The sequence below is a fragment of the Polyodon spathula genome, chromosome 22, assembly GCF_017654505.1.
Source record: "Polyodon spathula isolate WHYD16114869_AA chromosome 22, ASM1765450v1, whole genome shotgun sequence".
In the NCBI taxonomy this organism is placed as follows: domain Eukaryota; kingdom Metazoa; phylum Chordata; class Actinopteri; order Acipenseriformes; family Polyodontidae; genus Polyodon; species Polyodon spathula.
This window is the reverse complement of record NC_054555.1, coordinates 26,253,141-26,378,140: the sequence shown is the minus strand read 5'-3', so window position 1 is coordinate 26,378,140 and position 125,000 is coordinate 26,253,141. Positions and strand designations below refer to the sequence as shown.

Genomic DNA, 125,000 nt, shown 5'->3' with positions numbered 1-125,000 from the left:
GTTTCCATCCCAGTGGAGACTACATTTCTTTTCTCCGTTCAAAGACAGGGAACTGATTTATTGCCAAGGATTTATTATTTATCCTGATCAAATATTTTGACATCATAGCTAATCGAACCCAAGCAGACAAGTGACCTGTCCGGCCCTAATTGTTTGTGTTCCTTGACTGGTTTCATGGGAGGCTAGGTATCAAATCTTAGACTTGGGGGAAGTCACTAAAGCCAGCATTTCTGCTATTGAGCAAAAAAAAAAGCCAACTCCCTTAGTGGAGCCTAGAGGAACTGCTTCACTTTTCTTCTTGTGAGGTGCAGTACCAAGCAGTACCTAGCATGTTTCAGCTGAGGATGAAATTGATGATCTGTCTCATTGTTGAACTGGCCTATCAAGCTGACTTGCTTGTGAGCCTCATATTCACATTCAGTGCAGCTCTGAGCCTTCCCTCTGCTGCTTAATTTATTTCCGAGAAGGCCTCACACAGTCTGTTCCCCAGGCATGTACAGCTGGAGTAGCCCAGGTACGGCTGAGCGTCTGGAAGCAGGTTTATTTTTTCTGTTTTTTTTCTCTGTATGCATTTTAGCTCTCCCTGCTGCACCTGTAGCTTTTTGCAGCATTCTACGATTGCTGTAACACCTTGAACAAGCAGAACACATGAAATGGACGATGCAGGTTTTCAGAATCCATTTTTTTGCTTCAGGCCATCTGTTTTTTTTTTAATAAACACGTTGAAAACTTGCCCTTCAATTAGTCTTCGTGTGTGCAAGCCAAGTGGAAATTAATGTACCTAAGTAACAAGGTTCCCCAGAGGCTATGTCTACCTGGATTCGGCTGCAGTTTTATTAACAATAATTGGAAAAGGAAAAAGATTGGAGAACAAGTGCGTGCCACAAGGTCTAATTTTGCCCAAACATGTTCTAATTAAATTCCAAAGCCTGTGCACGTCTTAACAAGCCTCCCGAGGAAGCGGTCAGTCCCACAGCCCTGCAGCGATCAGACGAATCCCCGCCGCCATGGCAACTTGGTTCAGTACTAGCGCATCCACAAGCGGTGTGTCCTTAACACACGACCGGCAGGTCACATGGCCCCTCTTTGGGTTTCGGTTTTCACATTAGCTTGGATCGGGATATCGTATAACCGGAAAGCTCACTCATGCCCTGTATCTGGAGGTCAGTCACTCATTACAGAGGGATATATATCCCCTCATCAGACTACATTCTGTGAACCAATACGCTCTTCCCTAGAGAAATGCAGAGCCAAGTCCAACAGATTGACAGCAGTCAGTGGTCTAAAAGGTTTTCTTACAGCAGCTCCATCGGGAAGTATTTCTACACAACCAGCTGCCAGTTTATTGTCATGAAATAACTGAATGGTTTCGTGGATAATGAAACATGAAGCCACCTATCCTCCCAAGGTATTGCTAAAGGCAGTAAATTACTAATTTTAAGTAAACCTGTCACTGGATTTCACTAAATTAATCTTTTTTCCAAATGCTGCTTTTACAGAGCTGGAGAAACCCTTTATTTATATACCTTGTTTCTGCTGCTTAGCGCACACATTGCCACCTGGTGGCCAGACGTTACATATGTCATATAGGATCAATTTAAAGAAAGCAAATCCACTTTACTGTGAACTCCTACAAGTGTACAATGTGCATTGTCAAATACAGCAATATCCTGGGCAGGTTTAGCATCTCCATTTCTTGAAGATCATTGAAAGTCTGTGTTTTTTTTTTATCGGCAAGCCGTCAGTGCCTAGTTACCACGCACCTTCATCCTGTCATGCATATGGCAGGGGGATTTCAAAACAAACTATTAAAACAAGCCGAGAAAGACCAGGCATGTGTGGAATTATAGGCTAAAGATTCCAGGGCGAATGTGAGGTAAGGTGTTGCCAGGTACATGTCTGTTTTGAATCTTGATCTTTTTAACAAGCACATAGGATTCTGCTGTTTTGTGTTTTGTTAGTCGTGATGTGCTGCCTCACGAAACTGTGCTTGTTCTGAGTCCTTGCCTTGCCTCTGGAGGGGCTACTTGGTAAACAAGGCAGCATCTCCGATGATTATCCCTGAATATATCACTGAAAATAATTAACTCCCCACCGATGTTGAGAAGCTAGACACATGTTCTCTCTCTCTCTCTCTCTCTCTCTCTCTCTCTCTCTCTCTCTCCCCTCTCTCCTTCATCATATATATATATATATATATATATATATATATATATATATATATATATATATATATATATATATATATATATACCCACACACACACACACACAGAGCTCTGGAAAAAATTAAGAGACCACTTCAAAATTATCAGTTTCTCCGGTTTTACTTATTATAGGTATGTGTTTGGGTAAAATGAACATTTTTGTTTTATTCTATAAACTACTGACAACATTTCTCCCAAATTCCCCCCAAAAATATTGTCATTTAGAGCATTTATTTGCAGAAAATGACAACTGGTCAGAATAACAAAAAAGATGCAGTGTTGTCAGACCTCGAATAATGCAAAGAAAATAAGTTCATATTCATTTTTAAACAACATAATACTAATGTTTTAACTTAGGAAGAGTTCAGAAATCAATATTTGGTGGAATAACCCTTGGCATGCTCTCCAACAGTCTTTCACATTGATGTTGGGTGACTTTATGCCACTCCTGGTGCAAAAATTCAGGCAGCTCGTCTTTGTTTAATGGCTTGTGACCATCCATCTTCCTCTGGATTACATTCCAGAGGTTTTCAATGGGGTTCAGGTCTGGAGATTGGGCTGGCCATGACAGGGTCTTGAGCTGGTGGTCCTCCATCCACACCTTGATTGACCTGGCTGTGTGGCATGGAGCATTGTCCTGCTGGAAAAACCAATCCTCAGAGTTGGGGAACATTGTCAAAGCAGAAGGAAGCAAGTTTTCTTCTAGGACAACCTAATACCTGGTTGATTCAACTGGAAATACACTAGCTGCCATTCTGTTTCCTTCACCATGTTGAAAATGGTCTCATTTTGATCCAATAAAACAAACGGCTTCTATTAATTGTTTGATCCTTAGCAACGACTTGCAAGAAAGGCATTAAAACGGAGGCTGTGTTTATAAACTGTACGAATACAGTCATCATTGTTAACACTGTCTGCAGGGACAGTGAGTATCTCCCTGGGATCTGGGCTGGGCTGGGCTGGGCTGAGCTGGGCTGGAGCAGACAGGACTGGCAACCCTTTAAATAGAATTTCAACCCTGACATACAGCATCACAGCTGACTAATGGGTACCTAAGCAAAGACCTTCCACAGACACAAATACTCTAAAGAGACCTACACTCTCAAATGCTGAGCTTTCATAACTTTGGCTGACAAAGCCCTATTTAAATCATCCAGTGTCTCAGAGAGAAGAGGGATGGCCTGGAGACTGCACTGCAATACCCTCACTCTTTCTGTTTGGTTTTGTGGTCCAACCAATAACACAGGAATAAACCAAATCACACTCTAAATATTCCCAGTTGAAGAATATTTTTATTGAGGAGTGGTAATTAACATACTGACCCGTTTCAACAGCCACGTCTTTTTCAAGGGAATTCTCACCATAAGCAGTTACTCCCCTCGCTTGTGATGGGCATTCCCCAGGTATTGTGGGGTTTAGCAGAGCTGTCTTTTGATTTTGTTCAACCAAAAGAACAAGAACACATCTGCAGTGAAAAAAACAAAGACCTGTTAAAAATAATACTGCTTCAAGCCATCGAGACTGAAATAAACCTCCGAGATTTGAAAGAAATCTCAGTGTAGTTCAAGATGGCAATCAAGGAACATTGCATTGAAGAACAATCAGCCTCTTTGCATATTGCAGGATCGGTGCATGCATGCTCTCTGTGCTGAAACTAGCGAGTGAGCTTCTGGGATGAATAGTAATAAGCCAGCATACTCTCCACTCCTAAGCAGCCCTGTGGGATTACTTGGTCGTTTATTTTGCTGTCTATTGTTTGTAATTCTTCCAAATGCCAGCAGTGTAAGGTAAGGTGGATAAGTGCCCTCAGGATTTAAACCCAGTGGATTGAAAGGTCTTCGGAACTAATCCCAGAGAGGTGATCTTGAACTGACCCTACAGTCCGGTAGGGAGGGGCTTCCAGGAGTTATGTGGGATCATCAGACTTGTGTTTGCAACTGCTAAAAGCACTTATTATGTTTATAGTGCAATTTTTTAAATCAATGTGAAATTGCACTGACATTTCAAGTACAGCACTTTTGGTTTGTCACACATCTCATAACATGTTATGAACACTGAATATGCATGCCATGTCAGTTTTCAAAGTGGTAATAAAGGACTTTAATTATGCAATGTTTTCTAGTCTTAGTGGTATGAATCCTACATAGCGTACAATTTACACAGAGCATTACAAGACACAGTCAGGTTAGTATAACAGGTAAAGGTTTATTTCTATTAGGATTGTTTGCAGGTTATCGCTGGGGCTATTGGAGCTGTTGCAGCCAATGGAATTCCTGTAATCACAGCAGAGACCCTTGGGTGCCCTGGCATTGTCTGTGAATGCACTTGCTGGGCCAGATGGCAGATAAGCCCCCAGTAACATGCTCAGGCACACCTGTTGTGCATAGTAATGAGGCGCAGTATGCTTTGCAAGGTGTTGCCTCCTTGATAACCAGGGGAGAGGGGAATGTTGTAAACAGCATTCGGAAAAGGCAAAAAAAAAAAAATTACTGCACTAAAAACACACTGTTCTCTGTTTTCTTTTTTTTTTTTTCATTTAGACCATCTCACTGCCTTTAAGAGTCAATGCTCCCTTTGTTTTTTTTTTTTTGTGTTGTGTTCATATTAATATTTTCCCCCTCTGAGTGGTTTGGTGTTGTTTCTATCAAAGTGCAATACTGAACCAGGGCTTTCATGTCTCTACAATACGGCTTTTAAATATGAACCAGCAGAACTGAAGACGTGCTATTAGGAAAAGGTAATGCCATTCAGTTCCTAGAGACTGAAATATTAATACTTGCTGTTCCATGGCAGAATTCAGGAACCGTGTTTTCTCTCTTCTGTGTAAAAACTGTGGAGCGAGCTGGGCTTTCATTGCTAATTCCTTTAATTACTTTACACTCTAAAACGCTGTCCCCAGGGCGGCTCTGACCACACCGTTAAACTAATATGGAACAAATCCAGCTCTGTACATTTTGCTGTGTTGGTTTTGAACATTTATTTAATTTTATGTCTGCAATTTGAGGCAAAACATGAACCCTGAGGGATGAAGTCCTGAGTTGTTTACGTCTTTACTCCACAAGTTGTTCCTGTTTATTCACGGTTTATATTATGGCATTAGCTTCTGATATTAGCTTCTGCTGTGGGGGAGCTGTTATTGTGCATCACTGCTGCGTCCTGGCCATTAAAATATGAAAAATAAACACGCTTCGAACGCCCACAGGAGTTGTGTCAGTTTGAATAAATGGAGGGAATGCGTTCTAAAGCATTTGTAGCAAGATAAAGGGCAGATGAAGGACTCGCTCACTTTACAGGTTTAAAAGGAAGGATGAATTATAAAAAGAGCAATAAAATATTAATATTATGAAAAGTAAATCGAGCCCGTGAGCAATTTGAGACATCGTGGAGAGAGAAAAATAATCTGAATGCTGGAAGAAAAAGAACTGTCCTTCTTCTGCTTTAACTGAGGCAGAACTTATCATTTATTTATGTGTGTCTCTATGTGGAGGCTTAGCAACAGGCATCCAAGAATTAAATATCAGCTGCCCTGTGGCACTGCAGTTATTATCTGAGGGCCAGCTTCAGTGTTGTGATGGCTAATTAATGAACACTGACAGTAGTCTGAATGTGAATTACAAGTAATAAATAGAAGGCTCACTGGCTGGGAACTGCATTGCTGGCTGAGCTGTAAAAGTTTTTGCACACTTCAGCTGGCCTTTTTTATTTGTCTTATTTGTCTAAAATTGCTCATGTGCCCAACAGAATGACGTCTCTGTTACCCAGAAAAGACCTGGAACGGCAGCATCCGGATATATAAATATTGCATCGAGTTAAGCCCCACTTCAAGAGCCGTCAACCGAAGTGCACCTAAACGAAACTGGCATGCTGCGCTGGGTACAAAAATAAAAGCCACGGGATGGCTCAGGAGCTTGCTTCTTGTACTTCGGTCTGCTGCTGTTTTCTGTTTTTTTCCTCTACCGTTCCCCTGTGACATGCCAGCAGGCAATATTACCAAATCCTATCACCAAAACAGACACAGCAGTGAATCTCATGTGACTGTATTATCATTCTTGCCAATCATTCATTAACGATTTCAAAACAAGAGAACCCTCGCCTTTGACAACTAATTGTTGCAGGTTAACGTCCACATTGAGTGTTTTAAAAACTGTCGTACTGCCGTACCGAGGCTGTAAACGGACAATGCATTTCTTAAAGGCAATTACAAGTACAAGTATCAGCACAGCCCTAATAGAAGGTATCTGTTATGTCGTCAATAGTCTCATGTCTTAGCTGTTTAATATCCTATTAGCTCTGTATTGTTTGGATCATTATTTACTGTGCATCTCAACTATTGCAGCAAAAACATAACTTTCGAACCATTGCCGTGATTTCTATAGAGAGGCGACTCTGAAGCCTGTTTCATATACAGGTGGTGGTGTAGTCATGCAAGGCTCTGTGTTGGTCTTAAAGCATTGTGTGCTGATAATTAGCTTTTATTGCTGTGTTGAGACAATATGCGATTACTGTAGAGGTGGTGTCTTGGGGAAGTGGGGGCTGTGACTGGGAAAGTAAATCTTTTGAAATGTTTGCGTTGATCTGCAGGGGATGTAATTGCAGGATCTGTCACACAGGCTAGCGCCAGCCTGGTGGTGGCAAAGTAATTGCTTTGTGTTTAGCAAAGAAGGGTTTTCTCCAGTCTCCTGGAGCATGAACATCCATTTCTGAAGGGGATTTTGACGAGATGAGTTTAAAGTTTTATAACTGTAGGCTGAAGGATGCATGAGTCAGCCAGGGGCTTGGGAACATAGTTAAAAGTATCACGTTCAGAATATATATGTATATTTATCACATTGCCATTCTCTGAACAAAAAACAAATCTCATTGTCTGCTCATTTACTTGCAGCACCTGGTTACAACCAGAATAAAATATAATCATTTGTGGATTACTGAGTGTCTACTACTGTACTGACAGGATCAGCTACCAATGCCTGAACACCAAGGACTTAATATTCAGGTTGGCGTGCCATGTGACTTTGGCGTGTCTGATCCCAATCTAACAGAGAACTAAAGGGATGACAAACATCTCCAGACCAAGCCTCCTTGTGCACTCCAGTTTTGCTAATGTATTTTCAGGCACAATACTACCATAGATATCATTCCTTATAACAGTAATAGATTATTTTACATTACCAGTATAGTAGCCATATCTGATCCATTTGGGACCTGGTTAAGATTAGTACCGATCTGAAACTGTACTGTAATAAAAACCCTTTGCACCATCTTTGTCGTAAATGTCTTGCACACTTATCAGAGATTATTAAAGTTTGTTGTCTGCATACTCTGTTTACTTGCATTTCATGATCACATAGTTGGGATTATAGGTCAGTTCAGACTACCAGGCGAACTGTATTTATTTTTTGCAGAACTGTATTGGCATTGCTGGAATGAAACATAAATGCAGAAGAGATTCACTTGTACAAAACCCTTGATAAATGTTACAATGTGATCTGTTACTGAATCATAGACAAGAGTTTGCCATGCGATGTAGCACTGACTCTCCGCAGTCCGCGCTGTGAGTGCGTATGAAGACAAGGACACCCAGTGTTTGAAATCGCTCCAGTAAACACACACACACACCGTGCCTTGACAGGCTGTCCAAATGCAGCCGCTGGCTGTTGCATGGCTAAGCAACGTAACCAAGTTGATCTCAATTTGGAGCCTGTCTGCTTTTCTGCTTGTCTGCAGTTAGAAGGTAGGGATCCCCCCCAGCAAGGCAAACCTCCCACTAGACTGAACTGCATCTCATTGTAACACAAGCGACTCAATGTTATATATCCTTTTGGAGATGGCTATAACTCTGCAGCTCTGTGCTGCTGTGTAATAAAAGCAAAGTAATGAAAAGTTCCAGGTGAAGGCACTGGACAATGGGCAGTAATATTGTAACAGGTCCTATTAAAAGCAATGTTGCACAGTGGTAGTGCTGTTTACCACTGCTTCCCAATGCTGTATGAGGCTTTCGCAGTGAAAAACAAAGAGGCAGAAGCAGGCAAGGTCACTGGTCCAGCACAGCTCCTATGTGGCACTGAATCCTCATTGCAAAGTGCAGCTACTGCTCCTCTTTGTTGTAAGATTACAGTAGCAGAGAGCATGAAGGCAGGAAAGAAGAGAAATTGAGGAGGAAGGAGGGGGGGATGAAAAGCCTTTGTTGCTTTTAGATGAGATAGCTTCTAAGGGAGGAACAGAGGGTATGGAGGGAATGGAGAGTGAAAGCACTTAGCGAGGTGAAATCCTGCTAATGGAACAGGGTCTTGGAGACGGGTGAGCTCTGAATCACATGACAGGTAAACTTTGGAGCACTGACAGTGCAGCTCAAAGTGCCTACATAAAGAAAAACACACACACACAAAAAAAAATAAAACCTCACCACATACATGCAGTACAGCATGCCTCCGATCAACCGCAGATAGAACAGACACACACATTACACTTGTAAAGGAAAGTGCACACCCTTTGTTTATATGTTTTTTTTCTCTGCAAGACGCAGCTGCAGTCGGTAATCAGCTCGCTTGTTTGTACTACAATGATGAAGTGCTTCAGGACACCCACCTTCATCACTCAACCATCTTCAAGGCTCTTACATGACAGTGAATCATAACTCTTTAAGAATGACAATCCCACACTGTGTGCTCCATCCACGAAACGTTGTATACAAACGGTACTGTAGATCTTCCTCAGACTGTAGCCCAGGGGTACAGTAGCTTTTAACCTGCACTTCTACTGTTTGTGGCACTGGCACTGAATGTCTTTTCCAGCAAGATCTACAGGAGAAATTGGCAAGTTGTCCCTCTGGCATTTTCCTTCATTACTTTTTTCATTTTGTATGTGATTACATTGACTCAGAGCACACAATAACAAAGTATTATAATCTTGATAATAAAGGGAACACATAATGAAATATTGTTATATTGCAGGACTCGTGAGCTGAGTAACAAGTAAATGTCATTTAGAAAATCATTGATGATTCTTTGGCACTCATATAAAACCTGTAATCGCCAGAAGCCTCTTGATTCAAATAGCAACGGCATAGTTAGCCTGGAGAATATATTAAGGAGTAATATTTCTACTTCAGTGAAAGGAGAATGATCGTAAAATTACAATTTGAAACATACATTGTTTTTTCTTGCTGGTAAAGAAAAACAACAGCTATTTAAATACTGTCTAAACATGCCGTTTCGAGATATATTTTATCCACACTCCTGGCACAAAGTTTCTTGAAAGGCACTTGGAAGATCGTGTCTTGTTAATCATAACTAAATAGACCTTTCATCACCTCCTTCAGAAGACCAAGGGAGGTAAGAGTTTTAACAAAGCTGTCTGAGTTTAGGTGTTCACAGTCCTGAGCAGAGTTATGAGTGCTAAACTGTGTGCTGGTTCTTTGATGATCAGAAGACAGATGCCAAATACCCATCTGCACCTTGAAACCAGTCTGTAAATCTCATTCCAGCATCAAACTGGGACTGCAGCCAGTTTCATCTGAGCTCTGCAATGCCTTGCAATAAGCTCCTAGTCTTGCATGTAAATGTTTCAATTCGGAGATGGTCACATTCTAAACGACTTTGCCAAGGTGGGGGTTTCAGCCCATCCACAAACAATACGCTTTAAATAATAACACAACACAAATACAAAATAATACCTGTACACACAGGGAGGCTCGTTCATCTGTTCCTAAAATGTAATTTCATATTAGACACAGTCCTATTTAATTGTGCATGAACTGGGGCCTATAGTGTTACAGGAGGGTCTTGAGAATGTCCTTGGCACAGACTGTTTTAAGGAATCTTCTCTTGTACAGTTATTATTATTATTATTATTATTATTATTATTATTATTATTATAACACGTAATCCCTCCTAGAAACCTGTACATACGCAGTGATTGTCGGCACACTCTTGCTAATGAATTCTAATTGAAATGTCGAAGGTGTTTGTGTAAAATGGCAGAATGAAGTTGCAGACGGTTTAAGGACATTTAAAAAGTCGTTTTCAGCAATGTCACGCTCACTCGAAAAGCAGGGATCACAGATCTGCCAAAATCCATAAACTGCAGTCAGGGCTATGTCAGAAAATGTCCAGAATTCATTCTAATTGAGTCGGAGAGGGACAATTGCAGTTCAAATGGATTAACGGTTTCTAAACTCGCTTTTAAGTAGCTTGTAGCTATCTTTCATCCTTTGACCATTGTTGACATAGTTGACTGTCCAGAAACTGTGCAACCCAGTCCTACATCTTTGAAACAGAAGTCAAGTCGACAGCATTTTGGCAAAAGCCTTAATCAACGTCATTACAGTCTTGACTGAGTGTTTTAAGTGATGAAACTTTGAATCAGCCTCTGTCTAGTACTCGTTACTGGGATTGAATGTGTTATTGACAATTGTACCAGTGCTGACTGTCTTTCATAGTCGAGTTGTAGCTGGAAGCCTAGAGCTGAATTAAGCAGAAAAACATTTACTACAAAACATTTAATTGCCTAGCAATGGCAAATAAATAGGGTTTTACATATTTAGTTGGAGTGCATTTGAAGGTAAAAAGGTTTATTTAATTAGCAGAAAAACCTTTCTTGTAGTAAATATACAGAATTAATAATACATGGGATGAATTGTATGTTATGTTATGTGTGTGTGTGTGTGTGTGTGTGTGTATATATATATATATATATATATATATAGAGATATTATATATATATATATATATATAATATATATATATATATTAAACAAAGAGAAAATGTACCCTACCATAAAAGGTAAAGTTGCATTTTTTTTCTCACAAGAAAACAAAAATGTGATTGCTCTGGGTTTGAAATACTAATGGAAATGGAATATAAAACTGTTGCTTGTCATTGCTGTCAAGGTCATTACTCCAGTGGGAAACATTACAGCATCACATGAAAAGAAGATTGTTAAAGGCGTGGAGGGCTTCAGTAATGAAGCACGATCAGAAATGCATGGAAATTGAAAGCCACTTGCATTCTGTACACTGAATTATTGGAAAGCAGACCTAGACACTGGCTCATAGTAAAACCTGGAATGGGTAATGCTGCTATGCAGTAGGAATCTTATTTACATTTCAGCTTTATATTTTCCATACCGGCTTATAGGGTAACACCTTTCATTATCATAATGTTTTTTTTAAAACTGTAAAAATACAACAGCTATAGCAAGTTAAAACGTCTGTCATGTAGGTGCTACTGCCAGAAGACAAACCCAGTGACAAGGCGTAATAAATACCTCCAGGCATAGCTGGAGAGCTATTGAGCAAGCAGGAGATGTCTTGGGCCGAAGACAGCCGGCTCCAGACTGCATTGATCTCACAGTTTATGTTCCTGGCTGTCAGTATAAAATATCGATCCTTCCAGAGAGATGGAGAGGGAGGGAAAGGGAGAGAGGAAAAATGCAACATGTGTCAATGAACAGTGATAAAGTGCTTTACAAATCAGCTGAGAAGAAAGTGCTATTGTGCTTATCTGGAGTGATTGAGTGAGCGAGAGAGAGGGAGAGAGAGGTTATGTGTGCATTTCATTTTGCGTGTCCAGCATGGGTTGTTGTACAAAGCGTTTCTTATTTACCATTTGATATGTGTCCTTTGGTTATGAAGGTAAAGACTGTGGCTGTATAAAGGTCAGTCCCCATATAGTTTATACAGATGCTGTAATGTGGAATATTTACTTTATGAGCCCTTTCCCATATAATTAGAGTATAGGGCTCCAGTAGCTCTTCCTTCTTAACAGAAGGTAGCTAATTGTTTTATAATACTTTATTATTTCAAATCTGAATTTCAGCTGCCATTAATTCTGCTGTTAGATTCTTATCAGCAAATTCTCTCCAGGAAATTGATTAATAAGAGCCACTGAAGGAGTCAGCTCTTGGGCTGAGAGAAAGTGCATTAATGGAGGCGTGCCCCAGGAATCGATAGCATCATAAATCTGGGCACTTGTGAGCTCCAGCTCCAGATGGTCACGATTTATGTTTCTGCCGTAGAAACGGTGACCTTGAGCAAGACAGGAGTGTGAAGATATGCAATTACCAGGCAAGCCCAATGGAATTAGCTTTAAAATAATGATAATCTGACCTTTCCGTGCTGGAAAACTTTCAGAAACCGGCCATCATCCAAAAAGACAAAGTCTATACGGTTAGGATGTGCTGCCATTATACTGAACACAAGCTTTTAACGTAACTGTTGCACTGCCAGGTTCCAAAAACAGACCCCTCCGTTCATAACCTGATGCTGACACACACACGCACACACAGTTCCAGGCTTGGGTTTCCATATTTTATATATTAAATACTACATTTGAAATACTTTTTTTTTTAATGTGCAATATAAATATTATAATCACAAGTTATTACCTCGGGGTCACTGGAAGAAAACATTTGGATTAAAGCAAAAAGCTGCACTGCTATTGTGCTGTCTGTGCACTGGAGTTGGGATCCATTGCCAAGTCGACTAAAGAGCTCAGAGTAGAGAAGTCCGAAGTTTGACCTGCCATCAAATATTCAGCAGTCCTCAGGGACTACATCACAACATGTATCCAAACTCTATCCAAAGTTCTCCTTCTGTTGTAGATGCAGAGAGAGGTTTCTCCATAGAGTTGTGTGCTGGCAGTGGACCAAACAATCAGTAAAAGCACATTGTAAAGTTTGATGCCTCTGTAACTAAATGTACAGTGCAAAGCCAATGCAAAGAGGCCAACACAGTAGTGGTGTGGTTACTTTAAGAGACTGCAGAACTGTCTAACTCGTGTCTAAAAGAGCTGAGTTCTTCATCAATCAACATCAGTTTTGCTGCATTTTGGCAGTACTTCTCCCAGGAATACAGATGTCCTTGCAGTCTTTTCAAACACATTGAATACCTTATTATTAAAAACACACTAGAGGTTAATCAGCCATCCTTTGACTCTTATAATACAGTGAACCTTGATCTAAAGTATATCCCAGAAAAAAAAATGAGCTCATGAACTGGACACAGCAATAAACTTTCATATAATAAAATATCTGAACAAATACAAGACAAATATACTGAACACAGTATGCAAGCGTTTCCGCTAGACCCTTCATGACATCTAAATCACTAATTATCCTTCTTTTTTTGTTTGTTTCTAGCCTCAAAACAATGTTACAGAAGAAAGTCTCCAGTGGCTCGGTGGACTTATCTGGGATTCCGCTGTCAGCACGCGACGTCCACCGGGTGGCGTACTACCTGCAGAACAACCGCGACGGGATCGCGGCGGTGGACCTGAGCTTCACCGAGCTGCACGACGACCACCTCCTCATGCTGCTGCCCTACCTGGGCACGCTGCCCAAACTGACCAACCTGGCGCTCAACGGCAACCGCCTGACCCTGTCCATCATCAAGGACCTGACCGAGGCCCTGAAGGATGTGGGCAAGTTCCCCAGCCTCTCCTGGATCGACCTGGGCAACAACGTGGACATCTTCACCATGCCACAGCCCCTGCTCGTGGCTCTGCGCAGACGCTGCAGCCTCAGGAGCAGCCTGCCGACCATTTACGAGTACACAGAGGGGCAGGTGTATGACTACACCCTGGAGACCTCCATCGAGGAAGCCAGCCACTGTGGAGACGAGGAGGAAGAGGAGGAGGACCTAGACCGCTGGGCAATGACAGAGAAGAGCGACTCCCAGAGCTTCACGCTGCAGTGCTGCGAGAGGTGATGATCCGGCCTCTCCTTTAAGAGCAGTTTGGAAGAAGGTTCACCTCAATTTAAATTATCTGTATTGGCATGTCTGAGTTAGTGCCATACATCTGAAAGCTTGTCCCAAAATAGCACCCTTGCTTCACATCCAGTTTCGATACAGCATAGCCAGTGACTTATCGGGTGGTTGACCGTGCTCCTGGAGGCAAGGTAGAATTTCACTGGAGGATGAGAGATTTAAGAAGAGGCTCCCTTTAGAGGCAGGAGAGTCTTTGAGGGCAGATTGTTTAGAGAGGTCCATGAGAGAACCGCATAGTGATGGAGCTGCTAGAGCAGGATTTATCAGAGACCGAACAAGAATTTCTACTAGGACTGAGCCTGTCTCTTGCAGGCTCGCTCTGGCTTGACATTGTGCGTGCGTTCTGTTAATCTCCCAACAAAAGAAATAAAATAAACTGAACAGACTATTCAGGCATCAAACTTCGCAAAGTCAAGCCTTTTTTTTTTCTAAACGTTCACTTGTGGACACCATGCGTATCACTTGTGTAAATGTTCTTTATGGTAGAACATTGTGTGACACTATTTTCACGTGGTCTTTGCTGTGAAATCAAGTTAGTAATTATGTTTGTGTAAGGATTTTACTGGACACTGACAATCAAAAGTATATTTAACTATATCTTCATATTACCTTTTTACTTTGTCAGATGTTAAACACAATACACATGAAGGTATTCTCATTGCAGTTCAGCAATATAATGTGGGTCAGATCTGGTTTAACATAATTACTTATTGCAAAGACAGATGTGTCTTGTTAATTAAAAACAAATCTAATAAATGGCTCTATAGTCAGAGTACACCCCCAGAAAACTAGATCTACATTACCGGGAGCAGGTCCTGAAATCTGAACCAACTGTGCTGTCATTTTAAAATGTGTTTTTTTTGTTTTGTTTTGTTTTTTTAATTCTGTTTTTAGCCATTAATATTGCTTTTTCAGGAAGCCTTTTAGCTCAGACACTGGAAGTGCTAAACATTACATTAAGCGAATCATTGTGTTTTTGCTGGCTCGTATTCCAATACCCTGTCACTGATAACACCTTACATCTTTAGGTGCTAGGCTGTATCAATGGCATTGTTCCATGACAAATCTAGGAGTAACACTATATTCCCAGAAGTGTCAGAGTATTTCCAGAAAGTATAATTGCATAACAACCATAAGATAATTAATTAGTCATCATTTTTTAATACCGCTGTAATTTAACAGTGGGAGCAGGAAAAATCTTAACTGCAAGAGCCCAGTTTGGCAGTGAGTGCACAAGCAAGGGCAAATCTCACTTTTCATAAAGTATAAAACTAGCAAGAAACTTCATGGTAGCTTGGATCAGGTATGCTACTGCTCTGCTGCTAAATCATGCCCGCAGTGTTACAGAGCTGGCAAGGAACAGCTAAGGTGATTGTTGGAGCTTGTAAATGACACTCCAGAGTTGAGGGTTTAAGGGTTTTTGAAGTACTCAGTGCTGTGGTCAATGCTGTGTGAATATGACTTTGTGTTTCAGACTATAGCACGTTGGGCTATCTCGTGGCAAGGACAGTGGTCTGTGGGCGTTTGATCCTGACCGGGCGTAGCAGATTGCTGCTTCATTAATTGGAGATGTTTAAAAAGGGCACGGTTTTAAAGATCATTTGCGGAAGGCTGAACCATCACTTGTCACTGATACTTGCCACTGGGGATCACAACCCAACACTGAAAAAAAAAAAGACAGTCCTGTGTGTGTAATAAATCTGTAGTTGTGAATATAAACGAGTAAACCGTTTGAGTGTGGCAAAAGCGAAACCATCTCCCATCCATGTGAGCAGTCAGTGTATGTTTGTCATGAACTGTAATGCTGTATGTACTGCGTGTAACTGTCCTGCACACATAGCCTTGTGGTTCTATAGCCACTCCATGCAGTCATTTACTTGTGTATTTTTGATGTCGAAAATGGCGCGATGGCGTTTGAAGTCCTGATTGCCTGGCGGTGCTGCGGGATGAAATGAGGATAAGTTGGGTTGCCCATCCTTTTCAAAGCAACGACAAAAATGATTGGTAAGCATGTAGCCTTTAAGCACACTTATACAGTGATTCCTTTGGTGCCATCCAAACAATATCCAAACAATTACAAAAATAATTGAATACTTTATTGTCCTGTCAAGGTTTGCCAAATAGAGTAACTTAAGCAAGCTTTTTAGAGCAAAGACATTTTGAAACTAGGATTCAGTCTGAATCAGCTACAGACCAAACTGTAGCAGTGTTAACCCTTAGCTGGGCTAGGAAACACAAACTCCCACACACCACCACCCAGCAAAACAGGAGACAGAGAATTCTAATAATATATTGTCAATCGAGAGGGGTTTTTTTAACAGCACTTTCACACTACTGTATCTTATAGCGGTGCTGTAATTTTGGGCTGGATTTCAAGTAATGAATATGGATCCAGCAACGACACCGAACCAACCTATTAGCACAGCAGATATTAGTAATGTTTCCTGTTGAAAGAATTACACTCCAGTTAATATTTCAAATACCAAAGGCATTTAAATAACAGTTGTACCCTAATTAGTGTGTGTTAAGATAGACCCCAGTGTTTATTAATATTTCTGTAACCGTATCACTTTTACATTGCAGTTTGAAAATGCACTATTATGTGGATTATATAAAAAAGGGTATTTCATTACCGGCTGGTACTTTGTGCAAACCTTGCATCTTGTTATTGATGACCTTGCTAGGAGTCGGGTGTTCACCTGTTCTGGTGCACTGTGCACATCCATATTTGCACATCAGTAATTCAATGTAATGTAATAATGTACAGTGTCAGAGCTGTTTTGCAAAAATACACCCCCCACCCCACCCCACATTGGAGCTGCTTTATTAATTACACAATTCAATTAAAAATATATGAATAACAAGAACATTTTAAACACATAGTGGCAAATTGCTAATGCATGAACTTCTACCTAATGATCAATTCAAATTGATTTTGCTCAATATTGTGTAAGCCTATGAACAAAGTTGTACTATAAACCTGTACTCCGTATCTCACACTACCTACAATATAATAATCCGCAAATAATAATTTCTGCTTTCTGTAGCCCTGAATCCAACCGGCAAAGAACAAAAAAGCCAAACAAAAGCAGTTTCAAAAAGTTAATCAGTGAAACCAGTCAAGTCACGGACTCTAATTAAACAAGAGAGACTTTCTGTTTTTTGCCACGTGAATTTCGTCCAGGTGTCTAAAGTGTGACCGTGGGATGGACTACAGTTTTACTTGTCTCTGTGTTTTGGGTGCCACTGTTTAAAAAAAATAAATAAATAAATCGATAACCATGTCTGTGAATATCATTTGTGTGTAAATATACTACACAAATATAGAGCTGTTTTTAAACCCTGGTAGATACATATTTTAAACTGCATGCTGGCTGTTGTTTTTTACTCATTATTCTTGGTAAATGGACTGTGTGGCATTTCACATGAATGTGTCGGGGTGGCTCTATTGATGTTGTAAATTAGCCTGCACATTCAGCAGCAGAGCTTGCTCTCCTGTGTTTTCACACTGTGGCTGCAGCCCTGTGTCCAGGGTAAGGCTTTGGTGGAACTGTGTCGCATTGTATTTGTTTATGTTCTGGCTAGTGCAGGGGTGGCCGAAGTTGTTGCTTCCAGTCCAGGTCTTTGTTCAAGTCCTGTTCTAGATTGTTTAATTGAATCAATTAACCCTCCATCCACACCCTGAAGGAGCGATCTATCTCATTTTAACTGCACAGCCAGGATTGGCCACCCCTGGGCTAGAGCCTTCATCACTGTACTGATTAAAACTGCGTTGCATTTTACATTGTAGCCCAGTAGTTTTTCCAGCTCCTCGTAGACAGTATTTTGTAACCATAGCCACGCTGTTCATTTGCACTCTCCTCAAGGTGCCCTTGATTTCCATTTTGATGAACAGATAACGTTTGCTACAGGAAGGGCACAGATATGATAACGACAAGCGACTTCTTGCAAGCATCTCAGCTGCATAAAACTCTGGGGAATAGGCTGGAGTCTGAAGCAGAAATGCATGCAGTAAATACTAACTGGAGGGCTTTTACACTGCAGCCAGTGTGGTATAGCTTACACTGGATACAATTCCCAGTGCTCCAGTTACGCCAGCTGATTTCACAAGCACTACCATTCAGCCACCATTGTTCTTAAACAATATCTATATATTGCAGGAATATTGCACACCTGTATGGTCCAAGCTTCTTAAAGTTTGATATAAAAATGGTCATTACAAGCACATCACCCATAAAGCTAAAACACTCAGAGGTGATACATGTTGTCTAAATTGAAGAGTTGTATTAAATTAAAAAAGACTTCTTGTCATACCAGTTGTCATTGAAGTTACTTGTACAGCAGTAATACTACAGCAAAAGAGTGATGGAAACACTGAGATAATTCAATGACGATCTTTTGATGGCGATGTCCTGCACTGCACTGTTCTATTGCCTTCCTCTTTCAAACGGCCTAGCCTCTCTGTTGTCGTGCCCTGCTGGGCTCCGCTTTAGATCCCGAACAAACCCCAGCGGTGTGCAGGTTAGCAGCCCTGAGATTCCGCAGTGTCAGGCCAGGGCTCTTTGTTGCAGCTGATGCTAATGTGGCATTTCCGTCAGCCTCCTGTGAAAAGGTCAGTCTGTCCTGAAGCATCCCCGGACGAGAGAGAGGGGAACTCGACAAGCATTCCCTGGAATTTACTTCAGGGCTCGTGCAGTGCGTGATAACAGAGCATGGAAACAAGGGAAAGGTCCATTCATCTTTCCAATGCAGCTCCCTGGATTAAAGGGAAACCTTTGTTATTATGTTAAATACAAAACTGGAGACTATGAAAGACTTTCATTTACACCCACTACAGTAGGGATACTCAATTTGATTTCTCAATGAGACATTGAGATATGGAGCAGGGATTGCAAACAATAGCCTGTTTAATAATTACAGTAATAAGGTATGCGTTTGCATGCAATCCATTTGCTTGTTTAGGTTTTTTTTAACAGTCTAGTAATGTTAATATTCACTGAGCACCTTTTCAGAGAAAGTGCCATACAGAGTCCCAGGTCAATCCTGCAAATCATTGGAAAACATTCACGTTAATATTCCCATTTCAGTTGCCGTTTGCACACTGAAGGAGGCCAGCTACGCTTTTAAATCTTCAGCTCTGTTTTGACAGATGCTGTTTGAAGCTTAAGCGATTAAGTGTTGCAGCAAGCGCGGTGTGATTTTCCACACATTCGTTTCACAAGAAAAGAGAACAAATCTGCACAGCTCCGCTTTATTTCGCTTTGCTGACTCATCCTGAGAATTAGATACAGACTTTTGGAAGAAACTTCTGCTCATTCCCGGGAGATTGGAATTCCCGTCTGTTGTTGCAAAAAATAATTAAGCACATCTGGGTTGACTTAAAGACTCTAATGATTAGCACAGAGTGGAGAACAGAAACCAATTAACAGCTTGCTGTAACAGGAGAACTAAGAAACTGAAAGGGGGTTTATAAGGTTAAGAGGTATGTTTGAGATCAGGGAATTTTGAATATCATAACTCTAACAAACACATGGGACTATGTCATTTTTAAAATACATTCTTCAATGTGTGTGCAGAAAAGAAAGGGTCTGTTTAAGGGAAACATGTTTGGAAAGGAAACATTTACAGTAAATTGTTCTTGTTTCCCAATTTTGGCACTTGAGAATTTTAGCCATGGTAAATTCCCCACTAATACATACATGTTGCAATGCTACGGGCAAAATTTCTGCTGACCTCTGCAGGCCATATCAGGTAATTATTTTTTTCTTAATGAATCATGAATGTACTGTAGAAACAAATCGATATGAATTCAATTATAAATCGCGTATGAGAAATGAACCAATCACTGTTCAAGATTTGCCAGAATTCTAGTAAACAGTTATCTCTCTCTGTGCCAAGAACACACTGCTGCGCAATTCACATTCAAAACCAGTGCTGAACATGGATCATTCCGAGAGTAAGATGCTTTGAAGAAGTAACCCATGCCATCTGGTGGCTCTAAGTTGTATTTACAGTTTAAATGGCTTTTTACGGCCTTTTAAAATCTAGTTCTTCCAAATCTAGTAAAAATATTGATGAACACAACCACTGTATAAGTGATACCTTATGCAGGCCAGGTCTACTTACTGTGTGTTGTGGACAGAAAACGTAATCTTATCAAATAAGATACATAATCATTCAACCTTAAAAGCCATAATTATGAGAACGCATTAATTATAAGTTCCCTACAGTTAATTACTCTGTACACTTCTAAAAGACGAAACACGGTAGAAACATATGGCTAGAAATAGTCTGTTTATCTTTATGATATCTTAAACATATCTTTCTGGGGTTCTTTTCACTCACAGTACTCTCAAAGCCATCATTATGTGTGACAATGTGTAAATAACTTTTAATAGCTCAACAGTTAATGTAACTATAGCACAACTTCATATGCTTAATTACCACTACAATAATCATGAACCTAATGCCTGACACAACTTTTCCTGTCAATACGAACCAGATGTCCAAAAAACTCTGCCAGCATTTTTTATTAATGATCTAAGATGTTAATACATGACTCTACTGATGTTGCACCCCCAGGATAATCTTATTGTGATCACAAAGTGCAGTGCAAATTCAGAAAAGCCAGGGTTATTGAGTTTCAAGTTGGCACAACAGACAAAATCCTGCTGCCCCAAATCCCATAAATTGAGAACGTTCTGGATCCTGAAGATGCTGTACAAAAACACTGTGGTAGGTTGAAGTGAAAACGTCCAATGTGTGTCAGGTTTAAAAGTCTATGCCAGCACCTTGTTCTGCTTGACTACTCAAATACAACAGTGAAAGAAGTGTGGCATGCTCTGGAACATCTCCAGATGTGACTCCAGAGCTCAGCATAGTTTGGGATGAATAGCTAACAGAGGTGTTTTGGAGAAAGGCAATACTTCATAAAACAAGTCCCAACATTACTCTAGATGGCTCAGCTCACTCTTTCTGACTGATGGCTTCCTCTGTATCAGAGCCAGCTAAAACAGATACATGCAAAAGTTTCTCAAATATAAAAGCTTGTCATCAATGCAAAGCCTGGGATTCTGGCAGACCAAATGAAACGTGGTCCAAACCGCGAAAGATATCATCACACTTATAAATATCTTTCTGGATTGCTGTGAGGTTTTTGTATTATTTAACCTTAGTTCAAGCAGCAGGATAGAAGCGTACAGAACAGTAAGTCCCATGGCATGCTTGACAGTCTTCTTAATAGACAGGTTTGCACAAGAAGTTCTAAAAACATCAGAGGTGACTCAATCTAGCTTGACCCTCGCAGGACAGATTACAAGTCCAACATTGTTTGGCCACATTGTATAAAAGAACACAGTCTAAAAGTTATTTACCAACACTGGGACCAGCAAGCTGCCTGCAGTCATACCACTAAGCAAGATTGGGCTGATTAGTGCTTAGATGGAGATGTTGGGTTAGTACAGAGCAGGGTAACTTCAGGGCTTCCCTTCATGATGCTAGGAAGAGGTTACTGTGCTTTTCTGAGACTGCCTTACAGCATGGCAACAAAGACGAAGGGCTAGATTTTCAAAGCGTTTACTCTGGTTTTTAATTAACTCTTTGACTCTTTATTTTTGGAAAGAGATAAAATGCCTGATTTTACAGAACAAACAATGAATAATGAAAGCTAAGTTCTCTTAAGCATTCCAAAGGTACTTGAATGTAATTCTGTAACAATTGACATGATCTTCAATTCTCTCATACAGAAGGAGACGAGAGGCAATACTTCAGAAATATGCCCTTAAGAATCTTCAAGTTACAATGTAATAGCTTTTTGCTTTGAACCCCGTACTTTTTCATGAGGTTTGCCACCATTTGTAGTGGTTCTCATTGCAATTAGTGAAATTAGGGTTTTTAAACTTGTATTATTGTTTGGTTTTCTAAGGTTAATTTCTGCTTTGATTCTGGGAAAGTACACGTATCTTGCCTAGGACCTCTAATGCCTGCTGCACTGACAGTGACTCTGCAGCAGGGTGTCCAATCACAGTCCTGCGGGGCTATTCCACACAATGTGCTGCAGGAGCTTCACCCAAAGCTAAAATTATTTTTTTTATTTGTTTTTATTAGTATTGCCCCTTTAACCCTGTGAATAAACCAGCATGCTTCCAGGGAAGTCTTTAAACCACTGTTGTTTAAAATGTGTCATTTTTACAATGGAACTGCAGATGGATCATGATTAGAGACAGTATTGGCTATTTCTAGTTTAAAAGCAAACGTCTCAGTTTCATGATAGATAACCAACACTGAGGAGTGTGTGCCAAAATCCAGCGTTAAGAAATGTCCATGTAATCAGGTCTAAAGGCAGTGTACTGTAGAAAACAAGCACATCTTTAAAGTCAGGTTTATGGTTTCAGGAGTGAGTTAGCCTTGGAGGACACCAGGCAGCATCTGTGCTACAACATGCTTACGATCAAATCAAGATCTTGTGCATAATGCAGAAAATATCAAAGGCTTGCTTTAACAGGCATAAAACTGTCCACAGTAAAAGCAAATATATAAGTCATGCTCCTGTGCCCCTTGCTCAACACATTTAAAACAAGATCCAGCATCAGTATATGGAAAAGCCCCCTTATAAACTGAATCGGTAGGGGCATGTCCCATGCTTACAACGTGCCTGGTCTTGTGGGGTGTATGAACGGCAAAACAGTGAAGCGCTGTACAGCTGGGAGACAGAAAGAAGAATGTTTAGTTTCTTTATATGAAAAATGAAAGCAATACACAAACAACCTTGTCCATGTATTGTGCATTGTACCTGCATATTCCCTAATCATAGAATACATCGTCTTCAGTTTTTAACAGGAGACAAGAGTTGAATTACACACGCTGGAACTGAAACATTACTATTCCTTAGGGTACAGAGCCCCCTAGTGTATGATTAAGGGGTTGCATTTCAGTAAAGAAGCACTGTATATTCATGCAGAACATTTTAGCTCTAGAACAAACGTAAATCAATACATGCAAACCCACAAAGTATAAGAACTGACCCACACATAAAACCCCAGCTTTGCATTGACTAGCCTATGACTTCATTCCCTTTGATTGCAGGCTTCCCATTATACTGGCTGTATTATTGCTCTTGAAAGTCATCACTAACAGGTAACTAAGAGGCCAATGAGAATTAAGTGATATTTAAATACAACTGGCTTAGGTTTAGTCAAGTGTACATACTATATTAAAAAACATTTAATAGAATGCATTTTGTATTTGTAACTCAGTCCATATTCCCTTGATTAGTATCTTTGAGGTAGTGTAAACTGTAGAGCACATTCCACTGCTTTCTTGTGAAGATACAAGACAGACAATAAGCTTTTTACAACAGTTGTTAATTTCTAGTTCTAGAAAACCACAGGGTGTTTTTCACCAACTTTCAGAACATACGATGCAAATGAAAGTTTGGTGTAAGGTTTTGAGAATCCAAACCAACACACAGACACAAAAACAAGAGCATCGCTTCTCTTTATTATTTGAAAATATACACTATTTAACATTACCAATATACACAACATTTTCCAAAGACCCTCCCTATGCTGGGTGATTGGGAGTGGATAGCAGTAGTGACAGGCTTATTCACTGTCTCTGATTCAGTTTCACAGCCTGGTGATCAGAGGCACTCCCTGAGATGGCAGCTCCTGGTTGTTCAGCCAGAAGAGTGTTGCACATTTATTCTTCTGCTTAGTCTTCCCCAGAAAGTGGTATAGCCGGGCTTGCCTCTTTACAAACTCATTGTTCTGCTTAGATTGAGCCCTGTGTTTAAGACAAGCATGAAAGAATATTTAGGGATCTATAGAGGAGCTTTTAAAAAGAAATGCAATTAGAGTTTGAAGTTCTTACCAAGCAGTGCTGCCAGCAAACATGATCGTTGGATTCTTGGGCAATGCGAATTGCTTCTTGCAAAGCCAGCTCGGCCTGTTGACTAATAAAGATATAAAAAGGAGCTTGTATAGGATGCAAGACTGTAAAGGGTTAAACGCTGAAGGTAAACGAAAGGCAGAGGTATTTTAGTTAACCGAAAACGTCCTGTTGTATGCGGTGTGTTATAAACCACTGCAACTGGGGAATGAGGAAATCAATGCAAAAACTGAACTACAAAAAGTAAAATATTAAATACTAAAGCAAGGCTACTTTCATTGAAAACATGTTGCTAGATTAAACAGAAAACAGTTTCCACAAAGGGGTTTAACAGCCTCGACAGGACGGTGATTACATACCCCCCATCATGAGGTCACCATAACAATGACCATGCAAAATGTTATTACACTTAACATGCGGTTCCACATCAGTGAGAGAGAAAAGCACCTGCCAGGGCGTGTACGAATAGCACTGCAATAAACAACTCAGCTACTGCTGCTGATACAGCCGCTAAGAAAAGCACTCACCAGTGGCCAAAGCGGCAGTGCAGAGCGGCGAGGTTGAGAGCAGCATAGCGCAGGCGGCGCCCGCAGCCTTCATCCCCGTTGCTCTTGCTGTCGCCTCCAGGCAGGATGAGCCGATCGAAGCAATGCAGGAGACTGTCTGTGGAGTTAAAAATGTCCTGGACTGGCATGCTGTTCAAGTAACTCAAGTAATACTGAAAAAAATGAAAAACAAAACAAACACAAAAAAAGATTTTTTTTTTTTTTTTAATTGATAGTTTTTACCAGGATGCTTCACACAGAGACTCACACAGGGCCACAGGACAAAAGGTCACCAGCTACAAAATGAAGCAATCACAGTATTAAAGCTTCATTTCATGCAGGGTCATCATCTCAGGGCTTGTCGATTAGTCTACAATAATGTAATCCTCAAAGTGGCTTTATTTTAACTGGGATAAGCAGCTTACACTGAACCCATGCAAATGAGAAAGAGAAAAAGGCAAATCCATACCACTGGAAATAATGCATAAAAGAAAAAAAAACAGTGATTACAGTAGGATAGATAATCCCTCATAAGGTACTGACATTCTGAGATGGTGACGCTAGAAAATGTGTCTGGATTTGTTGATTTTGCATGCAATGAGTAGGGTTGTCAGAAATAAATAGGAGATAGGTAAAAGTACACAGTATCATTCATTGTCATTTCTAATGTGCAATTTATAACATGCAGATTACTGTGCTATTTTAATGCTTATATACTAGGCTTGTTTTGTGTGCTTCTGACTCAGTCTCATTAAATGGACTGCCTAACATATCAAAAAAGTGCTCCATATTCTTCAGGTCCCTATCAGCCATTAAAGCCAATAAAACAGAATGTGAGCTGTGATTGAGCTGGCATTTATGTTAATATTATAATTCATTATGCATCTCACCAACAGCGCCCACACATAATGGCAATAAATGTGGAGCTGGACAATGGCAAAGAAAAACCTCAAGTCCGAAGTTGGCATTTTTTGCTCAGCTGAATTTTAAACCGGGATGCCAACAGTAGAACATATTACTTGGCAAACGTGACTTTTTTTTGTAGAATTAAGTAAATGGATTTTCGGTAGGAGAGATAGCATGCTATCTGAAACCAAATGCAAATGTTAAAGAATGCAATTCCAATGTAACATACACGTGACGATAACACATAAACAAGGTGTGGGGGGTGCGTGGGCGTGGGAGTGGGAGTGGGAGGGACCCCATACATTAAATGAACAGCGTAAGCCAACTGTGGGCAGGAGTCTTCAGCAGTCTTGATCAACTGAGACAGTGTCATGTTTGGACTCTGAAATTGTAACGTGCAGATGGGTATTACAAACATATACTATGGTTAAGTGTAAACCGTACAAGAGTTAAACGTTTTACCCGAAAAATAGTGACCTGCATTCCAGGCACCTACTGCCAGTGCACAAGTATACAAAAAAGAAGTCTAGACATCTTCTGAATAAACCAGTCCATATTTAACAGCAGAAACGCCAGCCAACCATGCTCAGTCAATCCGTCGGCGTCTCTGCTTGACACGAGGTTTTGTCACTTGTGCAGCTAGAATGGTTAGCTTTAAATCTATGACCGAGAGTTTCTTTAGTTATAGCTGAGTTACTCAACTAGCAAGCCTTTTTGAGAGTCCAGCTGGTTTTTTATTACACCCGGTATTTATTCTGTACTCGTGAGACTCGGGTATTCTCATCCTTGCAGCTGCAGCAGTAAGTCGGGATGTCCGTTTTCATTTTCAAAGCAATGTGTTGGACATTCCCTGCAGCAATGGTAAGATCAGTTTGTTAAGCCGTCTTCTATCCAGTAGAGTTATAGACGTCGATACGGTCATCTCATCCAACAGCAGCAGTACAGTTTTCTCGTACAGGGTCACCCGAAGACGTTAGCGTGCACTACCCCGTTGCGCATCATTAGGTTAAAATACAAGCCTTCGTGGACACTCGCCATGGTGATGCCAAGCACGTTAACTTGCTTTTCTGTCCAGCAATCAAAATGTATTGTTGTTTTCCCGAACTTAAAAAGATCTACTGCCAACTTCGACTGGACACGCCTAAAACCATATCCGTTGGTATAACAACTCCGTTTGACTGCGCTTATAAAGTTTACTGCATCTTGTTTTAAACAAAACACAAATGTTGCCTGCTCACCGCCATTATATAGTGTCTATATTCATTTACAAATGTCGAAATGTCGATTGGGTTTTGCATGGTGGGGAATGAAACGAAAATAGGTAAGAGGTGTTGTTGAATAAAGAGTATTAATCTAGCATATATAAGACATGAATTCTGCTTCCAAAATAAAGTAAGTTGTTAACTATATATTTGTTCTTCATTAATGCACAACAAAGCACTTTTACTTTGGGTAAACAAAAACTTTTCAACTTACTTTAGGTAAACAAAAACTTTTCAACTTACTTTGATCTCTTCTATGATAAATGTCGTATGATAATGTCTGCGTTGTTTGGGGTATTCGACAAGCTAATTCAGTTAATTTAATACCTCAGAATAAAATATATACTTAGTTCTATTTTCTGTGTCTGTGTTCGTGGAAAACGTATATATTTAAAAACTGGAGGGTGACAACTATAATTAAAAAATACCGAGACAGTATTAGATTGTAAACATGAAAAAAAAACAAAAACTAATTATGAAGTATCTGCCCTGAATTCAGTAGTCTAGTACAGCCAGCGGCTCGTTCTGTGCCAGATCAGCAAAAGCCACAGCTAACCATTTTGATTTTCATGAAATTCGGCAAAATGTCATGTAACTTTCTATCAACAACAGACCACTTGTCTTTTCTGCAAATGTTATTATTATTATTATTATTATTATTATTATTATTATTATTATTATTATTATTATTATTATTAAAGAAAGAACGTAATACCACAAGCCTATAATGTTAATATTTAAACATGTACTGATTTCAGTTTTCCAGTGTATTTGGATCTATCGCATCTGGCATTCTCCGTTGCACACATATACTTAACATGACGCTGAGGCGACGTGAATTGCACCGCAGTTTGATCCGTCGATGTCTTAATCGTGAGCAGTTTAGTTGGTCACACCTGTATTGAAATACCGTAGCCGGGTCAACACTAGCGACAATATTTTCGGGTGTGTCTAACAAAATTTAAAAAAGAGAAGGGCTCTAACGTTGTACATAAATAAATAAATAAATAGGTCTGCATTGATTGAATCCACGATCTTGCTGTCCAGATATGTTTTAAATATAATTTGCTCAACAAAGAGCATTCCTGTTTCCATTGAAGACCAAATACACAAATGTACGATGTAGTATCCAGGCGTGTTGTGACACTGTAGTGGTAACAGTGTAAGTAAAATTTATAGAGCCATTAAATACTGAATTTGCATATACCTGAGAATGCTCTGTGTAACTGTGGTGCATCCTCAGAAACCCTGAAAATCAATTAAAGTGAAGCTGTAACGTGTTAATACTTGGATTGACTACCGTGGAATAGCGTAAATTCACTTTGCACAGCGCTAGGCAATAGACATGGAATAGGTCAGGTGTTGTTATAAAGACGGCCAGCTGAGAGAATTCGAGTAACTTTAAGATTTAAATTAACCGAACCCTAACCCAAAGAATGGAGTCGTTTTACATTACCCCGTCATTCTCAGCAGAAATAATGCACGTGTAAGGGAATTATTGTACATTAATTCATTTTTATTTTATTTTTTTAAAATCCTTGTGTTCTAGAAGAAAAAACAAATCTATTATTTTATTTTTATTTAATTTAAGCGCAGCACGTTTGCATATTTATTATTGTAAACGTGTAAAAAAAAAAAAAAAAAAAAAACGCATCCAATACATAAAATGAAATAATTTTAAACAGATCAAGTGAAGCTCAAAAAACTGTTCATGTATTCATTCACTGTACTCATAATGCACAACATCATGAAAGCTCTTATCGATCGGTTGCTCTGGGCGACCGACAGTGAACGGAGCCCATCGGGAACACGAAGGCGACGCCCAAACTAATCTAGTCACCCTGACTGCATGTTTTTGGTTTTTGATTGGTCAGACAGCTGTCTGTCATTCTGTTTGTTCTTCAAAAAGCCCTGGGCGTGAGGGGCGACGTCAACGTAATGAAGTGATTCCTGGTGCTGATAATGGTCAGTCCTTTATTTTTAGGTATCATTTACAACTGGGAGTCATGAAGGTAGAGTAAATTCATGTTGCATTGTTAAAAGTGGTAGCTCTCTATTGTATAACATGTTATATTTAAAAAAAAAAACAAAAAAAAAAAAACGGTAGCATTACTTGAAGCGGTATATGACCACCTGCAAAACAGAGACGAGATTCCGTTTCATGGTTAGCAGCGCTGTGCAGAATCAGATCGATTTTACAATATTTTCTAATTAAATTAAACATAAATACGCGTGATAATGCACTAGAGGGGGTACTGCGTTTTTTTTATTGCTTGGCATTGTTTGACATCCTCATCCTTGTTCGTGTGTAGAAGGCTCAAGTCATATCATTATTACAACGTATTTGCAATTAAAACATGATAAATACTGCCTGGATCCATAATGTTGTATCTTGTCATATGTATTCGCCAGGATGTGTTAATCGCATCACTATTTATGCGCATTCCTTTAAATATGCGCTGCCTCTATATAGTGATACTGACGGGGTCTTTATTTATTTTTTTACTAAAATGATTTTTTTTTTTTTTTTTTTTTTGCAAGGTTTCGTTGTCCGAAAACCTATTAAATGCATTCACTACAGCCAGGAAAAAAAAAAAAAAAAACCTTCGTACACACTGTACGAAATGACTTTGTCTGGGTCAGATCTAGCCCCATGTGTTTTAGTGCCTTCTATTTTCGTGTGTTCGTTTAGAACTCCTCGTCGTGCAGATTAACCCTATTCTTTTTCACGGTATATGCTTTATTAATACACAAATGGAAGGGTGTGACGAGATTTGTATCGATGCCGCTGGTGTATGTAGACACTGGGTATAGAGACAAGACACTATTTTAACACAGACTGGGCTAGATGTCGGTGGCAATGTAAAGCTTAGCGCGGTTACCGTGGTAGACGCATGGAAGTACAGGCAAACCATACAGGACAGGGATTACATATTGTTGCGGTGCTCACATTGAATACGTGCAGCAGAAATCCGAGGCCTTGTAGATTCCTCTGTTTGTTGTCCATTTGTGTGCAAATCATACTACAGACATGCGGTTAAAGCAGCGGCGTTTTCAAAAGATGCTACTGTGCTGATAAGAGCCATTTGCACTTGTCTCTTGTGGAGGAAAGGGAGCAGTTGATTTTAAGCTCACGGCGATTGCTGCCCACACTCCTGTCCATAGCTGGAATGAAGAGATTGGCTTCGTATTGCGCCGAGTTGCTCGAATTGCGCGCTGTTGCTCCAGATCAGGTACATGTTTACTGGTTTTAAAATAAATTGTCGTTTAGACATTCAAATGAAATGGCGATACTGTTGATGATGGTCTTATTATACAGTAGATTTGACAGTCGCCATTGATCCTTCCTCTGGGACTGTGTGGTTGTCAGTTGCAGAGAATTGGGACGTCAGTACTGGTAGAGGATGTGTATGTGTGCGCAGAGTGAGTATAGGGGGTTAGCAGCTTCCCCGGCATCTGTCTGCCACGATTGCTCTGCTGAAAGTACTTGGAAGTTGAACAGGGCTCCGAGGGATCAGTTCCTAGGCTGTGGGTAGCCCAGTGGAAATGTCCTTCTTTGGGGACTTTTGGAAATTTGTATAAATTTGCCCAGGACAGTAACAAGCACAATGTATTGTGTTCTAGTGGTGCCTGCATAGCTTGAGTAGACCTTCAATTAAATGTTTTAACCTTTTAACCCCAAAGTCAGAACAAACACTGTGCTTGCTATTGTTGATTATGCATAGTCTGCATTCTTAGACAATTTTATTTCAATAATGCAAACGAACATGAAGACAATTTACAGACAATATTTTTTTATGAAACACCTAACCTTTTCCATAAGTAAAGTAGTCTTTGGCTAAGAGAACACCCCTCGGGAAGCAAGCACAGTGTTCATCTCTTGTCATGATGCATGAATATTAACATATTCAATTAACTGAATAAGTAAGAGAAAAGCAATAGGCAAGTGTATGTTAAACTATAATTAGGGGTCTACTTAAATCACATTGCACTTGTGGAAATCGGAATACAAAACGAGTCAATGATATGATGGCATGCCCATGTGTCCAGTCTTGGTTCTGAACATACAGCCTTCATTAGCCCAATAGCCGTGTAAGAGTGTGTCACTCTGAGCTATATATGATACCATTAAGATCTTGTGAGTACACAAGCTTATTCACAGTTCAGTGTTTTGATTGTGTGTTTGCGGTAGGGAATAATGTACGTTCATTCAAAATGTAAATTGTAAATGTTTTTTTTATGTATGTAATCTTTCAGTCTTTGTCAGAGCTGTCTTACAATTGCTGATTTGCTGTGAAAGCAGAAGTCTTTGATTTCTGCTCTCCTCGAACTTGTTTGACACTTTTCTCAAGCTTATTTATTTTTTTTTTTTTTAATGTAAGGCTCTTTACAGTGAGACCAGCAGTCTGGATTTTGAATGCTATCAGTCAAGCACATGGTCCTTTGAGAAAGCAGTGTTAACTGTACACGTTTGAGCAGTCACTAGCCCATCATGATGATGTGTCTCTGAATTGCAGGCTGGGGCCTCGTCCATGTGGGCTTCATGTTGTGGTCTGCTGAATGAAGTGATGGGTACGGGAGTAGTGCGCGGCCAGCAGCCAGGGTTTGGTGCAGGAGCCGGTCCCTTCAGATTTGCCCCCAATGCTGGGTATTCAACCTACCCCCCGCCTTCATCAGGAAACACTAGTCTCGTCTGCAAAGCCTGCGGAGTAGACTTTTCTGTGTTCAGGAAAAAGGTAAGCTCTGTTACATGTTGCATCACTGCCTGTCCCCAGAGAATAAGTACAGAGTGGAGGAGGCATCTAGCCACACTATTTTCACTTACAGTGCCATTATTGGAATGATATTTGTAAAGATTTGAGGTCTTGCTGTGTTCCTTGTTGCCAAACACTCAATAATATTCTTGTACTGTAAACACATACAGCAGTGCTTTTAATTAATTTTAATTGTTTTAATGTGAACCTGTAGGAATCTGTTTAGTCGTCCAGGACCGCAGTGTAAACTGCTGTGTCCTGAGAGCTGATCAGGATAAGAGGTGTTAATAATGGAAAGTTGCTTGACAATACACTGAGCAGACTAGCTGCGCTTGATCTTGATTTGCAAGCGATTTGAGGCGGAGATCGTAGTTGATGTCGGTGTGCTCTGTGGTGCAGTCATCTACGGCAGCTCTGAAATAAGAACAAACAATTGTGTAGCATGTGTCTTTAATTGCAGTTTAGTTTAGTATCATTTGTAAGGGAGATATTTTATTACCTAAAGCCAGGATTCAAAAAAATAGTTCAGCAGGGCATGGTGATCTACTTTTCACTCTGTATGTGTAATAGCTGTGGTGAGTGTCAGATATTAGATGGATAGTGTTTAAGTAGTGAAGGGTTTTTTTTAGTTTTTGTTGATTTTAGAGACACTCTTTGGATTGCATCACATTGTCGCTCAGATGTCAGGAAATGATGCTTTGCGTTCAGCTTTCCCCTAAGAACTCCAAGAAAACATGCCATGAGTTGTTTTACTTTGTTCACATGAAGTCATTTTGTTTAAACATTTTATAATTTACAGTACATGCAAACCCTGCTTTGTTTTATTTTATTTTTTTAGTGTTTTCTAACTACGGTACGCTTTTTCGTTTTTTCTAAGCATGTTTGCTGTGATTGCAAGAAGAACTTTTGCTCTCTCTGCTCAGCCCTGCAAGAAAACCTTCGGAGATGTTACACGTGTAATGTGCTGAAAGAAACCACATTCCAGAGGCCACAGCTAATGAGACTGAAAGTAAGAGACCTGCGGCAGTATCTAATGCTGAGGAATGTATCGACAGAGACGTGTCGCGAGAAAGAGGACTTGGTGGACCTTGTGTTGTTCCATCATGGAGCCGATGCAGAAGACAACTTGGACACAAGTAGTATACGTTCATCCAGGTCTGTGCTCGCCACGCCGCATTCTATATTGCAGTCGGCTCCGTCCCAGTCCTCGCTGTCTGCCTCTCCAGGAGATCTGCTCAGTCGGAGGGGAAGCTCAGGAACAGCAAATCAGGTACAGTATTGATCATGTAAACCTCTCATCCTGGTTCTAACAGATGTGCAGAAAAAAAGTACAAAATATACTCCCATTTAAAGAAGTTTACCTTTGAATCTGATGGGAGATATAATGGACTGGATGAGAGTTGGTACTGAAGGGCTGGGTTTGCAGATTGCTGATGCTCTGACAGCGATGCAGAGACCATGACAGCATGCTTTTCAATGAAACTCATTAGCTAATGGTTTAGAGTGTGGTTGGGAGCTGAAAAAAATGTCACAAACCCACACCAACACGGGTTCTGCATTGCAATTGCACAGTCATTTTATAGTGATCAATTCATCACTGGCGTGCAGCACAGTACTAAAATACATTCATTCTTTACAATGAGATGCTGTTTGTAAGTGGCTTTGATTTGTCAGTGGAGCTGAAGTCCAGTTCCAGTGAGACGTGTGTGTTTAAATACAGAAGGTGAAACCTGTTTCAAAGGTAGATGTATATACTTTGCTACTTTTTGTTGGTTTGTGAGCAGGAACATGGCGATGGAGCATCTCTGTTGAATCTGGAGTCAAATGAAAATGTAGAACCGCAGGTAAGTAGATAGATAGCCAGGCACGTTTAAAAAAAAAAAAAAAAAAAATGCAGGGAATGGTTTTGCTATTCTGTATGATCAGTGTATTCGGACACTTAAATACTATCAAAAGGAATACTAAAACTATGTGGCATAAACTGAATATTTTTTTTTTACAGCTACTGCTGTTTTAAGCATGTCATTATTTTTTAGAGACACTGAAGCCTAAAGCTCGTACTTGCTTGTGCAAAACGGTACTTAAAATAGTCTTCCCACTGTTCACTTACCCCTATGAAATGTCTTTAATTGTCTTGAGTTTTAGAATGAATGGACTCTGCCTAATGTTTCTTGACAGGCTACTCTGCTGTCTAGAAAGCGGGCAAGGGCCTCTCTCTCAGACATATCCACCATGGAGGACATCGAAGGACTGAACGTCCGGCAGCTCAAAGAGATCCTTGCTCGATATTTCGTGAACTATTCAGGGTGCTGTGAAAAGTGGGAGCTGGTGGAGCGAGTCAACAGACTGTACAGAGAGACTGAAGAAAACCGGAAGTCGTGTATGTGATGAAACGGTTTACCAGTAGCAATAAGTAACAGTATTTCTGATTTAACAGCTTTTTAACTCCTTTCTTTTTTCTAGTGGAAAATGTGGAGAACGGTAAAACTGCAGGTAAAGTTTTTGTTGAACGAGAAAGTAAAAAAAAAAAAAATATTTCCTCCAAGAAAGTGGGGTATCTGGTTCATGCTATTTGAGCAGTTCTTGTGTGTGAATATTGAGGTCAGTATCTTTAGAAGACACCACAGGGAGCTTGAAAAACTCAGGATTAAATGAGCTGTATGATCACACCACCAACTTGCTAGTCTCATGTAGCAGCACAGTGGGGGTTATTTTAATGAAACCGTGGCATCAGTGCCGCAGTATGATTAGGTCACATGTTCTTATAGTATTGCTAGAAAGTAGTGGGTAATGTAACTCTTGTAGAAGATACTCCCTCATTTACAGACTGGGCAAAAATTGGTCAATAGCCCAGAATGCGTAAGTCCCAGTTTAAGGGTACTGTAGCACAAGCATGTCTTTTGCTTGTTACAACACATTGCACACATAAGTCCACTGAGATCTTAATGCTTTCCTTGCTTGCTTGCTTAATGCTTGTTGAATAGCTGCACACGACTCTCGCACAGCTTCCGCACGTCGTACAACCAAATCCATTTGCAGACTATGAGATTTTGCGTTTGGTAGGTTCTCCAGTTATTTGGCCAGCCCGTGTGTAATGTACGCGGTGAGGTGCGGATGACGGTTTCTAACTACTCTGTACTTTACTTCCCAACAAGTGGTGATGTCACACCCTCAGCCTATCTGCAGTGGTGGAAATGGAGGTGAGTGAAGCGTGAAAACGCACAGCCCTTCTGCACTGTGGCTAGCAAGTGATTTCTGTCTTAACAGTGTTGTTCGTGTGGTTTTGCTGGTCTGTCTGCTTTAGCTGTTGGTTTTGAATAGTGTGAACCTTGCAGAAACAGAAGTGCTTATTGCATGCAGCCTGCATAGAAAACTCCTGCAAAGGATGACAAGTAAGCATGCAGTGAACTAATTGCTTACAACTGAGCTCCAATAGTTAATGTTGAAATCATTGGGTTAGCTCTTATAATATTAAAGGGAGAGACTTTACTGCAGTATTACAATCCAAAGATTCACGTCTTCGTTGCATCTGCATCTTCCAGCTTTTAACATTTAATTTTTTATTGCTGTACAGCTGTGGCCAAAAGTTTTGCATCACCCCATAGAATGAACTCATTTTGCTTCCTAAAGTCAAATGAAAGCCAATGAATAATGTTAACATTGATTTTCATACCGATTTTGTATTTTCCTTTATACTTAATGAAAAACTGACACATTGAAAAATGTGATTTTTTGCAATATTATTTTGATGTTGATGTTAAATACAACAACATGAGCATCATTTAGACTTTTTTTTTTTTTTTAAATGTATTGTCTCAATCCTGAAATTCTAGGTGATGCAAAACTTTTGGCCATAGCTGCATGTAGTTCTTCATGCATATTATAATTGTGAATGCCATTGTTCAGCAAAACAATATTATAATGTTCCACAGATAAGCTTGCATAAACTGTTGTGCCATATATAACAATGGAATAAAGGACTGCAGGTTTAGGTATACACTCTTTCAATCTGCCAAGAGGTTTTGGAAGTAGAATGCTTCTGGATCTGTTATACAGGTATGCAACTAATGTCATTTACTAAGTCTGGTGTGATCTTGTAGCTTGAAGTGACTTGCTTTTGAATTTGAGGTACATCTAAACTGTTCCTGGATTCACCTCTCTGTGAAAGCTCAGATACAGTAAGATAAGGTAGAAAAGGTAAACACTGGAGCAGAAGCGTCTACAGTGATTTGGGGAAAGCGAGTTGCATTCATGTAAATTGTAAATGGCTTATTTTCAGCATGGCTTTCTCATTCCGTGGTAGATGTTAATTGTTTGATATGTGGAAATGACATTTTCCTTCCTTCCAAAGGAAAAACTCCTCCTTTTTAATTGTATGACTGTTTAGAACACAGTTATAAAGCAGTAATTTTAAATTTGAGAAAGATAATCGACCCACCTCCCGTTACATCATTGAATATTAATAATCCTGCTTCTTTATTTGTTCTTTGCAGACGGTGAGAAGATGCACTCAAGCAGCGATGACAACCTGTGCAGGATCTGTATGGATGCTGCGATTGACTGTGTACTCCTGGAGTGTGGCCACATGGTCACCTGTACCAAATGTGGAAAGAGAATGAGTGAATGCCCCATCTGTCGCCAGTATGTAGTGCGGGCAGTGCACGTTTTCAAGTCGTGACATTGGAGAGGGGAGGCGGGAGGCTAAACATATTTAGGTTGCTGACATTCACGTCATCTCTCATTTTTGTGATGTTATTAAAGGTCTACCCGCTATTTAATTCATCCCTATTTGGTGCCCTCTCAAGAGCTGGCCAAATGGATTTGTGTGACGAGTGGATGATTTGAGAACTGGGAAGTAGCGAATGCCTACAGTCTATATCAGAAGCTTCAACGGATTTGTGTTTTGATACCCTCTTCAGTTAAGTGAATGCGATGTTTTATAATGCAAGTCCCTGTTCTACACACTTCTATTTTCTTTTCTTTGTCCCTTTAGAATAATCCGGCTTCAATGAAAATTACAGAAAGTATCGTTCTGACTTCATGGAGTCGGTCAGTGCAGTCATTTTTAATTTTACTGTTCAGTTCCTTGTCGACGACATTGTGGTTTTTAAAGTTTGACACACATGACAATTTAATTAAATTCAGTTGCTGTGACAACACTGAGGAATTTTTAAAAATGCTATTTTATTATACAGTATATCTGTATATTTTAATTGAGGTAATTAAATACCCTGTAATCGTAGCACCGTGAAGGCCTGACTTCAGCTTCAGGGAATACTTCAGCTACAATTTGAGAAATGGCTCTGCTAATATATATATATAATTTTTTTTTTTTTTTTTTCTAAAGGATTGCATTTCATGACTATTTGGGTCTGTGCATTGCGAGCGATTTGAGGGTTTGGAAATCTGTGGTAATGTACACTTGAGTGTTGGTCTGTCTTAAATTCCACTTGCTTAGAGAGAGGTTATTCTGAATACTTTTACCATGTATATGTAGTGACATTTTTAATAACGATCATGCGTTTGAAAGTGCAGTATGTTGAGTGATCCCTTCACCTGAACATACTGGGGAACAAGTTAGCTTTATATGAATACCATGTGGCCATATAGTATATCTCAATTCTACCAACAAAGCCAGTATCCATCCTTTATTGATTTTTCTGCTTTGGATCTCTAGACACAGCATATGGTTCCTCAAATGGGCTTTTAATCCGAAGCAACACAGGGACTGTGATCGTGTCCGAAGCAACACAGGGATTTCCAAATTCATATTCTTTTAGAAATGGTGCAGAAACAAAATAAGGACAGATTTAACTTTCATATCGCTAACCTAAAATGTATATATCTTTGTTTTGAATGTTTAATATCAAATTTTTAAATATCATTGTAAGAAATTGTAAAACTGTGTGTAAAATGATTGAAATATTAAGCTTGTTTGGCGACAGATGATTGAATCTATAAAACAGAAGATGGTAGAATGCTTGTTTCCTGCTACCTGTCCTTTTCATAAGCACTGTCAGGAATTATCCTTAGAGATATACATTCTGGTGAGCTGTGGGTGTTTGTCCCTAAATGATTTCTTACTTGCAGCCTTCAGTTGATGTAGTGTAACACTTAGAATTGAAAACACCACTGAGTACTCTTCAATTCTAAGTAAAACATGCTTCTGTATCTCCTTGAGGATACATGAAATAAAAACACCAGTGAACCTTCACCAGGACGTCCTGCAGCAATATAAGACCAAAACGGGTAATGATGCAGGCTGTATGTAAGAGACACTGGAAAAGATTCTTAAGAAAGCAGCTGTTTAAATTAGGTATGGTCTTGTATTTTGGAATGTTGGAACTTTTTTTTATTTTGGTTAATTAAATAATTACAAATTCACTGAATAAAAAATACAGTACCTTCACCACTTGTTTTGTTGAAACAATGATTGCAACTCTATTGTCACGTACTGGCCACAGAACTCTGAGGTTACCAACAAGGGTTTGGGAAGCACTCCTCTCGATAGATAGTGTCGTGGTGGTTCCAAATCGTATATTTGGGTAGAATGTAACATTTTAATCAGCAAGGCTCTTATACTATCAAAATCAGTTTGGAATCAAGCAAACCCTAAAAAGGCGATAATCTTGTAAAGAGATGGGGAGCAAAGACTTAAATCTAGTGATCGATTTAATAATTCCACAACTGAATTTCTGTACCACGGATATTGATGACTCAAACAAGCGTTCACTGCAGAGAATTTCTTTACTATGACTTAAAATCCCAGTAGCCTAGGAGAACATATTGTGTTAAGTTTTGTTCATACATTCTGCTGTGCCACTCCTGAATGTGTGCTTGGTGGGACCCACGACCTTCACACTAGTGATTGTGCTGCATCTTTGCAGCATTTCAAATAAACATGGACAGCTACAGCCAAAAGTATTGCATCACCCTAGGATTGAAACATTAATAAAAATTTTAAAAAAGAACTTAACTTTGATCTTTATTAATCATGTAAAATCAGCGTCTACCGGAAGCCAAACTTAGTACGTTAAATTTTAAAATGACTTTTTTTTTAATGAAAAACTACAAAGTGGTATGTAGTTAAATATGGTAATGTTATTCAGCAGGTTTCATGACTATGAAGCAAAATTTGACTCCGATGCAAAATTAGATGCAATGCTATAGGTTAATTCAACACTTTTGTGTGCAGCTTTCTGATGCCATTAAAACTCTTAAAGTTAAACTCCTGGATATACTCACTTGACAGTACATCACACACAACCATTCTGGAAATGTCTATTTCAGCAACTCCTACCAGTTAAATATTCTGAAATTGCTGGATTGAGGAATTTGTCCAATAACAGAACCACTCAACATACCAGTTTTAAAGTGTTTAAAATTTATAAATGATTTAAAAAAAAATAAAAATAAAAAAACCTACAGCACTTAAAATTCAAAACAATTAAATTGCTGTCTGTCAATGGTACTAAACTAACAGATATTCATGTTCGCCTGCAAGGCATGGAACAGTGGCACGTTAAGACTTCTTGGGGCCAAAACACTGAACATTGTACTGGTTAAAAACCTTAACCCGCATTTGATGGATTAGAGAAGGTGCAGTTAACAGCAACACTATATATACTATTTATTGATTACATAGGTTTTGTTTTTTGTACTACACACTGATATTGTACATATACTGTACTAGAGATCGTGAATTGCATGTGGTTTTGTAATGGCCTTGGAAGCGCTGGGTCTGCTGCAGAAAGAGCACATCCTGCTCTCTGTTAAACAGTCACAGTGGGAGTGTTTAAGATGACAGATTGTAAGTTACTTGTTTATGTCCCACTCCCCAACAACAGGTATTATCGCTATCAAAACATCCCATCTTTCCCATTATAAATATGATAAACCTTGGAAAAAAATAGCTATATTTATTCAAGTCAAACAGTGCAAATTGTGTCCTATACACTACCCCGCCCCCGTACTGTATAAAGACATTGAAATATACATTATAGTGGATGCATATGAAAAGGGATACGTACCTATTAACTTTTAACTAACATGTTTTGTATCTGAATACCAAAGTCTGTTATAACACCACAGTATATATTAATATATTAACACTTCTTGATTTGGACAAGTTATAATAATAGGCATATTCTGAAGTATAGGTTAAGTTAAAATGCAGAGTGAAAATGGGCAATTAAAATCTGTACACCAGATTGCATTCAATAATGGCCAAAAGTTTTGCATCGCCCTAGAATTTTAGGAGTGAGACAAAAATAAAGAAAAAAATTACATTTAGATTTTTTATGTAAACTCGATAAAACTATAAAATGATAAAATTGCAAAAAAAAGTCTACTGGAATAGTAGTACAGTACTTTGTATTTGCAGTGCATTCCAAGACTTCCTTAGTCCTCTCAGGCATGGACTCAGTGAGGCGCCGAAGGGTTGAGTTGCACATTAGATTCATCCATGCAGCCTTTACACTGGATTCCAGTTTGTTTCAGTTGCACGGTTGACCTTTTCTGATTTGCTGCCCTATCAGACCCCAAACATTCTCAATATAATTGAGATACAGCAAATTTCAATGCCAGCATTGTAGTGGTGTGACGCTGTCACCTACCCATTTCTTCACTTGTTTGGCTCCATGGAAGAAGCACTGTCATCTTGGGAGTAGAAATCACCGTCGGGGAAAATGGTTGAGCCGTAGGGAGGAGGCTGTGTTGGAGTGCTTTCAGGTACCAGCCCTTGCATCCCCAGATATGGACAGTTTCCAGATGCTTCATCTCTGGGTCAGTACACTCTGGCATGCATCTTTCTCCTTTCTTCGAACTCTTAATCCACCTCGGTTTCCAAAACAGCTCAAGGGGGGGACTCTGAGAAAATGAATTTGGCCCAGTCTGTGCATGTGCGGCAAAACTAAATGCAATCTCTTAATGTTTTTGCTTGCTCAGAAGGGGCTTAGCAGGCCTCCCTGACACCAGACCATTCTGCAAGAGACGCCTTCCCTCCAAATTCTTTCCATTGTCGCAGTAAACGGACACTGCTGGCCGTCCTAGCTCTAAAGCTTGACTGGCTATCTGACAGCTGCTAAAACCTTCCTTATGAAGTGCGATGATCGCGTGTTTCCGAGGAGGTATGGCTTCTGCCCCAAAGTTACAAAATCTATGCAAAAAATCATGCTTACAGTATATAGCTTAAATCATCTTGTTACCACTTCTCATTGTTGTCACCTTTTGATTACTTCTGATTGAGTAACACATGTCAAGATTTGTGATGTCTTTTGGGAAATTGTGTTTTCATGTTTCATATTTTTTCAATTATTTGTTCATTTAACATGTTAACGTAACTTTAGTCAGGAGGTTTCATTCGTATTTATAAAGCAAAATTAGATCATTCTATAGGGTGATGCAAAACCTTTGGCCATAGCTGTAAATAGACAAGTGGGTTTTTTTTTATTTTTTTTTTTATACAAAAATATTTCTGCATGAGGTTTGTATTGTAACAAAACAGTAATAAAACAAGGTAAAAAAAAAATGACTGCACTGTGTGGTCCTTTTTTGTTTAGACACATCGAGATATAGATATATATATTTTAAAACAACTTAAAAGATTAAATCTTAACAGTACAAAACACATGCTTTTATTGACATTCACTCCACAAAGCCAAGTTTTGCCCAGTGTTGTAAAGCCCATCTGAAACTTGGACAGAACAACGGTATGCATCCATTTCCTTGAACGTGTTTAATATCCAGAATGTAAACTAGTATGAACGCTGATCTTGAATCTTCAGTTGCAACTAAAACACTTGCATGTTTTTTTTTTTTTTTTTTTTTTTTTAAGTCTCGCTCAATATGTGAATAATCCCGAGAAGTTTAAAACGTAATTGAATTTCAGAGCTTGCATGTGCTGCTGCATCATCTGAGATGATTCCAGTGTTTTGTTTTTAAATCTATAAAAATGTCCATTATTAACTAGCTCAGTTTTTGCAGTAGTTTTTCCTCTACCAGTCCAAACTGTACGCTTACAGACATCTCTGCTATGAACTGTTCACAGCCTTCCTTGCACACTTGTTTGCAGTACCGCAAGTCAATGTGACAGATGTTTCCACAGCGTTTGAAGTAGGTCAGGCACTGGTCAGTAACCCTATTGCAAACTGCAGGGAAGGAAGAATTAAAGCTAAGTGTGAAAAAGTAAAAGGATAACTATAAAGCACATAACAACTAGAGTAGCACTCATTTACATGCATGAAGAATCATGTGATGTAAAATAAAAGCACATCACAAATCACAAGGACCCAAGTAATGGTTCAAGTACCACAATGGCAGAGGGTGGACATTACTGGATGTTAGCTAGTAGGCACCTTGATACCGGAGAACTAAAACGTTTTGGTTCGGTACATTTTGTGATTTGCTAAAATTCAAATTTAAAACAAACACACAAATAAAAAAAATAAATAAACATTTTAAAATTCCACAGGAAATCGTTTTATGGGTTTAAAGAGTTGCAAATATCACATTTATTTGAGAAGCAGCATGGTACAGTATTTAATCCTTTGCATTGTCTGCTCTAGGATTGCCAGATGCCTACACAATCAGATCCCCATTTATGTAACCCAGTAATGCCCAATGTGATTTTCCTCAGAGAAGAGAAGAGAATCCAATATTCATGAAAGAATCACTAATACCGACACCAAACCCAAACTAGAACACATCCAGCCGGCAGCAGAGTGACGAATGCCTACACAATGTAACCCCCACAAGTAAAAAAATAAAGGCAAGTGCAAAACGTACATTTATTCATTTTGTTTTGTGAAAAGTGAATCTGCTGTAGTGCTTTGCTGTATTGCTTTATGAAGATGAAACACATTGTATTTGGGGACAGTGCTCATGCAATGCTGTGCGATTTCTAGACAACAGAATTCTGGTATTAGGGAACACACAGTAACCGTTTAAAAAAACAGCATACAGTGAGGAACAAGGTTTTGCATGAAGGACATCTATTATGGGCTGGCTGATACAATATGCTCCAGAGGTTACTAAAATAAAACTGTTTGGCCTTTGTGGGTTTATCAGAGAAGATGTGCATTTTTACAGTATGTACTATAAAACACCAGATCAAACCCCACATTCATAAACTCACAAAACGGGGGAGAAAAAAAAAAAAGATAAAGCAAAAAACGATTATCTGTGTACAGTAATTCAGTTCTGCACATCCTGAGTCAAAATGCACTGTGTGATGAGGAATTACAGGTTGCGTTTCAGTATAGACATGTTTGTGTTAATTCAGTGACAGGAATTTTCCGTTTCCTACCTGACAGATTAATCTCTGTTAGGGAATCCCGAGTGGTGGTGCCCACTGCAGTTAGAATGTTAATAGACTGGTCAGTTATGTGGTTACAGTAACTGAGATCCAGTTTGGAAAGTAAAGGCATGTGTCTGATTATAAGACGAAGCGAAGCGTCCGTAATATCCAATCCCGCCAGACGCAAGTCTACAACATTCCTCAGTTTACTCCGATTGTCTATTTGACCTGTTTTGGGGAGGGAAAAAAGCAAAAATAACAAGTTAGTAAGCAATGCAGATGCGTGAAACCAAGGAAAACAAAACATACATTTATGCCCTGTTGCTGTTAAAGTAGGGAGTGAGTGCCACATTAACATGAGACCAGAAGGAAGCCAGCATCAATGGATTATACCAAGCCAACGAGTCACTGAGGCAAGAAGGATCCTAAAAGTTAGGAGAAGCATTTTAGTAGCTCTAGCAGCCCCTGCTGTTCATTCTTGGTAAGGCAAACAACCTTTCAGGTCATGAATCTTCTGTCTGAATTAACATGGGGACAGATTTATCAAAGCCTTTGTGAAAGAGAAAAAAACACATCTCTTCAGTGTTCCCAGCAGGGGTCGCTGTGGTGCAACAACACAACTGGCAAGGTACAAGAACATAAAAGAAACACTGTTAATCTTTTCATTCCTGCCGGACGTGGCTTTTCTTTAGCAAGCTGCCATTACCTGGTCTGTTGTCAGTTGGGGGCGAGAGCAGGTCTCTCATCTGAGTGTCTTTTAACCCTTCGACCCACTGGACGTCCAAGGTCCGCAGCAAGGGGCAGTTAGACGTGCAGAGTGCTGACACTGCCACCCAGGAGCACCCTGATAACAGCAGCACCCGCAGACCTGCAGGGGAAACAAGAACAACGGTCAAAACACCAGCGCTGGCTGTTTCAGGTGTCCTGTGTTGATTCACACACATAGCAAACAGCTTCCCAGGTCACTTCACCCAGCGAGACCCAGCCAGCTGCTTCTCCTCGTGACTGACACGCTTTGGCCCCGAGGTAGTTACATAAAAAAACATTAGTAGTTTATTTGTTTGTAAAAATAAATGAAAGTAACTGGTAAAATGCAAAGTTTATTTTCTTGAAATCTGCAAGACGCAAGTTGAAAGAGCAGCGGCAGCCACTCCCAGGACGGCAACAGCAGACTGGGGTCCCACTGTTAGAACTGAATGCTTTCCAATAAACAAGATCGGATCTCAGCTTCCTGCAAAAACCCATAAAGATGCAAGGACTACCAACTGGCCCAAGTCTTGTGATGAAGGAACTCCTTTCACTTGTGGCCTGAACCGGACTCAAGCCCTTGACACACTGCTCCACCTAGCCCCTACCTCTGGGCTTCATCACTTCTCTCCATCGCTGTGTAACACAGGGTTACATTCTAGCAAACACCAGCATCATTACTAACGCACGACCTTACTGCAGTGCAATAGGACGCTTGCACTGTGCTGTTTCCCCAGCTCAGGTTCAATGCTACCTACCTGGTAATCTATTAATGAGCCAGCTTAATTGTTTTTTTGATATATTCGTCCAGCTGAGGTCCAGGGTCACAGGCTGCCTCCTGATGATGCCGCTGAGCATCAGAGGAGTGATTGATTTGCACCGGTTCAGATTGATTTTTGTCCAGAACCTCTTGTCACAACACCTTTAAAAAACAAATAAATACCATAAATGATTCGCCCATAGGAAACAGTAAATCATTTATAGTAGCAGTACTAAAACCTCCTGCTAAAAGCAATGGCTTTGCAGAATTTCTAATAAAATCAATCTGAATAATACTTCTAGTAATTTATTAGATTAGTTATGGTATGCCAGAATCCAGGGGCCAGTTTCATTCTGCAGAAGAAAACACAGATATTTTAAATCATTTAGACTAGTTGAGTGGATTTACACAGAACTATACTGTTCTGTCTGATATTTCATGAAATGGGTAGAAAGACAGCTGAGCTACTTTTTCCTATTTCGTGTATCAAGGAGGCGTAAGCAAATTGCTAATTTCACCTCTACACAACAACGAGGCTAGTTTTGTACAAATTGAACCACACAGAACCTCCTCATGCAACAGGCCAGGCATGCCTCACTCACCATCGATTCCAGGTCTTGCAGACTCTCATGCAGACACACAGCTCCTTGTGGGACAGGTACCCGAACACACCCATCCACACCTCCCTGCGCATCACATGCACCGCCCCGTCTTCCAGAGGCAGGGAGTCAGGAGGAGGGCTGATGGGCGGCGGCCGGATCACGTGACGCTCCATCTGCATGCACTTCGGGGGGGAGTGAGAGGAAGGGGGGCGGGCAGACACGGGAGTGCTGGGGGGGGAGAGCTGCTGAAGTCGGGGATGGTTCCTTAGCTCCCTCGTGTTCCCGTTCTCCCGTGCGCTCCTGTGCAGCCGCTCGCTCCTGCTGCTGCTGCTGCTGCCATTATTCCTCTTGGGCTCTTCGTTCTCGCTCTCCGGCTCTGATTTCAGTGCCTGGCAGTTCTCGTGGGCCAGGCAGTCCTCTGTCTTCTGGATCTCCAGGTTGAGCTCCTTGCTCAGCTCTTTGCTCAGTTCCTTGTTGGCCAGCCTGCGTTTCCGCCGCGCCCGGAGCCTGCCCTTCTCGTGGGGCTCGTTGCCTCCCTCGCTGCTGGGCCCGGCCTGCGGAGAGCTGGAGCGGGACTGGTCACTCTCTCTCGTCTTCAGGGTGCGATCGGAGAGATTACCCCCTCCCTCCCAGCAGACTTCGTCTTCCTCCTCCCTCTCCACGTCCTCCTGCTCTTCCTCCTCCTCCTCCTCCTCCTCCTCCTCTTCCTCTTCCTCTTCTTCCTCCTCCTCGGTTTTGATCTGCCGCAGAGGTTTGGGGATCAGCATGCGGTCGTCTGGGGTCTTCCAAGATCTCCTCTGTGTTGACAAGAAAAAAAAAAGGGGGGGGGATTACATTACATTGAGCAATGCCTATATACTGCTATCCAAGATCCATGTGAAGATAAGGAGGGGGTTAATTTGTTTAAAACAGCGATGAGAAAAGGATAAAATAAAATACTGTAAATTGATCCTTTCGCAACATGGATCCAAATGTCTAGAGTAGATCTATGTGTAAAACAAAAAAACACTGAGACTGAGCCAGTGAAATAGATAAAGGGCAACACCTGATCAAAATCCTAAGCCCGTTTGGTAATTCAGCCAGAGAAAATATACCAGTTGACATGACTTTCCAGAGGAGCACGGTTATAATTACACACCCTGGAGAAGCAAAAGGCAGGGGATTTAGGGTGCTTGTAATCTTTAAGGCTTTACTCAGCACGGCACTGGCGAGTCTCAGAATGAACACAGATTGTGCACATGTCCTAACATGGTTGCCGGAGGAAATACTCCCAGTGCAGAGGGGGCCGCGAGAACTTTCATCTCCAATCCAGCAGCAGGCATGCCTCCCCTCCTGTGTTCAGGACATTTCCTTATGAATACCAGCCAGCGAAAAAAACACAGAACTAACTGAAACATGCCGCATAGCAAGTGAAAGGGGCTTTTATAAGAGTACCCTCCTAGCAGGGCCCCCGTAGAGGTGTTCATGGAAAGCTACAGAAATGTCAGCTCTGTATGCATTAGAAGGTATAGAAGAGCTTAGCAGAGCCTCTACTGTAGTTAAGGCAATGCTTGCTTGGCCAACACAATGTAACTATAGCCTAATGCAAACGAAGCGCAAGAACACCAGCTGCTTAAATGCATCTTCGTGTATCCTCACCCCAGCACCACAACCCTAACGACACCTTAAAAAACCAGTGCTCCCACTCCAAGCTAAACCCTAAGGGATTTTTTTCCACCGTGCATCAAAACAGGGATTGTTACCTTTCTCCTGAACAATTTGCCATCCTTTACGAGTTTCAGCTGTGATAAACAAAAACATTTGCATTACCATTACCCTGGGTAACGGCATACCACCCTATCAAAACCAAGAAAAAAACAAATGCATTGCACACCTCTTATATACATACAAACAAAGGGGTGTGCTTCATACTCATACCTGTTATGTTCATTATCATCTTCCACTATACGGAGCTTAAGATTAGTTTAAAATCAACCCTGAAACTAATGAACTATTTATTTATCTAAAGTCATCTTTCTGTAAAGTTACTCACACAGCACTTGAAATTTTAAAACATCTTATGTGTCTTACCCTTCACTGCCCTGTGCATGTTCCCATTCCAATGCACTGCCTATTTTCTTAATGTCAAATATATTTAACGCTGGGAAGCAAAGTTAAGCTACATATAGTTAACTTCTTTTCACTTTACACTTTTAAGGAGCCAAGCACAGGAGGAAGTGTTGCCACACAAAGGCCCGGCTTTAGACAGGAACGAATATCCTGCACCAGAAGTTGCACACACACACCACGTGGCTTTACGGAACAAATGTTAACCCGGAAATCAGCACCACCCCTTACAAATGTAGTAACACTATGTGGGCAACTGCATCATTTTTATCTGAATGCAAGGAGCAAACCAAAAATACTTTATTACCCCTTTTCTTTTTTGAGAAAATAAGTTTATAGATATATATATTGGACCCCCCCCCCCCCATATCAGGATCAGAGGAATGGAGGGAGCTTTGTACAGTACCCATATCAAATGGGGATGCAGTGTTCCAGTTTGCAGCAAAGGGTTAGGCTATATGTTTTAATTGTGGATGGAGTTTCATAGCTTTGTGTATTTTAATTATTTAAAAAAAAAAAAAAAGTGCAAGTTAAAAAGCTTTGAGAATCATCCCCTAAATATTGAATCATTCCTAAAGCAGTTTCTGCATAGGTTTTATTAACACTGTGCTAATGTGATCAAACAGCACTACTGGGGGGGGGAGCTTTGTAGGGGGGTTTTAAGTTTCACTGAAAACATCAAATTCAAAAGCTCCCTTGCCTCTGAAGTGAATGCTAAAGCACTTCCAAGTACCATATGGGAGCAATCGTACCTGCAGCTCACATCGACATGTAAACCTAGTGTCTGAAAACGCTTCTCCAGTCAGGTTTGCAATCTGAGCAGTTATACATAAATGAAATCATTAACTTGCAAAACACACGAAATGACAAACAGTATAATTTTTGGTACAATTACTTAAAATGCGTCCCGTCACGTCCCCCCCTTCTGAGAAACGACTACTGATAGTTAAATGACAAACTGCAGCTTTTAAAATACCCAAGGAGCGTTGACTTTATGACAGGAACAGCGTGTGTGTATGCAAGTCTGTACGTGTTTACGCGAGTCTGTACGCGAGTGTGCACACCTTTTTCCTGATGCTGGGCTCCGTGCTCTTGTCAAACTGCCTCCTCTTCCTCCTCAGCAGCCCCTCATCAGTTTTCCTCCTGGGCAGGGCGTCTGGAGGCGCTCGTTTCTTGGCCGGCTCCTCTAGGGCTTTGCGTTTGGGAGTCTCCTCGCACTCCACCTTCCTTTTGACAGGCGCGACAGCCTCCGTCTCCTCCTTGGTGTCCCGGCTCACTCTCTGCTCCTTCAGCAGTGATCCAGGCAGGTTGGAGGCGTACTTAAACCCCGGACCTCTCTTTTGCTTGTAGACCAAAAATTAGAAAAAACAAAGAGAGACAACTTTATACCTTATGCCTTTTGATTTCACTGCAGATGATACTTGACCGCCATCCACCTTGAATTAACCTGATCAACATCACCTCAATTGCATTAAAACAGGTCAAGGAATACACTTACTACCTTGAAATATCACTTTTTATTTTAGTTTTTTGGAGTTTCCCTTTTCAGCTCATTTAGTAAATTCAGACACAATACAATTGCACAAAAATAACTTAATTTCCACTCAATGTATTGGTTGGAAAAAATGTCCCAGTTCCTTACCGATAGAAGAAAAGCAGAAAAAGAGTAAAGCATTCAAACATACTCCGAAGGCTGGCCTTTAACACCGACCTGCATGCTGTTCATACACAGCTGCCAAAAGCATACCTCTAAAGCCATGTACGAAACCTTAACCTGGGCTGGTAATGCACGCAAATATATATATTTATAATATATTCACTGCGCAACTACGTGCTGTAAAAAAAAAAGAAGTGAGAGGGCAGGGTGGCATGGCTTTGGACTGAAATACGGAGAAGTAAAAAAAAAAAACACTCAAACACACACTACTTTTGTGTTTACACTTCACAAGATCTCTGAGGTAACAGGTTCCTTCTTTGTAACCATTAACTGCCAACTTCCTTTACAGAACACACACACAAAAAAAAAAAAGCTTAACAATCTGACTGAAGTGTCCCAGTAGCAGGAACTGCACATTGAACATAAATAAATAAATAACCTCCATCAGCCACAATGAGATCTGCACTCTGAACCCAAGCAACCCTGCAGCATGCATTAAATAAAAACGTCTACCGAAGTGCACTCTATTTATTTTGGTCTATTTCCAAATCGCCTGCACATCTCCAAGTGTACAGTATAAAAAAGTGACAGACAATGCTGCAGCCTAGAGACTTACTTTCCCGGTTTTCCCGGCATGGTTGCATTTCGGACACTCCCAGCAGTTGGGAAGCTCGTCGTTCACCACCCCGCCTGCGTCCTTCACCTAGGAAGAAGAAGAAGAAGAAGAAGAAAGGGTCTCGGTGAACAGTCAGTCACACATGCCCAGAGCGGAGTGCTGGGCTGGGCTGGGCTTAAGAGCAGACCTCAGAGAGGAACTGAAACTACCAACTCCACACCATCTCTATCTCAAAGTGGAAGCATCGTTTTAGACTCCCCCGCTTCTTCGTGGTGATCAGAGTTAAAGGACAGCAACCAGCCTTTTTAATAAATATAGTTTGATATCACTGTCCAAAATCATCTACATGTGAAAGTCTATCAGCTGAAGATCAAAAAAGAATTCGAAATAAACTCAGGGAGGACAACAGACTGACGTTTCAGATGAGGTGTCATGGTCATCAAAAAGACCATCTGTCAGTAGAACCACAGGACTTTCTAAACAATGGAACTCAGTATAATTGTCAAAACGCTTCTATTCCCTTGATGATCGGTTCATTAAATCGCCGACCTGGGGGTGAATGTGTACTCTGCAAACCACACAACCTGGTTGTTTTTATGCGCTATGCTGGCTGTTTTGCATTTTGCTGTGCAGAAGTAAGCAGGGCATGCAGCCAACTAAGTTTTTAGATTTTGGTTTTTAATGTATTCTTGTATGATTTGTGCACTAGTGTGCAGTGATAAAGTAGAAATGACTACGTTCATTTTGCAGAGATTTTCTCGGGGGTCTACTTGGCATCTCTTTTGCTTGGACAGAACAGCTCTCTCTCGCTCTCGCTCTCGTACTTACCTTCAGGCAGCCAGGGTGCACGATCTCATTGCAAATGGAACATTCCATCAGCATGACGTTGAACTTGTCCTCCTCGTCCTCTACAGTGTCCTCCTTGCCAGCCTCTCCACAGACCAGGCACACCGCAGTGTGGGGGAGCACAGGCTGTGCAAACACAAGGCAACACATACACACTCACGTTCTCAATACAGGCCGGAAGATCACAATCCCACTGCATCGCAGCTTAGCTTCAGCAAAAGACTTACAGGAACACACAGTGAAGCAGCCCCTGGAATACTGAATCCAGCGCAAGTGTGAAACGACTTTCGAATATTTCTAAATAAATGTGTGTCAATAAGTGGCACAAGAGGCAGCAGCTGCAGCATAACGTGAGCAAGTCTTAACCAGTTAATGCCAGCTAACTCTGAACACTAACATATAAACTTTTTTCCTGCTTAAATTGATGGATTTGTTTTCAATGCAGCAGACGCCAACTTCTTTATCTTGCGTCTCTTGGCTTGGGGACCAGGGCAATGTTTGTAAACCATTTGGAATGCAAATTCTAAAATGTATTACAATTTATAAAAAAAATAAATAAAAAAAAAAAACCCACACAACAGTATAGCATTACTGGTAATAAATGTATTAAAAACAAACAAGCACTCCACCAAAAAGATAAATGTCCTGTATATTGGCTTTAGCAGGAAGTTAGTCTGCAAGGCATGGGTCAGAATCTAGTTAAGAAAAGTACCCACAGCTCCCAACACAGAGCGCTGTTAAATGATTATTAGGTCTTCTGCTGTGTAATTTCATTATTAAATCTAACTCTGGTACTGGAAATACGTCATGCTTTGATCCTCACTGTCTTTTTACATCACATCCTGCTCAGTGTGTGTTCATAAACAGCTACTCTGCTCAAAAGCACTTCACTACAGGAAGCTTGACACCTTGAACACACAAAAGAAACGTCTTGTTATTTACAGAGTTAACCATCTGTAACCGATTCCACTCCACTACCTGTGTTTTACAAGAGTACTAAATTCATTGCAGCCCTTCTAATCCGTTCTGCAATTCAACACAAGGCAAAGGTTTCAAATTACCCACTTCCTGTACCCAAAATAGATCAACCCCCCTCAAACACCACCGCCAAGCTATTTCCCTCTCAAAATGTTACCTTTGACCTCAAAATGAACAGAAGATTTAATGAAGAACCTCGCCACAGAAAACCAACAGCAACTGACCAGGAAAAATGATTTGCATTTGGGGCACAAATCTGTGTGTGTGTGTATATGCTGCTGGTTACTTCCTGTTTTGGGGTTTGTGTGTGTACTGTATGTGTGAACACACCAAGTAAACTGGAGAGGCAGGGCCTGGGGATTCAAAACTTTAATAAAATACCAGAACCCAGCTTTCCTTTAGGCTTCCAGCTCCAGCGATGCCAAATTTAAAACTTGCAGGGCTGCTTCAGTACAGGTGTTCACAGTCTGGTGTTTACAAAATGACCAACTTGTTTAAATACCAAGGGCTGCGATATTATTTTACCAAGGGCTGTCATATTTTCTTTACACTTGAATGAAATACAGACATATATTGCATTCATATACATATAGGTGTATATATTATATTGAAAAATGGTCCATTCGACCTGGTACTCACCGCGATGCACTGCCTCATGATACAGGACTGCTTCATCCTGCCCGGCCCCCCAAATTTCTTCATGTCCTTGCAAAAGTGGCACTCCCCGCACTCGGTCCGCAGGCAGGCTTCGCACTTGCGGCATCGTGTCCTCCTTCGCCGCGCCCCCGCAGAGGCTCTGTTTGCGGCCAGCTTGACCGCGGCCGAGGCACCCAGCTTCCCCTTCGGCCTCCCCCCGCCCCTCTGCTGGAAACACAAACGCAGCACAGTATGAATACAACCAGACCAAAATACCCTGACCAGGACAGAGAGGATAGAACCTCCAGACAGCACAGCGTGAACACAACCAGACCAAAATACCCTGACCAGGACAGAGAGGACAGAGCCTCCACACAGCACAGCGTGAACACAACCAGACCAAAATACTCTGACCAGGACAGATAGGATAGGATAGACCCTCCACACAGCACAGCATGAATACAAGACCAGAATACCCTGAGCAGGACAGAGAGGATAGAACCTCCATTACAGGGCAGCAGGAAACATTCCATCATATTTAAGACTAATCTGGGTGCATGTTTCAGTAAAAGAGAGTCTTGATTTACACACAAGTGTGACCTGCAAAATATTGGATTATTAAAATTCTCCCATTTTGGTTGTGGAAACGGACTCCTGAAGCAGTCCCACTATCACTGGTACAAGCGCGACTGGGCACCTCAGTGGAGTATTCTTGTTTCAATAGCTTCAGGGGTTAACAATATCTACGGCACTACTCAGCTCTCTGCAAGCAGGCTCCAATGGGGAAGGAAGCTTGACGCCTAAAAACGACCTTGGTGGGATGTAGCGATATCTACAGACTTTCACTTTCACACACTGCAAGGGTTCAGTGCATTTACACTTATTATCTGAAGGGGTATTACAGGGTATGTCCAGTTTAAAACACTACCAGGGCATCTGGTACAGTAATTTATATATATACACACACACACACACACACACACACACACACACACAGCCGTGAAAAAGTATTTGCCCCCTGTGTGATTTTCTGCATTTTTGCACATTTTTCACATTGAATTTGGTCAGATCTTTTTGTGGGTTGTAGTAGTGTATAGTTAACTCAACCCAATTAAAAGGGATAATTAGGGTCAGCTGTTTGAATACTTTGGTTAACAATCAGGCCTGATTTGGGCCAGCCCTGCCCAATATAAATCTGACTAACTTTGACCCTTACCACAAGAGTGAAGTTGTCTGCACACAGGTTCTAGAGGCACATCATGCCACGATCAAAAGAAATTCCTGAAGACCTCCAGAAAAAAAGTTATTGATGCCCATCAGTCTGGAAAGGGTTACAAAGCTCTGGGGCTCCACCAAACCACAGTCAAAGCCATATTGTCCAAATGGAGAAAGTTTGGCACAGTAGTGAATCTTCCCAGGAGTGTCCGTCCTGCCAAAATCTCTCCAAGAGCAAGGTGTAAAATCATCCAGGAAGTCACAAAGAACCCTAGAACAACATCCAGGGATCTGCAGGCCTCTCACCTCAGCTAAGGTCAGTGTTCATGACTCCATCAGAAAGACACTGGGCAAAAATGGGATGCATGGCAGAGTAGCAACGCAGAAACCACTGCTCACTAAGAAGAACATGAATGCTTGTCTCAAGTTTGCCAAAAAGCACCTGGATGATCCTCAAGAGTTCTGGAACAATGTTCTGTGGTCAGATGAGTCAAAAGTGGAACTTTTTTGGCCAACATGGGCCACGTTATGTCTGGCGAAAACCAAACACTGCACTCCACAGTAAGAACCTCATACCAACGGTCAAGCATGGTGGTGGTAGTGTCAGGATTTGGGGATGCTTTGCTTCATCAGGACCTGGACGACTTCCCATCATTGAAGGAACCATGAATTCTGCTCTGTATCAGAGAATTCTACAGGAGAACGTCAGGCCAGCCGTCCGTGAGCTGAAGCTGAAGTGCAGCTGGGTCATGCAGCAAGACAATGATCCAAAACAAACAAGCAAGTCTACACCAGAATGGTTGAAGAACAAGAAATGTAACGTTTTGGAATGGCCTAGTCAAAGTCCAGTCCTAATCCCCATCGAGAGGTTGTGGCAGGACCTGAAAACAAGCAGATTATGCTCTCAAACCCACAAATGTCACAGAGCTGAAACAGTTCTACATGAAGAAGTGGGTCAAAATTCCTCCACGGCACTGTAAGAGACTGATAAATAAACTACAGGAAGCGTTTGGTTGCAGTTATTGCTGCTAAAGGTGGCGTAACCAGTTACTGAGTGTAAGGGGGAAGATTACTTTTTCACACGGGCATTGGGTGTTGCACAACTTTCTTTAATAAATAAATGAAATAAGTATCAAAATTTGGTGTTATTTGTTCACTCACGGTCCCTTTTATCTAATATTAAATTTTGGTTGAAGATCTGATAACTGTCAAATATGCAAAAATGCAGAAAATAGTAGGAAATATTAGGGGGGGAAATACTTTTTCACAGCACAGCAATATATATATATATATATATATATATATATATATATATATATATATATATATATATATATATATATATATATATATATATATATATATATATACACACACATACACATACACACATATATATATAGTTTTTTTTTATTGTATAAATCCCTTTTATTTAGTAGAGGCATCAATAAAAATAACAGTTATTATTGCTGCCAGAATAGCTGAATTCTAGCAGCAGGTTTGTATTTGTATTGAAAGCTTTCGGTTTGCTGTGTAAAGTCTCATTTGCTGTGTGGAAGCAGCTGCCCCTGTTCTTGAAAGGGAATGGCACCTGTACAGTGACACTCGTGTGTTTCATTCTCAGCCGTGTGTAAATTCACTTCCTCCCTCCTTTAACAAGCCCTGGTAAAAGCAGGCCGACAGCTCATTCTGTGATTATTGACTACTCTGGGATTTGTGAACGGCTAGCACAGCACTGACTGCTTGGTGCTTGACAGATGTGAAACGGAAGAGGAGAACGTAGAGCAGTGCTTGATGAGTACCTGAACTAATGTGAACAAGACTGGCTGTACGTGTCTGTTTAATATCAGCATTTGTAACCGATTCAGGGTTTCCATGCATGGCTGTTTGTGGTTACATATACAAACACTCTCGTACACATAGGGCAGAGGTTAAACCTTTTAAAAAGCAGAACAAGCTTAAGATATTACACTAGAAATGGAATTGTGGAACACAACTTAATAGGGATCATGCATTGGAGCACACAGAAGGCGGATCTTACAGTAAGAAGGTAAACATTTTCTGTGTATTAGGCTACACAGATGTTATATAGGGGCATACCCAACACTAGGACCAGTGAACTGGTCTGTTGTGTTTAATTACAAAAGATCTGCAGTGTTGAAAGAGTTATTAATACACATTTTTATTGATATATAAAACTACATTATTGTATTTGTACTCTGACAAATCACTTTCCCCAACACATTTAAGATTCATATTGTATCACCAGTTTGTATTGCAATAATGTCTTAGCCCTTTCCCTGTCACATGGCTTTTCAAAAACTGAAGCCCAACAGCGACACCTTCTGGCTGTGATTGGAAAGGAACAAAAAGGGCATGGAAAATTCTAGAAGCCATTCACAATTTGGTTTCACTTCATCACCAGCATTACAAAAATATTCATGAGATCTGAGTGAAATCAGAATAGATCCTTTTATAAAATCTTAACCAAGGTTGATCCAATATTTAAATAAATTCTAAATCTACAGTCTACTGTAGCTAAACCTTGCTTACCAAGTCAGTGTACACAGAAAACAGGTAACAGATGTGATAAAAACACATTCGCTGTCCTTTTTACTTTCTGATGCTTGACATATTGATTATGCAAACACGTATCTTTCTAAAAACCTATACCGTGGGCTGAAAAAAAAATACTGATTATTGAAATATACTGACTACTGACTATTTTAAAAAAGACTTCCATAAAAGACACTTTGTAAACACAGACTTTGTGTTTTGTTGTTTGTCTGATGTGGTTTCTAACTTGGTTTAGATTTTCTGAACACTGTTTTGAAATGTTTTCCCCTCAAAGCAGCTCTGAATCTCTTGATTAAATCTATCATTTAGAAGACAATGTGATTGGGCGCAAACAACAAAGGCATTGCAAATCCCTGCCTTCCATCTCCTGGTGTTCCTTCAGGATTCCAGCACAGCTACAGCAACATCCACAGAGCGCAGTACTTCACATCTGCCGTGTGTAAGAAGCAAGACAGGAATCGATATGTGAAAACATATACTGGATTGCTGTACTGGGAGGTAGATAGTAGCGGGGGGTGTAGTTTTGGAACACCCTGGTAATCTAAAGTAGGGCTCAAACTCCCAACAGGGTTCCATGCACCCTGGGAATGTGCCTGCAGTCTGCTGCTATATTGTATTCTGTAATCCTCCTTGATATTAAAGACCTAAACTGGTGAGAATGTCTAGCACTCCCCAGACAGTCTGCAGGAAAAGAAATGTGCAGAGCTGTGGAATATGCATGAGACGGCGGCCCTAGGTTCCAGACTACTGGGCCTGCCACCTTGCTTTCTTTTGGTGATCACTCACAGAATCACATTAAAATCAGGAGTCCGGTTTTATCGGCGTAAATTTGGTATAGATTTTTTTTTTTTTAAAAACACATATGGATAATATTCTATGCTGAGGTTCTGTCACAATGGAAGGACTATCGTTTAGGGCATCGCGTGTGCAATGACAAGCCTGTAAGATCTGATATGAGAAATAATCTGTACAGAGTAAACTGCTATATTTGAGTCTCATAATATGTGTAAGGAAACTGAAAGGGCCCAATCAATCCTTACAACATTGTCATTTGTAAGCTCTCCCAGGGCTCCAGTATGGTAATGAATCTGCAGTGGCATTACCAGGTTGCCATTGGAAACAGACTGCATGGGAATGCTTAAGCAATGCTGGCCTCAATAAGATGGAGAAATGGCTCATTATTTTCAATAACCAAGTAAGTGGGTCTTGCTGCCCTCAAGGTTGCTTCTGGGTCTCAGTCCTGTCCCTTGGTTTATATCACGTTTCTCTACAGCCCCAGAGCTGCATGCACACAGTATGCAGTAGTAGTCTCTCTATGAGGGAGTGATCTTTATAGATGTGTGTTGGAAATAAAATATGCTGGGATTCCTTATAGAGACAGGGAGTCCCTCTATGCGGGTTTTGTTGTATATTGATCACACATGAATCTTTATAGCCATGATTGGAGTATTCTTCCCTCATCCTATAACCTTTGAACAAGGGAGTTACTTTCCAGTACTGTACACAAGCCTGTCCTTTTAATCTGGAAACACCTTCTACTCTGCAGACCATAACGAACCTTACCCTTGGACACCTGTTCTAGGAGCAAGGCTATTAAAGAAACGATCAACAAAAGACAAATCGCTAGTTTTACACTGGGTAAACATGCGGACAATGAGGCAGTCTAGCTTGTACACACAACAAGCCTCTGTGCATGGACCACAGCCATCCAAACTAGCAGCTTAACCACTGTACAAAAAAAGAGAGCCAGGCTCATTTGCACAAGCATTTACAGAGCTTCTAACCTGGGCTCGCCTCCAGTGCACCACAACACTGCACTTTACATTTGTGATGGGATTGCAACCCCACGGCATTGAAAAACTGTAGAAAAACCCAGTGCGAGTTCGACCTTCGAGACCGTCGCAGCACCCCATTGCATTCCCTTTCCCTTCCACCACGACCCCTGCTGCATGGCTTGCTTCCTGGTTTATCATAGTTAGATTCAGGAAACCTGGCACATCACAGCACCCAAGAGCCAGCCGCATCATCTGAAATGACACACAATCTTTTGCAGGGCACCCCCAAGCTAATGAGCTGCCTTTTTTTTTTATTCTTCAGCATTCACACCTTTCAGTGGTCAGCCAGGGCAATCACACAACCTGGAGACAAGAAACAGAAACACACAGAGAGAAAGGGGGGGGGGGGGACCACCCCATTGTTCCTTGGCTGTTTCTCCCCCTCCCCCACCATACCCATACCAGCTAGCCTCTGGGTCCAGTAGAAACACACTCCTGTAGCTGCCCTGCTCAAAACAAGGGCTGCAAAACGGCTTGAAAAAAATCACATCAGCATGCATGGCGGTCTTCAAGTCTCATCTTGGATTTCAAGAGTTCTAAACACAGTTGAGGACAAAACTAAACCCTCTGAAAGCAGCGCGTCCACTGACTCCCTTTAGCACCTGCGGTCTCGGCTTCATATGGGGACCATGTTTCATGCATGAATGGCATCTGTAACTATACTCTATGAGCAAGTGAAACCTGACACAGATATTCCACGGCAGCGGCTCGGACAACCACAAGGTAGAGTCTGCATACTGTGCATGAGAAAATAAGGAGGTTCAGGCAGCTAAATGATTGACAACTGCACACACACACACCTGTGTACGCTGCAAGACATCTAGTACAGTTACTAAAGTATCTATAAACTATTTGTTTGAAACAGGCCTTTTGCTTCAGAAATATGGGTTGCGTACTGTTGTAACATTCAAATTAAAAACTGTATGAAAAGCACGAGGTGTCTTGTGGACAATTAGAGTAAAATGGCGTATTTGTATTCAAACAAAGCTGTGACATGCATGTGCAACCCCTTTAAAAACCCTGCAATCATCTTTTTATTTGATATGTTCACTTGAATTGCGAAAGGCACTGTATAAAATACAGTATTAGAAAGGGTTTAGAGTAAATGATTTACTGAGTAATGGAGGACAATAGCCTCCTCATGTTTTAAAGAATGCACACTCCCTTGCAACCCTTATAAAAGTTCCCCACGGTAAAAGCACAGCAAAGTTTCAGAAAGCATAGTAAAGCAGAGGGAGATACTGTAAATAATAGCAAGGTATGGTAGGTAAAGCATATTAATAAACACGGCAAACCAATTCATATTATAAAACATGGAAAAAGCATAATAAAACTGCAAAAACACCACAGTAAACTTTTATAAGGGAACACACTTATCTGCCCAACAGAAAGGCCACAGTACTATAGTAGTTACTCATTTCCTCACAAAGCACGTGATGCAGTGCCTTTGTGTGGCCACTGATGTTACTACTACAGCTCAAAAGGGCCACACATGAAAGCAACCCCACCGTATCTAGCATTAGAGAAATGCAATTTCATAAAGACACACATGTACCCTTCCACCATCCCCCACCCCCATCCAAAAAAAAAAAAAAAAAAAAAAAAAAAACACACAATCCTGGAGAAACGTTTTTTTGGTTACACACAGTTCAGGCTACACTGCCACGATAGTGAAGCAAACCATGTGGAAAGTCAATAAACCATACATCAAGGGCATGGAAAAGCAGCCTCGTGGTGAAAAAGAAACCAAAACGTCCTCACTTTTGTTCTAAAAAGCCAGGAGCAGGCAGCTGCGCTGAAAAAGAAGAGCCTAGCCTAGCTGCATTCACTCCAGTCGCATTGTTCCACCCCTCCACCCCCCCAGCCCTTCCTCTCACTGCTTTCAAGTCAAGTATGGCAGGAAAATGCTCTCTGTAGGTAGCAGGCTTTCACAAAAGCAATTAGAAATGCTGGATTCTGACCTGATCCGTTTCTGAGTCATAATCCTCATCATCTGCACTCAGTGACATTGCCATTTCTTTTTCATTATGGGCCCGGCTTGAAGCAAACTGGCATGGCTGGAAACAGAGAGTGCTGTTGTAATAAGGAGCCTCCTTCGCTGTACGAGAGGAGGCAGTGACACAGCCAGACACAAGGGGGGGGCTCATGAATATTCAAAGCCAGTCAGGAAGGGGGTGGGGCAGCGTTGGGCAACCAATCACAGACTGGGTTGCTATTACAAGCGCACAGAGCAAACTGGGAGGGATCAGAGAGACAGAGGAGAAAGAGAGAGAGGCACGTGTAGGAAATCATTAAATCTGGCTTCTCAAGAAGGACTCCTCAGTAAGAACAGGTCTGTTTGGATTAACCGCTCCAGCTTCCAATCCATTGCTCCTGGATTGACTGCTCTTCTCTGCTCTGGGAGTTACTGCTAATTTCTCCAGCAAACCATGAGCTGCTGTGCCCTAAGATTGCAATTTACAGGCAGGGTAAGAATGCCAAAGCATGTTCAACACGACCCCATCTCCTTCTATATTTTAAAATGCCACAATCAATACTGTCATAGTGGAGCCGATTGTGTCCATTTTCATTGATTTTAAAATCAGTGTGCTGGTCAGGATTACAGAAAGCAGAGCACAGGAGACAAAAAAACACTACTTTGATAGATCAGCATTTAGAGGAAACCTGTTTTTATTTATTTATTTAATCCTTGTTTTAGCCCAAGTGGTTCATGGAGATGTTATCTTTTGTATGCCTTTTGTATGCCTGTTGACCCCACCAGGACCCAGCCATGACCTTTAATTAAACCATACTTTTAAATCCACATTTCACACACCAACTGCTAGTTACAAAAGGAAGGTGCCACCTGCAGCTTTAAAACAAAAGCTCTGATTTACATGCAGCCTTTTTAATCCCCACCAGTTGTGAAGGGTGGCAGCGTCAACAGGCATACAAAAGATAACATCTCCATGAACCACTTGGGCTAAAACAAGGATTAAATAAATAAATAAAAACAGGTTTCCTCTAAATGCTGATCTATCAAAGTCAACCTACAGACATCTATGGTACAGCTTCAGCCCATGCATTCAGATAAATGTTGGGGTTTTCATCATTCCTGCACCAAATAAATTATCATAAAATGTGCCATCAATACAAAGAAACATTAACAAGTCTTGCTAATGTTTTACGAATGCACTGTAAAATAAGTTTAAAAAAACTGGTGTGCTGAAATAAAAAGGATACCAAATACACCAGGGCATAGTGACATATATTTCTGTCCATATGGGCTACAATTATAATATAGTGTATGATCACCATGGACACCAATACAGAATCGGCATAGGTGCAGATCTCCACCGCACTCCATGAAAATGATAGCTGCTTTATTCCGGGTATTTTTCCAATTAAAATCTGATTGTCAGGAGAGGCAGACAGGCTTGTTAAAGTTTATAAGTAAACCTCTTAACATGGTTTGCATTCAAATTCAGATTTAACCGGAGGTATAATCGTTATCGATGTCAAGCGTACAAGAAGTAAAACCTGTTCTAGTGTCTAATTTACATAATCTATAATCCCACGGTGTTGTAGTGCTGCTGTGCGGCATTATTAATGACATCTTAAGGCTGTGTACTAATACAGAAATCCTCGGGTGCGCAACTTCGAGGGCCATTCCACATCAGGCGTTACAGGGCAGCAATTAAATGATGAACAGATTAATACCTGAAGAGGCTTTAACTGGTTCAATCAAGTAAATAAGCACATGGTTGTAACACATACCTGGGCTTTTTCTTTTTTTTTTTTTTTTAAATCACAAGACAAGACATGTAAACCCATAGTACCGGTCCATTCCGGTTTGTGGTTTTAATTTCTAATATATGTTAAAAAACACAAACTCAAATTTAACTTAAGAAACAGAATTTCATTTGTATTTGGTATTATCTGCATTATCAATATTTGCAACAAGCTCCAAATATCATCCACAAACTGGTCACATTTATGCCACTGTTACTAGTGATTGCAAACTTTAAAAAAATAATCAAAACTCGTGTCAGGTTTCAAGTATCACTAAAACATCCCAAATACAAACAGATATAAAATGAACCTGTAAAGCAGTCAATAACTGAACCACAGCGCCCCCTTAGACACATGTACTCCCCCCACCTTAAACCCAACCCAACCCATCCAGCGATGCTCGACTGGATTCAGAACGACCCAAAACCCAGCTGTTTCCATCCCACCCTTGAGCCACAACACAATCAAACAACCGAGGGATATTCACAGCTGTATCCATTAACGACGTGCACACAGGCACCCATCAACACGGACACATTCCCAGCCTAAAGAGCCAGTGCCAGGTCTGTATTGGTGTCCATGGTGACCACACACTATAGTGACACTGTGTGATTGGAGTCTTCTCATCCGATACCCATTTTCCCAATAGAGTTTACAGGGGTGTTGGGCATCATTTCAAGATCTTATTAGAGCCACTCTCGGTAATTAACTGGTTAGGACTGCTGGCTGTTTGTCTTCCAGACTGACTCAATAAAAATTCAAAATTAAAATAGAAGCCTTAGTAACTAACTTTTTATTTTCTAGAAAGATCTAGTCAGTAAGTAAACGTAACTGTTTCACCAGAATTACCCTCCTCAGCGCTAAGCAACCTGCACTCCCCTGTCAGTGCAATAAATAAAGCGGTTGCTGAGATCTGCAGCTGGAACAGCAAGTCGATCGCTTTGTCTTACCCCAGCATTTCTAAGGGCTTAGTCACAGGTTATCAGCTAGAACCAGGCATTAGGAAAATACTGCAACCGAAACATGGCTCTCTAGAAGATACCGCTGACATGATTCACTTTGTCTAGTCAATTTATTTCTCATTAGAAATAAGATACTGAAGGAGTTCAAGCACTGCAATTTATTTTATTACGAATGTGAATTCAAAAGATGTGGTCACTAATATCACTAGATACAGCCAATAAATATCTAGGCACAGTATAACGAGATAAGGAAAACTAAAAGGAAATTAACATCTCCCCCTTGCATATGCACTTAAATAAAACGTACAGTTAGACTTGTGAATGGCCTGAATATCTTTCATGCAAGACAGCTTTATTAGGAGTTTGATTAGGTTGTGCTATGCAGTTTTACAATGGCAGGAACACATTCAGTTTGAAAGAATGCAAGGTGAACATACAAGACTCCCATTGCACAGCTGTTTAAATTTCAGGCTTCACTGTGAACTAAACTGGAAACACCACAGCCTGTGTCCTCTAGGGCAGTGATTCACAAACTTTTTTTTTTTTTTTTTTTACCTGAGGCCCACCTGTTCATCTGCATTAAGCACCACAGCCCACTATTAGCACTTTCGTTATTCTATATTTAAAAAACACATGGCATGTTGTTTCTCCCGTGGCCTGTGGTCCACGGCACACAGTTTGGGAAGCTCTGCTCTAGGGTTTACTCCGTGGATCGAGTTGCTCTGCAATGGGAGTCTTACCGGCCCCCGTCATGACTGCAGCTCCTTTTACCTTTACTGTCTTCTTGGGCCAACACACCACAGGCACCCCTGTAATAGCCAGCTTGGGGTCATCATCTGCGTGCTCCTTCAGAACAACCTGTCAACAAAACATACAAGACGCTCTCGTGAACCTTGAGAAAACATATGAAGAACGGGCTGGAAACGCCTTCTCATCACAGCGAATGATTCTAACCAGACGCTGACCCGTCGCACTGCATGTGATAAATGCATTCGTCAATAAATAGTGTATACTTTTATGCAAATAAATTAACGAATAAAAAATTGATTCTGGACTGCTGAACCCTTCTGGCACTGCTGCAGACTTCTTCCTTTTAATGTATTCGCATGCTTGTTGCAAAGCCAAAAAAAGACACATTTCTATTCCCAAAATACCAATGTGTTAAACTCCACCGAATGTCAACTTTGTTTCTATTTGGCGGCAAAGTTAAAAAGCCAGAACATTATATCTTGAGACAGTCAGCTAGTGATCTGAGGAAACGGAAACACACACACAGTCCCAATGTTGTTGTGATCTGGAACAGTCCAGCAGACAGCTGTTTGTGCAGAACACTTCTATTTTGAGCAAGCTGCATCCCAGGTTTGTAACCAACACTGACACAAAGTCCAAATATAGCAGTCAGCGGGAGAGAGTAGAACGTGTAGACTTGTGTAAGTTACCAAATGGGAACAGTTTGGTTGCACTTAAGATCACATAAATAAGTCAGAGAGATGGCGCAAAGATTATTCCTTGTGTGTAAAAACGCTTCAAAACAGCTACAACATTTGAAAGCAACAGCCAAAACATTTCTCTACTTGACTTGGTTTTATAGCTCATTAAGATCTGAACTGAAAGGTATAGTGACTCTACTGACCTTCATGTCCTCCAGCAGCACCTGTGGGTCTTTGATCCCCTCAGGGACGCACTTTTTGTTCTCCGGCAGGGACTCCAGCTTCTCCACCAGCGCCTTCAGCCCTTTGAGCTCGAACTCCGTCAGGTGGGTCCACTTGCTTGACGCTTCTGAAACGGGGGATCCCGATGGAGTTTTGGGGAAGTCCAGCGGCGCGGTCGACTTGGTGCTGTCGTCGGAGTCGTTTGACAGAGTCCGTTTCATGTGGCGGCTCCCACCGCCCGAAGGTTTGTGCTTCTTGTCTTTGGTCTCTGGGGAGCAGGAGCCATCCAGCGAGGACCGGACGCTCTTCTCCAGCCCCTCCAGCCTCTCCTCTGTCACCAGAGCATCGCCCGACTCCTCGTCCATGTCTAGTCGAGAATCCGAAGAGAAGCTCTCTGTACTCGGTTTCCTGTCTGCATCTTCCAAAAAGTTTTAAACAAAGTTAATACACTGCATTCTCACCTTCAGAGTCTCGACTTATTTTCATTTTGAATTGAATGAAGCCTGTGTATCCTACTGATGATTCACTCCCTGTGTATTAACATACCTGACACTACCTCAAGTACTACAGTATCTGCAGTGACGACAACTAGAGCATTATCAAAATGTTATACAGAACTGCATGACTGTTGTGAAAAATAAGAAATGCTTCAGCTTGAAGCAGGGATGGAAATAAGACTCCTATTGTGTAGCAGTTTTACTCCTTCCTGATTTTACCAAGAGCTTAGTTAGCCCCTATGCATAGGCAACAAACTCAGGTGTGTCTTATTAAACTCATAGTAAAAACAGGAATGGATCAAACTGCTGTGCAATGGGAATCTTATTTCTTTCCTTGTTAGCATTAGTGCGGTATGTTTCCACGTGTTGCTACAAATGAATAATGTACCTGTAATTTCTCTTTTCACTGTTGACAACTTTTTACATAAGTCTGTTTCAAAGCTCTTTTCAAAATGGCCGCTCTAGTGCACTGGGGTTTGAGGTCTGTCCTCTAAATCAGTATGTTCCTAAACTGGTCCTGAGGGCTCACTGCCTGCTGGTGTTCATTCCAACTGAGCTCTCAGTTACTTAACTAGACCCTTCATTGAACGGATCATTTGCTTAATTATACCTTTTTAATTGTTTTCAGCTCTAACAGTTGCACATTTCAAGTTAACTATAACATTTTAGAAGTAACTTGAACTCTGCAACTGTAAGAGCTGAAAACAATTCAAAAGATCTAATTAAGCAAATGATCAATTCAATGAAGGGTCTAGTTAAGTAACTGAGAGCTCAGTTGGAATGAACACCAGCAGACACCGCTGCAAACACACACAACCATAACAAGCGCTCTGGCTTTTCTGTTCTGCACCACATCATGGATCTTTATTGCTGTGTTACTTGTTTCACAATGTGGGCAATAATCCTGACACTATCAGTGCACTAGAGCGGACATTTCAAAAAGAGCTTTGAAACGGACTTTAAAGTTATAAGTGTAAAAAGATGTCAGGATGTTAATGAAAAGTAACGACAGGCAATTTATTTAAAACAGTTATAGCAACAAGTAGGGACGTGTCACGCTGTATTTTTCGGAACCCTGCTTCTTACCCTAGAAGCATTTCAAGTTGAAAAAGTTAAGACGCTACAGTGCCTTGTGCAGGGAGGCAAGTTAGCACAGCGGAACGCAGTTTCATCACGTCAGTGCTGGCACTTGTATGGCTAATGATTTATTTCGTTCTTTACAAAGAAAGCATTTACTGGACATTTTAAAATGGATTAAAAAAAACATTTATTGTATACGGCACACCAAGTATGACATTTCGCATGCAACAGATCTCTAAGCACTATTGCATTAAATAGACTAGAAGGCAGATTAGAGCCAGTTTAATAGATATGAACAGCGGGTGAACCAATACAGTCACGGTTCTGTGTACCAAGGTTATGAAAATCAAATATCATACAGTAATATATAGACATAAGGATGCACACTGGTGTACTTCACTTGAATTGCAATCCAGTGTTACAACAGTAATGGAATTACACAAAACTGTGTTCAAATAAACATTAAAACATGTAAAAACTTAATCGTGTTTTATTAACTCTAGCACGGCTGCAGAAAACCATTATTCCATGGCCTGGGGGTGCATCAATGAAATACTGCCATGATTAGCTGTCTCTTACCAATTAACATTGAATCCCTCTGGAAGTCCTTGATGAGATGTGAGCGTTTAGTCAAGCAGTACACGTATCTCTCCAAGACATACCAGCACATCTCATAGTAGAAAGGGTAGCGGAATTTGGCATGAACCTGAAACAAATGTTCATTTTCATGTCAGTCACATAATCAGGGTGTCACAGAACTGTCATTATCTTGATCCCCTCCCATATTTAATAGGGGTGTGATAAGGATGGTCACACACAGATGGTAGATTTCTCTTTTTAATTCCATGTTGGCCTGGCGATGTGCAGGCCATTATCACCGAAAAAAGAGGCCCATGTCTGTGCACACTCAAACATTCAAATAGTAGTTGTGACTATATACAGTCCTACCTTATTATTCATCGATCTGACACAGTGAAGTATAGTACTTCTTAGTGTTTTACAGTCAAGACAGCCTCACTGCAAACCGGCAGAATCGTGTAATCAAGCCAGTGCTATAACGCTGCACAATCCAACAGAGAGACGAGGGGCAATGTATAAAAGGTATTTAATGATAATTCTAATTTCAGTTTGTTTTAATTGCCAATTTGGGATACAAGGCAATTTAAGTACTGCCGTGTATATTATACATCTCAGAAAGATCAGTAAAGACCAATTCTACAATTTGAAGAAGATAATTTCTATAAAAAGGTAGTCCTCAAAACGGAAATTTCAAATAATCTGCAGTTTTGAAAAGATTTTGCCATTGTCAGATTAGAGAGATGTCACTTTAACCATAAAACAGCAGAAACCTTTTAGCTGAAATTCTTGGCAAACCCAGAAACCACAGCACTGTCCAAGAGCAGAAACTGGTATTCTGGGAAATTATAGCAGGGTGGATTTTTTTTTTCTGGAAGAGCAATTCAATAAGCGGTCAGACCTGTTTATGGGACAAGGAACACAATTACGTTTTTGAAAGCTGTAAACAGCCGTTTATTAATATAGCCTGAAACTCTGTCATTGAACTAGATGTGATAACATACATCATTACTGCTTCTGCATGAAACATTTCCTTTAACATCCTTAGAAACAAACACACCCACACACACAGAACAAGACCAGAAACAATCCTTTCAGGGTAACCAAACTATGCACAGCACATTTAAAAAAGTGAAAGCACAAAACTATCCAATTCTACCAGTCAACTAGGAACGGTTTTTCTTGGCTAACCCTACCATATACACACACTGTCAAAACAACCAGTAATGGGCGAAGCAAGCAAAGTCACATTTTCAGTTAGATCTCATTATTTTGAATGATGTAAGATAGGAGGATACATTAGGGACTGGGACACACTTTTGGAACACCAAGTCAAATAATAAATCATATTTCAAGTCAATAAAAGCAACTCTGATTTCCCTAGAGAGCACTGCAGGAAACAATATTTGCAAAAAACGTGACTTACAAACAGGACTTCGACTTCACCCCCTCTCCTTCAAAAAGGTTTTCAGCCACATGCCTGGGAATATTAAAGACAATTAACCTCAGCATGCTGACAATTTTATGGAGGGGCACCACTTTGGCTGGTACCAGAGAAATTATATAAAGATATTTTTTTTAAAATACAAAAAGGCATTCATGCATGCAGTGCTCCCATTTTATCATCATTTACATTCAATTTGAGTTCCTATTTTCACCTCCAGTGTAAAGGATTGCATCTCTATAGTTTGATATATGTCACCCCCACTCTCCGAGTATGTCGTCCCCCAGCACACAGGTCAGTAATCTGAACATCCACAATCCAAACTCATCACTGGATCCAAGATAGCCTTGCCTGTTCAACTTTGTTTTTTATAAAAACGCATTTACCAGAATCCCTATCTTTCACTGCCCTACTGTGCACACTTCTTCCTTCAAACATATCAAACGTGTTTGCTCTTAACCAGAAAATCACAACTAGCCTGGTGGACACAACCAAACTACAATCCTGCGACCGACCTGCTTCGGTTGTGTTTTGCAGTCAGAATAAAAAACTACTGATTTTTGTTGGCAGTCAGAAGAAGAAACTAGCTGTGGTTGGTTGAAGTGAATTTAGACAGCATGTAAAACTGGACCAGCAAGACAGTATAAACTGACAAAAAGTGTCTCAGAACTCCAGCTATTCCAAGCACCAGCCGTTGAATGGACACAAGTCCAAGGACAGTCTGAGCTGTGGCAGTCAGTGAGGACCTTCCCCAAATCTCTCCCTGCGGCTACTAGAGGCCTCACTATCTTTTAACGTTAGCTGTATTTAAGTAACATTATAAATGTGGTGTTTTAATCAGGTTATCTACTGTTCGTGATTCGTGCCAGGGGAGTGTGGTTAAACTGAAGAGGTTGATTTGCAATGTGATTAGTTTCCACACAGTTTTGCTGTTGTGTGATCCCATTGAAGCGCATTGAAACCATTGTATTGCTTAAGTATTGTCTTTGGCACAGTTTAGTATAATAGACAGCCAGTCTATTTGTGTGCCAGCATGAAGCACCAGTCAACCGAAGAGCCTCTCTACCAAAGACCCGGGAGTCCAGCTGTGGGTGTCCTGTGAGGAGACCTGCGAGGAGAGGCTGTTGGAGAAAATCCAAACCTAGCAACACTCTGGAAGACGTCAACTGCTAGACCGGTCTGTACCCTCCCCCCAACCACTCCTGCTCCCATTACTACTGTACCTATCTGTCTCACCTCTCCTGCTATGACTGTCTCCCACATCCCTGTTCTGTCCTCTCACTCCCATCCTCCTCTCTCCGCTGCTGCTCCCCTAACACCTCTAACCTCAACCCTCTGCCTCTTACCCTCCCGTTCTCTCTCTCTGGTGACCTCTTCACTCTTCTGCTAACAAAGATGATTTCATCTCTGCCTTTGCCTCCCACCTTTCTCTCGATTTCCTTGCTCGACAATGAAACCTGTCTCCGATAACCCTAACTCCTGCTGCCCTGTCCTCTCTCCACGTCATGTCCCATACTCCTCGTCTCACTGGACAGGGAGGTGAGACAGGTCTCCCTCCCTTCTTAATCTTTTCTTTACCCTCCGACCTCTATCAGCCAATCCTCCACTAACAACCCCTGGAAACTATTCTCCACCTTCTCTCCCCCCCCAAACTCCTGTGACGACTTTGCCTCTTTCTCCCCATCTAAAATCTCCAATATCCAATATAGCATTCTGCCCTTAATGTACTTATTTGCTCCCTATTTTACTGTATTTAACCCTGCACTTAACCCAATCTGTAGTATTTATATTTCATTTGCACTCGTACATAACCCCGATGTAACTATCAACATTGTTCCCTGCTCTTGAACTGCCCCTATATCAAATTGTACTGTGTTTTGAATTTGCTCTCATTAGGACTGAAGTCATTGCATTTTGTATCTTGCTCTTAAATTATGCTGTAATTCTTGTTATGGATTTTTTGTATACAACTAAGTCGCCCTGGGTAAGGGCATCTGCTAAGAAAATTAATAATAATAATAATAATAATAATAACAATAATAATAAGCATTGATTTTCAACGCAGACAGTCCATGACCGAAAAATAAGCAGGAAAACGTAGACCTATTCTATGCAATGAAAAATATAGAAATCCTAAAAGAAACTTAAATCCAGTGGCAAATGTTTCGACTTATTCAGCATCTTCTAGTCAAAATGTCATTGAATTTTAGTTCAGCGCTATTGAGCATTTCGGTAGTTATGAATTAACTGAATATAAAATAAACAAGAACAATAAAAGGTTGAAAATAAAAAAAATACCATCTTGTGTACCAATATCCTTTTCCACATTTGGAATGGTTAAAATGGAATCATTTCCTCACATGGTGAATGATGCAATTTCTTCACCAGTTGTTGGTATCCAGGCATGTGGCACAGTTTAAGCGAGTTTGGATAACTGACTTGCAGCTCTTTAAAATGCCTGTTAAACTACTCCAAACCACTATCTGCACTGTCTGTTTAAAAAGAAAGCCAAGTGACAAACTAGATACAAGTTTTGTTTTTTTGGTGCTGGAAATATATTAACCAAAACTCCTGCAATCCTTCCAAATAAACTGCATGTGTAGAAAGCTATCGGCACGGCATGGGTGCAGTGAAGAATACAATCTGTAAGTGACCACCTTTTACACACAACACCAATGGTAAAACTAGAAGAGCCAGACATGTCCTGCTACTTACCTTGCACCCCTATAACAGTGATCCAGACTGACATTACAGCATGGCTGCTATGTTCAGTGACTCATCCAATCTTAAAACTATGAGTGGTTTATAAAGCCGCTTTCTTCCTAAAAGTTGAGTGAACACCAACAGCTAGACTGGCTATTGCATTGGGGTTCACTACTGAAAGCCATATATTCTTATTGCTGTTTGTATTAAGTGCAACGTGATTGGCTTTAGATTTCCATTATGTATGCCCTGTAATACTGCACTTTGTTAAAAGGGACCTCATTACAGATATTATAATCCCTACAAAATCAGAGCGAGACATCTATTAAAAAAAAAAAAAAAGGGTTTTTAAAATCAGTACTGTAAATTTGCTCTCTACTGTTTTGATTGCACATGATTAATGGTTTTCATATGCATGTAGACATGTTCAAACCTGGCACAATACAACATGCTGGAATTGCCACGCTGCGATGAAGCTTCCCATTAATCATACACATTACTTCCAAATAACAACAATGAAATTTAGTTTCACGATTGTGAAAGGATGTCTTAGGTGCCGCGTTCCTCTTCAATGTGCATTCTCAAACCTGGATTATATTTTATCAGAAATAAATACATAAACAAACACTGTACAATTTGTAAAAGTGTTGCTAATAAAATACTTACCTTTGTCCTGTTCTCAATCTCATAGATGGTCAGCTGCATGGGAATGTTAAAGCTATGCAGAATGTTGCCACCAAACACCAAAGTGTCTTCTGGAGTGTAGACTGCATGGATCCACCCTGCAACCAGACCTCAGCATAAACCTTCACACGCCAATCAACGACAGGCAAAACTAGAAGGCACTACTATCAAAAAAACCTGCGTCGGTTCTGTAATTCACTACAGAACCAGAACCAAACCTCTAAATGATACAATCCAGGGTCTCTTCAGCATGCTTGGGTTGCAATCCCCAACTAGTTTTCTAACGGAGCATCACATGGCTGATAAAACTGATGCATTACGAAAAATGTATTATCCAAAATGCAGTCTCTTAATTAAAGCCTTCAAGAACGTCCACATTTTTTGCATTGAGAAAACTTTATTTTGAAAAAGGCCAGAAGCAAAAAATAAAATGCAAACTTTCAAATACAACTGGAAACATACATGCAAGTAATAGAACATATAGGTAAGGTTCCAAATAGGGCCCCACAGTGAGTAAAATCGATCAATACCGGATTCACTAAGGCTTGCAAAACAAAACCCATGACAATCAATACATTGATGAATTGGTGTTTCTCATACTGAAACATCATGAGTGAAACTGCAGGCTGCCTTTCAAATCACATTACCAGTGAATCAGACTTTCAATTACATTGTCCCAGTAGTGGATATTCTTAGCCTGTCACCCTGGGTAAAAAAAAAAAAAAAAACTTAACGGATCCTGACGATAGACTCGGAGAAAGGGCTGAACAGCTGTCCCAGAGATAGTGGAATCTTGTTTAATTTCAGTTCAATAAACCGGACGATAGGCTGCGAGAGAGGGGTCAGCGGACTGTGAAAGTCAGCACATTTCTGTAGTAACGCAATCACCTCCTGGAAGAGGGCGAAGGAGGAGATGCTGAGATCGGATACACCAAATCATTTCTTATCATCTCTCTCCAACTGTTTAGTATTCAGTACTGCTCCCCTATACATACTGAGACACCTTGAAGAAGAACGCTGGGTAATCTTTAACCTTCTATATTGTCACCATGTCTGTATTGTCACCATGGGCCCCTTGCCCCTGGGACTGAGCAATGAAGCCTTTGTTTTATTTATTTATTTTTAAACACTAAATTAGGGCATTTAGCCAGTTCAGAATGTAATTGACCTGTAATTCGCCCATGGTAATGGAAGCTTTCTCAGACCCCAGAGGAGGTACACTGTGAAAATGCCAAAATTAGCTAATGGTATTCCCAGAGTGCATCAGGAGGTTGGTGCTTACTGAGTAACAATACGATTGATGGACCTCCTGTAAAAATACATTTTTAAACCAATAATGCCCCCCGTTGCAACAATGCTTTAAAACCTCTGTAACACACCGTTTGCAAACAAGCCTCGAAAGACCTGTTGTGCAGGCAATAACGACTGCAGCGGGACGTCTAAAAAGCCTGCATAGATCTTGGGTACCAGCCACGGAGAGACAGTTTAATGCAAAGGTGCTCACAGCTGGTCCAAGTTTGTATCAATCAAAAAGGCCCATTGCTGTGGATTAAAGTAATAAGCAGCAGGGACGTACCAGGAAAGTAATTAACTCACTTTGCAGCTCCAGAGATTACAGGCAGGAAGGAGCCAAACTCCCAGTGACAGCTGGTGCTCAAGTGATGTGGTCTGGCTTACTCAGGGAGGAACAGAGGAACTCCACACCTTGCATGCACAAAGACTAATTGCTTTGTCCCGGAGGTGGCCAATGGCAAGAGAAGCCAGACACTTAATATTTCCAGTGCAATACAATGGTCGCATCAGGAGGAATAAATTAGGTAATCTACTTGTTATAAACAATACAGTGTGTTCTGTAACCAATACTGTTCTCAATACCAGGATGGAAATAAGACTCCTATTGCATAGCAGTTTCACCCATTCCAGGTTTTACTATGAGCTTGATTAGCCACAGTGTATAGGAAACAAGCTCAAGTGTGTCTCATTAAACTCGGAGTAAAACCAGGAATGGATCAAACGGCTATGCAATGGGACTCTAATTACCATCCCTGAATACCAAGTTCTGTTACCTGATGGGATGAAGAACGTGTATCCTTGCTTCAGTTCAATCCTCTCGCACCCATCGACTCTGTCTCCCAGAAACACATCGCTCTGCTTCCCGGACAGGACCCACTCCTCGTACAGCTCCAAATTACGAGGCGTTGGAGGAATTAACCAGAACACCTACATGCAGGGAGACACACATTTGAAGGGGGACATGCAGCCTCTGCATCTCCCAGATTGTGTACTGAAGAATAACTTGTGCTAAAGAATGTCCTTTGTAAGAAACCAGACATATAAAAGACTTGTAATTTAAGAACACAGTACACATACAGTTCCAGCAATGTCTAAATCAGATTGGCAGATTTTATCCGCATTGAAATCAAAAGTAGATGCTATAGTCAAACATATAAATTAAACAGTATCTATTTTACAAAATAGGTGTACATTTCATAAAATGTTCTTGCTCTCACAAATAGCACCAAATTGTGAAAAAAAAACAAAAGAATAAAAAAAATAAAAAAAACAGAAATAATGTTAAAAATCCCCTTTGCTACTACACAGTAAAAGGCACTGCTCTAGCCGAGAAGAGGCCCTCTCTAATGCCTGCATTCCTGCACAGCACATGCTGCAGCATTGACAGATCCAATTCTGCACTCATATCAGCTTGTGCTGCTTGCCAGTGTCCAGCTCGAGGCACAGTGTTTCATAATCCACTGCCACTATCCCTACAGACTTGTTATGCACACAGCTGGCTTTCTCCTGGTTCACAGGTCAGTGCATGCAGAGGAAAGCCTCGTAACTACACCCAGCATCACTGTCTCACACTGGGCGAGGAAAGCAACAGTGAATAGAGGAAGTCAGAGCACTGCAGAGAAAGGGTGGAACTTGCAGGAAGTGGAAACTGCTTCCAATGAGCCCAAAATAAATAAATCACAGCGCTGCCTGCGTGACATGCGTTATTTTCCTGAAATGCAGGCTAGTGTATTAACACTGAAAAAGCATACAGGAGACTATTTGGTGTAATAAAGATATTGGTTTTTTGTTATTTTTTTGTTATTTTTTTTTACTATCAGTCTATAGAGCCAGCTGCCATGTTTTCTACTGCAGGCATGCTTGCCAGCGTAGGAAAACGCTGACATTTCCACTGCTTAATTAACGTTTCAAATCACTAGCAATGGTTTTAAACACCAAGTAATTACACAGCTTGAGAAGCCACAGCTACTGTGGTAAAAGCCAATACAGAAAAAACCTTTTTAGTGTATATTATATAGTATAAGGATTATTAAATCGGATGAATAATCTGGTGATAAAAATCACTGTCTACACACACACATTTTATATATATATATATATATATATATATATATATATATATATATATACATACATACATACATATATATACATTCTCTGCTCATTCAGTGCTTACCTTCCCTCCCCTGTGAATGTGGTACCACACAGATGTGCCCCCGAAATCAATGTGAAAGTCAGTGTAGCAGCCCTTCACACTCATCAAGCAGTACCTGCAAGAGGAACAGGGCGACCTGCAATTAAAGAAACTGAACAGATCCGCTATCCCCTGAAAAAGTCAAAAGATGCCCTTTTTTCTGCTTCAACCCCCATTAGCTGCATGATCCCCTCACTATAGTGGTGCTGATCGTCTGCACGGCTCATGAAGGGAACACCTTCCAACATCTGGAGCCCACACTTTCGCAAGCAGTCAAACGTAATCTTCTTAGAAAACATTACATGCTTAGAATTGACCTCATCTTTTGTTGCCACCCAGTGGCGGAATGAAACTCAATTTCTGCGCATTGATTATAATGCCTATTAAAATAAATAAATAAATACAATTATAAAAAGGACACACTGTATTGGTTGGTATTTTTAAAACACACAATAGCAGCATATAAGGTACTGTAGAAATGCACTGAACCAAAAACGTAAATCTACAGTAATAACCAGGGAAGTATCCCATTACGCACGTACACAGTAATGAGAAACCTGAGCTGGTCTAGCTGTGCAGAGTCAATCCAGTACACCTGCCTGTGCCAAGACAATATTCTACGCATTCACATCAGCTACACACAAATTCCACAATACAAGCTGCGGCAAAGGCAGAAAGCCCTGAAATCACACAGAATTACTCATCCTAACAGGCAACAGCAGTGAACCCCCCAATCCCCCCACCCTTTAGATTTTAAACCCACCCGCTTCTCCTTTCCTCTCAGGGGTCACAGGCCATTTCCAATCATCCTCCTCATCCTCAGATAGGAAAGGCTAGTTTTTATTTTCTCCCTGCCTCCTTCCCTTCGGAGGAGCTTCCTTTAGGCTTGCAATGAAAGAGCTACAGTGTGCAGGCTATGCTCATTATAGCCTTCAGCCGATAGGCTAAGGAGGATCATACCAAGTGGCTGCAGCAGCCTGCAAATCGCTGCCTAGCAACCAGTCTGAGCAGAAGAGGAGGAGGTAGACAGAATGATACGCATTGCTGCTGTCAGAGGAGAGAGAGAGAGAGAGCACGAGAGACAGAGAGAGAGAGAGAGAGAGAGAGACAACCCTGGACTGCAGAGTCCCTAACAATACATTTCTTCACAATTCCACTCTCTCTCGTTTGTAGTTTTTTGTTGTCTGTTTTTCAACGTGAAAAAGCTACTGTAAAAACACACGAGATTCAGAGCCGCAACAGAAGACAGTTACAACGTAACCACTAGCAGACACTTTTGTGTAAATGGCAAATGGCTTGACCCTCCCCAGGTTAATTTGTAATGTGAATGCCTTCCCCAGCAGGTATTCTGCAATACATTAAAGCTACATCTCCCTGTTTGCAAGCTTTACACGTCCCATAGGATAGTTTTTTAAAACTGTACTAAAATGTATGTATGCATCCATTTCCATTTCAAATTTGATGGACGATGGCTGGATTAATATAGGAGTTACAGAACGGCTGTATTTCAATCCAGGATGGTTTAGATCATTAAAAGCAGAGCCCAAAGTCAAAGTCAATGTCAGAAGTGTTGAGGGGAATTTGTAAAACACCTCCTATAAAAGAAATGTGTTCGTTAAATCCTGTAGCTCTGCCACACCTTAGTGAAGGGCGGAACTGGCACAGCAAACTTTATTTAAATGATCTCATGGAAGCTGCAGGTATAGCTGCACTGTATGTTAAATCCCTATTTAGCCATGCTAGGGGTAACATCAGCAGCAGGAGAGAGGGGTTCTTAGCAAACACCAACTATGTCTTCAATTATTAATACCAGCTTTTCGCACATAGTCACATACAAGTCCTGAACTAAAGCAGTGTACATTCCAGCCAAAAGTCAATAAATCAGACTTGGATGGAGAAGCAAGGCAATAAAAGCTCCATGCCCCATTACAGGCTTTCAAAACACTAAATGCATAGACTAAACAGGGCGTGATTTATGAAAAGCAAATATGATCGGCTGGCATGCTTTTTTGCAGACCGTCAGGAGCTTCAACAATTCAGAGCGCGTGCGTGTCATCCCTGCAGCCTCTCAAACTGAGATCCTCAAAAGATCTCACTTCAAAAGCACCTGTAGTTTGACATTCTGCTTTAAACGTGTTCCGTCAGGTTGTGGAAAGGAGAACAGTGAAGAATTGGTCAAATTATTGGCACTGTGTGATCAGCCACTACTTGAGAGCACCTCAAGGGATTTCAATCAGACAGAAACACATGAAAAAAGTGTGTGTGTGTGTGTGTCCGCCTCTCACTTTCATAGGGTCTGGTAGTGGGGAAAGGAATGTATCCTTTATGCTGATGGATGCCGCCCACTCATTTTCAGTAATGAACAGGTCTGGAATCTTCGGCTAGTGTGAGGAGGAAGGGGTTAATGGTTCACAGAAAGGCACAACCCCAGGCTCCTGATTGGACAGCGAGCTCTGGGTTGAACACCAATGACCTTTGATTTCCAACGCTGTCTTTGCACTGCTCTTTCAAGCCGCTCCCTCCCTGACTCTCCCTCCCCAAGCCTAGATAGGATCATTTGATCCCCTTGCACACCAGTTATGCCATTCAGCGGAGTATTCAATAATACATCTGCTTTAACCCTGCCAAACAAAACCAAAGTGCTGAATTACAGAATGCTTAAAGACACCCCACAGCCACATTCAGCTCAGCACAGTCCTAGAAATTTTACATCACCATAGAAACTAATAAGGATGACATCAGTTGCAATGGTTGCCTAATACTCCAAGGTAAATCAGTAAATTACTGCATAATTACAATGGCTGTTTTCACACTTTCAAATAGCAAAGTGTGACTATTACAGAAAGCAGCAAAATAACAAGCCCTGAGGCAAGGCCATTCATGCTGTTCATAATTAAACAGAATGGCATGTGCAAGATACGACACCTACAGCAAGGAGGGTTTCCACTGGGGTCGTCACTTCTTCACTCTGACTCACTCGCTGCTAGGAATATAAAAAAAAAAAAAAAAAAACACACCAACACTTACTTTTGAACTTTGGGGTACTTCATCTCTGAAATGGCATTAGTGGCTTCAATCTGTTTCTCCTTTAAGTGCTGTGGCCACATGTTGTCCACCCAGTCGACCAAATCAACCTGAAACATTAGCAGCATTTACGAGAGAATTATTATCTTTTTATTACAGCATTACTACTTTGGCTGTAGGTGAAATGAGCTGTCATTAGTTCCTGGGGATGGATAGTAAGCAAGCTCCTCAAATTCTCCTCTATCAAACTGACCCCCTCCTCTCTGCTGGTGGTGCTTTTAGAACGAGGGGGAGAGTAACAGCACGCTTGACAAGGACCCAAGATGCTTTTGGAGGCTAGAGAAAAGCGTGTTAATCATCAGTGCCCTTCTTAACTTAAACACATCTAGTAATTCTGAAAAGAAACTCATTAACAAGCTCTGTCTTCGTATGTTTAATACAGAACAGTAATTGCAAGTTTCAATTGCAGTTGTTTTTATGGCACTAGAGCAATTTATTCCAACATTAGCGTTTTATGTGATTTTTTTTATTCATAGAGAGTTATTTTAATATCAAACTGTATTAATATAAATCAGAGCTGGCTTAGAAAACAAGCAATCAAATAAAAAGGTAATGGAGCAAGTACATCTGGAAGAGTTTCATGCACACCAGCCCCCTGTTCCCCACCCTCCCGCAGTGCGGTGATGGAGAATACAGCTCACCACAATGGGCCGCTTGATCAGGCTCTCCAGTTTAGTGTGGCTGAACTCCAGGCTGATGACATTGAAGAGCCGGTCTCTCTCAGACTCGGGGGTCTCGTAATATCGGACAAACTGCGCCATGCTCATCTCCGTCCCCTTCTGGGTGCTGACGTCCATCACGTCCACCGCTCGACGGCTTCCTGCAACAAGAACAAGCTGCATATAAAAGGACAGTGTCTGTTCATGGACACTGAGCAGCTGCCCAGCAGCGAGACACACGCTGCACTCCATCCTTCAAATCCTAGCACAGGCCTGCCTCAATTGGGACAATCACTTACAGTAAAATTAAGTTGTTATCTTCCTGGTACTACTCCAAAGGGAGAAACTTGGTATGGGTATGAAATATCAGTGATTGCAACTAATATATTCTTTCTTCTTATTAAATTCACTTTGTATATCTGGTTTAAGTCATCACATCCTAAGGCGCAACGAACAAGAATCATACATTAGTTAAGATAACCGTGATATTTCAATTAACTCTGTACTAACAAGTGGTATTGGTGGATTGGTATTTCTTATAAGAGTTTACTGTAAAGCCACAAGGGGGAGATAGAGTGACATTAAATGAAGCAGAGGGAAGAGGATTCAAAACATTGTGTGTGTGGGGGGGGGGGGGGGGGGGGGGGGGTGGGGGGGGGGGGGGCACTGCAACTTTCATGGAGCAAAATGCAACAGTTGTAGATTGAAAGATTTTGGAAACAAACAAAAAAAAAAACTGTCCTCCTTCATTAGTACATGTCCTCCTTCATTAGTACATCCCGTACCAGACACCAGTGCTCTTTGAATCTCCACTCTTCAAAGAGATTCCCGAGGCGCTGTCCTCTATACTAGCTGCTGTCATTTCCACTGCCAGATCTCACAGGCACATCAACTCCTCTCGCCTGGTACAGACTGGTCTCAGCTGTTCATCTCCAGTTATTGGCTTCACAGAGCAGTTTGGAGTGTCCTTGTCTAATCACAGCGATAAATAGATTCCATTTTTATGAAGACACAGACATTCATGAACGCTAGAATGAATGCCTCTCCACAACCTGATCTTCCAGGCAGCAGATTCACTGAGTGACCTTCAGCTGTGTGTGGGTCTGTCTTGTCCCGACAGACAAAAATGCCATTTCAGCTGGTTTCACAAACCCGGATGAGCAATGATCTTGCAGTATCTTCTACTACCGTGCAAAAATTGAATTGATTTTATTTTTTCTAAACCATCTCCCCAGCACGGTTTTAAACAAACAGTCAGCCAACAGCCCAGATGTGTTAGACATCACGTGCACTCCCAAAGAAGAATGAAGACAGAACTATGGAACTGAACCAGTTGAATTAAGAGAAAACCAAACCCACTGTTTGGTAGAACTTTCAAAACAGTAGCAGCTGCTTTTTGCAAAACACCCTAAACTGCCGACAAGAACTTTAAGGATTTCTAACAAATACACACACAATGTTATTTCATAAAACCGAAATGCCAGCGTAGCAAGACAATCTCATAATCTGAAACTGAAATCCATTTGAAACCCCTGCTCCTAAAATAACAGTGCTGATTAAGCAACTGAACCCATGCCTTCCTGTTACTCTCACAGGTCATGTGAATTGTGATTCTGACAAAAACAGTTGCTGAATGCTGCAGACAGCCAGTCCTGACAGCTTGTTTAGACAGCTCCAAGATTCACTGACGTCACTGGTTCAGGGACTGTCCGCTAAACAACGATTAACAAGCTATTTTTTGCTTGTCTATGAATAAATATGAGATACCTTAAAAAGGCACACTTTACATTGTTTTATTTTCCAGAACTCCATTTCTTAACTGTTCCTAATCTGTGCAAGTTTTGAATTGCTTTGATTTAGAACATTTGCCATGCTTACTAAGTATTCCAGTAATCTGTAAAGGAATCATCAAGGCTGACTGAGCAGAAGTGATTAGGGTTATGCCATGTACAAGAGAGCACGGTGCAACATGAATATGCATTCCCATAACCTGCAGATATTTATCACTTGTTATTTCTTCTTTCGTGCTTTTTTTGGTATCTGGTAGTTTCCCTTATTTTCCTATTTCTAAAGTATTATTGACAAAAAAAAAAAAACACTATGAAATGATGAGAAGCAGCTTTGAAACGTGGCCCCACAATAAGAAGTCCCATTGACAGTAAGCCTCTGAACACTGAAATGTACTAAATGAAATATTACTCACCATGCAAAATGACTTTTTACTGTATCTCATTTTTTCTTACCACTTTTTCAAAAAGTAGCAAAACATTTTTAAAAAATCAGTTTAACGGCCTGGCATGATTAGTGCTTTATATCATGAACACCTGACAATCAATGTGGGTTTTCTCTAAAGCTGGGAAAGAGGTGAAATCAAGTCACATAGAAAGACCTACTTTTAAGTCTCTGTAGGCTTGCATCTCAAAGTCGTGTTCCATTTTGATTGCTAATCGCACACTCCCAACATCATGCATGTCTGTTTTCAGCACAGGCTTTTCTTGCTGTAAATACAGTGTGATTACGTGCCCCAGACAGTCCTGACTTCACAGTGAATAGACTAACAGGAAGGAGGACACAAGAAAAGGATTTTCTTTTATTCCCGAGTGACTTCTAAACAACAGCAGCTTTCACATCTCGGCTGGCACGACAGACACCAGGAAGGGCTGGTTAGTAATAACTTTAAAAGGCATTCCAATCTTTACTCATCTTTATTTACAAACCCTTTTCATTGAAGTTTGTAATCTCTACGTCCAGCTTTTTCCAATATACAGAATTATTTGTGCACGCACACCAACCATTATCTGTCTAAATGGTGATCAGCTTAATTTACTTTACTCATTTCAAGTCAATAAAACAATTTAATGGCAAGCATTTACTTTGATTTTGCTTTTAAATTGTGCCCAAGTCCAAGATAATGTATTATATATAAAATACATTTAGACAAAGACCTAGCGGTTTTGTATCTAACACACCTATTAGACGGAAAATTGTGTTGCAATTCTGCAGTCGGGGCCTGATATTTTCCACACTGTAAAATTTTGTTTGAAGCACTTCACCACAAAAAAAAAAACTTGTATATCACTCAGAAACACAAGCATGCTGTTTCCCTTCGAGCTTCCTCTTGCAAACAGCCACCCGCCACTGCCTAGTGTCTCTCTAGTCAATCCAAAGACATGGTGCAACTAACCAGCAGCTTTCTCCACCTTACACGGTACGAGAACTGGGATGCACTGCAAGAGGTAGCTGCAGCATGGTGCAGATAGAACCGGTGTGGTGTGCAGAGGATGAAGAGGTATGATGTAGGGGCCAGGTACATGATTCAATACAAAAAAAAACACAGACTAAAACTACCTCCCACCAACATGTGGAGGTTAGTCTTTAGTTCCGCTTTGAAGTCTGTGTTTTCCACGTTTTCCTCGGCACACAGCATCCCCACCCCCCCACCATAAACAGCAAAAATGCGCAAAAGTTTCAATGGACTGCATTAACAGTATTGCAATGCTTTTAACAATCAGCTTGTATGTTAATCAAAAAGAGACAAAAAGACTAAGATCAAGCTGTACGATTAGTTTCAACACCCTATGCCAGTAATGACAAAACCCCCCAAAGAACAGGTTATCTTTCCTGACAGTATAAACAAAAGGCCTTGACACTCTGGTTGTTTGCTAAACCGGGAATAGCAGTAGCCAGGCTAGAAAAAAAATCACCTGGGAACAAAGGATTACAGTTTTAAAATTGCAAAGATTGCAAACCATCTAACCGGACTACACCTGGCACTTGAAAACGTTCTATTCTAAATCCCTGGGAATTACAATTTTAGGGCACAATGAAAAGTTGCACAGTGCAATTACCAAACTAAACAACATTGGTCAGTTGCATAATAAAAAAGAGGCAGTAAGGCGTTCTGTGCATCTTATTGAGAAAGTACCTTCAGGACTCGCACTTACCTACTAGTCCTTTGACTTCACTGACGTTAAAGTCGCTGTCAGGCATACTGAAGAAGGAAAACAAGAATCACAAGGTAGTTCAATCTGATTTGTTTTTTATTCAGACTGTCACACAACTCATAACTGGAAGATATATATATGGCAGCTGTAACTTACTTTATCCCCAGTCCATCTTTGGCTTTAAATATGAGAGGAACCCGGAGTGCTTCCCTTTGCACGTATCCATACGTAAAATCTGCGTAACATACAGTGAATAGCAAGTGAGATGACTTTATATTAAAATGAACATACATAGTCTAGAACAGCGTTCGATTATACATACACGTGGCATATAACTTCAGCTGCGATCGCATGTACTTTTTATTTATTTATTTTTTAAATCGATAACTTAGCCAAGCATACTGAATACATACAGGATATCAATAATACTAGTACAATAATAAACCTGCTGCATTCTACGGCAGACACGTGCATTTGCAGTTGTTTTGCGTTTCAGTTGTGACGTGTGTTTGTGTGTTTGTGTGTGTGTGTGTGTGTGTTTATTTGTTACAAATCGAAAACAGCCACCAAATTGTGTACTTGCAGGATCCCCCCGGAGTCCGTAAATACTGATCTGTGCACTTGATGTCACGTCCCTGCTGTACAGAAACGCAGGCGGGAAATCTAAACATGGAACAGGATTTGACCAGCTGTGATTCTGCACTTTTTAAAATGTATTTGCGAATGAAACAGGGTCACGCATGCTTACCTTTTCCTTCCATCCACATCACGTAGCTGGCGTTGTATGATTCGCTTCTAAGCTTCTCTTCCAAATTAAAACTTCGGATATTAGCGATCTCCTCCACATCAGAGAGGTCTTCGTTTTCGTCGTACATTCTCCTACTGGTTGTGCGCTATTGGTGTGAGTGTGTGTAAATATTCAATAAATAAAAAAAGAAAATATAATCAAAGTCGAGGCTCGTGCCATATGGTATATATATATATATATATATATATATATATATATATATATATATTATATATAGAGTCTATATATATATTATATATATATATATATATTTGTTTGTAACATTAAATTTGCACCACGTAAATTTAAATATATTTATTTGTTGTCATAGGTTCCCCGGTGTCTAGGGGCCAAGCATTGAGCTGTATCGCTGCTCTCCTCGCGCAACACCTATATAAATATACACATTAAATTTAAAAAAAAAAAAAAAAAAAGTTTTTTTTTTTTTACTTGCAATAGTTTCAGAATCATATAAAGTAACCTATGTGGGATAAACTATTTATACAGTAAGTTTTTATATATAAACACACACACAGAGTAAACAACAAACATGCACATAATTTCGCTCGTATTAACTTAAAACTTGGCTTTCCTTTTCACACAAAAGGATCTGTAAACACAGACAGCAGTACCTCCTTGAACTGTTATTGCATTGCAATTGCATTTATTGTCTGCATAATTCATGAATATTCCATAGTTATTAATGCGAGTACAGATTCGTGTTTAACAATAGCACAATAACATTGTTTATGGAAAAAGTGGGGCGCTATTACGTAAAACATAGACGAACAAACAGCTCCAGGATAATTGAAATAATCTCGTGCTGGAAGCTCAACTTATTCGGTTAATGTAATTAATTAACCAAAACTAGAGTAATAAAAAATATTGCTTTACTTAACATGACCCTAGGCCCATTAATAAGCCTGAATAAGAAATCATGCAACGATTCCTCGGTGGTATAAATGTTTTCCGACTCATTATTTACTTCCAACACCTGAGGCTAGAACGACCCCACACAGACCTAACTAACTGGAGCGCACCAACACGCCTGTATCCGCAGCTCCAGTTTAAAAGCAGGCATGCATTTCACCGTTCAAATAAAGAAGTGCCTCGGCAGATGCTATTTAAATGCCGTGTAACATTGCAAAAATGCCCTACACAGATCCTCTGAAATGGCTGATAAATATGCGTATCGTTGAGCAACAAATACTCCTTCCGGTCTTCGTTTAAAAAACATAAGCTCCATTAAAAAGAATGTTTCCGATATTAAAAGGCTTTAAATGGATTTATTTTACTCGCAGTAGCTTTCTGTCCAGCTATAAAAACGATAGGGTAAAACTACACACCAGTCTGCGTCCACATTCTGCATGCGCCTCCATTTTTTGGAGCTTTCGCCAGTTTTACCAATTTAGCCCTTCATTTTGTCGAAACTGTACCATTTAAAGTTTGAAAACACTTTGCCTTCCGATGCCAAACTACGTAGGAACCATTTTTGTATAGTATTACCGGTGACGTCACGATGGAGAGAATCAAAACATTGCTGAGAACGTCATGCGTCATCTTTATTCAGAACTTCAGGCGCGGTGCGACACCCCCACGTTCCTTTGAAACAAAGTTCCCAACCGCGCCACAGTCATTTCGAGGTGTTCAGACTCGACTGCAATTAAAAAAAGTCTCGCCTTTTTTTTTTTTAATAAGCTGGCCACGAGTGTGCAATAAGCATGCACGCACCCGCTGCAGCAGATTTATATTTTTGACAGGTATTATGTACGCATGTATGTGCAGATGTGTGTGTGTGGCTTTCTGAAATCTCATTACACACACGCCTCTCAAAAATAAGCAGGGGATGGATGAACGGGTGCTCTGTATTACACAATGTCTAAGGCTCATATCTCTGTGGTTTTCTTTTTTGTTTTGTTTTTTTAAGGGAGGGGAGGCTAATTCACAAAATTGTATTTTTTTTTTTTTTTTAAAAAAGCGCGTATTATTGTCAAACGTATTGTTGCGTGTGCATGTAGCATTGCTTTTGATATAGCGCGGTACTGTGAGGTGTGCAGCAATGCTGGTGAGTCTTACTTCAGAGTACCAAACAAACAGCATTAAGAAAGCAGCTCCTGAAAACAGCGTCTTAGCCTTCAGGTAAAGAAAGGTGCTTGAGCAGCAAACCCACAGCAGCCCTCTCATATAAGTGTTGGTGACAGTATGTAACACTGCGCTTATCCTCGTCTGGGCAGCTTGCATTGTGATTCCCCTCACATGACCTACCAATAAGACACCTGCACCTGGGCTCGACACCGGCGTTTAACACGAATCTACACACTCTGCACCCCCTGTTTAAATATGAGATCAGTAACTGTGGGAGCTGCTTCAATGCAAAAAAAAAAAAATAGAGGTTTGGCCTTAGATCTATTTAAATCTACCTCCTCTATTTAGATGAACAGACTCAGTAATTTGAGAGCAGCGGACACAAGCATGATTATACCTCTTCGACGTTGATTATATTAACCAATGATAGTAAATCAAAGGTCCACATGATAATACAGTAACGACCACTGCATCTGGTGTTTATTATCCCAGTTCATGATTAAAGGGATACGTGTTCTCATTAGTTATTTCTACCTTTAGACAGGTCGATCTTGCAGAAAAGCAGATGCCCTCTGTGATATTATAGGGCGGGCATATGCAAATCTAAATCTAATCTTGTTGAACACGCTTTGCTGCAACAGCCAATGGTATTTTCTATTCACTAGCGAGCACACACACCAAACACCTCCAAGTTCCGAGAGTGAAATCCTGACGAAGTGACAGTCTCACACGAGGCGCAGTGTACTGTTACCGATACATCGCATAGGCTTGTGGGTATCACAGGGTGCAGTTTCCTGCGTAAAGGGGGTGTGTGAAAGACAGCGAGAAGTTCCCACTGGAGCGCACACGGTATTTCGTTGCAAGCTCACTTGACGCCGCACTAGCAGCTGTGCTGTCGTCGGTCCAGGATTTTGCGTTGCACAGGCTCATGAGTCCGGATCGGCAAGGCGAGCAGGTCAGCTCTTCCGAAGGGAGGACCTGTTTATAATTCGAGCGGATCTTGTTCAAGCGAGCAGCGGCAGTCCTCACCCCACCACGCTCAATGAGTCTCGACGAGCACTCGTTGCAGACTCTGTCCTGGAGGAAGCTCTATTTGAGCAGAGCCAAGCTCAAAGCCTCAAGCAGGACGTCGGCTCTTCTCTCGGGTTTCGCAATGGTGAGTAGTGCAGGAGACTAACAATATTTTAGGACAGGATTCCTGAGTGACAAGTAGGGTGAGTTACACGTTTAAAGCGACAGGCAAGAGCTTTCGTCATTTACAAATATGTAGCAGTAGCATACTGTCCCTGAACGTAAAAGTACAATGCTAAATTCTGCTGTATTTAACAGGAACCTTACATGTTTTACTTGTAGGATTGTATGAAAGACGAAAAAATCAAACCAATTGCTGATTATTTCTTTAATGCATTGAACTCCTGTTTATTTATTTAAGCCGTGCCGTGTCAGATTCTGTAAGATACTAAGTCAGATAATGTAAACATTGTAATGCGTTTGGTCCGACCTTTGCAGAAAGTTATTTAAACAAGAACGTCATAAAACCTTATCCTTTAGACACGGCACAGTTATGCAGCAAACGCCAGGGCAATATACAGCGGATATTTAGATTAATAAAACAAGTTTAATGCAGTATTTAATTAGGCATGTTGAAGCTAAGTGTAGTGCTGTGCTAGTGTGGGGGGCACAGTTTCATTTGGAAACATATGTTAAGATTATTTGCAGTTTTTCTTAGCTCCTGTACTGACACACGTTCCATATATTAGGCCCGCCAAAGCATTCCCTTTGATCTGGTGATCTCTTTTAATTTCCTTCTGGCGGTCTTACCATGACATCCGCTAAACAGGCATCAACGTGCATGCGTTCAACAAGGGTTCTGATGGTTGACACTGGGAAGTATGGGTTCTGGGGTTATGGAGAGCAATGTTGTTCTGTGAAGGGCTTGGCTGTAACAAAGAAGCCATTGAAATCACATGGTGCATGCATATCAACCGGAAACAGATGTAATGAGAGCACATGCATTATCTGTTTGATCTCTTCAGTAGAATTTCAACTTTTTTGTGATTAAAAAATAACACTGATTTCATTGCTCTTAAAAGCTGCCTAGATCGCTCCAGAATATGTACCCCCATTGTTCACCTGAATTTGATCCAGTTTATAGATATTTAAACTATTGCACCTACTGTAAATGTGTTCCAAATGGTTACTGTTTAAAATGCAGGGAGCCGGTTGCCAACATTTGATGAAACTTTGCATGTGCAAATTGAAAAAACCCTGACAGCTGCCACATGGCCTCGCAAGACTGGAAACAGGAACATTGCGCAGAATCAAGAGAATTAGAATGTAGACGTACAGAACTGTTGCAAGCAACATGCAGAGCTCTATTTGAGCTCCAAATATTTATTGGCTTCAGAGTTTTCACATTTTAGTGGCGGTGAAGTGCAGAGGCACCTGTTCTAAAATCCCAGCAGTTCAGCTAGCGAGGTGCAGCTTTTTATTTTAATATTATTATTAACGGATGGGCTGTGCAGCTTGCTGTTTCAGAGGGATGCTTGCTATACTTTCTCACACAATGAAATCCGCATGAAACCCATAAGACTCAAGATCTCTGATCTCCTTGGAATCCTTCAGTATCTCTCTTCTGCATTTTGCACATCGCCCTTTCAAAACACAATTTAAATGCACACAGTCATATCTCCTGCATACTTCATTGGTATTAGATGAGCTCTTGCAGTAACAACAGTCCAAGCCATCAGTTCTGTTTAGGTCTTTCACCAGTGCTGAGAATGTCTTGTCTTTATTTGATGCTTTGCGACAGAATTGTAAAATGCCAAAATGATAACAGGGGTTTAATCTACTCCTCCGTGCATCTTTTATGCTCACATTTTGTGGTATTAAACATGTAGGTCTACCTTCCTGTGTATTTTTTCCCTGCAGTTGCAGTAATGCAGCAGTGTGCCTGTTATCTGCCTTAAAGTGGCAGTGTCTCACATGTAGCAAGTGGTCCATTTACACAACAGCATAACTCCTGGGTGACTGTTTGTTTACTACTGTTATATAGTTTGGCTTTCTGCTTCTGTCTGTAGGAAGCTGTAAAAAGCTGTATTTTGTCGAGCTCTAATAGCCCAGAAAGCAAAAAAAAAACCAAAAAACAAAAAGGAATTTAGAAAATGTTGCTCTGTTTGTCTCTGATATGTTTGTATTCTACTGATACATGGCTAGATCCTCACCTGGGTGTCCAACACTGAAGCTGCCTCTTGCTCTTTTCATCCCCTGCAGAGATGTGTGCCCCTTGCCACATCTGTAAATACTACACATGCATGTTTTATTGCTCTACCTTGAGCAAAATTAGTGTATTTACAGAAGGGCAACAGAAACCAAGTTATTGTGATGTCCTCTTCTGCATGCTGTCCATTAAGAAAAAATAAAGGCTACATCTTGACAACTTCAAAACAGCTCCCAAAGAAGTCTTGCCCTAATCAACCTTCATTGGCTGGGTGGGATGATTGAAAAATAATTGCCATATCGATCTAGTGGTTGAGACCAAACAGATTCACAAACCCACAACGTGAATTTATAAAGTAATCATAAATAATAGAATTAAAAGGCTGAGAGACAAATCATCTGCACTCTCTTTACTAACAGCCAAAATGATTTTAATTATAAACAAACACTGTTAAATCTAGAATAAATAACACCAGAGTGTATGTACAGTCGGTTCTGATGACAGCACAGACTATGCTGGGATATGACGAAAAATCAGCAAATACACTGGTGTCTGCTTTTATAGTTCAGTTTCCATTGGTACATTCTAGGCATTCTTACTCATCTGCAACACTAGAATATGTTATATATATTTCTTGTTGTTCATTTAGCACACCTGCAGCATTGTTATTGTTAGGGCTTTGCCAGCACGGCTTGTATGAGGTCTTTACAAGCTTTCTTTTAAACTAAATTTGGCAATAAATCTTAACATAAAACTAATCTCCTTCTCATTAGTTTCCAATTAAATGCTTTTTTGAAATTGGAAGGGTTATCCATCACTGTGCAAGGTTGAAGAATTTCTTCATTATAAAATTGGAACAGAGGGCTGCACAATTACAGTACATTCTGTAAATAAAACACGCAGGCCAGTTTAGTCATCGGTACTCTTTCTTGAGTGTGACGGACTGTGTGTGTGTGTGTGTGTGGTATATTTGTGGAACAATTAACTTGTATCGCCAAACATTCATCTGTAAAATCTCTTGGCATGCACCCCTTTCTCTTGTTTATATACCAAATACTATTGCTCTGCTGGAACAGAACTGCATTTTCTTCATAGCTCATACTACTTTCAGCCAAAACATGAGAAAAAGATAATGTGCTGCGGTCAACTTGCCTGCGATTTTAGTCTGCCAATTGCACCATCAGCGGTGGGTCCCAAAGTGACCTTAGTTTAATAATTCAACTCAAATATAACTCTGTTAATTTGTTACATCCGGGAATGGTCATCGTAAAACCCCTGAAGGAAATGGTCGCTGATAGTATGAATGCTAAACTGTACATTATACTATGCCTTGGTTTGCAAATATGTGAGGACTTGTTTCAACTTGCAACTGCACTCGATGTTGCTGCTTCCTGGAATCCTTGTTTTCTATCAGTTTGTTTCACGAGTGATAAAAAAAAAAAATGAGCAAATAGCTTCCTGCAGCAAAGTGTTATTTATAAAGGACTATTGTGTAGTCATTTGCTTTGTCCAGTACGGCAGATTTAGACTGTTTTTCACAATCTACAACCAGTAAACCAGCGCAAGGTCACAATACAGTGCCAGGAACAGTAGGTGCCTGTTTTCTTTTTCTTTTTTTTTTTTAATTCAGCTGGTAAACTAAACATAGATCTGGATTCTTGGTTTCACTTTGAAGACAAAACAGTTGCATAAAAATGTCATGAAAATGTAAAATAAAGAAATGCAATGGATTTGAGATCCTGTAGAGTAATGGAAATAATAGTGCTCCCTACAGGTAGCACTACTACTGGGGCATGTGCATTCAATATTCAGGAACTGTCAAGCACTGGCATTTTATGCTGACTTTCCAGTTTATCTTGAAAACTTTTTTTTTTCGGTTTGTCGTTCAGTTTTGTTTGTCAGTTATATCCAGTACCCACCACTTAGTCGATCAGCTCCACCCTGTTGTATCCATTATTAGCCGAATATAGGGCTGCCAGTCTTCTATCAAACAGAAACAATACTATGACTACTACTACTAAAGTCTTCCAGCATAAAGTCTAACAATAACATTCATATTCAATTCAAATTGAGAACCCAGCAGAATAAACATTGACAGGACTATTGGGGGGGGACATACCTGTCAATCATAATGTTTGTATGCCCTGCCGCAGAGCTGCATGTAGAGAACTACTTGACCAATTCGGATGAAAGTCGCTAAGGACGTTCTTTATTTATAGAGTGTTTCATAATCTGGGGGTATAGTGAGGTGCACAACCTGTGGGATTTACATGTAATATATTTTGGCTGTAACATCATAGAATGCTCTCTTAATGCAAAGAAAGAATGTGAATATAACAGGAGAGTAATGTGATCTCTGGCGTTTCCACTTTTTATATATTCACTGGTTCACGTGATTATTTGCTTATAACATATACCAAGGTGTGGTTTCTTATTAATAATTTTACAAGTTGTCTTTTTCTTGAATCCTGTAGGTGGCTATGGTAGAAGTTCAACTTGAACCCTCCCATGAATACCCCCCTGGCCTGCTGATCGCTTTTAGTGCTTGCACCACGGTGCTGGTCGCAGTACACCTCTTCGCTCTCATGATAAGCACCTGCATTCTTCCAAACATCGAGGCCGTCAGCAATGTGCACAACCTAAACTCTGTGAAGGAGTCTCCCCACGAGCGCATGCACATGCACATCGAGCTGGCGTGGGCCTTCTCCACCGTCATCGGAACCTTGCTGTTCCTAGCTGAAGTGGTTCTGCTGTGCTGGGTCAAGTTTCTCCCAGTAAAGAAGCACCCAGTCGACCTCTCTCCCAACAGCACCAGTAGTAAAATCACCCCTGGAGAAGCAGCCGCTATTGCCTCCACTACAATCATGGTGCCATTTGGATTAGTTTTCATTGTGTTCGCAGTGCATTTTTACAGATCGCTTGTCAGTCACAAAACAGACAGGCAGTTCCAAGAACTGGAGGAGCTTTCAAACTTCGCAAGACTGCAGAATCAGCTTGACCACAGAGGCCAAACAGAGGATGCGGCAATGCAGTCTCCCAGCAGTCATTATCCATAAAAAAAAAAAAAAAAACATAAATGCTGTAATTGTTTATGAGCCATTGTGAAGACTTTCATCTAATAAGAATTGTTCTTCATGCATGGACAGGCTCTTTTGTTTATATATTAAAAAAAAAAAGAATCCAATTTTATTTGATAGAATAAAAGAAAACTACTGTATTTTTTTTTTTTTGCAGCTGTTTTTAATTGATTTTGAATTATTGTTTTTTTTTTTTATCTTTTGAAATCAGCAAGAAGAACAAAAACAGTGGTGATTACTGCATGCATTTCCATAACGGTCGGATTGTTTGAATGTGTACAATGTTGTTTTCAAAGCTTTTCACTCCAGTACGGAATAAGTTATGTTGAGCATTTATCATACTGCTGAGGTTTATTTGGTGTGTAAAACATGACATACATTTAAACATGTGCACTGGGTGGCTGTGCAGGTTTTAATCGCACTTTTCTTAAAAAACAGGAATGCTGACCATTGTAATACATTTTGGGTCGTCTTAAATGTTTTCTTACCGAAAAAAAGTGTAACGTATGAGTGTGATGTAACTGCAACTGCATCATTAAATTATTGCTAACGTGCCAAAAGGAAAGCAGCAAAACAAGGCTGATATTTAAATGTCTGTTTTGTATGTCTTGCAAGCCTGTTTTTGTTCAAGCTTCTGCTACTGTCGTGGATAAACCCCCACTATTCTAGTACATCCATTTTAACTGTCATTCCTGGCTGGGGCTGTATATCTCTGGCCACAGGGAGATAGCGGCTCTACAAGACACTGATCCAGTTGTGCTGAAACGTGATTTTGAAGATACTTTTAGGTCTGGTATTGTACATACATATCTTTGTCACATTTTCACTGCTATCATGCTTGTCATTTAATATAATAGGCCTTTTTTTTTGTTGCTGTGTTAGTTTTGTTTAGGTGTAGTATTCCTTGTAAGAATGACGTAAGGAAAAATAGGAGGGATAGCCATAACCTTTATAATCAGTTCTGTGGTTCAATAGCCTCATTTAATCTAGACATTTTTGTAAATATTGAGCAAATAGATTATAACACAAACCATACACCCTGTGGTATAAATCCCAGACAAAAACGAGGTTTGAAAAAGTTTGTCTTGAGGGAGGGAAATGTGCTAATTACTGCAAGGGTTGAACATGTATTAAAGCTGCACAGTCATAGAAAGTACCAGAAATATTTTCCAGAGTATGTATTTACATCATACCACAATAGTCCTGGTTAAACATGGTTAAGAATAAGGAACAGTTCATTATGTAATGCATGACCCTACTTTTTGTTACCATGTTTACTGGAAGGGAAGCAGGAGGCAATCTGAACAGGCTGAAGGTGTGCATTTTTAAGTCGCCTTCTCTAGCGAAGGTAGGTCTGCTGAGTTGGTTAAAAAAAACAAAAAAAGAAAAGAAAGATTCAGTCCTCTTCAATTGGAAGCGTTGACCGAGCATCCTTTAAAACCGCTTCAGGGTCTAACAGATGTATCTTTGAAAGAAAATAATGTAATCCAGTTAAGCAGCAACACACATCAAAAGAAAAATAAATGTATTTGAATAATTTAATAACCTATAAAGGCCACTTTTTGAGGTTGCTGTAAGCTGGTTTGACTGTATTCTCATGATACTATCATTTTTGCTGGGGGTGTGCTCTATTGAAGTTGTCTCGCGTAAAAACAAATCAGTCAGGACTCCCCTGAACTCCTCGCCGTGGGGAAAACAGATCCAAATTAAGTACGTAATTCATTTCAATTGTATCTGCATTTCTAAAAAAAAGAACCCCTCTCCCTTTGTGTTTAAAAAAATAATAATTGTGCTGCTCCTTGGCTTCCTCGATTAAAACAAGAAGTCATTTATCTTAACCTACCAGTATACTACATTGCGTTGATTAGGTGAAAAGGCAAAGCGTAAAAAAAGTCAAGGACACCATTCTCTGCTAATGTTCAAATGACATACGCCTTCCTTCCAAAAAAGTTCTTTCTGTTTCCTGTTATTAAAACTTTGCTTTAAAAAAAAAAAAAAAAAAAAAAGAAAAAGAGAGGGGGGGGGGGAGACCAGGCATTCTCGTGATGAGAACAGATGAACTCAATAAACACGACAAGACTGCGCTGTCACCCTTGAGGTTACTGGAGTTCCCCGACTGATGCCATTGTTTTTATGTTCCCAGAGAATTTTATTTTATGTCTGGTGTAGTTTTATTTTCCCTATTGATCTAACTCCTGCTCTGGAAGGTAAGTGGCTCATTCAACCCCCTTGGCAATCTACAGAAGGAGTTCCTTCATGAATCCAACAGGAGACTCTACACGTCTCATGCTAAATTAGAATCAAGATGACAACAATTTGAATAGCTTTGTTTTTCAAGAAAGGTTTCCTTGTTACGTACAGTATTTTTATATAGACTGTAATGTATTTGCAAAGCATGGGGGTGTGTGTGTGTGAACAGTGAGGGAAATAAGCAGTTGTGGTGGTACTGCTGTTTATGGTTTAAATATTAATTTTGCTTGACTGATTAATGAACTGGAGCAACCAGGAGTACTTACTGAACAGTAAAACTATGCTCAAGGGAGCAACCACTGTTGAATAAACAACTGCAACCAAGTGATGGTACAGTGCCTTTAACTACAAGTGTTGATTAACTGACTGGTTATTGAACTGGAGCTTATTAAATATACTTCTCCCTATAACTTGCAAGTACATTAACTATCTGTCTACTGTTAAAATGTTGCCCATACCTTTGGGATTGGATAAACTGGAGGTGCTGGAGCCCCTTCTCTTCCAAAGTCGCTCATTTTCCCACACTTTGCAATGTTCTCTACCCACACTGCTTCATACAGCTGACCCTTGTCCAGGTAGACAAACTTGCCAGGGCCATGTTTCATCCCATTCTTCCAAGAGCCTTCATACCTGTTCTCATTGGCTTTTTAAAAGACAATAAATACATTTTGTTGGCAATCATGCTTTTATGTTTTGAGTTTTTCCATTTTCAAATATATATTTTTTTTGCTTGGAAGAACAAGCTTCTCAAGGGAACATTGTGTTTGAAAAACAAACACTGGCGGTATCAATTTCTAGTATTTCTGTAAGACTTGGAGATCTATTTTAAAACTTTAGTTTAAATATGTTTGAGTAAACCACTGTAATCATAAGTAATGAAATGTCTGTACCAGCAGTATATTGAATACTGCCTACCACAAGAAACAAATCGTTTTACTGTGCAATGTTTAGACTGTGCCTTACCCAGTCTAAACATTCCCTGGCCATTAAGTTTGTCATTAAGCCATTCTCCTTCAGCGATGCCACCATCTCCATAATACATTCTGCCCCAGCCACTTCTCTTGTCTTTCTTCCACTCTCCTTCATAATGCTCCGTCTCAGAGTAAAAGTAAGTTCCAAACCCCTACAAAAATAAAACTGGATCAAAGGCAGTTCAGCTTGAAGCTGTATATAGCTGAGACAAATTACAAATACATCTTAATTAACAGGAGCAGACACACAACCTCCAGATCTGTTTCATTTACTACAATTACCCTTACATACTGATAGAAACATACTGATAGGCACCCCCCCGTGTACTGCTAGTCTGGTGGCTTTGTCCTAAACTTACATCTTTCATGTCATCTTTCCAACCTCCTGAATACACTTTAACATACTCTCCAGTTACAGGGTCAGGTAAGCTGAAGGTCCCAAAACCACTTCGATTTCCACATTTCCAGTCCCCATCATAAATGGCTCCAGTTTTTTTCCAAACCTGCGTACCCTTTCCTTGATGGAAAAAAAAAGAAAGTTATTGAACTGACAAGCACATATATATTTGGAATGAAATGATGCTTACATACGGTAAACTGCAGCAAATTCAGCTTGGCAACACTGGGGTGGACTGATGTGGTAGTAGCACTCAAAGTGGTCCATTACTTACATTCAAGTCTTAAGTATTTTGATGCATGCTTGTTTATTTGAGCAGAAACACAACCAGAATGGTCTGCTGTGTTTACTGATGTTATCTTTGTGGCTGCAGTGTTATAGGCAAATGATCATTCTTTGTTTTTCAATTTTATACTGCACAGTGCACAACACCAGCCCTGGCACTACCAGTGTTTTTGGCAAACCATAGAGGAACAGTCCAATTGGTATTGTACATGCAACACTCCCTGCTCGAGAAAGAACATCCTCATCCTCATTGCACAGTAAGAGAGACAGCCCTGACGAAGACTGAGCAAATAGATTGCAGCTTTCTCAACAGGATACTGCTGGAATCTCGTCATTTGCAATGTGGGATTGGCTATTCTGGTTCTAAGGAGCTCAATTATGAAACCAGCATATATATGATATTCTGCTTATACTCCTCTGTTTGACCTGGCTTGGACGTTACTGGCAGACTTACCATGCTTCTTGTTGTCCAGCCATTCACCTGTGTATTCATCCCCATTGACTGAATAGACAGTATGTCTCACGCCACATTTCTGTGCCTTTCTGTCCCATTCTTTCCAAAGAGGCCGGGGCTTCCTGGGTGTCTTTAAGTGAGGCATGACTCACTGGTGCAGCTTCATTGCAGAGAGAAAAAGAAATCCTGTCAACAGCTTGTAGGGATCAACAGAGCAAGCCTGTTGAGGGAAGTCTCTTTAAACTCAAAATTCGATTAAATGTTAAATATAGAAATAAATACATTGAAATAAACGTAATACTAATAGGTTTATTAAATTGCTTACGTACAATGTATAACTAAATGAAAATAAGCATTGTAGTTTTAGGATAAAACAGTCCAATATAGTAAATTTTGTGCATGCGTATTTTGTCACTTGAAATTGTTTTCAGCTCAAAACTGCAAAAAAAAAAAAAAAAAAAAGCATTAGACTTGGAAGATGTATCAGTAATGCCCTGCTATCGTGCAGCCATGCGTTGACATCTGTTATTAATAATATTATTAAAAAACAAACACGAACACTTTGTTTAAATGCAAAACAGTACCTGGTGATTTGAATTGTTAAAAGTTTTGTGTTAATCCCTCCTCGCGTTGGTAATAACAAAAAGATGAAAAAAATATCGTGCAAACCTGACCAAACACACCCCGATGACAACAGCACGCAAAAGCGACATCTGTAACCATAGCAACCCATTTACCATACGCACCACAGTGGGAAGAGAGGAATGTAACCGCCATTTTGGCTCTAATAATAGAGAAGGGGCATAGCTCAGTATTTAAATACACCTAAATGTAGTTAATAGGGAATTAAAAAGCGGTGGATATTATCAATTCAATTTATTACCACTAAGGCAGGTATAAAGATGGAATGTGTGCGTCCTCGGTAGAGCACAGGTTTTTGAATAAACTTTATGAACAGTGATACATACAGACAGAATGCAGTTTGCTGGCTGAAGGCCGCAACATTTGAATAAAACAGCTTCGATAAACGAGTTGTAATAATGACCACTAAAATGATGACACTTTGTAGTCTGTAAGGTTCCAATGCACCTAAGCCAGTATTCAGAAAACACTGCCTTTACTTGTATGGTGACGCTGTTTGCACAGTGTCATACACGCTGCTGTAACTGCCCTGATGCATGTGACTTCTGGAACTGCTAGCCAACTACTGCTTAACATCAGCTAATTAGATTCGGAGAATGCACTGCTGTGGATTCCAAAGTAATACTTACACAAGGTAATGTTGGCACTTGGCAGCCAGCAATATTTTAAAAGTGTGCTGTTTTCAAACCTGGATGAATAGATTGATTATGTCTTTCCACAAAAGCAAATTAGGCATTGCTCGTGACCTAGTGCCCTGCAAACGCGCAAGAAATTGATTAAAACAAAGCTATATATATATATATATATATATATATATATATATATATATATATATATATATATATATATATATAGGGCATTGTTCAGCAAGCCAGACGCACACTGCCATCAAGTGGAAACATTCAGTAACTGCATGTATTTTTTTTTATATACTGTGCAGGTTATTGTAGGTCATTGAAGCTTACACATAGGCACAGACTACCAAAAACTTATCATGTGTACAAATAGAGGTGTTTTGCCTAAGTGTATGGCTTAAATACGTGATAATTGTTTTCTTTTGAACATCTTTTGGTTATTTCATGGTATCTACGTTTCCGTGGTGTATTAGTAAACAACAACTTGCTGTACCGCTGGAAACATAAATACATAAATACATAAATAAATAAATACGTTCGATTTGTCATGGATTTGTCTGACAAGTGGCAGAGTGGAGATGCAGCGCTTTGATTGGCGTGAATATTAAACTTAGTTGAGTTGGCTCTCCGCCGATTGGTGCCGGCACGGGCATTGTACTGGCTTCAAACGCCACCGATTGGTCTGAGCAGCAAAAGAGGCGGAGACCACTTGCCATACTGTGGTTGGAGGCGATGACGCCAGTCGAAGGGGTGTTGTGACGCGCATGCGCTTTGAGAGGCAGGGGAGCCGCGGCGTGAGTGCGGAGAGAAGGGAGGGTGACGCGCTGGTTTGTTACAATGTCTCTGCAGAGGTTCCAGGCTGAATGGGAAGAAATTGAGCAGGAATTCCAGCAGTTGCAGGTACATCTGTACAAACACGGGGATGGACGAGCAATTGATCGGACAGCTGCATTGACTGCCAGATGAAAGTTATGGAACTGTCATTTTCTGATATTGCAGTATTCACGTATGTCCCTAAAGGTGGGTTCAAGCTTGATAGCAATGTGAATGCCCTTTGTGTGTGCTGATATAGAGTAAGCTGTAGATCACAGCTCCTCCACATTACCCAAATGCAGTTCACTTCAGTGTTGTAACTTACAGGGCAGAATGACTGTCTTTGTTAGGAAAAGGTTCTTTTTCTGCGCGGTTGTGTTTTCCCTGTAGTTGACCAAACTACTGTACTTCACAGCCAGGTGCAATGATGCACACCTGACTGTGGTTGAATCACGTGTATGATGCTGACAGTTTTGCATAAACAAACAATTGAAGACACCGTTGTTTGCTCCAGTGCGGGCTGTACAACACATGCTGTCCTTGTTAAACCTTCAGAACAAACGTTTGTGTATTCGCCTTGCTGTGTTTGTGCGAGATTTGGTAGATGTGGGTGTTATTGTCGAGACACGTACAAACCGTTACCTACCCCCCCCCCCCCCACCCCTGTAAAAGATGGAACACAGCCCTGTATTTTGGTTCCAGTTTAAACTTGTTGAACTCTGCTATCGAGTCAGACTAGGTAAAGAAATAAAAATCACAGTCCATCTGAATGCATTGTTGTAGGGTGTAGTAAACACTGCCAAAGCCCGTGCATGCAGACCTGTAGGAAGCTTCTTCACACTTCTGTGCAGCAGTGCAATGCCAGTGACTTTTTTTATCTTCTGTTATCTGGTCTCGCTTCAAAGAGGTTCAGTGCCATAACTGGCTTGTTCTAGTTACTGTGCCTGAGGCTTTAGACACTTTCTCACCATGTCCATGCAGATGGACATACAACATGGTCTCACTCCTACCCAATAAAGTACCCTCAAGAACAAACGCCTCCCCAGGATTGGGTCAACTTCAGCTGCAGTGATGCTTTGCTAGTTTTTGTTAAAAAAATACATTTCCAGCCAATAATCTAATGTAGTGCTTTTTCTTTGCAGGAGTTGCACAAAGTGTACAGGCAGAAACTGGATGAACTCACAAACCTCCAGACGGTCTGTAGCAATTCTATTAGCAAACACAAGAAGAATCTGGGGGAGATCAAGTACAGTCTGCGGAGGTAAGTTAAGAGATGTCCTGTGATGGCTTTTACTGGTTTAAATTGCCACACAAGTGCCCAAATAAGATGTAAAGCTGATTAGTTATCTGGGATTGACTATTCTTTTTACTTCAGTTTTAGTGACCTGCCATAGGCAATCTGTGATCAGGCTTTGTGCAAGAAGTTAGAGCGTCCTGTAATGTTTTTGCTGTTTAGAGTGATTGTGTTGTGCACTTCTCTGTCCACTGTTTGTAGGACTGTATTAGCTGCTGAGCAAACAGGAGGCGAAGGCTCTGCTCTAGAAATGAAAGCATAAAAGAGGTTTTGAAACCTGCATTTTTTCAGGCTTTGGTATAAATCCTGTTGCTTCTAGAATTGCTAAACAGATCAGGGAGCAAGTTTTAATTGACAGTGCCTTGCTTTATCTCTGCTATTCCTGGCATGAAAGTCCCACTGTAATGTTGCCACCTATTGACTTAGTATGAACATAAAAAAAGCATCAAATATAATATGAAATATTTATCATGCAGAGAGCTTCAGTGTGACGGGGAGCTTAGCTGTTGGCAATAATGTTCTTCAGTCGTTTGCAGGTGTAAGAAAGAGCTGTGTACTGCTGAAGAGAGGGAATTGATCCAGAGTGTCCACACTCAGATGAAAGAAAGGCAAAATGTGTTCTTTGATATGGAGGCCTATTTGCCAAAAAAGAACGGGTAAGGTGTGCAGTGAAAGGAAATGGACCGCGTCTGCTTCTGCATGTGGAATGGGTTTCATTACCGCCCTTAGTGTTATATTGAATTGATTGTGTTATACTTTTGTCTTTTCTTCAGATTGTACTTAAATCTAGTGCTCGGAAATGTGAATGTAACTCTACTCAATAACCAGGCAAAGTAAGTTTTCGCATGTGTTTTTTTTCTCTCTCTTGTCTGCATCATTTTGTGTAATTGTTTCGACTATCGTGAATTGATGTCTGGCTTCACTGTGTTTTAAATAGATTCTGCTGTGCTCTGTAAGATTGCTCACTGTTGTCTATCAGGGACAGTGGATTCTGATCTCCACTGCAGTATTCTGGGAAAGTGGTAACTGATATTCCTGATAGTGGGAAATTTTATGAAGGACACATACCTGGCTGCATTTATTTGAAGGGTGTAGATCTGTGTCTAACCACACATATCCACCGATCACAGAGTAAATGCATCAGGACGTTCGTGTGTGTGTGTGTGTGTGTGTGTGTGTGTGTGTAGATTTGATTATCCCCTCCTTTCTCCAACAGATTTGTGTACAAAGATGAATATGAGAAGTTTAAACTGTACATGACAATAATCTTACTGCTCGGTGCGATCACCTGCCGGTTCTTTCTCAATTACAGGTAAGATTGTTTTATTTGTGCTTTCTTGGTGAGTGTCTGTATAAAGCATGATGACAGTCAGACAGGAGATTATACTGCTGTCTTGTACAGCTGAGAGGCACGTACCTGAGCCAATGAGAAAGCCCCATCACGTTGTGTTAACCTGTCAGTGACAGTCAGAGGAGGGCTTTTACTTTGTATTTGTTCAAGCAGCCGTTTCCACAATATAAACTCGGACGTAAATTGTTGAAAAATTGATGATTTAATTCAATTAATATAGTCTATTATAATCCACATATGCCATCTTTGACAGACACCAGAGGGCAGTGTTAGCCCTGATCTAGTCTAATGTATTTAAAATGTGTTTGGTTACATGCTGGCAGTGGTAAATTAAGTATATAACCCATCATTTTAGACACTTGCTCACAAATTCTGAGTTTAAAACCAAAAATAAACAATCGTCTTATTCTTCAGTACACTTATTTTCGTCACTGTTTTGCTAGATCTATAAAAGTGCTTTGAAACCATTAGTTATTAAAGGGGTTGTTCTGACACACTTTGCCTTTATGCTGTACCAGGGTGATAGATGAAATCTTTAATTTCATGCTGGTTTGGTACTACTGCACACTGACGATAAGGGAAAATATTCTCATCAGTAATGGGTCAAGGTAAGGGTTTTGATTTATTGTATTTCAAGAACTAGATCTAAATGTGTAAAGCATATTCTAATGCTTGCTGTAGACGTTTTGGAAACAGTTGTTTTAAGCTTATCACCAAATCTGCTGTCGTGTTTTTTTACTAGTGGTGCATGTAGGTGATTGACATGTATACTGTAATAGCTTTGGTTACTGTATTTCGTGGTCTCAGTACACTTGCATATCATTTTTTGATTTCTTTATAATCTATTTCTTTGCAGCTAGACAAAGAAGTCAAGGTTTTCCCTTCTGTCAGACAAAGTTTAGGAGAATTACTTTTTAAGATGGTTATTTTCCGTCTGCTTGAAATGTCCTTCTGAGGGCAAGCTGTGCTTTTTCTAAGCATGTTCATTCCAGCTGTTGTTGTGTCTCCATTCTCTTCAGAATAAAAGGATGGTGGGGTTTGCATCATTACGTTTCTACCTTTCTATCTGGGGTAATGTTAACATGGTAAGTTTGAGTTATTTCTATTAATTTTTGAACAGCAGAGTGATTTTAAAACTAAGCTATTTCTGGAATGGAAATAAGACTGGATCCATTTTACTGTGCTTTTAAGAAGACGCATCTGTGCTTGTTTCCTGTACACTGTGGCTAATCAAGCTCGTAGTAAAATCTGGAATGGGTGAAACTGCTAAGCAATAGGAGACTTTATTTCCATCCCTGTACTTTCTCTGATTCATTTAAAAATTAGAAAGCATTGCGTTTTTATTGAACTGCAGTGTTCGAAATGAACAGCCTTGCTGTTGGAAGTGAATAACTCCATGCAGAGGGCAGTGTTAGGTTTGCTCAGTGCTGCTGTTCCTTCAGTTGGAAGTTATTAGCTTGAAGAAATGCCATTCAAAGTGTCAGTGCAGTCCGTTTTCAATTGTGATTGCACCCGTTGTTCTAAACAATTGTGTTCTTGTTTTTAAAAGGCCGAATGGATTCATATATAAAATGTTTCGAAACCAGTTTCTGGCGTTTTCTATTTATCAAAGTACTGAATTTTGGTTTTCACCCATTATCCCTCTTTTGCGTCTATAGTCTTTTTCTTAACCCAGTGTGACTTAAACTGGGTCAAAACATCCCTGCTGCCCAAGTGATGCGTTTGTACCAGCCAGCCTCGTAAGGAGCATGCTGCATGCTGTGCTATGGCCTGTCGTTCTTGGTGTCAGCTCGCAGTGCATGAACACCAAGCTTTTTATTGTTGCCACTCTTAGAATTTAAATTAAACACTGTCAGCTTTATAGTTAATCTTGATATCTACATTTTTTTTGTTTGCCAATACATGATGGTTCACTTCTGATACATTTAATTCCAGTATCTCTGAAAATATCGCATCAGTATATTCCAAATATGGTTTTCCCAGCGTCATATTTCGAGGACAGTCAAGTTAGATGCGCCTGTAATCAGAGCAGTGAAATCTCACGCCGGCTACACATAGAAAATGGAGCTTTATCATCACTGTTATAGGAAACCGACAAGTAATGTATCATATTTAGGCTTCACAAAAGCATCCGAATGGCTATATTTGCAGAATTAACAGTTTTTAGACTTCGCTTTTGCGGTTAAAAATTAGAATATGTTATGATAACAAGATAGTTAGAGGAAATTATAATAATAGGTAAATGCCAATTAAAAATGCTAAAAAAAATAATAATTCCGAAGCAGCCTGTCCTCAAATGAGAGCCGTGGCACTTAATGGGGTAAAGCAACACAGGGCATGTCTGTGGAGTAAAAAGAAGAGCCCAGCCTGGAGTTTCTGTGCTTCCTCTTTGATCTAATTGTCTGGTGTGTTCCTTGCAGGTTTTGTACAGTTCTTGCAGTATTACTACCAAAGTGGATGTCTATACAGGCTCCGGGCTCTAGGGGAAAGAAACCACCTAGATCTCACAGTGGGTATGTCAGATAACAGTGCGTTTGCCATGTTAAACACTGCGCGCTCGCGCGTAAAGCAGAGCTCTGCAAAGGTTTCAAACTGTAGGCAGGTTTATTTATTGCCACATGCTGTTGAACAAACATTCGCCTGCCAAGTTGGGGTTAAACTCCATTTATAAGAGTAAAACAAAGTTACAGATGAATTAAATCCCCAAGGAATCGCATTCTGTTCTTGCACTTTGCCTCATCTGGAAACGCTATAAAAACGAACCTTGTTTACCCTTAATCCGAATTGCATCTAAACTTGGTATCATGGTGACTTATTTGGCTGAGCTTGTACAGGGCATGTCTTGAACACCTTCTTGTGAAAAGAAGTTTAAGAAGCTTGCTGTAGACCCAGCTGGTGATCTTCTTTAGGAGTTTTTAGAGAAGGCTGAGATAGTTTAGCCAGGTCGTGATGCTTGTTTTTGGCATTGTGCAGGTAGATATTGGCGTGCTGTGTAATGAAACAGAAGTGTTTTGTGTCTGAAGATGATGTTAATAATAGCTGGTTTGTTTCTTGCAGAGGGGTTTCAGTCCTGGATGTGGAGAGGTCTCACATTTCTTCTTCCTTTCCTTTTCTTTGGGCATGTAAGTACTGCCCTGGATGTCATTTGCTTCTGTTGCCCGTTGCATTGCCTTGCCCTGCCCAGCAGTATTTCAGTACAGTAGAGAGCGTTTCCAAAGTCTTTGTAATTTATTAGTTTTGTCCAGTTTTGACAGCCGGGAAGTTCTGGCAGCTTTATAATGCGATACAGCTGTTTGGGTTGTCCAGACATGGAGAATGCAAAGAATGGCAAGTGAGTACCTGAGTCATGTGATTAACAGTGTGATGTAGGGAGTACCAAAATATTGTATTAATAGTGTAGTTGTAGTAAACCAAATCTGAATACTTTGTTTCCACACTAACAAACACATCCGTCGTTTGTTTAAAACACAGGGATGGAAATAAGACTCCCATTGCATAGCAGTTTCACCCATTCCAGGTTTTAACGTGGCGGTGTGGTCCACAGGTTAAAGTCCAGGGCTTGTAACCAGAAGGTCACCGGTTCAAATCCCACCTCTGCCACTGACTGACTCACTGTGTGACCCTGAGCAAGTCACTTAACCTCCTTGTGCTCCATCCTGCGGATGAGATGTTAAATCAATGTGCTATTGTAAGTGACTCTCTCATGTAATGCGCAGTTCACAGCCTACCTCTGTAAAGCGCTTTGTGATGGTGGTCCACTATGAAAGGCGCTATATAAACATATTGTTAAACTTGTAGGGAAACTAGGATTGGATCAAACTGCTATACAGTGGGAGCCATGTTACCCTGAAACACATTTTGTCTTGAGAAAGAAATGACAGTTTACTACAAGATAAATAATCTACTGAGAGCAGAGTGGCTGAGATATTGTAGGGTGTGTTTCAGTAACCGTAAAGAGATGTGGTTTATCCTGTCTGCACTTCGGTAGCTCTTGTGGGTTTGTGATCTTCTTCACGTTAACACACACGTGGAAACAGAGGCAGTGGTTTTGCTTTTTGACGTGTACTTGATTCCCAGCCCTGACTCGGTTGATTTTTCAGGTGTTCATGCTGGCTCTTGCCTTCCTCATCCTGTTTTTGGGGAACTTCCTCACGACGCTCAAAGTGGTCCACCAGAAGTTTCAGAAAAAATGAGGCGAAGTGCAGAAGGAGGAGTGAATCTTTGAGACTGGAGCTTGTGACACTGAGCCATGCAAAGAACTGAAAAGAACGAGATCCATTGCATTTTATAATACTGTATCAAATGAGAGAAACAACAAAGTGCTAGTCTTTGACGTGATTGAGCGAGTAAGCTATATCAGAGTTCATCAGGAGGACTGTTCAAGTGTAAGGTGTCATTCTTATTATTATTTTGTTTTTTAAAATAGCCATCATATCTCTTTCAGACCTTGTTTGTTTTTTAATCAGACACAGTACGGTTTGCATCACGACGTGATCTATGAGCCGTTGAAACGTTTCATCTCGTGAGTATGTTCATTGCTTCACTAAATATTGCCTCCTACTTCTCACCCACTTCAGGAAGACAAGGTTCCTGATTCATAAACCAAAAAAAAAACACCATTACAGAACATGCTTGGCACATTGTCATTTGTACAAAACTATACAGCTATGCAGGACACGCTGCTATTGTGTGACGTGAATTTAGCGTTTCTGGATACTGCACTATGATTGCTTTACTCACACATTCATCAGCAATGTATGTATATCTATTGGCCATAAGAATCTACTTGTAAAACTGAAAAGTTCTGTAATGTTTTGGGGTTTTTTTCTTCTGTGGTGTGGTAATTGGCAGAAGCAGATCTAAAACAAAATCTAGTATTGCTATACTATCTTGAGCAAGCCAGAAAGCTTGGATAATTTGCTCTGTTTGATCAAAGGGAAACGTACAGTGGTGTCGGTGGCATTGCTCAGAAATCGCTTTATAGACCACGCAGGATTGGACATCTGTTTTAGATGGCAGATTACATTCAATACAGTGTTCGTTATTGCATCAGTTTTTTTATTTTTATTTTAAATGTCTCCTGATTGTTCGTGTAAGTAAGCAATTTGCCATCTGCACACGATTTCTTTCCATTATAAACTGTGGAGCAGATTAACAGTCACGTAGTTCAAAATGCTAGCAAGAGAAACTCTTTCTTTAGTGCTGGACACTGATCATTCTAACGCTGACGTTGCACAAACTGTGCTTGCTCCAACAGTGCCTCCTCATTTCTCTAATAAAGATACCGGTCCAGTTTATTTCTAAACGTATTCAGTGTGTTGCCGACGTCCACAGCTTGAGGTCCCCAGTAATTCCAGATTCCTGTGTTCTGGTAGTCGTTCATAATGAACAGCAGTTAAGAGGAAATTGGCTTTGGTTATAAACATTGGTGATGTCTGTCCCTATGTTTTAATAAACCAATAATACCCAACACAGTATTAGCAGTAGTAAACCTGATCTGAAGGCACTGTGCAATCTCTGAGCATTTCCAATATTGAGCAGGGCTGGGATCAATTCTTGTTGTTCAATTCCCATTCCCTTTTAATCAATTCCAACACTGATCCACCATTGATCCAAATTGAAATTAGCAGCATATCTATTCAAATGAGCTTCTCACACAGTGGTAACAAATGACTTCAGTTGAAGCCACTGTTGGTCAATTAAAGCCGTTGAACATTCACAGCAATGATTACATCTCAATATCAATTCCAATTCCTTTGAAGGAATTGATTTTTAAAAAAAAATTGAAAAGCAAGGATTAACCCCACCTCTGGATTATTGTCATTGCAGGCAGTGAAGAAATGGAAGATGCGTTTCAATGTGTTCTTCCACTGTGGGAAAGTAGTTAGTGGTCAGTCTGTGTGACGTGTGTCTGCTGTGTCTAATTTGATTCAATCAAGGGATTAAGACAGTAAAGTGAGTTAATAAGATTCGATCGCAACCACTACATAGCAGCTGCTATAGTTACAAGTACAGTGTTCGTTTTCCAGGACTGGCCGTTTTCTTTGAGCCGGTAGTACAGATTATTAGTAACTGATCAGGGTGATGTGATCTTTGTATATATTTACACCGACAATGTGACTAAGCCATAAATGATTGCTGTCCGTCACTGGTAACCCTTTGTCAAATCCAGGATTCAAAGAGTTTTGCACAAGTGCAATAGGACGTGCATTAACTGTTTATTGTGTTCTTTATGTAGGCTGAGAAGTTGAGGACTTGCTAAAGTTTAATTGGCACGGTTTGTATGATGCCTTAACTGTTAATAACCGATGTACTTAAGCTGTGACAGTGTGATCCTCCTCAGATCTTTGCACCTTTCCCTGGGGTTTTCATCTTTATTTCTGGTCATACTTGTATACTTTTTTATGTTTTTTTTGCAACTTTACAAAATAATGAAAGTTTAGAATCTAAGGTCATTATTGTAAGGTGATACAGCAGTAGTTCCATAATGATTCATGTGCTCAGTATTGTACAAATCTGTGTGAAATATCTGATGGCTTTTGCTTTGCTTTGCTCTACAAATTTACCACTGAAGATCAGTTGCAGATGCAGTCCAGTCTTTTTGTTCATTTTCCATGCGTAAAAAATCTGAAAAGAATCATTTTCATTTTGAGACTTTGTAAGTAAACAACGGGCCCTTTTGAAAAAGGATATTGCCCAACAAGTTCACGAGAGCTAACTTGGCTGCCACCACGCACAGCAAAGTAACTGGTTTTGGTTTTGTTGCGAGTCAGAAGCATGTTTGCTTCGTAAAAAGTTGTGCTCTTCAAAATGTTACGGCGATACAGGAGCTCTGATCTGACGTATAGATGTGCAACTGTTCTGATGGAGGAGCAGAATGAGCCGAGGACTGCTTCTGGAAGACTGCCCAAAGTTTCTATATATCGGCTCCAATTGTCTCCAAACAAGCCATAGAAAAATCCACTGGGGTTCTATCCAATTCCTTTTTAGAATCAATTCCAATTCTCATTCTCTTTTAATCAATTCCAACACATCGTTGATCAAAATTGTGATTTAGCAGCGTTCTGTTAAATTGAGTGTCTCACAGTGGCAACAAATTACTTCCAGTACTTTTAAGTCCCTCTTATTCAATTAAATTGGCTTTAAATGAAAGCAATGGAACAATCGCAGCATTTACGTCTGTAAAATATGAATTCCATTTCCTTCGAAGGAATTGGAATTGGGAAATGGATTTCTCAAATGGAATTGGCATTAAACAGGAGTTGACTCCTACTCTGCTTGGTGGCGATTTTAAATGGCGGGCTTGGGGTCCCCCTGTCACTGGCCTCCAGGAAAGTCCTCGGTAAATTCAACATCTTCCCTGGCTGTTAAACCACAGGACAGAATGACTTTATTATAAATATCAAAAGTACACAATGCTCTGTTGCTTTAAACTGCTGGAATGCCCTGCTGAATGGTTGTGTGAATGTGTACAGTGTGAAAATTGACTGGTTTAAATTTTGTTTGCAGTGAAATCTACAGTTCTGTGACTCTCAAGATGTCAGTGCTGTAACATAAACCTCTGATTGTTCAATAAAATAATAATGTTTTCACCAAGTCTTTTTAATTGGTTTCAAACGAAGGTCTGAACGTTCGCTCCCTACTTCAGCTGGTCTGTATCAGCCCCCGGTTTTACTTTTGCTTTGCAACAATGTAATAAATGATGTGAAAACCGTGCTTGTTGATTCTGATCTGCCAACCCAATGGTAACAAAGCACTGTGCCACATTACAGAGTTCAGGTCTAGTTCAACCAAACACTTACAAAAAAAAAAAAAAAAAAAAAAAAAAAAAAAAAAAAAAAAAAAAAAAAAAAAAAAAAAAAAAAAAAAAAAAAAAAATTGTTTTGTTAAAAAAAAAAAAAAAAGTAAAACGAGAAAATCCTTATCGTTGTCAGTGTCTGCAAATGTATGTCCTACAGAGTTTTTTTTTGTTTACTCTTTTTAATATATGAATTTTAATTCTTATACATGAAACGCAAATTTTCCCAGGAACTAGAAGAGTGTTTCTACAGCCTAGTGTGACACAGCACAATGATTCTTCCCATAGCCCTTTAGAGTCTAATCTCATAAGCAAAGTGAGTTTGGGCCTGGCTTGGGGCTGATGACAGTGTTGTTGGTTGGTCAGTAGGGGGCGCTGTTCCCTCGTCTGCTCCAGAGCCCTAGCTGTGCTCCAGTATAATGGACACTGCTGTAGGTAGGGCTGTCTTCTGAAAGAGAGGCTCTGTCTACTCCTGTGAACACTACAGATCCCATTGATATCTTTTGAAGGAGTGCAGGGGTCCTATATGGCAGTTTAATTCTGGCCTTGGTAAAACCTGATTGGTAATGGAGAGTTAATGGTGTAGTAGAGGTTATGTTGAAACATTTTTAACTTCCCTTTATTTAAAAAAAAAAAAAAAATCTTTGAATACAAGATGTGATGTGACTTAAAAATTGGATAGTGAGTAAGTAGATTCAAGAAAATGCACAGAGTCCTTTTCTTCAATCAGTTGCCAGGTTTATTGAGATATGCAGAATACTCGTCCTTACAATTTCTGCATGACATTAAATACCCTTCTGTATAGATGGTCCACCTCCTCTTTCTCTAACACTTAACCAATAGCAAAGGTACAACTCATTATTCTGTCACCATATATTTAATTTAGTGTGTGTGTGTGTGTAGTCTTGTGTAACAACCTCTGAACTCAGTGCATTCTTCAAACCCCTGGCGCCCCAAAAAGGTCCATAAATCTTCCTTGTTCATATCTCTCTGTTTTTCTTGAGACCCTTCGAGTCCAGTGGCGTTATCTCTTATTCTCGCTGAGAACCTTTGGGTCCAACGCCAGTCCCTGGGAGCCTTTTAGCTCCTTTATGCTTTGCATTCCAAAAGTCTTAGAGCCTGGCCCCTTCTGGTCCACAGCATTGTTATCTTGTTAGCTTGCAGTTAATGCTGGGCAAGAAGCTTGTAGACACAAGGTCTCTATCAATTGTTCGCAGTACATGCAGTTTGAACCAAACAGTCTGCTATCTGCAATATTAGTCTCTTTTCAGAAAAGAACACCAGTATAGTTCTGCCAGTCCACATGCGTAGCAAACTGCTAGTCAATTCTCGATCCATGTTTTCCAACAAGATGAAATAATGTTGTACACAGATATGAAACATATACACATCATTTGTTATTTCTAGATGGTCATTTATATTCACTGTATTCTGCTCAATGAAGTATTGAGCAATTCTGCAAACTTAATTTCTGTCCCATGCTGTTTGGATTGATTACAGTGAAAGTAAGACCTTGGACTCTGCTGCACAGGTTTAAAAACAATCGCTTTCAAATGCCAGAACTGAACAAAGTAGGATTGTGTGCCTAACTAATTAAACAGCGGCTGTTGTAGCACACTGGAGAAGGACAAGCTTGATGACAGATTTCCGTATAGTATGCTGTTTGTCATGTCATTGAAGTTAATACTTGGAGCTCAGCAACATAAAGACTTATTTCCTGTGAAGTATTGCCCATATAAAGCGGACACATTTAAAAAAAATATAGTAATGTTATTAATAATAATAATAATACATTCCTTCCAACACTGGAGCCAAGGTTACCAGAGAATACTAAAAATAAAAAGAAGTTTACATTGAACACTGAAATGCTACAGATAAGTTGTTCCTCAAACAGTCGTGGAGTTGCTGAGAATGTAGGTAGAGCAGCCTTGACTGGGCCTGGCAGAAATCCGAACACCAAGCAAAGACAACGTCACAGCTGTGCTGGAGATAGCCAGTATCTGTGCCATGTCTCTGCTCAATGACAGCACAGCGATTAGGACTGGAGGCCACAGGCTCTGTCTCTGCTTCTTCAGGTCACGATGTCTGCATGTCTTTCCTCCAGACTGCAGAGATATTCTGTTTAGCTGCAGGAGGCTGTTCACAAATCACGTTTTCATCTGGTCATAAAACTGTGCTCTAGAGTGTTGTTACAAAGAGTAGAACTGTTTCATGAATCTGAAAACTGGATGCCATCCATAAAGTCTTAAAATAAATAAATGGGTACTTTTAAATTTAACTTTTTTTATTTTATTTCTTACCTGTTTAATAGTTGCGTGTGTTCAGTATGGTTGTTTTTGCTTGGATCATTATAAGACACTCTTCCAGCAAACCCTACTGTAGAGACTCGGACTATGGGGCTGCTTGTTAGGCTGTGCATTGAAGCCTGGGCAGCTCAAACAGGCTTCCCCATGACCATCGTTGAGGAGTCTCTTCAAAAGCAAGCTTTTAGTGAATAATTAGTATGAATGGCTAATTCAGTCACTGGAAAGGGGGTTGCAGAAAGACTGGAAAATAAAAGCTCCCTGATCCTTGCAGGAACTCCTACACTGCTGGAGAACGGGCTACATGAACTTCTTTCAGAAGTGCAGTGTTATAACAGCAGCTCGGTCAGATGTTTCAATATTATTAAGTTTTAAGTTAAACACATGATCGTTGCTCCAGTTGCAATGCAAGAAAGTAGGCTATAGAAGAGTTTTTTTTTTTTTTTAAAAAAAAGGAATCTCTTTATTCTGTTGCCCCACACTGTGGAGAACGCTGCCCCAGCTCCAGGCGCGGCGTTTCACAGCACCACGCACTGCCTGCGTTTCCTCTTCTGGTGTTTTGCTTTCTTCATGGCGCTCAGAGCTGTTTTTGTGGCTTCCTTAAAAACGTCCTCGATGTTCTCCCTGAATTTGGCTGAACACTCCAAGTACATCTCAGCGTTTATCTGCTGTGCGATCTCTTCACCCTGTCACCAGATAGAGAAGACACTTAGGAGATGGACAGCTCGCTGGATTTAGAGCAAATACTGCACAGTGGCACCGATACGATCTCAGCTGTGTGAACCTATACTATGCATTCACCATAGTTTGCTATGTTTATTAAAATGCTTCACCATACCTCCCTATTCTGTGCAATGCTTGGCTATGTCTATACTTTGACTTTGCTAAATTACACTTTGCTATGCTTTTACTACGGGACTTGATAAATTCTGTTTTAAAGCTGAAAACCAGTTACAGACACACTTAATACAATCATGTAATTGAATTGTAAAAAAAAAAAAAAAGCAATACAATGTTTCCTCAGTATTTCACTAGCTTGGTTCATGTTTACAGTCATTTGTACAAGTCCTAGATTTTCCTGTATAATGTCCCTTTTGCGAATTCACCGTTTTTTTGACGTGTAGATATAGAGGGAGCATTGTATTTACAGGGATATGAAAGTAAGACTCCTATTGGGTAGCAGTTTCGCCCATTCCAGGTTTTACTACGAGCTTGAATAGGCACAGTGTATAAGTAACGCGCACAGGTGTGTCTCATTAAGCTCCTAGTTAAACCAGGAGTGGATCAGGCTGCTATGCAATGGGAGTCTAGACTGTACCTGCAGATAGGTAATGGGCTCCAGATCGGATGCTTTGAGTTTCCGTGTGCGCTCCTTGTCTTTCCGCTGGTCCGTCTTGCAGCCGATGAGGATGATGGGGACTCCAAGACAGAAGTGGTTTACCTCTGGAAACCACTGAAAAACAAACAACCAGCCTCAATGTGTCTTACAATCAAATTGGAGCTTGTAGAGCAACTGATTGGACTTACTGCACTGACAGCTCCTTTAGAGAAGCTGACCACGGTATTTGTGAATGGTATGTTTGTATTTTTAATGTGTTTCCCTGTGGTATACTATGCATTTACTATAGTTTACCCTGGTTTGCCATGTCTATTAATATGCTTTACCATGCCTTGCTGGTCTTTACAGTGCTTACCTATGCTTTACCATGCTTTCACTGTGCTTTATTCCATTTTGCTGTGCTTTTACCATGGGAAACATTAATGAGGACTGTACTGTGTTTTTAACGTCTCGTTAAATCCCTTTGTGGTTTCTCTCTCTTACTGCTTCATAACAAAGAAAGAAGAACCCTTGCTGGCTTACATTCCCCAAATGTAGTTTGACTACACAGAATCACTCCAGCTGCTCTATCAAATCTCTTTGCAGGTGAAAACTGAGAAGCTTGATATTTTCCCAGCAGAAAGCTCAACGCAAACAGGAAGTTATTGTGCTTGTTCTGGGGGGGTTTAGCTTGTAGTTCCAATGTTTCTGTGTTCCTCTTATTTTGTTTCACAGGTTGTATTGCTCTTCCATTATCTGTTTTCACCAGCCTTGGCCTTTATCGTCCAACATCGCATATCTCAGCGTGTCTGTTCAGACTGAATGTTTCACAATGTTTATCTTTCAGTAATAACTAGCACCACATCTCCAGCAGGGAAAGAGGCCTTGCTGTGAAAAAGCTGATTGGATCTCTTTGGTCGCGGCGTGCAGGGGAGGAACAGAAGGGTTATGAAAGAGAGACTATTATTCTCCAGATTATTTTGGGTAGTTTTCAATTTCAAACGTCAGGTTACAGTATTACAAAAATGTTTTCGATTGTATCTGGTGAAAACTTGTCATGTGAGAGAGGTCCCACTCCACATATGCATGTAAGAGTTATTGTATATATGTGTGTGTGCAACAGGCATGGTTGTGCATGAGCAGCACAGCACGCTGCAGACTGGTATTCTTTGCCCTGCCTGCGTTCCATCCTATGCTCGAAGTCTACTGACAGGCTGTGGAGTTTCTCAGAGTCTGGACAGATTAGCACAGAGACCCTGCTCTCCTGGGTTTTTACGTTCGGTCAGAAGCTGGGCTGCTCCACATCAGTTTGCTTTTTCGACAGAACAGGAGGCCACGTCCGCAAAACCAAACCAGCAGATCCTGCTGCTGTCTGTCTGTCTGTCCGTCTCTGTCTGCCTGCCTGCAGCCCAGCGTGCTCGCATGCTACGTTTATTGTGTTGTTTTACATGATTACAGTAACACACAGAACACGCCAAAGGGTAGAACAAAGGCAGCTGAAGAACAGCATACTGTAGACCAGCACTGTTTCCATCGACTCCAAGGAAGCATCAGTCAGCATGTACTCTTATGGTTTTCATGACAATAATAGCAGCCGTGTACAGCAACACCTTTCATGCAGAGAGGCAGGTGACTCAGAGACCAGACATTATATGAAATACAAAGCCACAGTCCTGGTTAAAAACACACACAGCAGAACCACATGTATGTGAGCTGCTCAGGGGACATGGAATCCGGTTATATTATTGGTATTCGGGTTGAAGGGATTTAATACTGGTTTGGGTATCAGGGCACTTTGGACAGTAGATGTTATACCAGGGGCTCTAGCAGGGGTACGTGGTAAATTGACAGTGCCTGCATAGCTTGGAAAGAGCTGCTTGTAATGGTGGGAGATCTGAATTGGGAATTCAGTGCACACCTGGGAAAGTATCTACTGTAATCAATGCAACCTTTCAAACAAAACAGAAGGAATCTGAGAAGTTGAACTTATTTGTTATGCCCCTCTGTGGTTAATATGAATTAAAGCAAACAGCCAGCATTTGGTTGGTTACAGTAAGGCGAGATGCCGTTGGTACGGTACTGGCTAAAGTCAGACACTGACAAAGCCCCAGCGATATACCTGTGCAGTCCTGCCCTGAAGCAGCCCTCCCCGCTGCTCAGTCCTGAGAGACTGCTCACTATGTCAGACTGCGTGTGTACGTGTGCATGTGTGCGTGTGTGGGTGTGGGTGTGGATGTGATGTGTGGTTTTGTGATGTAGATTAATGCTCATGCAGGACTACAGTCTACCAGCATCTTTTCCTGTAAGGCACAGGTAAGGCAATGACTGCAGTGAAAGCATCTCTCTGCTCGTTAACACATCTTAAAAAAGGTCAAGTTCATTATCTGGAGTGCTAAATTTTGCCTCTGATCTTTAGATTGAAAATTCCAGTTCCCAAGTTTTAAAGGTCTAGAGTCCCATGTGCTTTTTTTTTTTTTTTTTTTTTCATTAGCAGTAATAGACGAATGACCACATATGTTTAGTGCCTTGAAGAAATATCAAAAGAATCCAAAGAATTTTGAAAACAGCTTACCTTGATTAAGACGTTGTCAAAGCTAGTGGGGTTGGTGACATCATAGCAGACAATGACGAGGTTGGCGTTCTGGTAAGAGAGTGGACGGAGCCTATCGTAGTCCTCTTGACCTGCAGAGAACACAGCTGACACAGTGAGTTTACCATAGGTGTTCACTGAAGAGCAACACCCTATAAATGTTCCCCATAGCAAATTGTAATAAAGCACAGCCAGGTATGGTAAAATATATTCATCACATGACAAACCAGGGTAAACTATGGTAAATGCACAGTATAACCAAGGGAAAAGCATGGGAAAACTGCAAAAATACAATGGTATACTTTTGTAAGGGCAAGCAATAAATATCTCTACGTTCATGTTAGCAACTGGGAGTTTGTTTCTTCCAGCTTTACCCCTGTTTCATTTCTTTCTTTAAGTTTTTCTTGTATATTTATAGACAGGAAGGTTCATACCTGCTTTCCATGCCTCCTTCACAAAGCTTCCACAGTCACAAGCAGACAGGAGCTACGACATTGAAATCAAGCGCTCCTGTTTTGTACTTCTTGCCCAGAATCCATTAAAACCAGAATCAATTAAAACCCTTAAACGTGCACTTGATAGCATTTTAAATAAATAAATAATTCACTTTTAATAGCCATTTCCATACCATGTGTTCACGCTTGTCATTTTTGGGTTTAATCATTTGATAGTCATAATCATAGATGACATGATTGTTAATATTTGGACACACTTTTCCTCTAATGAATGGGCCACCAAGATGGTAATTGCACATCAAGAGTATTTAGAGACATGTGCTGAGAGCGTCGAGACCCATTCCAGTCATGATCAATCACAGCAAACAAGCCTTGTAATCATTAGCGATCTCAGCAAACATTTCAGTTAAAGTCTTTTTATTTGCCACACAGCTAGATCTACAACAACAAAAAAGAGTGCGTAGTTCTGCAACAAGCAGAGCCCGTTAGGAAAGCGATGGCTATCTATCGCTGATACAGGAAATGATAAATGTACATTGCACTGACAAAGTGACACAAAAGAAAGAGAACCGCTTACACAAAGACTGTGCAATGTTCCCTTGATCTTGGCAATCTTTCCATCATGGTGAAATACATGCATATAGACATACACACACATACATCAGAGTTTCAGTAACACCTGCTAACACCCTAGCATCAATATAGCTAAACAACAGTGCTAGAATAAAGAAGCTCAAAAGATCCCACCCTAGCCTCAGTATCACACATCATGTTTTATACAGAGATCAAGTTAAAGGATTCTCAACATGGGACCTCCTGAAGAGTAGCCCCTGTGTTTTTGAATACCAGTGCTGTCTATTCTGTATAATATTTGGGCTTCTTTTTCACATGAGGATGCCTCACACACATGATGCAGTGACTCTTATTAGTCTTGATCACATACTGAGCCATGCACTGCATCTGCTAGCTGGTTATAGTAAGTAAACTTGTTTCAACTGATCGATCTGCTTCATCTCATTCTTATTTCCTCTCAATTTAGAACATAAGAAATTCAAGAATGAGAAGAGACCATTCGCTCACTCGCTTTGGTACCAACGTGATCCATTAGCACTCAGGAGAAGAAAAACAAAACCCCTAACCAGGTTAGTAGGGGAAATAAAACCTCTGAAGCTAGACGGACCGCCCTTCCTCCAGGGGGCTAGCTGCAGCTCTTATTGTGGTCACAGAGAGGATTATACAGTATTGGTCATGACGGCATCCAGTCTATGAAGGATCCGAGAGTCTCTGCTTCAACAACTCTGTGTGGCAGCCTGTTCCAGTAGCTTCCTTGTCATCTTGTCAATCCGGTTTGACAAACTTTAACGCAATCACTTGATCTTCTACAGTAGTTAATTAATTAATTCTACAATTAACTATACAAACCGCAGTAAGCAAATCTACTGTAGCAGAACCAAAGAATCGAATAGTTCAGTGGTTCAAGATGATTTGACCAGTCTAAACATGATTATTAAATAGAAGGTCATTATCAGCTGTTTTGTTTGTTTCCGAGCAACACTGCTGATATGGATTAAGTTTAAAGTTGTGTTTGAAGCTAGGGTTAGGGAGAAAACAAGAAACAATATAAAATGACTTGCGATATCTCATAACAGTTACGGTTTTGGTTACTATTGTCACATATAAAGTGCTTACCAGAAAAGGTAGGATGCTATCAGATTAAACATCTCAAAGCCAGACCTGCTTCTTAGAATGAAATGACTAACTCAGGGCACTATCACCACATCCTGTGTATCACGTGGTTGACTGATCTTAGCAAAAGGGGAACGATGACAGGAAACCAATTTAAATGAATTCATCCTTAAAAAGGATCAGATAGTCAAGGTAAAGTGACTTTACAAACATCACAGTCGGATCCCATCAGAGAATAGCAATAGTGATCCAATTCATAGTATGATACTGGTCTGTGACACAAAAGGGTGTTAGAAACACAAAGGACGCCCTTTTCAGAAACTGCGACACCTGCTCATCGCACATCCTGCCAAACAGCTTTCATTGGTATCTCTGTCGCTCTTGCTGCAGCCCTGTCTAGAAGCTCTTTCAATTCACCCACGCCACTGTGCATATCGTTTGCTACAGATACTGAATGCTGACTGCAGTATGCACTGTGAGCGTTTACTTGGCTTTGCGGCTTTTTTTCACTTGCAATACATCTGATGGCCTGCTGACGCCAGTTTGAGGTTTCGCTATCTCCCTTCCCTCTCAAGTCTTTGGTCTGTACAATGTTAACTCAGGCTCAGTCAAGGGCTCGGAGACATTACTTGAAAAAACCAAACACAAGTTTTCAAGTAAGTGGTCTAAGGTCCTTGCAAAGAAAGAAGAAATGAAGGTGCAGCAGAAAATACAAACCTCCTCCTTTATTGAGCAAACACAAAACAGGACCTGTAGGGGAAGGCAGCAAGCATCCCAGACATTTCCACATCTCAACACAACAGCCAGGTCAGACAAGCAATGGAACTCAACGCCAAATATACACTTAGATGTGCTTACACTGTGTCACTTGAAATTACCAGCAAAACTATAATTAACTACTGTTTTGCCAGAAACCATGGCATCAATAGAAACTATTACTGGCTCAAAAACACACACTGTAGCATTTCTCTCTGTGATCATGTGACTTTGCCTTTCTTTCTTTCTTGGATGTCCATTAGGCAGAAAGACATAAAACACAACTCTTCATACTGAATTGAAATACTTTAGAAATCTATTCCAGGGGTCTTAATGACTTCTATAACTACAAAGTACAGTCAATGTAGGGCTGGTCCTAATAGAGGTAGCTCTGTTTAAACTGGGGGGGGGCTAACAGAGTGAGCAACTGTATTTTCATTCTTTATTACTATTTTTGACATTGGACTTTGTTTAGCATTTTTAAATCGCCTGCCGCCTGTGTACAGTAATGTCACTGGTGGGGTGGGGGAGTTCAGAGGTCACTTCTTATCTGAGGGATTGCTTGGGCTGACTCAGAGGCACATTCCAGACATTATTGTCCATTTTCATTAAAATAAGTTTATAAAGCAACAGGTGTGGCAGCTGGAATTTGCCTGATAATTTGCTTTATGACTGAGGAGCCTTCTGTACCAAGAGATCAGTGATTAGGTTTTTTTTTTTTTTTTTTTTTTTAACAAACAGGCATTACCATAGCAACCTAATCTGGACTGGAGTTTTATTCGAGGGTGTTTTTATACTTGCTGGCTTTGGCACATATTGAACCACTTTCATGGTTTTGTCTTGAGTATCATTGGGAATTTCAGAACGTTTCTGATTGGAGTCACACCCACTGCAGGAATTCTCTGCAGTAGTTTCAGCATGCACTACATAGAGCCCTCCTGTGTTGTGTGCGATTCCAGCCAGCATGTCTTGTTAGCTATGAAAAACAGCATGATATCAAACAAATAACTTCTCACCTGCTTTCCTCTAATGCCTGTGCTATACTTTACATGGTATTTGTAATACCACTGACAGCAATATTCTCACATGTCTGAAAGCGTAATAAACATGTATATCTGTCAGCTTTATTAAAGAGTTATGATTTAGGGACCAATCTGATGGTGCATTATTGTTGATAAAAAGACCTCGTGCTTGTCTTTTTTATATCCGGGAAGTTGGAGAGACTCTGTAGGCTTCTTTGTGCTTTATCAGATGCACTTCAAAGTACAGTAACATTAACTACCCCCACAGCTACACTGTAAATACCACCACATTTCCATGCACTACATGTAGTTTGCATGCTGGTCTGTGCGTGAGGACAAAGTGCCATCTGTGAAGTGGAAATACAATCGATACATCGACAATATGTACTTAACACAGCTGCTTTCCCGAGCTAAAATAATAAATCATGAAAGCACTGTGTAGCAGCTGTGTACTGTAGCTAAGTGTGGTGAATGCATGCGGACAGTTATTTGGTTTACCTCTGTGCATTTTATCAATCTCTAGCTTTACTGTCCCTCCTGGCTTATTTGTTGACAGCTGTTATTCAGCTGGTGTCTTTACAATTTTAACTGGATGAAAAGCCCAGGAGGTAATTAATGCAGGTTATATAGAAGCTATTTTAGCTTTAGTCTTGGATTAATTTACCCAAGGTATTATAAGGTAATAGAAGATGCTGGTGCTGTTACTGCTGTCTCTTATAACCCAGCTGTATGTGCTCTGGGTGTTAAAGTGAAACAGAGGTTAGTGGTTAGAGGACAATAAGATATGCATGCTATTTATCTTACTTTTCCTTCCTGTGTACAGCCTAAACCGCTACAAATGCAATAAATAGACAACACAGACCAGTTTTCTAGAATGCCACACACCATGAGCCCAAATTATCAGCCCTTTTACAAGCCAAACCCAGAGGAGTCAACTTACTTCACCTCACGCTGTGCAACCTGACTAAATGGTGCTCCTGGAATGTGGAAAATGTGTTTAAAAGCAAAGGCTGCGGATAACACATTGGAATGCTCCTACCTGCTGTGTCGTAAAGGTTCAAATTGATTTCCTTGTTCCCGACTTTGATACTGGAAACATACTTCTCAAACACGGAGGGAGCGTATTTCTGTTGAAAGAAATGTCAAATAATTGTTTTGGAAAAGGGATCTCTGGGGGTTAACTTTAAAAAAATAGAGTGAAACGCTCTTCAATGAGGCATACACTGGGCAAGTTAGCATTTCTGGGTAAAATACACCTGTGATTAATGAATAGGTTACAGTGTGCATATCCTAGTATACCCATGGTTTAGATTATTCAAATAAAAAAATTCATCTGGTGCGGTTCATGCAATTGATTCATGCAGCTGTGACACTAAACTGCCGCTGAGTACCAAGGACGGCAATCAAGCATGCATCAGTGTATGAGAGTCTGTTCAGTGCATCTATCTCTGTAAATGCAAATCATATGGTGATAATAATTATATAATCATTATATTTGAACTATTTCTGTGTTGCACAATTCACTTTGTCATAGGACTTTGATGACTGCTGTCAAATGAATGTCAGATCAATTCAACTTTGGCTCCTGGGTTGGGCTTGTTGAAATATTAAAGAAAGGTATGCGTTTTGATTTCCTCACTGAAGACTCAGGTGTGCAGCCATCCAGTTCAGCTGAGTGACGTTGAGATTGAAAACAATACCCACAGTTTGTGTTGGCAGCTTTCATATAAAGGTTTATCAGGGTTCATCTGCATGGCTGTTGAGCAGTTCCCTGTGCTTTTTTATTATGCATTTGTACAAAACACAGTGTACTTCCCTGTCATTGACAACACTTGTATTTAAAGCCACTACACTTGTGTCATGTTTTATTGACAACAGTGGGGGTGCAGTCAAAACATTTCTCTAGTGAAAGGAAGTGGCTGTGTCAGGTTTTCATTTAGTTCAGTAAACAGTTATGAGTAACATTAGGTATACCCAGTGATAGATGTTGACTCTTGGAGTTAGCTCTTGTGCCGCCTGGTTTGCTTGCATCACCTATAATCAATCTCCCTAACAATAGACTGCTCCTTTAGACTAGCACAGTATTCTCAAAGCGTGGTGTCTGTCTACACACAGCTCATTTCTTTAAGCATGGGTTAGCAGCTCCAATGGCTCTGTTGGCTGATTGACTCACCCTCTTTTTATTGACCAGAAGCCATAAAAACTAAAGGAGATGCAACAGATGTGAGGCGGCCAACTGTCTCGCCATATAAAACCTTACAGGTGTGTGCATATGAAAAATGATATATCTGAGTGTGTTCTTCAGCATTTACAGCAAGCAGGAAACCTAGTTGCCATTTTAAATCTGCAACTTAAAAAAAAAAAAACAAGGCCAGAAATATAAATATTTTTTTAAACTTGTTGGACCATAAAAGGTAAGGCAGCTCCGAGGTATAGAAGACAATGAAATCAAGTCATTTTTACGCCAGTGTGTGTCACTAGACTAATACAACTTATTTGTTTTATTGTGGGGCGTTTCCTCAGAGACTTGCTCAGTCTGTGTGCGTTTGCATGTGTGTGAGAGAGAAAGAGAGAAAGAGAGAGAGAAAGAGAGAGAGAGAGAGAAGCACCACTAGCATGGCTATAGGGCACAGTCCATCGGTTTTCATTCCAACCAAGCTTTTAATTACTTAACTAGACCCTTAATTGAACTGATAATTTGCTTAATTAGACCTTTTTACTTGTTTTCAGCTCTTAAACAGTTGCAGTTCAAGTTACTTATAAAATGTTATAGCTGACTTGAAATATGCAAACTGTTCAAGAGCTGAAAACAAGTAAAAAGGTCTGTTTAAGCAAATTATCGATTAAGGGTCTAGTTAAGTAACTGAGAGCTCGGTTGGAACTAAAACCAGTAGACACAGGGGGTCCCCAGGAACGAGTTTGAGAAGCCCTGCTCTAGTGCGATCCCCAGGGGCTCGGACTATAAAATCATAGGTTATACTAGATACTGTAGACTGGGGACCTGGATGAAAAACATAATGCATTTTAAGGAAGGGAGCTTTGAGAATGCCCAGGCTAACAGGGCTAGTGATTTCCCACAGTGTGTCAACTCTAGCCCCCCAATGCAGTTTAGTGAGTGCTGCTTACAAGAGATCAGAAAAATTATGAAAAAAAAAAAAATTCTAAAAAATTTAAAACATCTAAATAGTAAACTGAATCTCCCTGGATCGCCACAAACACAACGTGAGCAAAGAAAAATCAAGACTCTGAGTTGTCACTGACATGCGACTGCAGTACGATCCCCATCACAACTGAGACACGTCAGAGTGTCTGGTACTGTAATCCCCTCTTGATGTGCTGTTTAAACAGAGTGCCGCCTCACACCCAGAACTAAGATACACACATTTGACATAAATTTTAAAGCCGGTGCATTAACTCTGCTTGAGCAGGGCTTGACTTGAATATACTGTATCTACAAAGAATAGTATCTCAAAAACCTAAAGACCCGAATTTGTCACTAGCGTGACCCGGGCACCCTTACCTCTGGGAAATCCCCTTTAGCGTAGACCATGAGCAGGGAGGTCTTGCCACAGCCTCCATCCCCGACGATCACTATCTTCAGCTCCTCTGGCGCCTTCTCTGTGCCATTGCGGGTCACCACTCCATTCTCCTCTGTCATGATGCATTCAGTCAGTCCAGTACAAGCAGGTGAAAACAAAACCGCTGTCAAGGAATCTCTACCAGTGTCCTTGAAGTCCAAGAGGCAGCACATTCGTCACTTTTACATGTGGTAAAGTTTAAGACATGGGCCCTTTATAGTTTGTAATTTGAACTGCAATAAGTGTCACAGTCTTTCATGCCTTTTTCTTTAATTGTTTTCTTCTTCTTCAGTGTAGTCCGGAAGAGTGGTGCACCACAGTGCTGGTGCGGTTAGCCTAAGCAGCTCTCACAGGAACCTGTTGCAGTACTCTGAGAGCTGAGAACACGCCTCACACCGTCAGACAGAGCATGGCAAAGAGAAAGAGGAGGGAGAGAGGAAGGAGGGACAGCTAACCCATGCTGCACTGCATGAAGACACTTCTGCATTTGCATACCGCTTGCTTCTACTCTCAGGACTCATTCTTTTCTTCTTGCCAGAAACAAAAGCAGTCACCTTTTACACAAGAGAATTAACATAAAGCACACTCATGTAGCCACTATAGGGCAGAAATAAATTGCTTTATAATATAATATTAATTCAACGAGTATAATATATATATATATATATATATATATATATATATATATATATATATATATATATATATATATATTATATATGTGTGTGTGTGTGTGTTTATTTCTAAAGAAAAACATTTTTGTTTTTCAGCACATCAGGAGAGGGGATGCATAAGGATTTGTTTTTCCTTTTGCTGGAAAATTAAAGCACACAAGCAATACAACTGTAAGCCAGATACACACTCAGACATAAAATAACTGGTAATGAATGGGTTTTTACAGGAAACAATATACTTGACTAAACCCTCTGTTAATGAGTGCAGATTGCAAACGATTGAATGTTGGCTGCTGTGATCTGCATTGTCTGCACAAACCTTTCCATTTGCAAAAGCTCCACTGGTAGTGCGGCTGGGTCATTTCCCCTTGTTCTGTATCAGTTGTTCATTACAATAGCCCTTTAATACGCCCAATTGTAGCTGGTTCCTCAGTCGTGTATACTGCTGCAAGTGACAGTTTATAAATACTAAAAAAAATAAAATAAAAACCTGCTCGTGGATTGCTGCTGTTTGCCACCTAGAGGAAAAGAAATAGAATTGCAGCCTCGCTGAAACATTGGTAACCTTTGACCTTTGTAATGCAATGGAGCGACAAACAAGATTAGTTTGAACACAGAATGCGTGCTTTACAGGGTCGACTGAGTTGTAAGACGTCAGCGCCCAGCTCTATCAATGTGTGCTCGTGTTCTTGCACCGATTGCTAATATACAGTGCATTACTATTAGAACGCTTCTCCGCTAACCGTGTGCTGTCAGATCATCTGTTGTCAAACTGGGGCTGACTGAGGTGCTGGTAAAATCAGATAATACCCGCTGCATTAAGGCGCATTGGTCTGCTGTACCATATACCTGTGAAATAACCTCAAACCTACTGTGCTGACATGAAAGCACTGTCCACTTTATATAGACTCTATAATTGTGTTATCGCGAACATACCGCACCAATGAAATGCATTGAGTGGAATGTTGGCGCAACATTCTAACGTTTGCAAGTAAACCTCGCGAGAGGCGTTTGCGATTTCGGCTGTGATAGTAACTACAATATTGCAGCTTTATATTTTCAACATTTTGAATTCCAATATTTAAAAAACAGAAACGTGCACTTAAGAGCTAAAAACTTCAACGTAACCACGGTAAACAGTTTTGATCGGGGAGGTCTAACTGCTCTAAGCTGTAATTAGCATCACTTGAGATGTTTTTTTTTTTTTAAATGCTTTGTTATTGTCGTAACGTATTATTTATCTTTCGATAAGCAACGATGAGCAAGAGCTATCTTCTACAGAAGCAACGAGACAAATGACTGTGGTGCTTCGGCAGCTCTCTCTCTCTCTCTCTCTCTCTCTCTCTCTCTCTCTCTCTCGGAGTGTCTTTAGCTTCCCCCACCCCAGTGCATCTGACAGCTGGCTTGCAATGCATTTCATTGTCGTGAGTTCCCTGCCCTGACACTCCATCTTCTCGAGGTGGCCTCGAGTATCCGTGCTCCTGTCTGACCGGGTTTGCCAGTCCAGATTATTGAACGCGCCAGTCAAGGATATTTATAGCCTTGCTAGTCTTGAGCACTGTCTCTCTCATTGACGTCTCTCTGTACTGAGAAATACTGATTAATGCATTAGGTTTTGTTTTATTTTTTTTCACACATGTTTTGCTTTCTAACAATATAGTGCTACAGAAATCCTGTGTTATGAGTAACTCACTCCGAGATCTGATGCGGATCCGAAGCACCAGTAGAACGTCAAGCACTGACATTCCAGCGTCCGTCTCGCTTAATTACCCGCAATTGCCCAGAGAGATTGTTCTCTGTTGAACGCTTGCCAAAGATCGTTTGTTTTAAATGAACTTGCTTCTGTAGCCTAGGGATACGTTTCATAATGGCCTATTTTTGCAGCACAAGAAAAAAAAAACAATGTTTTCTGGCATCAGTAAAGAAAGGAATGTGCATTAGATTGTAGCCTATTGCAGTTGGTTGTACGCCTGCAAAAAATGTAATCATTCAGAATATACAGGAAACGAAAGCTGCAACTGTCAGACACACACCACACACAAGCAGGTTAACCCTAACTGTTCAGCCAGAGCGGGCGGCCCCGCTGCCCGCTACTAGTATCACAGACCACCGCCCAGTTACAATATAATTACAGGTTATGGATACAGGTACTAAAACAGGTTGTTTACAAATTCTGATTTACAAACTTGTTTTGTTGTTGTTGTACTAAATACGTTTAAATATCACAACATTGAAATAAAAACAAGAGGTGGGGGGTTAGGGTCAAACACCAAACTCAGGAACCCGGTAATACGGCCTAATTCTTTAACTAGTGGACTCATGCATTTAAGGGGAACGAGTAACACCAAAGGGGAACTACCAAAATCTACATAATAAAAAAGATAGCAGCACTGTCTCTTTAACAATGCTTCCCTACCTTATAAGGAAGGTGGCGTGTTTGCAAATAGGTCGAACACGGGAAGCCCTTGGCGGGCGGCCAGGTTCTCAGATTACAGCTCTTTGTCAGCCTGTGACAGACTCAGGCAGCAGCAACCGAGGCACCAGAGAGCTCTGCGCCACGAAATGGCTCGCCATACTGTGATTAAAGATTTCAACATCACTCTGAACTTCAGTAAAATGCAATGCACGCCATCAAATGAGTGCACTGTGAGCTTTTACAAGTGTGTCAAAGACAATCCTAGAATGTTAACTGCACTGCACATTTGAGGATTCAAACAAACATTTTTAAGTGCGTGTCTTTCTGCAATGGCGCAGCTGCAGCTTCGCTGTAAATGGTTTGCTTTGTGTGAAGAAGCCATTTTGAACTTCAATCTGCTCAG

At 40.5% G+C, this 125,000-nt stretch overlaps 7 protein-coding genes across 17 annotated transcripts in view; 4 read left to right on the top strand and 3 right to left on the bottom strand.

The window, feature by feature from the left end:
• The window catches only part of LOC121297564 (leucine-rich repeat-containing protein 75B-like), a 29,574-nt gene extending 11,363 nt beyond the window's left edge, over positions 1–18,211 (top strand). The window contains exon 4 of the mRNA XM_041223927.1: positions 13,344–18,211. Coding sequence (XP_041079861.1) covers positions 13,344–13,911 — 568 coding nt within the window. The 3' untranslated portion in view covers positions 13,912–18,211. The remainder of the gene's footprint in view (positions 1–13,343) is intronic.
• A 10,275-nt stretch (positions 18,212–28,486) lies between these two features.
• On the top strand, positions 28,487–39,620 carry LOC121296894 (E3 ubiquitin-protein ligase RNF34-like). Of its 2 annotated transcripts, XM_041222800.1 has the most exons (8): positions 28,487–28,584; positions 31,090–31,308; positions 32,204–32,596; positions 33,111–33,170; positions 33,505–33,706; positions 33,790–33,819; positions 34,482–34,526; positions 35,820–39,620. In XM_041222800.1, the coding sequence occupies exons 1-8, from the start codon at positions 28,579–28,581 to the stop codon at positions 36,002–36,004; spliced, it is 1,140 nt and encodes a 379-aa protein (XP_041078734.1). In that variant the 5' UTR covers positions 28,487–28,578; the 3' UTR covers positions 36,005–39,620. The 2 variants fall into 2 exon arrangements, with proteins under 2 accessions (XP_041078734.1, XP_041078735.1); XM_041222801.1 differs by lacking the exon at positions 33,790–33,819.
• Positions 39,621–39,623: 3 nt separating this feature from the next.
• LOC121296893 (lysine-specific demethylase 2B) lies at positions 39,624–84,113 on the bottom strand. 8 transcript variants are annotated; one of them, XM_041222795.1, is made up of 21 exons: positions 84,034–84,113; positions 82,489–82,633; positions 81,897–81,975; positions 81,741–81,787; positions 77,779–77,957; positions 77,081–77,187; positions 74,036–74,129; positions 72,633–72,786; positions 70,549–70,664; positions 65,739–65,865; positions 63,564–64,000; positions 62,702–62,788; positions 51,574–51,798; positions 49,939–50,082; positions 49,111–49,197; positions 47,902–48,180; positions 44,732–45,528; positions 44,128–44,291; positions 43,329–43,490; positions 42,632–42,850; positions 39,624–41,474 (listed from the first exon to the last, which is right to left on the bottom strand). In XM_041222795.1, exons 1-21 carry the CDS (start codon positions 84,085–84,087, stop codon positions 41,293–41,295), a joined length of 3,885 nt encoding a protein of 1,294 aa, XP_041078729.1. In that variant the 5' UTR covers positions 84,088–84,113; the 3' UTR covers positions 39,624–41,292. The 8 variants fall into 8 exon arrangements, with proteins under 8 accessions (XP_041078729.1, XP_041078725.1, XP_041078726.1 ...); XM_041222791.1 differs by having other exon boundaries at positions 47,902–48,189; positions 84,034–84,112; XM_041222792.1 differs by having other exon boundaries at positions 47,902–48,189; positions 51,574–51,795; positions 84,034–84,112.
• Positions 84,114–85,341: 1,228 nt separating this feature from the next.
• LOC121297383 (calcium release-activated calcium channel protein 1-like) lies at positions 85,342–90,977 on the top strand. Its single transcript, XM_041223682.1, has 2 exons — positions 85,342–85,768; positions 90,307–90,977. The coding sequence occupies exons 1-2, from the start codon at positions 85,655–85,657 to the stop codon at positions 90,886–90,888; spliced, it is 696 nt and encodes a 231-aa protein (XP_041079616.1). The 5' UTR covers positions 85,342–85,654; the 3' UTR covers positions 90,889–90,977.
• A 184-nt stretch (positions 90,978–91,161) lies between these two features.
• LOC121297382 (MORN repeat-containing protein 3-like) lies at positions 91,162–95,995 on the bottom strand. Its single transcript, XM_041223681.1, has 6 exons — positions 95,851–95,995; positions 95,267–95,426; positions 94,490–94,647; positions 94,123–94,282; positions 93,618–93,802; positions 91,162–92,374 (listed from the first exon to the last, which is right to left on the bottom strand). Exons 2-6 carry the CDS (start codon positions 95,409–95,411, stop codon positions 92,306–92,308), a joined length of 717 nt encoding a protein of 238 aa, XP_041079615.1. The 5' UTR covers positions 95,412–95,426; positions 95,851–95,995; the 3' UTR covers positions 91,162–92,305.
• A 1,336-nt stretch (positions 95,996–97,331) lies between these two features.
• LOC121296785 (transmembrane protein 120B-like) lies at positions 97,332–107,612 on the top strand. 3 transcript variants are annotated; one of them, XM_041222564.1, is made up of 12 exons: positions 97,332–97,443; positions 98,499–98,617; positions 99,187–99,306; positions 99,424–99,483; positions 99,867–99,962; positions 100,520–100,609; positions 101,021–101,086; positions 101,551–101,612; positions 102,422–102,514; positions 103,059–103,123; positions 103,264–103,332; positions 104,102–107,612. In XM_041222564.1, the coding sequence occupies exons 1-12, from the start codon at positions 97,381–97,383 to the stop codon at positions 104,192–104,194; spliced, it is 996 nt and encodes a 331-aa protein (XP_041078498.1). In that variant the 5' UTR covers positions 97,332–97,380; the 3' UTR covers positions 104,195–107,612. The 3 variants fall into 3 exon arrangements, 1 of the variants encoding a protein (XP_041078498.1); XR_005947095.1 differs by lacking the exon at positions 101,551–101,612 and having other exon boundaries at positions 97,332–97,563; positions 103,059–103,332; positions 104,102–107,611; XR_005947096.1 differs by lacking the exon at positions 101,551–101,612 and having other exon boundaries at positions 97,332–97,563; positions 99,177–99,306; positions 103,059–103,332; positions 104,102–107,610.
• A 2,937-nt stretch (positions 107,613–110,549) lies between these two features.
• LOC121297283 (rho-related GTP-binding protein RhoF-like) lies at positions 110,550–122,006 on the bottom strand. Its single transcript, XM_041223517.1, has 5 exons — positions 121,450–122,006; positions 118,969–119,056; positions 113,993–114,102; positions 111,421–111,555; positions 110,550–110,788 (listed from the first exon to the last, which is right to left on the bottom strand). The coding sequence occupies exons 1-5, from the start codon at positions 121,678–121,680 to the stop codon at positions 110,621–110,623; spliced, it is 732 nt and encodes a 243-aa protein (XP_041079451.1). The 5' UTR covers positions 121,681–122,006; the 3' UTR covers positions 110,550–110,620.
• Between the last annotated feature and the right edge of the window lie 2,994 nt (positions 122,007–125,000).

Coding starts and splice junctions, on each gene's coding strand:
- LOC121296894 (XM_041222800.1), top strand. Junction 33,707..33,789: donor TGAAGAAAACCGGAAGTCGT/GTATGTGATGAA, acceptor TCTTTTTTCTAG/TGGAAAATGTGGAGAACGGT. Junction 34,527..35,819: donor CTGCAGTGGTGGAAATGGAG/GTGAGTGAAGCG, acceptor TGTTCTTTGCAG/ACGGTGAGAAGATGCACTCA.
- LOC121296893 (XM_041222791.1), bottom strand. CDS start 84,087: ATGACGCATGACGTTCTCAGCAATGTTTTGATTCTCTCCATCGTGACG. Junction 44,292..44,731: donor TGCAAGACCTGGAATCGATG/GTGAGTGAGGCA, acceptor TGTTTTTTAAAG/GTGTTGTGACAAGAGGTTCT. Junction 41,475..42,631: donor AACAGAGATTAATCTGTCAG/GTAGGAAACGGA, acceptor CCTTCCCTGCAG/TTTGCAATAGGGTTACTGAC.
- LOC121297383 (XM_041223682.1), top strand. CDS start 85,655: ATGAGTCTCGACGAGCACTCGTTGCAGACTCTGTCCTGGAGGAAGCTC. Junction 85,769..90,306: donor TTCTCTCGGGTTTCGCAATG/GTGAGTAGTGCA, acceptor TGAATCCTGTAG/GTGGCTATGGTAGAAGTTCA.
- LOC121297382 (XM_041223681.1), bottom strand. CDS start 95,411: ATGCCTCACTTAAAGACACCCAGGAAGCCCCGGCCTCTTTGGAAAGAA. Junction 94,283..94,489: donor GGAAAGATGACATGAAAGAT/GTAAGTTTAGGA, acceptor TTATTTTTGTAG/GGGTTTGGAACTTACTTTTA. Junction 93,803..94,122: donor CCAGGGAATGTTTAGACTGG/GTAAGGCACAGT, acceptor TCTTTTAAAAAG/CCAATGAGAACAGGTATGAA.
- LOC121296785 (XM_041222564.1), top strand. CDS start 97,381: ATGTCTCTGCAGAGGTTCCAGGCTGAATGGGAAGAAATTGAGCAGGAA. Junction 99,963..100,519: donor CGGTTCTTTCTCAATTACAG/GTAAGATTGTTT, acceptor ATGCTGTACCAG/GGTGATAGATGAAATCTTTA. Junction 103,333..104,101: donor GAGAATGCAAAGAATGGCAA/GTGAGTACCTGA, acceptor TTGATTTTTCAG/GTGTTCATGCTGGCTCTTGC.
- LOC121297283 (XM_041223517.1), bottom strand. CDS start 121,680: ATGTGCTGCCTCTTGGACTTCAAGGACACTGGTAGAGATTCCTTGACA. Junction 119,057..121,449: donor CTAAAGGGGATTTCCCAGAG/GTAAGGGTGCCC, acceptor TTCTTTCAACAG/AAATACGCTCCCTCCGTGTT. Junction 110,789..111,420: donor AGCCCATTACCTATCTGCAG/GTACAGTCTAGA, acceptor ATCTGGTGACAG/GGTGAAGAGATCGCACAGCA.